This window comes from Anarhichas minor, unplaced genomic scaffold (genome assembly GCF_050575085.1).
Source record: "Anarhichas minor isolate MPS153535 unplaced genomic scaffold, ASM5057508v1 ptg000058l, whole genome shotgun sequence".
NCBI lineage: Eukaryota > Metazoa > Chordata > Actinopteri > Perciformes > Anarhichadidae > Anarhichas > Anarhichas minor.
Window position 1 is genome coordinate 8,218,569 of NW_027466504.1, and position 142,332 is coordinate 8,360,900.

General features: G+C 45.8%; 4 protein-coding genes and 1 long non-coding RNA gene across 12 annotated transcripts; 3 read left to right on the forward strand and 2 right to left on the reverse strand.

Moving 5' to 3' along the window:
• Positions 1–9,132: 9,132 nt before the first annotated feature.
• Positions 9,133–13,828, forward strand: LOC142932729 (uncharacterized). Its single transcript, XR_012947520.1, has 3 exons — positions 9,133–9,236; positions 12,957–13,309; positions 13,711–13,828. It is a non-coding gene; the product is annotated as an uncharacterized LOC142932729 (long non-coding RNA).
• A 2,689-nt stretch (positions 13,829–16,517) lies between these two features.
• On the forward strand, positions 16,518–26,611 carry mymx (myomixer). Its single transcript, XM_076077305.1, has 15 exons — positions 16,518–16,704; positions 17,193–17,345; positions 18,234–18,451; positions 18,778–18,961; positions 19,544–19,921; positions 22,027–23,922; positions 24,294–24,428; positions 24,560–24,634; positions 24,732–24,818; positions 24,928–25,019; positions 25,138–25,223; positions 25,311–25,368; positions 25,469–25,686; positions 26,106–26,261; positions 26,358–26,611. Exons 1-15 carry the CDS (start codon positions 16,591–16,593, stop codon positions 26,609–26,611), a joined length of 4,104 nt encoding a protein of 1,367 aa, XP_075933420.1. The 5' UTR covers positions 16,518–16,590.
• A 5,091-nt stretch (positions 26,612–31,702) lies between these two features.
• Positions 31,703–34,683, reverse strand: ntpcr (nucleoside-triphosphatase, cancer-related). Its single transcript, XM_076077037.1, has 5 exons — positions 34,598–34,683; positions 33,976–34,138; positions 33,770–33,872; positions 33,004–33,213; positions 31,703–32,447 (listed from the first exon to the last, which is right to left on the reverse strand). The coding sequence occupies exons 1-5, from the start codon at positions 34,629–34,631 to the stop codon at positions 32,370–32,372; spliced, it is 588 nt and encodes a 195-aa protein (XP_075933152.1). The 5' UTR covers positions 34,632–34,683; the 3' UTR covers positions 31,703–32,369.
• Positions 34,684–35,696: 1,013 nt separating this feature from the next.
• map10 (microtubule associated protein 10) lies at positions 35,697–38,320 on the reverse strand. Its single transcript, XM_076077355.1, has one exon. It carries the CDS (start codon positions 38,318–38,320, stop codon positions 35,834–35,836), a length of 2,487 nt encoding a protein of 828 aa, XP_075933470.1. The 3' UTR covers positions 35,697–35,833.
• A 939-nt stretch (positions 38,321–39,259) lies between these two features.
• LOC142932794 (signal-induced proliferation-associated 1-like protein 2) lies at positions 39,260–112,228 on the forward strand. 8 transcript variants are annotated; one of them, XM_076076851.1, is made up of 22 exons: positions 39,260–39,388; positions 65,257–67,036; positions 70,265–70,398; positions 71,674–71,862; positions 76,783–76,957; positions 77,167–77,270; positions 78,957–79,114; positions 79,649–80,225; positions 85,739–86,013; positions 91,503–91,757; positions 94,420–94,566; positions 95,981–96,084; positions 96,175–96,263; positions 97,347–97,723; positions 99,832–100,086; positions 101,377–101,430; positions 103,063–103,192; positions 106,472–106,691; positions 108,141–108,272; positions 110,503–110,620; positions 111,246–111,324; positions 111,740–112,228. In XM_076076851.1, the coding sequence occupies exons 2-22, from the start codon at positions 65,521–65,523 to the stop codon at positions 111,884–111,886; spliced, it is 5,235 nt and encodes a 1,744-aa protein (XP_075932966.1). In that variant the 5' UTR covers positions 39,260–39,388; positions 65,257–65,520; the 3' UTR covers positions 111,887–112,228. The 8 variants fall into 8 exon arrangements, with proteins under 8 accessions (XP_075932966.1, XP_075932968.1, XP_075932967.1 ...); XM_076076853.1 differs by lacking the exon at positions 108,141–108,272; XM_076076852.1 differs by lacking the exon at positions 101,377–101,430.
• Positions 112,229–142,332: the final 30,104 nt, after the last annotated feature.

The following is a 142,332-nucleotide window of genomic DNA, read 5'->3' on the forward strand; positions in this document are numbered from 1 at the left end:
GTAGCACCCGTGAGGCACAAGCGGGAGGACATGGCGGCTGAGGACGACCTGAACCAGAACGTGGCCTCTCCCTCCGCCGTCTCCAGGTCCATCAAGAAGATCACGATCTCTGGGAGTAAAGACACATCTGAGAACAAGGTGTCACAGCTTTCCATCACAGGGACCACATCTGAAAACAACAATAACAACAACAATGTCAGCAGCACATCAGATCCACATCTGCCCAGGATTGTGGGAGTGAGTTGTGAGAATAAGCCCAGTTCTCACTTCAAGGTACAAGACACACTTTACTAATGCAAATATGCAAATATATTAACCAAGGAAATAATACATTATCAGGTGGGATTTCTTTCAATATCTCAGTATAATGAAAAGGCAATTTTACTAAATAAAGAAGAAAATATAGGTAGATTATACATATATTCAAAGATATGTGTAACATTAATTATATAATCTTTGTGATAAAGCCTCTACTTTCAACAGTTTTCACTTCAAACAAAGACATTAACCAAAGACATTTTGTATATATTTTTTTCAACATACAGTACAATTTAGCAGTGTATGTGCTTAAAAACTACCAAAAACACACTGTGTTTGGTAGTTTAATTATCTTTTTTTTTTAGAGATATTGGTTTATGACATTGTTTTACAAATGCAACTTACCCCAACGGAACGTGATCGATATATATTTGCTATAGGAATCCTAAATATTATTTTTGCCTTCCACTATCTCTGTCGTCCTGTCCAGCTTGTTCAATTAATTTACGACTTATTTTCCGCACTACCACCTGCTGATTTTTTTGTATTTTTTCCGCTTAATATTTTAGGTTTTACTCAGAAAAGACAGCAGCGATGACCTTCAGCCCACGCAGGGACAAACCAGGTGGAAATTGAACGGAGAGAAACCCGTCCCACAGGTAGCGTTAAGATGCTAACGTTAGCTAACTGCTAAATTAAAACAGCTAGCTTCAGTAAAAATGACTTTGCGTGTTTTTATCTCGGTAAATAGAAGTTTAATGAAAAAAGCCTATAAGACTGTTATATAAAGCCTAAAATATATACTTTTTTTAATAATGATTTTTTTTTAGACGTGCTATTTTTCCCAACTTCATTCAGACTGCGTTTGTTTTGCTGTGAGACAGTGCGGTCTTTATAACGTTAGCTCGCTGTGGAATTGATCTCTTGGAGTTTAGGAAGTGAAGTCATATGCTCTGTTCGCCAAACTTAACCAGTTTATTATGTTATACATTTGGAGCGAAGTCACACAGAGGTGGAAAACCAGTTAAGTTGTGAGAGCTGCGTGTCTTTGAACGCCACACAAACAGCCTGTTGTGTCCTCTTGTTTAACTGCAATGTATTAAAGAAACAGTCCACAGGAGGAAAAAATAGCACGTATATTGTAGGATATTGTTTAAAGTCAATGGGCTGTTGGATTTGGCCTGTTTCTCGTTGAAGTCATCGGTGTGTGTTGTGGATGAAGTGCTCTGTTACAGCAGACCGTGCAGAGGCAGGGCTCACTGGAAAACATGAGGTCAGGGAAGATGTTAACAAAAGAAAAGGCTTGCTGAAGTCCTCATGGAGGCTGCTTATAATAACACACTGACACAGCAATGGCCTCATTTCCCCTTTTAGGACAAAAAAAAACTGCAGCACTCATCTACATCGCCTCTTATTCTGTAACCACAACAATACTTCGCTGTTCCTCCTTCTCATGTGTTATTCATGCAAAATACCTGAAAAATTGTCATAATTACACAAGAGAAGGTGGTGGTGCTTTTACCTGTTCAGGAATGACATGATCTACCAAAAGTCCTTTTCAAGGTGATATGTTTACATGTAAGGCTGACAGCAAAAAAAAACATCAGACATCCAAGGATCTGCCCATTCCTGCTTCCTTCATGTGCCCAGATGTTTCCTGATTGGAGAGCAGCGGGAATGCTCGACTGGTGCCAGTCGTGTTTCATTTCATCTCACGTAGTGCTGACAGTAGGCCTTTGTTAAGAGGGACCTTGGGTGTCAGACAAGTTTATAATGTCTCTGGATGGTAAACAGGAAGTTTTATCAGAGGCAAGCATCATCTGGTGTTGAGGTTTTATTGGATTATTGTTACAGTCAAAATGCCATCGTGTTTTCAACACTTTCTTGTCGTTTTGTTGTGCGCTCACACAGATCTCAGTGCCTGAATCGCAGCAGAAAGAGCCTCAAAGAAGAGAGAGTCATCCGCACACACAGAATGGAGCGTCGGCAGCGGTTACGTCCCAGAGTGATTGCTTCACTCAGCGCAACTCGCTCTTCAACAAGGAAGCACTGCAGGTAAAATGTCGCATGCATACACAATGTCATCATCAACAGTTTGTCACGGTCAGCCTGCGGGTTTATCGCATGCAGCGTTGGTTTGAACTGCACAGCTCCCTTTGAGGAGGGTGCGCTTTTCCACTCCACTTTTCCAAAATATGCGGAGATGTATTAAACCCTTTTAAATTAAACCAGAGTAACTTATCTCTCATCTCCTCTGATGTAAAAGAAAAAGAATGCTAATCAAAAGTAGCTGGTATCTGAAAAGCAACAAGTTGCACTGCTGAGATGAAATCAGAATGGAAGGGCCCTGCGAGGAGCACAAAATATGTACTGGGTCTTATTTTGTCCCGAGAACTGTGTGTGAGCTGTGTTCGGCTGAGGGAAGAGAGGGAGGGGAAACCGCCACAAGTGAAGCAATTATTTCGCGATGAGATCATTGTTTGGCTCCATCTCTTCACGCCTATGGCCCGCAGAGACTCAGCCAAGCAGCACAACTGGCTGTGTTATCTCATCGCTGCGTCCACCCCAGTGTACAAGGACATTTTTCTGCGAGTTCGGCCGAGGGACATTTTGTCCAGCAGTTGGCTTCGTCACCAACCAGTGATAGGCTGTTGACTTCCAGTAATCAGAAATGAATTTAGGATGTGTCAGCTCCAGGAAACATATGATGTATGTATGTGTTGAAAACAGGCCCTGTAGCACGTCATTAATGTTAACAAGCTTAGCATCCCCTTTGCTCTTAAGTGGAGTTTGCATTTATTTTGCTTTTGGAGGAAACAGCCTTTTGTATTTGAACTGTATTTGAGAGAGTACTTTAAACAACCAGAGGTTTTGGTACCTGGGGAGCTGCTTGTTTTACAGGGATTTGGTTTACCGCTATTGCTGATGAAAATGTGTTATTTCAGTATTACATCGCTGTCGAAGTGGAAGTGAGTTTTCCAGAGAGGGACTTTTAAAGGCCCCTAGTGTTTCAAGCTAGGAGAGCAAAGCAGGTCACCACATGGAGAAGCACAGCGCCCGCTGAGGGCCATCTGTCTCCGAGGCTGCTCTGCAAAACATCTCGCCTTTCACCGTCTCCTTCTCATGACAGAGAAAGTCGAGAATCCTCCGCTCACGCAGCCTTTTCGGGGGCCGAGTTGCATTACCAGAGGGGCTAGAAATGTGGCTTGTTGGTAAACAGTTTATAAAGTGTAAAGATGTGCGCACTTGTTTTCCAGTTAAGATGCTAAAATTGGGTTCCTTTGAAGCCTGTAGTAACGAAAAGCAGCACTGAAAAAGGCTGGTTTCTGATTACAGATTATCATCAACAAACATGGAGTTTATTTCTAAATCTGGTCCATGTTGACTGCAGCCATGTTTCCCTGTGTCGCCATAGATTTCTCACAAAAGAATCAGAAGCGGTGATACAATCTGAACTGCCTGCATTAGTAGTCCATTCTTTGTGGCCAGACTGAGGCCTTACTGTACATTTTGATAAACAGACAATTATTGTGGAGAGCGGACAGGAAAAAAACAAGCGAATCATGGACTTCCTGTATGAGGTCATTATACAGCCATGGGAGCCAGTGTGAGGAGATAGGGGCAGGCCTCTTTTGTCAAGCTCTTTTCCTTCTGTTCAACAAAGAAATGCCTCCACTGCACCGGGGGGGTTCTTGTAAAGTTAATGACCGGCCTCTCTGAGGAGAAGTGACATCACATTTTAATCTGGAGCAAAGAGTTGTTTAGAGGCCGTGTCATGTGTGGTCTTGATGTTTTATTGATCCAAAAAGGCTTACTCTCTAGAGAGTGCATTATTCATCGTCAGTCGCGCTAAATTCCTTGGGAAATAACAACTCACTTGTGTGCTTAACTGTTAGTTGACATTCTACACAATAGCAACACTGTGGAAAATAAAGCATCAATTGTGTGACTCGCTTGGGATCCGTCTGAGAAGCGGAAGAACCGGAGTTGATTTATTAATCCGTTCAATTATTGTGACTTCACTTGGGCGGGTCACTCACTTCCACACTGAGTTATTTGCAGAAAACAAACATGTTGTACTTTCCAACACTTTCTGACTTTGGCCACCTGGCTCGCAGTTTCTCACTCCCGACAGATGTTGCCAGAAAAGGCAGCTCTGCAAGACAAAGCCTTATGCGACGGAGCCCATGGCCCTCGCCAAGAGAAACTTCTGCTCTGCATAACATGACATCGGAGAACAAAGGGCTGCTCTTGATGTGTCTGAAGCTGCGTGTTACTCTGAGTCAGGGAAGAAAATGTGGCCTGTTTGCTCCCCTCATGAGCAGAAATATGACTGTGTTTACCACTGTGACGACCGCTTTGTCGAGCATCCTGGTACACAGTCCACGTCTCACAACCAGCGGGCTGCAGATGAGCCTCAGTTGTGAAAGCTCTAGATATGAATTTCATCGAAAATGCTGCAAAAGGAATCATTTTGTACATGTTTCCATGAGTAATATTGATCCATACAAATATATCCACAAATATAACATGTATACATACAAGAATGAAGCCATCCTCTGCCATGTTACTTAACTATAGTATCTATATAATCTCTAAAGGTGATAAATTATCCCATTTACCTTTAAAATAAAAGGCCAATATCATCTAACAGATGAATCAGGTCTATTAACAGATGTAACTGGTTGACTATGACGTGCACAGCGTGGAGCAGATCCTAAACATTTGTGTCTGTTTGTGATGAAGGCAGAGGCGTGGATCAAAGGCAAGCTGCAGGATTTGAAGGATGGATGTAACATTCAGCGCTGCCCCCTGCAGGACTGGGAGGAAGCCTCGCAGACGCTTCAAAGAGACCTCAAAGACTTTGAGAACACCCTAATTCAACTCAACCAGGTGAGGAAAAGAATCGACACGGGGACGGACTCGAACTGAAATATTACCAAGTTGCCAGAGCGAGCACTTCACAGCAACGAACACTCAAACTGAAATGTTTATTTAAACTTTTTTGACAGGTAATGGAGATCTGAATGCAAACCTAACATAATGGCCTCGTAGGAATTTCCAGTAGACCAGAGAGAAAAGCAGACTTTCAGTGTTCCAGACGTCTCTGTCAAGCCAGTTTATACTTTCTCGCTCAGGAGGAAATGTTTGGAAATGGTACATTGCTGATAATTAACCTCCACCCAGAACCGGGAGACTTTTTCAAGGGTATATCCAAGAAATAAATGGCAGTTTTCCAACATCTGTGAAGCCTGCTGGCACATAAGCAATGACGAACTTGAGGTTTCAAATGCACTCGGCCACTTCGCTCTGTTAGTCTAGCGGCTCCGTCTGAGCGACACCTAAAATGAGCATCGACTTTCTGTTTCCCAAGATGGGTGAGCAGTTGATCTGCAAGCTGAACCCCACCTCTGATCTGGTGAAGAAGCAGCTCAGCCAGCTCAGGGACCAGTGGCAGACCCTGAAACTGACGGCTGCAAACCAGACGAGGGCCCTGGGTGGAGCCAAGAACCTGCAGGAGTTCAACAAAAAGGTGGACAAGCTGGAGGCGTGGATTAAAGAGAAGGTAAAGAAAAACGTTCCTGTCTTTTTCTGTTGTGTAGAAGTGGATTTAAATGCAATGAATCATTTCTTCAGAGTCATAGTTCAACTTTGTGAAGTATTGACTAGAAGCATTTCTCAATGATATTGGTTGTTTTTCATCAATTTGAGCAGTTCGGGATTTTGATTTATTGCAAACTGCATGTTGCTTGCATTTTCTACTGATTCACTATTGTGAAATGAATACTTATTATTTGTATTTGTATGCCCCTTCAATTGACATTTCACCCTTTTTCATAATTCTGATTCTGATTCTAATTTTGACCACCTCCTCAAATCTCTTCCCCTCCTTTCCCCATTTATCTAAACACAAACGCAATGAAGCTCTCCGACTGTAACAGCTAAAACCCAAAACAGTTGGCCCAGAGGCAGATACGACTGGACACGCAGCTCTGATCAACAGTCGTCTAAGATAATTGGCGCAAAAGAACTGCATGTGCTAATACAGGAAATTAGCTCAGTATCCTGAAGACGCGTCTTGTTTGTGTATATTCACCGGTGTAAAACATCTGCCCGTCATTATCAAAAAGCAATCTGCGTTTTAGGTCTGTGTTTATCTTTCTGTTCATGTCTGGCTCAAGGGAACTAATGATTGATAATGGAGCGGTGGGAATGCAATGGAGGATGTTGCTTATGAAGTCTATAAAACATCCATCCCCAGAGGAGACTGCATTCTCCATTTAGTTCCACTCATCCTTTTCTCTGTGCATTAGTATCAAGTCCTCACCTAATGCTGAAGGCTGTTTCTGCTCTGCATCTTGGTAGCAGGGCTGATGTGGTTTAATCCTGGTGCCTCTGAAAAGAACTAATGGGGGCTATAAACACTGACTTTTATGTGTGCCAGCAGGAAGAGGAGCAGTCTCTGGTGAACGTCCTGGGGGGAAATGTTGACAAAATGCAGCTGACCAGGAGAATTTTAGATCTGAAGCAGGTGAGTGTCGTAATGGAACAAGCTAAAGAGAGCCATTAATAATTAACAGAACATTGATTTTTTTAAAAAGAAGAAAAACCTTTATACAACATTCTTGAAGTAAAAAATATCCACATTCCCATATGTTAATAGTTTATAATCCAATTCTGCAGAGGTTTCCCAGTTATTTATCCATGGCTGACTATATTATTTGTCTCCCACGGTGTATGGCAAAGACAGCTGAGGTCATAGTTGGATTGTGTTCCCCTGTTTCCCTGCAGGACGAGCAGCTATACAGAAACCTCCACGAGGAGATCAACCACTTGGCTTTAAAGCTGGAGAAACAAGGGAAGACAGATGTCAAAAACATCTCCAGCAAGAGGAAACACATCAACAAAATGTACACCTCAAATGTCCCTCAAGTTGAACTGGTGTGCTGAATGAAACATCTCGCGTCTAGAGAGAAGACTGATTTGTGTGTCGTCTTCTCCGCGTAGGTGGCTGAAGGTCCAGTCTCATCTGAAAAACCACCATGAAAATCTTCAGCTGGCACTGGAGGTGTCCTCTTTCTACCAACAGGCCGATAATACCGTGTTTGCTATTAATGACATGGTACAATTCCCCGGCAGCTTAATGTGTTTTTTTTTCTTCTTCTAATTAGATCTGAGGTTCACGTTTCGCTCACATTTACTGACACATACCATCTCTTTCAGTGGAAAAGCATATCTGCGTCCAAAGAGCTGGACAGCTTTGGAGATAGAGAAATACGCGACATCGCCAGTCAAATCATGGTGGGAATCTTTTTATTTATTTTACATTTAAAGCAGCACTGCATTATCAGATGCTGACGGTGTGTTGCAGAAGCCTTCTCTACCTAACCTACAGGCCTGTGTGTGGTAGATGCTAGATGTGAACGTGTCCCAGGTGTCTAATCTCCATCCTGCCCTGGCTGCCGGCGTCGCACAGAAACAGAGCGAGGTGAAGGACTGCTGGGCGCTTCTTCAGAAGGTTTTCAGGTGAGACAGCAGGCCAAGCACACCACCGACAACCATTTCACCCGGTAATTGGTCCTCCACAGGTTTCCACTGAGCTGGAACTGTAATTTTCTGTTATTACTCTTCTGGTACCCTACATAAAAAGCCTTTTCCATTTGACGTTTGTATAAAGGTTTTCTCCCTCGCTCTTGATTAGCCTTGTTGAATTTGGGTTTGAATCAGTGAAAAATTATAAGCACAGTCAAGGACCGGTCTGTCTGGACGTCTGGAGACCAACCACCACGCAGAGCATCACTCACCACCCACTGCTTTAGTTTGTAATGTTCAGTTTTCTGCACTGCTTTGGAATTTGACCATGTGTTTGATTACTGTGCTAGGTGAATAATGTCTTGATACTGATTCAAGTTGGCAAAGCCGTCTGTTCTCTTTCTCACTATTAAAATCGTGCCGTCAATGCTGTGAATAGTCTGCTGGATCTGAGATATAACACGTTTACAAGAATATTTTGTTATTTTTATTGCATTTGTAAAATACGTTTATCGTTGCTTTAATAGCCTTCAGTAAGAGTCCAGAGTTTTACATCATTAGACTCTTTAGACCATCAGAACCGATATCTACTTAATGAGTACACATATAAATGCTGTGGTAAAATGGGAACCGAGCTACAAGTATTTATACACGTATTTATATACTGATTTATGCACTGCGGTCCATACTGACTTATTCACATTTGTTGCGGCCTTGCTGCATGCATAGTGAAACGTGGCATTCTTTGGAATAATGTCCAAAATTTAAAAGGTCATCAAATTTCAACACTTTGTTCTGAAAAGTGCTGTATAAATTAAGTTTATTATTAAAATGATTGGGATATATCCTCCGGGGACCATGAGTATTCATGCCAAATTTCATTTCAGTCCGTCCAGTAGTTTTCATCTTTTCCTGTTCTACTGGATTAAGGTGTTGGACTGGCCAATGGATAACAATGCAATCCTTATACAATACCTGGACAGAGAAGATGAAACACTTTCCATTTGTATGACGATGAATACGGTCAGGAGTAACTCAAGACCACAGTTCTGACATCCATCTCCCACATCTCCTGCTTTCCAAAACATTTCTCTGGCTGAGAGCCTCTCATGTCAGCGGGCTATCTTTAGATCCAAACATTACATCATCTCGTCTGTCTTATCAGCTGCGTTTCATAGCTATTCAAACCAAATAACACAAACACTGGTGGAAAACTTCAGAGCCATAATTGGAGCTCTGCTGTCAGTAACCACAGTAACCTCCCGCTCTGCTCCTCCTGCAGGACTGACAGGACCGCACTCCCTCCCACTGGCTCCGCTTTCACCAGGGAAGATGGCGACCCCCTGACACCAGCCCGAGAACCCCAGTGCAGCGTGGGAACGGAGATGCAAAGGATCATGGGAAAGGAGGTGAAGGAGGAGCAGAATCGTCTGAAAGGCTGCGTGGTAAGTAGCTTTCGGTATTTCGTTCTATTACAGGAGAAACCACACTGTGGCTCTGGACAGAACAGCGCCATCAGCCCCTTCGAGTCCCATGACATCTGTGGCTGCAGAAAGTGACGCACTTTGTCCTTTGGGTTGGAAAATAGCTGATTTACTATTTAATCAGGATTCTTTTCCTGAATAAAGTGTTTTTATGGTCTGTCAGATGTGCTGTAGAGCAGTGGCTTCCAGTCTTGGCACCCAACAACCAGCTGGTTTTCCATCCTACCAGCTAGTTAGTTGCACTTAATAACATCATCTGAGGTACGAGTTGTGAGGAAGCCCGTTGGGATGAACATCAGCGTGAGTCTAAAACCCAAACACCAGTGCTGTGGAGAATAGAGCAATATGTAACATTTCCTGCCACTCTCTCTATCTCATGACTGTAACCCCAGTCGGTAAATGTTCTGAATCTTGGCCTTTAGGAGTCACAGGAAGAGCTTTTGGAGGAGTTATTTACCCTGGCACAAGAATTCCACAAATTTCGATGAAAAATGTCAGGCCGTGACTGTACAACATAGCTGAACGCTGGGCCAGATCAAATAAGCCTTCCCCTCCGACCCAAGACTTCACGGTAGAATAGTATCTTGCATGGCTTTCAACCGCTAACAAAAGTACGCAGTCATTGGATTAATACTATATTAATAGATGGCCTGTGGGTCAGTCTGGGGTGAGCGGATAATCTGCAGAGCATGTGGATTCCTCAGACACGACATTCCTCATCTTGGAGGCCTACCAGCACTTTATTGAACACGTGGGCGCTCCTATAGCAACCCCACTGCTCATAAACCTACGAGGAAATACTGTTGGCGTCCTTTAGAAGTCTATCCAGAAACCTAAGTGTGCGGTATGTTAAAAACCAGTAATTATGTGTATATTTAGGCTTTTAAGTTAGCACATTAAATCCCTTTACAATCCGCAAGTGAATACACAGTGGCTATTTGTGTTCAGCCCAGAGGTATCCCATGATGCAACGCTCCCCTCCCGTTATTGACCCTGAGCTCATGTGAAGTCCCTGCTGAGCCTCCGGCCTCGTTTTGCCCAGTGAAAAAGCGCCCAGATGCTCGGATGAGAGAAGACTTCACTCTTTCCATTCTCCTTGTGGTTCTGGTTCCGTTTATTTCCCTGCTCGTGTTTTTAGGCTCTAACTAACTGGCCCTGCAGCCTCGCCACCTGTGACAAGGAAACCATCACGCCAGCAGGCAGGCGCTGAGCTCGTTGCCTTTATTGCACTGGGAGCTGGGAGTCACCTGGGTGCTCCGTCTGTCAGAGCCCCTCTTGTTACTCTTTATGGAAGGACTAATAAGACACCCCGAACAAAACCCCAGAGCCCAAAAGGCCACAAGTTGAACAGTAAAAGTAATTTGTCAGATACTTTACTTTAACTCCGGCCCGCGGGCGTGCTGCATTGGCTACAGAATTTTTTAAAGGTAAGAGATGCAGCTGCGCCGGTTTGTGGGCCGATGTGTGACTCTGAGGCATTTGCATAATGTGCTGGTAGACAGCACTTTCAGTGTTTCTGCAGACATGCTAACGTACACACTTCTCTTTCTGGCAGACTCTCCTTCTCTGGTGCAATTTGACTCAGTAGATTAAAAGAAGTAACGGCAAAGGTTTTTATTGTCTGCATGCGTATGGGTACATGCATTACAAACTATACGTCCGTGTCTGTGTCAGCAGTAGTGTGGCCTCTAGTCGCTGGAGGTAAACATGGCTATCGTCTGTTTCTCTGACTAATTATAGCCAGATGCCGGGGCTGCAGACCAGATGGGATTGGTGCTAAGTGATAGTTCCTGGCTGACATCACTTCATAGCACATTGCAGAAAGACACACGGGGGGGGGGAGATCGGTAGAGAACAGATAAGAATCAACAGCACCAAGACAGGGAGAAGAATGCTGAAATAGGAGATGATTGCATGAGGTCTAACAACACAGAATACCACTGAGAATGACAGCGAGTCATTGAACGACAATGTTTTTTGGCTGTGGCTGACATCATTATTTTTCATACGGATGTTGCGTGCGTGAGTTGTTTAGAGTGGAAGCCACTGTGAAGGATGAAGGACAGAAGCAGATATCTGGGGAAGAGACGTCATTGATGGTTATCAGCCCTGTCAAATGAATCCGCTCGTTAGTACTGCAGCTTCAGCACAGAAATGTGCCGATAATGTGCCTCCGTGAAACTCAGAACGGCCTATAAAATGACTGGCATGTTAGTAAATGATGCTAGACCTCTTTAAATTACGGCATCTCTCGCATAACTTTGGAGGCGACACTTTTCTCCAGCACTCTGACTCACTTCTTCTGTAAGCCCAGTCAGAAAATAACATCGGTCAAATCAAAGCTACTCCATAAAACACCGTTATTACGACTGTTTTGTGCTTTTTGGCCGCCGTGTAAATTCAATGCTTTAAGTGAAAGCATTGACAGATGCATATTTGCCTTGCTGATTGTTGCAGAGGCCTTACTTGTGTCAGCACTGTTTTTACTGGCATATGAAAAATACATTATGTTATATAGAATAATCAACACAGCTCGGTCTGCATTATTCATATAGTTAGACATAGAAATGTCAGCATAAGAGAATGTTTTACTGAATCCACAGTTCATTTCATTGTTTCATATTTAGGCCAGCCAGTGTTGGTAAGCAACAAACCTTACTTATAAAGTTCTTTTTAAAACCTTGGTTGGTGCTTTACAGTTTTAAATGATACACAGTTAGAAACCACATACTTTAAATGTAATGAAAAGAGACAAAAAACAATACACTTTTGAATAACGTCTGTTGGATCCTGTTGCAGCACAACGTTTGAGATGTTTGCAGTGGACTGCTGTCGGTAACTAGACCAACCGTCGTCCCACTGTGTTCTCTGTAACGGTCCAGATCCATGCAGCTCTCATTGGAAACCCTGCTGCAGAGTCCTTTGGCCAACCTTTAAAGCACTCAGATTGTCGTAAAAAAGGGGCTTAGTGGCCGTTGACGTCTTTAATTTATTTCTGCACATAGACAAGGTCTACAGCGCATGCATTGACCTCGCTACAAACTCCACTGCATAGTTCTAAACAGAGTAAGAGCGAACAGCCCATGGAAATCTGTATCTAAGGCTGAAAAAACACTGCTGCTATTTAATGACAGTTGGGGATAGGGGATTTTAAAAATGGCTCATATTTCCATCTGCATCGGCTCGTTTTAGTCACCAGAGTGGTACAGCACATGTTGGCAACCATGTTAGACCTAATGTGTTCATTCATGAAGCAATTATAACATATTTAAACTTTCACTGCCATCTTTAGTGTTTTTTTATTGCCCACTGTGATGCTGTTAAACAGACAAAGCTTGTATCTTTAGGTTATTTCACGGAGAGGAGACAACCTTTTGTAAGAGAGTATGCTTTGTGTCATTTACAGGAGAGGCTTTTCTTTGCTCTGGGCAGCTGTCCACGCTGTCCGGCCTCCAGCCGCATTGTAACATTCACATTAGCAGATGAGCTACAGCAACGCTTCATTGTCTTGTGACGGCTCCCAGTATACATCTCTCCGTTTGAGATGTTTATGCATCCAGTCAACATTTATTGGATGGGCGACTGACTAAAGCAAAACACAGAACGTCACTCACATGTCGTGTTGTTGCTCTTTTTTTTTTTTTTTTTTTCCTACAGAGACTTTGACTCTTTTGTCCACAGACTACTGTTGAATGGGGGATCGGGAGAACACAAAGCCAGGAGCAGCCGTCAGCGAACCACACCTCTTCACCCACGGGAGACGGCCCTGCCTGTGTCAATGATGTCATCGTCAGACATCAATTGAAGGGGGAAAGGTGACATTTCGGCCCGGCTTCTACTCCCCCCCCCCCCCCTCTCTCTCTCTCTCTGCCACTTACATAATGAGAGGTCTTTAAGTCATAATTGGAGTCACATGTCTGTGTTTTCTTTGCAGCACCAGGAAGCCCAGAGCAGAGCCCAAGCTTGCCGCCGCCCCGCGAGGCCACCCAGAGCTTCACACACAGCTCCAGAAGTTCACTGTGTCTGCCAACAAGGTGAGCCGACCTCTTTCACGCCAGAAGTCACCTTTCAACACCGTCTCCATGCTTTGTTCAAACAAAAATGGTTCATCTTAAATATAATCGTGTGACCTCACCCTCAGTATTTATTGCTATGGACTGTCAGCGCTGCGGTTGTGCTCGTCACCTATAACACCCTTGTCTTGTAACCGGCCACAGACATTATGTCACATGTTTTAAATGAGACAAAGCTGTCATGCATTTCAGCTGTGACTGTGCACTGACCGGTGTGCCACTGTGTGAGGAACATTCCTTGGATCGTGGTCACTGTGCTTCCTGTGGTATCTAAATGCCCTCTCTCTCCTGTTCTTCCGTTATTCAAATTCCTCTTTTAATCTGTTTGTCTCTTCCCCCGTTCGCTCCCCTTTCCATCTCAGACGTTGTCCTGGCTGAAAGACAATGTGTCCATGGCCACACAGGTGTGTTCAATAGCCAGCTTCGAGGGGCTGGAGGCGGCCAGGAGGTGTCAACACGCTCTGGAGCAAGAAATTCTCACCAACAGGGCCAGGATAGAGGTGGTCAAGCGGGTAAGCCAAGGCACACTGTCGTATTCACAGTTTGTCTTCAAACATAAGCACTGGATGAATGCCTTGAATGAAAATATCCCCCACATTTTGCCAACTGGGCACCTCGACAGGCCTGGTTTGTGTATTAATCAAATAACGAGCTGACATTTCATCTTTGGTTGCCCCAAGCTTCAGTTTAGGTTGATATTTCGCAATGTGAATCCCAGTCCTTAGTCGTCACATGCTCTCATCGGCCTAACGCTCCATCAACAGGAGGGCCACGGGCTGGTCCGCGCTCAGCACGCGGGCAGCGCCAAGATAGAGGAGTTCCTCGGCCAGCTGGAAGTCCTGTGGGAGGAGCTGCGGAGGAGGCACCAGAGGAACGCAGTGTTTGTGCAGGCCTCAGAGGAGCTGGGTTTTCAGGTAAGGTTCATAAAATACCTCACAACAGGCACTCCTCTTGAGTCATACCCCGCCTTCTACTTACCTCTGAATTTATAGGGGAAATTTATGGTTATGACAGATGATTCTGGATCAGTTCTCCCATTGGGAGAAGCTTTCTGCTGGCCCTCAGCCTGGGCTGTTCACGCACACTCGTGGTTAGGAGCTCATTTACTTTCATCTTCACCATCTTAATTGGAAGAGTCTGCAAGGTATATTTTCCAAAATTTATGAGGGGTAATCCAAGTAATCCAAGGGCTATAAATCGCGCTGCCATATAATTTGATTATGGGATGGAAAGAGGCTGCAAATCCCCCCAGATTGATGACTTAGTTGGAAAGCGTGAGTCTTTTATTACAAAAGATGTAGTTCAGAGCATGGTCTGCTTCCATTAGGAAAACCTAGTATTATTGTTTTCTTTGTGCAGTACATCACCTCTGGTTGTTTTGGCAGTGCACCAAAATCTCTTGGAAATGACTGCAGCAAGACTTCTTCCTCATTAGCCTCTCTGCTTCTGTACTGTGCAGGTTGTAAAAGTGCTCCAGGGCCTGGGCAGTCTGGAGGCCTGGCTGGAGTCCGTGGAGCTTTCCATGAAGGAATCTGCGCTCGCCGGTGACCCCGAGACAATGAGCATGGCCGAGAGGGAGAGCTGTCTGCTGGAGAAAGAGGTGGCAGCCCGCGGCCCGGAGCTCAGCGCTCTGAGGCGGGAGGTGGAGCGTCTCCACAGCCACAGTCACCCACACACGGGAGGCCTGCCAGCGCGCATGGAGGAGGTGGAAAGAAAGTGAGTTTGTCAGAGGAGGAGGGTGCTCCCTGATGTCTGTCATCGCGGAAGACTCGCGTTATAGATCCGAACAATCACACTCTGGTGGTTTCGCTCGACACTGTGGTCAGGAAATGAAGAGGGAATTTTGTCAGCGTTTCCAAGAGGTCGCAGGTTTGGGCTTGCCATGTCTGCAATCCAACATGGAAGAGGTTATTCATAAAATCCCCATTTCTTATTTAAGATAAACAATCATAAACCACAAAAATAACTTCTATGCTGCCTTTTTTGTCCAAATTGGCAGAAACGAAATACTCTCCATGCGCTCATTCTTTGCCAGGTTCGAGTTTATTCATTCGTGATCCATGCAGCACTTTGCGAGGTCTACCCCACCACAGTCCTGACGTGCACTTCACCCACAGCTTGTCAGTGTGTGTCAGAGTCACCTGCTCCATGTTTGCAAGAGGACGCCTCTCACTCCCTAGTTGGCCCTCAAAAGACAGGTGGTTGCCCATGAAGTCGGCTGGTTCACTGGACGTACCTACCTGTGTCCATAAACACAAGTTCAGACTCTGTAAAGAACACCAAGTTGACCAAAGAAAATAAAGAAAGGCAATGGGCCCAGTTTAAATGTTTCCGTGGGGGTGTTATATGGGGAAGGGATGGACACTGGTGCAGTCTGAGGAACCACTGATGCAGGTGGAGGCTCCCACTGAGCAGCTGTGAGACACTTGGGATGATGTCATTATTTAACACAGCATACAAGCAACTTACGGCTCATTTATCCTCGAAAAAATACCCTTTGAAATTGCTCCTTTTACCATCTCAAACATAAACTCTGCACGGACAGGGCACCTTCATGCTCTGAAGTACAGGAAATGTTTATGTGACACATGATATATGATTATATAAACAGCACGCTTGCTTGCGGCCTCTGTAATGTGGTTCTGCTGAAGGATGCAGGTTTGTTCTGTACATATGCGGATTAAAGTTGAGGTGTGGCCGGTCACTAATACATTCCTGCTGGATGTGTGTGTGTGTGTGTGTGTCTCCCAGGTACCATCGTGTCCAAAGTGCCCTGACCCAGCAGAACTCAGAGCTGCAGGACACACGAATGCTGACAGAGTTCCTGCAGCGCGTGGAGCTGGAGGAGAGCCAGGAGCTCAGCGGCAGTCAGTACAGTCTGGGCCAGGTGAGCCAGCAAGAGTGGCATTTAAAGGGTCATTTCACCTCAATTAAAACTCTCTTGACCTAATGGTTTGGTTTTGAGATATTTCGTATGTGAGCTGCCACCAACCCAATACAATCATGGGGAATGGAAAATTAGGAGTGATGAATATCTAAAAACACAAACACAAACTCCCTGTGTGGCTAGATACCACATGTGAAAAAATGTTGCAGATCGTTTTTAATGATTTTGGACCCGACTGAAAACAACGCTCTCTCTCTCGCTCTGCAACTAACAGCCTCTTCACAGTGAGATTTCCTCAGCTCCTACATTGCTGGGACTCCAAAGCAGTGGCGGTGGGGAGCCCCTGATAGAAAGCATGGGGGACCCTGTGGAGGAACTACGAGAGGCCGTGGAGATGCTGAATGACACCGTTAGGGAAAGAGGCCGGTCGCAGAGCCACGACCAGGCCATCCATGAGCTGCTGAGCAAGGTATGGAGACGGGAGACGGGTTACGTCAAACTATTGACAGCTCTAGTTCTAGTTCATTAGATCCGATGGTTGCCGCAATGTTTGTTAAGTTGTTATGATCTTAGACGGTGCTGAAGGTTTCGTTTTTTTAAGTCCCTCCACTTCTGTCACAAACAGCTGCACAAACCAATAGAGCCACATCTGGTTTCCTTTTGTCTGTGGCTACGTACTTTAATAGGCCCCAAACGAGCCACCACTCCCCCTCGCATGAGTGTTTTCGCGTTAATTCGATTTATTCTTGGTAAGAAAGCAGAACAATTGTCAAAATAGCACACACACACACACACACACACACACACACACACACACACCCGGAAGGGACTCCATGACTCCATTTGAAAACACTAACTTGCAATGTGGCTCTCGTTGGAAAACAAATAAACACACAGCAAGGCATAATGACTTAATGACATCCTACGAGTGCTCATGATGACTTTGCGCCTCGCCAGCACGCCAGCCTGGTGGTGCACGTGGAGGAGTGCCTCTGCCGCAGCAAGGAGCTGGGCCTGGACATCCTGGAGAAGGAAACAGACATGGCCGTCCAGTGTGAGCCAGACCGCTGCGGCCTCGAGGCTCTGCAGGAGAAGCAGGACCACCTGGAGGTGAGAGGAGGACGGCGTAAACACTCAAAATGATTCACTGGTGCTAATACGATCCAGTACTCCAATCCATTGACTTTGAATTATTGATCTTTGCTCTCTGTAGTGAAAAAGGGGAAGCCCCCCCCCCCCTCTCTCTTTCTCGCACTAGCCTTTAAAACATTGTTCCACAGCCTGTTTCCTGTTGTGCCAGATTTTCTCACATGTAAAAAAAAAAAAAAAAAAGCCAGTCCACCCCGCTTTGTGCCGTGTTTGATTTTAATATGTAAACTGCACCATGCAATCACACACACACAGAGCGTACAAAAGTTTATTATTCAAACGGGATATTTATTTACGGCTTGTGTGAATCATTGTTCTGCTCGCTCTCTGCGTGTGCGTTTGTGAGCAATTCTGGCGCGGCGTGTTCTCTGCGCCTGGGGGGTCACAGGGGTTGGAGACGTGATGTTGGTAAAGTCCTGCGTGAGTCATTTTTTGGGCAGTCTTATGTTTATCACACGCACGCACAGCTGTCTGGACTCGATACCATTGAGGAGCAGAGATGACCTCATCCCCCCGAACTGAAATAACTGTGCCGTCAGCAGGCAGGCATCCACAACTCGGTGTTCTCGAGGCCCGCTGTAGCCGAGAAACGTTATGAAGCGTTACTCCCAGAGAACCCTCAGCGCTATTAATTACCTCCTCGTCAAGAGGAGGAAAAAAAGTGGTCAAGATCGCTAGCTCGCTACAGCGTGGCAGCCCATATGCAGACCATATGGCGCCGTAGCCGAATGATATGCATAATGCTATGGGGGTGAGGTCATAGTCATACAGAGATGCAATTGGTACAGGCTGTTTGAGTGATACAGAGGATGATGGGAGATGATAGATCTTTGTTGTGATTCTCCACAGATTGACTATGAGGTCATCAGGGAGGAGGTAAAGGAGATGGAGAACCAGACGTCTCGCTTGGAGGAGCTGTGCCCAGAGAGAGTGCACATGCTCGGGGCAAAGATCCAGGCCATGCTGGAGGGCTGGACAGAGCTGGGGAAGAGCGCGACGGAGAACAGGTCACGTCTGCGAGAGTTTGTGCAGCTCCAGGACTTCTTCAGGAGCTACCTCGCCATGATGTAAGCAGGGCGCGGGGACGTCATGACCCCTTTCTGCCAGACGTTCTTTCGCAATGATCTTTGCGAGAACATCTGCATATTACGATGTATTTTCAATGGGAAGAACAGGATGTTCTCGTTGTCATTCCCTGGTGTATAATTTAAGACGTGCGGAGGAGGTCAGCACGCGTTTCCTGGGCCGAGTGTGACAAGGCGATGAATGTCTGTTCTATCAGGGAGAGTCTGGTCATTCTCATGTTTTTTTGTCTTTTTTCCGAATGTATGGCTTTTCTCACAGCCCTGTTCCTTGTCTTCTCCGCCACCCCTCCCCCCTCTCCTCTGAACAGCTCATGGACAGAAGACACCCGGTCGTGCATTTTCTCAGACACCGCCTTGCATCTTGGGAGGGAGGGCCAGAGGCCGCTCGCTGCCGAGCTGGACGTGCAGATCGAGCTAAAGTTTGAGGAGTTTGATGAGCTGGCAGAGACGGGGAGGAATTTGTTAGACAAAGAACACCACCTCACACAGATGGTGAGCGCGACTGATGACTCACTGCGAAACCCTTGAATATATTGTTGGTTTTTTCTTTATTTTTGTTTTTTACAAACCCTGAGTAATGTGTTTGCAGGTAAGAGAGCGCATGGAGGAACTGAGGAGTATGCTTGGGTGGATCTCGGTGCACTGGAGGGCTCAGAAACAACAGTGGCTTCACAAGAAGAGTAGACAGGAGCCTTCACAAGATAACATTTATTCTGAGGCCACAGCGTGCACTCCATTGACAGAGGTAAAAAAGCAGAGAGGCATTTATTGTAGGAACAGGCTTAGGTGTAAAAAATAAAAATAAAGCCCTTGAAAATCAAATCTTTTTTGAACAACGTCAAGTAGTACTGAAGTTTTTGGCATCCGCAGGATAATAAAAAACGTAATGAAACGATAAATCATGATAATCTAAATAATCATCATAATAAGTCACAACATCCTAACAATCAGGGACTGAAATATTAACAGGGCATTAACATGTGTTTCCTGCTATTGAAAATATTAGTATATATTCAGTACTTATTCATTAGTGTGAATACTTGTCAACTTATCTTTCCATGGCTTCCTACATAGAGTTTAGCCCCTGAGCTAGAGGCCCACCAGTCCCATCTGTCCCCATTCGTCACCGCCAATGACGACGAATTAAAGGCAGCAGCAGACGGCCGATCCTCATCGCTGCCGTGCAGACAAGCCGAGCAGCAGGAGGACAAGCAGTTCGAGGATGGGTATGAGGTGATGAACAGTATCGGACCGCAGGATGGCGAGGCCCCCTCCTCAAAGTCTCCCAAATCCTCCATTGTGGTCCTCAAAGAGCCAGGCAGCCCTTCTTTAGGGGGCACGGTCAACCTCATCCTGAGTTTTGGGGGACAGGGGGACAGCCAGGTTCAGGTGCTTGACCCGCCTGCCAGGACGGACGAGGTAATGGGGGAGAGCTCTGAACCCGTCCACAGGGTGAGAAACACACTCATTACTCCACACTGAACGTCACCAAACACCACTGTCGTTGACTACATACATTTCTCCCTCGAAAGTACTGAAGGAAATGATATTTGTCGCTGTTTCCAAAAGGCCAATGCAGTGACACCAATTCTCTGTAATGACACTGCATGGGATCTCCCTCCTTTGGCTATCTGCTGCTGTTCACTCCTCCCTCTCCTTTGGCCTTCATGTGTTACTTTTCCCTCCATTTTCTCCCTCAGCCCACTGTGCCTCAATCTTCTGCCACTAAAAGCTTTTGGAGGCGCTGCCAGGGGCTTTTGGAAAATACTTTTGGTAGTTTAAAGAGAAAGAGAAAGATTTATCGGCAGAGTGCAAATGAGGTAAATTGCGTGGTGTGAACTGGCGCTGCATGCTGCCTCTCAAGGTGTGCTGGGACTGCATGCTGTGTGCAGTTGTTTTCTGGGGTGCAGCATGTTCCACTAACCCTCGTTACAATGTACAGCCGGTCCTCGGCTTCACTGGGCTGTTTGCTCGCCTGCAAGCCAGGCGTGAGCATGAAGGGAAACGAGTCATGCCAGAGTGCTATCATATTTGCACTCACACCGTCTCCGAGAGTCACCGCGGCTGGAAAATGTACAGTAAATGTGAGAGAAGTGAGAAAAGATAACAAACCATTTCACTGTCAAAAGTCATAATTTCCTACTTAACTGCAGTCATAAATGCAAATCCAAAACCAAATAAATTCTGTTTTTAATGAAGCACATTCCAATGGGATGGGAAAAGTGATTTTACAATCCATTTGTGAAAATACAGACGTAATGACAGAAGTGTAGTAATACTATAATATGATCTCCAATTAATGAACAAAAGTCTGTTCTGTTTTTAGAAGAAATGTATTGCCTCTATGTAACTGTGTGTTTTCACAAGTTACTATAATACGTACAATTAACCAAAACCAAATACATAGTTTCATGCCAGCCCAAATAGTTATGTAAGTTCTTGTTAAAGTGTATTAAAAAAAAGCTATTCATCACTTTTCTGTAAATAAAAGTGGCATAAGAACCTGGATTTAAAAGAGTCATACATGCCAGCCTTAAAAACAAGGATTTATCTAAGTAAGCTTTGAAAACAAATGTGTATCTTTTAGAATGTGGATGTGAATCCACCTCATCTGTCAGCAGTCACTTTGCCCTGTCAGCTTGTCTTGTGTAAACTCGGATAAATGGTTCAATTCCCAACTGAAAATCAGACAACGAATCAGAACTTTCCTCCGTCATCAAAACTTTTCTTTGGAGCTCAGCTCGTTGAATGAGCCAGGCTTTAAAGCTGGAGAGCAGTGATGGCAGATACAGAATGAGGGTGATGAGTAAGAAAAGCACAGTCTCCTCTCCACTGTGAGTGTTGACAGAAGCCCTTCTCTTCTCCTTCTGTCATTTCACTGCGAGCTTGATGCAGATCTGGTCTTGTTCGGCTTCCCGCCGCTGTGCCTCCGGTTGTGTAAAATAAGTGACCTCACCTTCACTTCCTATCAAAGTTGTGCTCCAAAATGGGCCGGATTGCGTCCCAGACGTCAATACAGGCAGTATTCGACAAAGAACTGGTGCTGAACTTTTCAAGAAAGGCCCCCAGACTGCACACCGTGATTTATAGTCTGGAGCTTCCACAGAAACAAGAGATTAGTCACAGAGTTGAAAGGTCAAGCCATTACAGCTGCATATGACGGCATGTGCAGCCACATATGACTTTGATTAAGTCAGGCAAGTGTGCGATTGCAATTGTTTCCGTGTTCTTTTGTCCTTCCATCTAATTTTCATGTCTTTCGTGTTTTTTAAATATATATAAATTATACATTTGCATTGCTGTGTGAGGCTTGTACATTCCTGAATCCATGGTCTTCTTGGATGTGTGGGACGTGGAGGAATGTCTCCGAAAAGTAGCTAATGGTCTCAGTCAGGTTCGCTGTTGTCATTCATCTGTAACACATAAAACAGCTCTTGTTCTAGCGGAGGGCCGCAGGGCTCCACGCATGAGTCTCTCTGGGGTTAACTATTTGCGATGAAGCATTTACAGTCTCAACGACACGAGAGCTCCCCTAATATCCTTTTCTTTTCTTCTAGGTAAGTACCTACTTGCATGTCAAGGACAGCAACCTGGCTGTGGTCCCCGTGTACGAGAGTATCACCTTGCCCCGCCAAAAGAGCCGCTCTGCAGCCTCAGCCTCTCCTACTTTCTCGCTGGCCTCCTCCTCGCCACCTTCCACGGCGCCTGCGCCTCAGATGGCCAGCGTAACCTTCCGCCCTTCGGCAGGGAGCGGCAGCAGCTCCATCTTCAGCAGCCTCAAGAGAATGGGCAAGAAGAGGAAGAGGAAGAGAGACGCTCGCAGACACACCATTCAGAAAATCATGGGAGTGGAGGAGCATACGGAAGGGACGCCCCATTATGACTGCGAGACGATCGCGTATGACACGCACACGTGGCCGCTGAAGGAGGGCAGAAGAAAGAAGAGTTCACAGAAGAGTGGGGATGGGGTCGAGGCTATGGCCTATATGAAGAATCCCCTGCTGAAGGACATCGACACAGAATGTGCCGGAGTGTACAGCATCATTCCGTATGCTGTCTCAGAGGAGACGACCACAAATCACGCAAGAGGCCACTGCAGATTCCTCTCTTTGGGCTCTGTGCTGAGCTTCGACCTACCAAAGGACATGACCCTCATCCCCAGCATTCAGGACATCATCACCATCGCCCCGCCGGAGTCCAAAAAAGGAGCGGGGACTGATCCGGACCCCCACTCCCAGAGACACACGGCCCTGAGCTCCTTCAAACAGACTCGACCCACTCCTGCCGCCACACACAGCTCAGCAGAGCTCAGTTTTCCCGAATCGCAGACCGCGACGGCTGCGGTGAAAGATCTGCCTGATGTGGAAAAGATTTCCCAACCACAACCTCCTCTCTCCCCGGGAGGAGATGAGGATCAGACTGTGCCGTGTAACGGCCTGTGTAAAACCCAGCCCGGCCTGCACAGGTACACAGAACAGGAGTGGGACAAAATGTCGTCAGAGGTTAGAACCAGTACAGCTGAAAAAGATGCCACCAGCCAGCATTCCCATTTCCCCATTTATGTGAACCAAGCCCAAAATGCAGCTGCACATAAACACGAATGCCCAAGTGTCCACACGCTCATCCGAGACCTAAATGGACACCAGTATCATAAACATGCAAGACCCCAGGTCGTGCGTGAAGAGAGTCCTAGACTGCAGTGTCTGAGCCGAGCTTCTCATATGGTTGTGAATCTGAAGTCGACGGTGAGTGTTCGCCAGGACTCGGTGGACTCTGGAATCTCCACCTCCAGCAGCATCAAGCTTTGCACCGAGGCCCCGTGTCCAGATATCGCGCAGCCCAAGGGCGTGGTGGGGAGGCTCGTGTCCTTTGAGGTGGGGGGTCTAGACTGCGCTAAAACGAAGGGGAACCCTTTAACATCAGCGGCTCCATCAGCAGAGCTAGAAACAGAGCCCGTCCACCTCGACCGCCAGCAGTTCGAGGAGGAAGAGGAAGAACTGGAGGACATCTGGAACCGGACTACAAACTACAGACAGAGCATCTGCTCAGACATCATGTACCAGCCCAACCACGGACCCTCGGACCAATCCAGGGAGCCCCTCTCCCGCTCACCTTCGCCCGAGACCCCGGCTGTGCTCTACAGGAACCTGGTCACAGCCTCAGCACCCAACCTCCTCGTGGCAGAGTTTAAACTGCCCCCCTACCTTCAGAGCTTGCTGGGTTACGACAAGGAGCAGAGCCCCAAAGGGGCCACCGGAGACAGGAGGTCCTGGGCGGCCTTTCCTAACAGGGAACCAGCCGGCAAGGCCTCAGTGGCTGTCAACGAGACGGCATCTGATCCAGTGAAGCTGCCAGATGTGGGGGACAATCAGAGATATATCTATCAATACAGAGAGGAGGAGGAGGAGGCAAAGGTGGGGGAGGAGGTGGAGGAGCATGCAGGTTCTTTGAAGGTGAGGTCAGCGTTTGAGATACTGTGATGTTGAAACCTTTGAGACTGGATCAGTTTACACAAATTATAAAATTAAAACATATTCCTGCTGGCATGAAGGCATGGGGGTCATGTTTGGTTTCATTTGCTCAGGTTTTGAGATATGTCTTTACAAGTACAATGGAAGGGATCAGAATGTTGTTTGTTGTGCTCACAGCAGTGAAAAACCTATAAAATCAGTAGTAGACACTGTGGTATCACATACAGTGATCTATTGCGCTGAATCTGTAGTTGGACCGTAGCGTTTATCCCTGTTCTGGTGTTGATATTGAAGCATGAGCAACTCCTATTTCATCCTCAGGGATGACCGTGTGATCTTCTCTTTCTGAACAGGACCAATCAATGAGTCTACTGTCAGTTCACATGGGTGTGGATGGCGTCTGTCGGCAAAGAAAAGCCTCGCAAAGCCTGGACAACGCGGAGAAGCAGGAAGACTCGATGGCCACAGGAGGTCGCTGTATCAACCTGGTAAGAGTGACTGCAATGTGCTAAGCTCTTTTTGTTTTGTTCTTTTAGAAATGTGGCTCTTAAGACTAACCACAAAAGAGAGAAGTTTTTCTTTTTTGTCTTAACGTTGGTGTTAACTTAAACCCTCTCAGAGTGGAAAGCCAGAGCTGCAGTCTATAGAGGGGACGCTGGAGAGGAAGCACAAGCTGCAGCTGGGAGGAAAGAAAGTAAGAAAGGCTCCGCTCTCTGTGTAAGCCAGCGCGCGGTCAGCAAATGTAAAGCCCGCAGTCAGCAGCAGCATACACTCTTATCTTATTTTCACAGGCCGCCTCCAGAGGCTGGAGCTCCTACCATGCCGTCCTATATGGACACACCTTGTGCTTCTACCAGGACAGAAAGGATACACTGAGGGTAAGCAGAAAAAAAACCTACAACAATAAGAGCCCTAGAGAACGGAGATGATAAATAATTGAATTGGAGAGTATGAAGTCAACAGTGATTAATCTGTGTTACGCTGCAGAGCTCCGCATGCGGCCTGCCGCTGAACCTCATGGGAGCCGAGTGTTCACCTGCACCAGAGTACACCAAAAAACCCAACTGCTGTAGACTACGGTACGACTTCAATCACCACTAAATCATAATGATGATGTTGTGCAGATGATGCAGACAGCTGTCTGTGTTCGACCGCTCTGGCTGAGGATGTAACTGGTGGTCTTTTCTTGGCCCTCAGGCTCCGCGACGGGTCCGAATACCTGCTCAATGCCTCCTCACGCTTCATGCTGAAGAAATGGATGATGAAAATACAAGCAAACACAGGTAAACATTGTATGTCAGAGCTAGTGTTTACTAATTCTGAACTGATCACAATGATGCGATTGATTTGTTTTTTTAATGTCTTAAAAGGCCTGAGTGAGTCTGCGTCTTCGAGTGTCCCCGCTGAGCAAGACCTCCCCGTTTCCCTGTAAGATGTGACGGTTCCTCTCGATTTGAAAGGTTGCTTCCAATCTTTACAGCGATGTTTTGTCATTAAAACGAAACGTTTCTCCTCCCCCACCTCCCAGAAAGCCCTTCCTCTGCTCCGGATGTCACGGCCTCGCCAAATGCCACTGCACCCCCCGCCGCGAGGTCACCTCCACGTTCCCTAGGCCCAAACCGCCGGGCGTCGCCCAAACCAAAGAGACATTTGTCCTCACCAGAGAGTTCAGTCACATGCCGCGGAGTCATTTGCGGAGTGTGGATGAGCGGTCGACCGTCTCCTCCTCTGATGCAGGCCGCTGTGGTAAGGCCCGTCTGCTGTGTTGCATCTGCTCCACATTCACATGTGGCAATACAAGCCCCACCCTATATTGTTGGCCAGTGACTAGCCCCCACCGAGCCACTGGTGGTCAGAGGATGCACTCTGTTTGCTCTTTCACTCTGGAGGTAACTGTTGAAAAAAAGGGAATTCAGGATTTCATTTAGCTCTGTAGTGTTTCAGTCTATGATAAGTGCCCCCCAGCCATGGGAGCAAATGGTGAATGGCTGTTGCAGGCATAGCATGTTCCACTAGGGGGAGCTATGGTATTGTCTTACCACATATTAAACAACTGGAGTATCACAGGAGCTCACATCTGTTACATCAGTAAATGTTTCACTTTTTGCCCCTTGGTCTCTTCTGTTCTTAATGTCTGCTTTTGATAATCTTTTGTCTCTCGCTAGATGATGATGATGATGATGAAGACAGTCTGAAGCAGACAGTGACTCACGGGCTGTCTGGAGCGTCCAGAGACAACACCTCCTCCTCCCCTTACTCCCCTATCTCCAGCAGCGAGGACTGGCTCGGCCACAAGCGTCGCTCCCACTCCTTCACGTCAGGTGAGTTTTGCGGTTATTAAACTAAATGATACATAATGTGTCTGAGGAATCATAAACAGATGTTTTTTAGTTGGCCTCTCCACTGTTTTCCCTCAGCGACGTTTCAGAGGATCAAACCCATGTTGCGCACACCGGGAGGCGGAGGCCTGGAAAGAGGCTCCAACTACTGCGTGACTCTTGTGGTTGGAGACAAGTCATCAGGCGGGAGGAGCTCTGGGCCTCCGCTGCTGGCCGCTGCTGGATGGCAGCAGGACACCTGTCAGGATTCTGCTCTGAGGAGCTACACCAGCCTGCCAAGGCCACGCACCAAGTCCGTCTTCAAAAAGTTCTTCGGGAAAAGGGACATCTGAGTTTAAAAAAAATGATTTTACTAATAAAAGGGTTTTACAAATAGTTTCTAATGTGCAGTGCACATATTTGTTGAAAAGCAAAAAAAAAAAAACGCTACTACTGACTGTATTTATGATCTGAAGAGCTACCACGGTTTTATTTTTTGATGTGTTTTATATCAATCACTTTCAGTCCTTCTGAGTGTTTCTATTGTTCTTTGTCATTTTTCTTGTGAAAGGAACGATACTGTGTGAGTGTGCACCGTGTAGTTTCCAGTGTGATTCTTTGAAAAACACGTTTTGTTGCCGGTCGTATTTCATATTTCCTTTTATAGTTTTTGGATTGTTGAGTTATTGAGTGAACGGTTTCTGTATAAAGAAGCCGGCCTGCTCAGTAGAGAATCAGTTTAGAAGCTGACTCAGTTATGGCCAAGCATTGACAATATGTACAGCGTGTGGTGCACCAACACATTTTCTTCCTTATAATAAAATAAGCAGTTTGATACTGCTTGAGCTTGTTTGATATTAACACTTTTTTTAAAAATACAAAATGTAGTAAAGGCTATTCATAATAAAACATTAAAAACCAAATGATTTGCTTCGGCTGTGATTATTCAACGAATATATCTATTTTTAACAGAGTTGGTGGTGAAAATGTCTGTTATTCAGGCTTTGTTCTCGTCTCTGGAGGCTTTAAAGAAAGGAGATTAGATGAAGAGCGAGATTAAAGGCCAGGCCAGGCTAAGAACATCTTCACATCATTGGCCTTCTTTTTGCATATTATAAAGACATGATTCAAACAAATCCATGATCAACAGCATTTATGCTGATGAACCAGACATCCTCTGCAGACATTATGGCTGCATAATGAGTCATATGCATAACGGGGTTTGCAAAATAATACTGTTCAGCATTACAAAATATTCAGCGATTTCCTTCGAGATGTCTGAGGGACGGATTAGTTACAGCAGAGAGGGAAATGGCTCACTTGTTCACTAATTTTAAAAAACATTCTTGGAGGATTTGGAGTGCATGAAGAACTAGAAAAGGCTCTGAAGAAAATGAAAATTGAAGGTGCAAACGCTGAGTAAGTTGAAATGTCATAAGTTGTTGTTTGGGAGTCGCTGTTGAAGTTAAAGCACTTGAAGCAGTTGAACTGTATTTTGAAGAGTAAGAGCCACAAGCAGTCAAAATCAGTTGAGGTGTAATCGCAGAAAGAACTTGGAAATTTGAATGCCAAGTTTCCGTTTGTACGTAAGCCTAAGCACTGAAAGTAGTCGAACTGTCAGTTGAGGTGAAAGATGAAAGCAGTTGAAGTGTTATTTCAAGAGTAACGCTTTTGAAATGTTGGTTGAACTTTAAAAAGTGATAGCAGATCAATGCTAGTTGGAGCATGTGCACCGTTGGTAGTTGAAGCTTTCGTATGTATGTGCACGCAGCACACCTTCAGATCTCCATGCATGATCTGCTACATGACGTCGTAAAAAAGTGCACCTTTCTCCCATCAACAAGCAGCCAACTTATAAACACACTTTTGGAGAGCAGCACTTTCACAAATGTTCTTCAAAAAAAAAAAAACACAACAACAACGGAAGAAGAACCAAGTTTTGGCACAATCTCTGCTCCACCTCTCGGTTCGTAGAGCACTGCCAAGAGTCCCAGCGCAGTCTTGGCACGCGTACGCGCATAAAACACATGCGTGCAGCAGCTACAGTAGCGTATGGAATGGAAACAGCTCCACAAAGCTCTGCGTTTGTGGTGCACATTTGTCAAAAGCATCCTGCGGAGGCATTAATCATGGCAGGTCAGCAATCTGTGAATCATTATCATGACTCAGCCTCTCACAGAACTGTGAAATATACCCAAAGTTTGTTCACTTTATATACAAAACTCCCCACATAAGTCATGCCCATGTGCCACTGCATTGATCTGTATGTTATTAGTGTAGGCAAATTCGCATAGTTGCTGCATGCACATATGGCACCTATTTCCTTGATATGCATGGACTACAAGCATTTGGATTTGTCCCTCCACAATAAAAGACAGTTTTGTGTGTGTTTTTTCCTCTCTGTCAAGTTTGGAATGACAGCCACATCCTTTGCGGCCCCGAGGGGACGCTGCACCGGCCGATCGATTGATCACCATTCCCCCGTTTTTTTTTGCGTCCGCTCCGTGCCCTCTGACCTCCATATCAACCGCTGACAGCTCCTGACTGCTTGCCTCACAGCTGCGGGGTTTTTTCGACCCTCCCCTGCCGAGGCCAGCGACGCACTCCCTCTGCTTGCGTGTCACCACACTATGGAGGCTCCCTCTCTGAAGTGTGGGATTATGTGGAACACCAGCACCACTAAATACAACACCCACGCACTTCTTCCACACTTGGGTTGTTGCATTTCCACTGTCTAACCACTAATGACCGCCCACGCGATATCTCCTCCCAGAGGTGAGGTAAAGTCCAGGTTTTATTATGTAGCCAAGTGAGGTGTGACTCACAGGGGGTTACCACAGTCATCCAAAGAGATCCGGAGATCACAAGGAACCATCAAGGCAGTGTAACAGGAGAGGGATGTCCTCGGGCCTCGACCCCTCCCTCCCCTGCTGTTGATGGAAAATGGTCCTCTGGAAGGATGCATGACTCTTTACACACGACAGATTTCTACAGGGAATATGTTAATGATTGCTCTTTAGTATCAAAGCAGACCTATTTCATCAAAATAGATTGGTGTCAGTGTTTTGGGGAAATCACAAATGCTACTCTTTATTTCTTGAAAGGCAAAGGAAGAAATTTGTTGAAATCATGAAAAGACTTTTCCTTTTTTTCCTACTTTCATTCTTGTGCGTCTTTGAGCTTTGATCTCAGAAGGTGGACTTGCTCGTGGCCCAGATGCAGGCTCTCGAAACCCAACACTGTCTGCCTGCAGCAGCACCCGGTGAGCACATGAAAGTGATGTCATGGGAAGAGTGGTTTAGGATTCATCGGTGGTGGGCAGCAGTATGGAATAGCGGTTATAGGAAGTCAGATCAAATGGCTTCATTTTTACAGCCTTCGGATCACATTTGACATTAACTGCCCATTTGTCAAGACCAGCGGACCTTAGTTATTTCCATTAGCACAATGAGGTGAATTAAAGCTCAATTATAGCTTTCTGGGAATAAATTTCAAAAGCCTGTGGGCCATGCACAGACTTGTGGCACAAACTGTGAGAACTCGCACACGCTGACAAATTACCTCGATCTAAGGGAGTATTGCTAAGTGCAAGAAGCTAACGCTAAGAAGCTTTTCGCTCCGCACATCTTTCAATAAATCACACGCTCACCTTGGGAAATAATCTGTGAATTTGAAGTCCGGCTTTGGGAAGGCCTTGGCAGATATATATTTTTTTGTGTATCTCCCACATGGTCTTTGAACAATATGTCAGATTTTCATCGGCTGTGTTTGGCATTTTGGCCGAAGGCTCCTCGGACAATACATCATAATGTGCTCAGCTGTCATTGTGCCTCCTGGGCTGGTACCTCATAGTGCAATAACTGGAGCGAAATGTCCTCATCTAAGCCCCCGCTTAGCTCCCTCCCCCCCCCTCCCACCAGCAAACTCCCTTTTGTCCTGGTTTGTTGGTAAGCTCCTTGCATTTCTGTGTTTCTGTGGATAAAGGGTGTCATCTGTCCCACAGATATGGTGCGAATGCATCTCCGCGATACGGATATTAATTCACTTTCTTATTCACTCAAGCTATTCCATATGGCTAACGCAGCGTCAATACGTCCAAAGTCCCCTGACAGTGTGGCCTATGTGATTGTTACAGTTGCACAATAGCTTCATAGGAACAAGCCTATGCTGGTGTTTAATGTGAAATATTATACATGATACCCTTATGTCTGGACTACGCTACACTAAAATGTAGTAATGAAATACAGATGTTTTTTGGAGCACTGAAGGGGTTTCTCTTCTGAAGTTGTCTTCAAATCCTCTTGATAGATTTTAATTATTTGATATGGATTACATTTCATACACATGAAAACAATGTAAACTAGTGGTTCTCAACATTATATTCTCAGCCCTGTCGGATGAACTTAAGCACCCATTCAACTATATTTCAACTATTTATCCATTGCTTTTAGCTATTTCAACTGCTGACTCAAGATTAAAATGAAAGAAACTAAATGTTTTTGTTTTTCAAACTACTACTCCTAAATCTTTCCATGGCATCTGCAGAAATATCCCAGGCTGGGAATCACTGCTCTCAATGATATGCCTATAATATCATAACACATCACACACACACACACACACACACACACACACAGCCTTTACTTGGTCAAATTGGCAAAGTGTGTGTCACTGTTACATAACCGTGCTACCCTGCTGCAGGGCGCCGATGGAGACAGCCAGCTCCTGTAACAATGAGACGCCGCATTTCCCCGCCGGTCAAAAAAAAAAAAAAAACAACAACACACGAGCATTTGCGATGTCGACTTTGAAGGTCAATTCTGCGACTGTCAGTGCCAGTCGATCCAGAGGTACGTCAGCGGTGGCCACAGAACAGATGCTGGCACAGCAGCATGTCTGACGCAGATCACAGCTGGCAGCCCTCTCTTCAGCCAGCCTGACAGGTTACATCAGTTACACAAGCAGTATTTAGAAAGAGCCAAAAAAAAAGCTTTCCATGTATTTTCACGTTGAAATGACCTGGACATGCTGTAGTGTCGAAACAAATATCTTTTATCAGAGAGGACATTCTGAAAACCTTTATTCAACGGCCAGACTTTGGAGCTGAACTATCCACAAACCTTGAATGCCCTTAAGCTGCTTAAGTCTCTAAAACTCCACCTATTCCTAAAGAACCTACATTTATTAACAATATTTTTTTTCCCGGATAATTTCCGCAGCCGACAGTCACAGAGAGCTGCACTTCTCTTCAAATTTGACAGTGTGTCTGGTTCTATAGCTGTAAAACCCTTCAGAGGCCTCTGTAGAGCTTTACTACTGGAATACATCCTTAATAAATGCTGACATCTCAGAAATCCTGTATTCACTGATATTAAGTATCCCTTACTGTAATCTGACTGGATAGGGACAGAAATGCCATTAACTCCCAGGGTGGAGCATAGAAGTCCTGAAAAAAGCATATTTATTTGTATGAAAACATTTGTAGCTGCTGAACAAATAAGCCGTTTCCATATTTCGATAACAAAAATGAATCCCAGAGAAAGACAATATCTGTTTATTTTCCTATTTTCTTGTTCATGCTGGTGGATGAATAAACCAGGACAGGATTGGACATAATTGCACCGTTAAATATTGATTGATTTTCAATGCGCACAACCTCAGGATGACTAGACACACACAAGTCGGGCTCACATAGCGAAGAACTAAATGAATAAACAGGGCACCACTTGTTCTCATGAACTAATTACTATTACACACAAATATAGGAGAAATGCCAGGTGGAGTCTCTATAACACCAACGGCACAAAATAAAACAGAGCTGTTATTAGCCGTCTTTGACTCGGAGAGCACGAGATATTTGCACACTAACTGAACAATTCCCTCCATGTGTTCCATCTCAACAATCAATTATTCAGCATGCAATCCATTTTGAGGCCGTATGAGAATGGAAAAAAAAAAATGAATTGTGTACATAAATACATGCATGTGACACACTAACTCCTCATGCAGAGCTGTGTGCACTGCGTAATGCACTGGCACACATACAACTTGTCGTCAGCATGAAACAAATGCAGAAGTGTCTTTCACCTTTAGCTGCTCTCAATCTCATTATTAGGGGCCATGCTTGAGACACGTTTGTAGTGTTGCTAGAATGTCTTGTAAAATGGCATTTCTGTTTTCCTTCGACACCTAGGTGGGAAAGGAAATATAATGGTTAGAAATATAATGGTTAGTAGGTAGCCGGCAGAGCATATAAAATGATAGAAACTATGCTAAAGATAAAAAAGAAAAAGCTGTGACACGTGTCTAGTCCTGGAGGAGCTAAGCCTCAGACAATTACAGTGTCCACTTTGAGATGATCAACCACATGTTATAAACACTTAATCTCTGGCCTACGGTTTTAAAAGGGAAATTACAAATCATATGTTTGCCAAGAACGTTTACACTGCCACATACAGCTACTCCTCCGGCACAGTGAGTACTTTGCATGACAATATCCATAACTGAGTCTTCCGTGATAAATTATTTTGACATCCGAGACCACCCTTTGTTGTCGAATCAGGCACGCATGATTTAGAGCTAATCCTGCTATAGGAGAGGGATAATGCGGGGCATGCCCCTTCTGCATTAGTGGGCAGGCCGACTGCCCTCCTAAAACCAAGTGGATACAGTGTAAACGGTGTCCTGTAGCTATTGTTGAACTCAAAAGCTCCCAGAAGTGACCTAAATATGTGTTTATACTCACAGTGAAGACCTTGACATCTCTCCTGCTCCGCACCTCTTCCACGAGACCCAGTGGTTTCCCCTTGGGGATGGGGATGGTGCCCAGGACGGTGCAGGAGGAGCTATCTAAAGTCTGCCTCACCGCCCTGACGAACGGCTGGCTGAAGAGCTCCATTTTGCCAATCTCGTCAACGACGAACACCTTCCCGCCGCCCCCACCTGCTGACCCGACCTGGGGACGAAGTACGAGCGTGCGTAAGTGTGCGCTTGATGTCAGGCGCAAGTTATGAATAAAAGGAAACCGGGTTTGCGTTGAGACGTTTATTGGTCAGTTTCATTGGTGTTGTTGAATCGAACACGCGGAAAAAAAAACGCTCACCATGTTAACGTCTCATGCTTGCGACTGATAGCATGCCTGAGACAGCGTTCGGATGCTGCACGCAACAGCAGTGATGATTACAGAGACGCTTCAAGTGAGATGAAAGTGGAATTTGTGCCGCCAAGGCACAGACACCTTCCTTTACAGCACATGTGTAGGCGTCACTCCGGGCCTCACTTTACATGCCGGATTAATCGCGGCCAGTGACAGCCAGACGGCACCACCAACACTAAAAATGTCACTCTGGAATTTATGCGTTCGCAAGCTTCCAATTATTCCATCAATTCTGGGGAAATCAAAGGTTTGATGAGTTGTTAAGTGTGTGTGTGTGTGTGGGGGGGGGGGGGGGGGTTGTTAAGCTTACTGTGATCTATTGATGAGCTTTAAAAAGCATGTGCCGCTGTCTTACGTTTCTGAAGAGGGGGAGAGCCAAGTTTTCAAATGAAGGCAAGTCGACCACATACTGGCCAACTGTGTATTCCCGTCCGCCGTGAGGTGAACCGGCTGCGTCTCTGTGCGAAGTAAAAGAAAACAAGGGGAAGGTAACTCAAAAAACTGCACAGTAATGAAAAAAAAAGAGCAAGTGTAGTTTTGATAGGATGACCACCCTGCTACCTGACTCTGGACAGGTGGCCCCTCTCTCCGGTCACTGTGACGACATCAAAGCCGACTCTCCGGCCTCCCTCCCTCACCTCCTCGGTGTAAAACCCTTCTACTGCCGCCCCCGATGACACTAAAGCATCACAGGCTTTCTGGACCAGAGTGGTTTTCCCCACACCTGTATGCCAAAACAAGAGACATTGTGTTACAACTGCAATATATCTCAAGTTAGAATTAGGGTTACTGTGAAATGGTAGAATATGTTTAATCCATGCATTAGTGATGCTGGCATCCTTATTCCTTAAATAATGCTCTCAGTCTACTACATTTATATGTTTGAATAGGAGGTATTGAGTCATACTGATTAAAAAAGCCTGTCAAAATAGTATTTAAAAATGTAACTGTATATACGCACGTCTCTTTAAATGAAAGAAAGTACTTAGAGGAATAGCCTAAATACCTGGTTAGCATAAAGGGTTAGCAGTATAATGCGAGTTTATGTGGACAAAAATAGCTAAAACAAGCTAACTTTTATCACAAGCAACGTAAACGTTGACTGACTGGGACACTGGGTGAAGACAGCTGACTGACTGCTTTGTATTCACAGCGACTTCGACACACCGGTGTTAAGTGTTACCTGGAGGTCCTGTCAGAAAAACGTGTTTGAACATTTCACTTCACACCGTTTCGACGTGCCGCTACAGCTCTTCCGTACACATCGAGTTGACGCATGCGCGGCAGACACTCCGCCTCAGGACTTGATTTAGTTTTTTGTTTTTTTTCAACGAGCCAAATTCAGCATCAATTTAAAGTGACACACGAGTTGAACGAGGTGTAACCTTCAAATAAGTCGGTAGAAAGAGTGGACTTTGAAAACCGGAGACAATTAGTTATTTAGTAGGAAAACCCGGAAACACGAGCCCTACTTCAGATGAGCAATGCCGCGGTGTACAAATACTCCAAAAGTAGAAGTAGCCTACTCATTATCCAGAATTGACCTCGTCAATGTTTTTCATCATTTTGGACTACTATGACTAATGCATATTGCAGTTTAAAATCGTCTAACTAGTCTAATTTGAACTATGTTACATATGTTTGTGTACATGCTTATTATAGATTATTAAAATCTTAGTTTGAAAGTATTAGAGCTGTCAAATAAATGTAGTACAGTAAAAAGCACAGTTGTCCCTGCTCAAATGTAGTGGAGTGTAATTAAAAAGTTGCATAAAATGTAGATACACAAAGTACAAAAGCCTTTGAGTTCTACTTAATTACAGTACTTGAGTAAATACACTTACAACTAATAATGAATCACCACCAGTGCAAATGAAGGTTCAGTTGTCCCAGTGAAACCCAAAACTGATACAGAAATCCTGAACACAACTGTGTCATGCAAAACGTGCAACCTCGGTTTTGCTTATCAAATAGTACCAAGGGAGAAATGAAAAGAGGCAAACTGTGGTATTTACAGGAACCTTGACATCACCGGGAGCTGCTCTGTGAGCTCTGGGAGAGTTTCAGCATGTGACACCTTGACTGGAAATAAGAGCTTATTCTGTGAAACGCTTTGCATAAACGTTGTGCACAGAGACATTTTCCATCCTCATATATGTCACTAAAAGACTTTAAAATAATTTATGCAAATGTCCAGTAGCCTAAAGTGATTAAGTGACTGAGTGACTGAGGGATTAAGATGTAAAATGATCACATTATTTCCACGAAAAGCTCGTCTTTATTCAAAAGTTGACAGTTATCATACCTGAAAGGAAAACTTACACACATACACATTTCCTGGATTTGTACACTACAACACTACTCATCCGTTTAACTTGATTAGGGGAGATAGTGTAGCCTTGATGTTACCATAATGTCTTTACATCGTGTAACCAGGGAGTTTGTTGGCCACTAGCTCAGATATATGCCGATACTCCTTTTTGAAATCCAGAGATCCGAGCTCATCCTCCAGTTCCTCCACCGGTTCAAAGGAGGACACCGATTCTGCAGAAAACCCTCCAACGGGGCCGCCGCTGTTCTTGGCTGACCTTTGACCTCTTGACGACATGAAAGCGTCGGTGCTGGAGCTCCTTTCCACCCTACTACTGTCCGTCGCGACCGTTTTTCTGGAGCATATGGTTTGCAAGGAGGCCGACCCGTCCCCGTCGCCGTCCTCGGAGGAGAAGCTGAGGGCCGAGGCGTGGGTTCGAGGTCGGATGATGCGCGTACCCCTCAGAGCGCGCTGTGGAGAGCTGGGGGCTTTGACGGGCACGGGGAGGACCGCTCTCCTCTGGAAACGATCAGAGTTGCAAGAGTCCAGGGGGACAGGGGAGCAGGTGGTCTTGGCTCTAGAGGACTCTGGGCTGCTCATGGGGTCAGGGGAGTAGGCATCACTGGCCTCGAGGCTGTTAAAGTCATCGGCGTAGTCCGCCTCCTCGTCTCCTTCCCCGCTGGAGTCTGAAAATGAAGATTTGGGGCTGCTGTGTCCGCTGCTTCCTGGAGACACAATTTTCTCCCTACGCCCGTCAGCTTCCGCCTGAGACTTGACTTGATTTGACTCACTGTGATGCTCCGTCTCGTCTTTGTTTTGGGCCACATTATCACCATCCACACTGGGGATATGAATGCATTGCAAGTCTCTTTCAGAAAGGGAAGGTGTTTGTGAAATTCTCGGGGGGTCTCTGTCTTGTTTACCATGAACTCTCCCACGCAGGGCTTTTAGTGTGATAGTTTCTTGCAGAACAGAGTCCACTGTGATGCTTTGCATCATTGTCTCTACATTTTCATTTAGACTGGAGCTCTGATTTTGAGGTCTGCTCTCTGATTTTCCTTTGATGGACTTCCCAGTCTTATTACTTGACTTTGTCTTCCCTTTGGCCATACGTGACACTGTTTCATTCTGTATTAAGTCTGTGCATTCACGACGTGTTACTTTAAGAGGAGAGATTTGCTTCAGCCTCAGATTGAACGTTTTAGTTGTACCATAAACAAGCTTCTTTCCGGGAGATTTACTGGAGCTTTTACTCTCGACCAAAGCCTCCTGTTGTTTGTCTTTGGCTTTTACAGATGCAGGCCTAACTACTGGTGTAGAGCGGTATCTGGGGGAATGCACATGTTTAAAGTGGGGACTAGTTCCCTGCCCAGTTTTCTGCAACAACTCCCTTCGCGATGTGTTTCCATACCCAGCAGAGGGCTCTGTGGAAGCAGGCCTGTAAAGCCAAGAGAGGTTGGGATGAACAGACAAGGGCTGCTGTGGGTTCTGTCCATTCAACTGGGACAGCTCAACAACAAGAGCATTTAGCAGAGGCAACTGTCGCAAGGCCTCCCCGAGGACATTTGGGGTCTCCTCACTTGTTTCTGGGTTTCTTGGAGTTTTTTCTTGTCTTACTCTCCGGTCCATCATTGGAGATCTTGTATTTTCTATTTTATTTTCACTCGACTCTTCTTCTGAATACGTGTCTTCAAATGTAAAAGCATCCGAGTCTAGATTCGCTAACTTGCAATCCCCTCCCTCCTTTGTGTTTTTTTCCTCTGCAGAACTATTGTAGAAGAGGTGAGGCGGACAAAATATAGTTAAATCTTCGTCATAGTTGTTTTCCGTTTCTTTGAGATTCTGAGGCATTGGGCTGCTTGTTTTGTGTTCAGCCTGCACGGCAACACACACACCGCTGTCCCGTTTATCCTCATTTATTAAGGTATTCTCATTCAAGGGTTTGTTATTTTGGATGTTTCTGCTAACATCAGACTTGGCCGGTGTGGTTGAGCAGACATTCCCACAGTCAGGAGGATGTACATGTTCTCCTCTATGTACACTGGTGCTTTTCAGACCCGTCTCTGTGATACGTGGTAGTAAACCAGCTCCCAGACTCAGCAGTTTGTAACTCAGGGAGATTGATCCAATTTTCTCCCCCGCGAGGTTGCATATACCAACAACCCCCCTTTCACCATGAGACGAGGGACTAGAGACTCCATGTTCCCTCACATCCTGACTGATTCTGTCCATCGCTTTTGCCAGTGAGATGAGTGAGGTACCGACTAATTTGGGGATCTCCTCTTTCACATCCAACACCATAACATAGAGAGGGGTGCTGGATAAATTGGTATGCAATGAGTTCAGCTTCATTGTGAAGAAACAAGACTTCCCTCTATTAAAGGAGTATTCTCCCTGCTGGTCCTTCCCATCATGACCGTGTTGGTTAAAGCCACCACCGCTCTGCTGATAGATGAGCAGCGTTGGAAAATCCAGCAGTCGTACTCCAAGAGCCAGCTCGTCGGACACTTGACTTTCTTTCTCGACTCGAATACATTCCACCAAAAGCTCAAATGAAAACAAAGCCTCGAGATTATCGCTGTTTGGTCCTGACATGCTGAAAGCCGCGTGACAACAAAAACAACGACGGGCTAACTAAATAGCTGTTAGCTAGCTAATCCGTAAAGTGAGCTTTTAGCTTCTATCGGCTCCATGGAAACAAACAGCTGTCGCGAGCATTGTGCGTCACGCAATGGCCGGGATACCTGGGGGATGTAGTTTTAGGGGTCCATTACGTACAGCACTGATTATTAGATAGATAGATAGATAGATAGATAGATAGATAGATAGATAGATAGATAGAAAGATACTTTATTCATCCCCAGGGGGGAATTTGTTTGTAGCAGCAGCAAACGAAGTTACAGAGTAAACATACAAATATTAAGTTTGAAAGATGCTCAATATATACAATAGAATAAAACAGAATAAAATAACATTAATATTTATTATTTTTTTTCATTTAAATTGTGCTTGGTATTGTTTTGGTATATTTTGGGGGGCTTTGCTGGTTTAAATACTGGTAATTGAGGATAATTGAGGAAGTATGTTTCCAAAATAAAAAGAGAAAAACAACAGGACTGGAGGATAATATCTTACAGGTAACTAGAGGAAATATTATAGACATTATAAGCATAGGTTGAAGGAATAAAAAAGATGAAACTGTAGTCATATACAGTTTGAGTGAGCGTTTGTTCTGCATGTCACCAGACGGTGCCACTGTAGGGCTTAGGCTACTTGGGACTGAAATAGTCTAATGGTGAATAGCACTGAGTTTACATGACAGGCTCATTGCTCGTCTTTAGCCTGTAGTGGACACACTAGTATTTTAGTGTCTCTTAAATATCGACCAACAAACCCACGACAACAGGTCTGCGTGTGGACAACAGTGAGCCGCAGAGAGTTCCAACAGGCGTCGGGTGGGCGGAGTCTTTCTCCTCGCTGAGTGTCGTCATCACGGAGATAGGTGCCGTGCGCTCTGAGCCGCTTCAGTCTGGAGGCTGATGCCGAAAGAGAGAGATGTGTGAGGGCCGACTACCGCAGCTTCAACTGGGTTCAGCCTTTAAAGGATAACTAGCCACGTTAACAAACCTCGCAGCCTGGACGGGACACCGCTCTCACGTGAAGGTAGGAGAACGTAACGTTACGCCCAATGTCCTCCCGCAGACCCGACCAACAAAGTAACAAAAAGTAGGACTGTAGCTAAAAGTGAGGCGCGCTGCACACACAGTCGGAGTAGCGAAAGGCGGAGAAACTCACGGGCATGTCGACGGTAACGGTGAATACACAAAGGGTAAAGTTACTCTCAGGCACCGATGCATGTAATGTGAGCTACAGATATAAATACAACTGGAGGAAAGGATGTTTCAGCAGTAGCCTATCTACACCCCATGTGTCTGTTCATTAATGGAGCTGTTGACTCAATTCTACCTGACTCATTGTTTGTTTATTTACCAAGGAGCATGGTGGCCTCACTATAAACCAAACTCAATGCGAAATACATGCAATGTTGCGTTCATATCCCAGAAGGCAGACTATATCATATCATATCCGGCATTTTAAAAATCATTTTTTACTGTTAATTATGTTACATGTTGTCGTCACAATTTTGTTAATGCTGGTGGTGGTGGTATGTGTGTGTGTGTGTGTGTGTGTGTGTGTGTGGGACTTATTGGACTGACTTTGCACAGAAATATGTTTTTAAATGAATTTGTTCAGTGGAGTGCTTCCATGTAAACGGTGGGGGGCGATAAAGGCATCATTGTCCAACTGGTTATGGATAATAAAGGTGAGGCCCTCAGTCCCGCGCGGGATGTTTAATTGTTGTGGGGAACCCAGAGTGGATTTTTTTTCTTTATGAATAATCTAAGAAGTGGTAAACAAAACTCTCACACTGGCACTGCTGATCTTAACTGTTTGTATAACGTCTCCTATTTGGGGTATCTTTTTTGCAGCAGTGGGAGCTTGTCAGTTACAGACAAAGAACAATTTCCCTTGAACATCCGAGTTGTTTTGATTCTCCATTCACAATCTCTGGCAGCCTGCTTGTACACAGCATGTTCATTGTTGCTTAATTACTGGCTGCTCCTGTGGCCTATTCCACATGCAAATGTGCTTTATACTCCGCTGGGAGAGTAAACAAGTGAAATGTTGGTTTGTTTCCCAGCGCCATCTCCTTTTGCTGTCTTCCTGCAGGAAGTTTAGCCTCCACAATAACTAACTTCCCAATAAAGGGAAACAAATGGGCCCTCATGCTGTTGGCTGGCTGCAGACACAACAACGAGGTGCTCTTGAGTGTAAATCTAAGTTTCCATTGTTTCATTCTCGGTGCTCATGCATTTCTGTCCCCCCCCCCCCCCCTGGCTTCATAGCTCCCATCTGAACAGATCAAGCAAAAGAAAGTTATTTTCTCCTGGAGCGTTAAAAATCAATAAGACGGCATTAGTTTTCACAGGGTTTCATGTCTGGGAAAGATTAGTTTTCCATGAGGCCGTGCTGAACTAAGTAGGCGCAGGAGTGCTTTAAGATGACTCCAGCATGTTCTTTGCCTGGTATAACATTTAACATATTTTCCCCCTTTTAACAATATAAATGTTTGGCTTGACTCGAGCCGTCAGGTTGGCAAATCAGGGCGGAACATTTTTTTCAACCGACTTCTCTGGTCATTAAGACATCTGTAGTGATGTGTGAATGATTTGCAGTTATTGTGCACGGAAGCAGAAATAAACCCCATTAATCTGCTCGTTTTCTCCCGTCATCGAACAAACATTTCTATGAGTAGTCGTCTGTTTCCCAGTTGAGTTTGGATTCATGCCTGGCCTCATTATGTGGTTGCAACCAATATTGATTGTGAGCGATTCCTTGTTGGAATTTTGTTGTTTTTGTTACATTACAGAAAGGAAGACAGACTTTTTTTCTTGTTTTTTTAACAGATAAATGAAAGACATGATCTTCCCTGTTAAAAATGCAGCTCCCTATGCAGGTACCCCATCTCACCCACCTGCCAGCAGCGCACTCCTAGAGGGAGACCTATACAGCAGCCACGCTAATGACGGTGCCAGGTTCTCAGAGATGGGTTGCATTCTGCCATCAGCAGACATGGCCCCTGAACAAGAAACATGTTCTCATCTATTTCTAACAGTGCCTTCTGCATGGCTAACCAGACAAAGTGTAATTGAGCCGGATAAATACGTCTTTCAAAAAATAAAGTCGTGAGCACAATGTGTGCTCGGCTGAACAATAACACACCTGTCATGATTGGCAGAGGAGCGGCTTCCTGTGACATGCCCGCGGGCCGTATCCAGTCATCGCGGAGCTGGTTAGGATGTCTCCTGGCCTCGTGGGCTTGGAGACGCCCCTCTAGAGTTACAGCCATTAGGTCGGGTTGTGCCTGTAAAGACATTACCATAACACAGCACTGTTTGGGGGCTTTCCTAAGGATTGGGAAGTTACTTAACAGTAGCGGCTGCTTTCAGTCTGTTTGTGACCGCTCTCCCCCGGTGCGCCCGGCACCGTCGCCTTGCCGTTCCCTTTTTGTTTTTTTCTCTCTGTTCCCACGGTGCTTTGCTACCGATTTGCTGACTGGTCATGATTTGGAGAACAGTAGAGGGGAGAAAAAAAGGCCTTCAGTTTGAGAGTGTTAGGAGGGATGCATTTCTCCAAACCACGCGGTGCACCCGTTTCCAGCAGATCCCACACCACATGCATGTGACGAGGATCAGGAAGCTGGTCTGGTCTGTGCGGGCCGCACTATAGCCAGGACTCACAATGGGCCCCCCCGACCAAATCCTGTTGCTTCAAAAACCAACCAACCAGCAGACAGGGGATCACATGCTGCCTGCTCCCGTTGTGAGAGCCAGACTCTCTCTCTCTTGCCGTTTTTTTTTTTTTGTCAGCCTTTGTTTTAATTGCAGTCTGGATTTATGGAAGGATTTAAGCCCACTCATCACTGTCGGGGAAAGCACAGATGCCGTCATTAGGTTGATGTTTTTTTTATGAATTGATCTCTTCCACTAGGGGTCTGTTTGTGATGGATGTGTGGGTGCTTTACTGAGCAATGGCCATCAAGTGCACAGTACCCACAAAGACTTTCTCTCACTCTTGCTTTTGAATATCGGTCATATTTGTTACATTGGTGATCACTTTAAGAGCTCCGGAACTTCGAAGCCTCATCAGTGCCAGCAATACTTCCCATTCGTTTGGGATGAAAAGTAACAATAAGGCTCAAACACTACCAAAGGATCCCGTGACTAACTGATCCAAGGTCAGCGCGTTAGGTTCTCTTGGGGCCATTCATCATTTTTTTTGTCTTCACTGCACATTACAGGAATTTTCAATGCGTAATGGCCCGAAGAAGGCACGTTTAACAGCTTGCTCGGGCGCTGGCGTATGTCGGCCTGCATTCCAGGGAACCGCAGGAAGACGCCAGCACAGCGCCATATTTCTGCTCTTTGTGTGTTACGCACAAATGAGACGTTAAAGCCTTAAGGAGTGTTTCTTGAAGACAAATGTGGATTGTCGCCCTGGTGCGCTGTTTTGCTTGTTTATTTGTTTGTGTCTAGATGCGTCGTCGGTTAATCTGATTGTTACTGAAGTGGTTAAGCTGTATCAAAGAGGCATAGATTAGATGCGGCTGGATGCTGTTTAGTCAGATGTAAAGCCTGCTGTTAAAAGGCATTTCATTAAGTGATGCTTTTCTTTTTTCGTCTCTTTTTATCGTGTAGAAAAGACGGTACAAAACAAGTACATGAACACGTATACGACCCAAGAAAAGTGATGCGTTTCTAAAGGAAAAGTAGTGTTCAGAAGTAGATGTTAATGGTATTAGTAAATGCTGTTACCTCCAGTACAAATGGCTAAAATAGCTGCCACACCAGCTCCGCCACTTGTGTCTTGTACATCTTGTTTCTGCTTCTGCTCTTTAACTTTCCCACCCTCTTGCCACTCGCTGGCTCACCGTCATGCTCGGCGCATTCGTGTGGGGGAAAAAAACCGGTGCCATGGCTGGAGGGCAGGCTGCTCCTGGATGGAGCAGAGGGCAATAGTGGCAGAAGTCAAATGCTGATCGCGTCGTTGCTGGTGAGGTCCCCCTGTCGACCTCTGGTGACACACAGCCGAGCATCGGAGAGTAGGTGTTACGTGGGGGGCCGAAGGAACCGTAGAGGTTTGAGCCCTCGGATGACCGCCTCGTGTGTAGCCGGACCATTAATGGACATGATTAGGCATAACTTCAGCCGGAGCAATGGACGACATACAGTATGCTTCCCCACGGCCTTATTCTGTTGCTGTGCAGATGGTGAATAAGCAATGATGCTCTGCATTATATATTATTATGGCTGGTCATGAAAAGAAAACCATATGAGCTGCAGATTGGACCTTGCTAGTTTAGCGATGACCTTAATGGGATGATGGTGCATTTACACTTTTGGCTTGATCATTAAGTTAAAATAGCAAAATGGAGGTTTTTTTGCACTAAATCCATTCGTCTTGTTCCTGGTGTGAACATGGAGGCATTTCTCCCAGCAGTGCAAACACCACTCGTCAGATCGGAGAGGAAGGAGGGATCACCCTTTGTTTCACCAAGCCAATCCGTTTAACAATGTCACTCCAAAAAGAAGAAAAAAACACTGTGTTCATGCATTATGGATTCGCAATAGACAAGCATATAGAAAAATGTGTCTTGCCAGGATGAATTATGTCTGCAACTCCTGTTCCCTTAGGGACTCATTAGTGTCCGTATCAGGAATGTTTTGGGGGGGCGGGGGGGGGAAGGCCAGCGAAAGTTGCTGACCCTCCTCGCGTGTTTTTGTCTGCGTGTCTGTCACTGGGCCACAATGGAGAGAATGAGCGCTGGCCAGTCATTAACCCGATTGCCACTGGCTTCGAGGACCACAGTCGTGACCCGCGGGGTTAACTCGGCTCTGTGTTCCCCTCAGCGGGCCCAGACAATCGGGACAGCTGACCTCTGTGGTCACGGCCAGCCTCCAATGGGAGATGAGAAGGGATTTGGTTTAGTGCTGATGTGCATACCTCCCTCCTACTGTAGCACAAAAGAATGGGCCTGTCTGAATAGGCAGACAGGACTGGGTGTGGGTGACACGCCCAATTGTCCCTACTGCATGCCATTGCACTGTCTGTGTCTCTGTCTATCCACTCGTTGAGCAACGCCTTATTCAGGTATGGAATTTAGAGGTGTCAAATAAATAAACATGTGCACAAACACAGCATGATATGTAAATGAACCAATATGTTCCCACCCTCAGCCTGTTTAATTTGAGGGTTGGACGAGATGAATGGAATTACTTCACATTCAATTGGTTTATTTATGCGTTTCCTGTATTATTCCTGAGATTATTTATTTCACAATGTCTATTTATCAAATTAAATAAAGATTAGAGTACAGTAAATTAAATGTAGGACAATACTACACGAAACCCCCCCCCGAGGAAACATCTGCGTCCTTTGACTTTTAAGTCGATCCTGGGTGAGCCAAGGAGCAAGCGGCCATCGCATGAGTTCTTTTAAAGCGTAATAAAAAGCCCGCTGACTTGTTTCTGATAGAGGTTGATTGTAATTAACAAGTCAAATGAAGCAGAGCCGTGACAGATGTGCCATAAAGTGCTCAGCTTTAGTGTGTGTGTGTGTGTGTGTGTGTGTGTGTGTGTGTGTGTGTGTGTGTGTGTGTGTGTGTGTGTGTGTGTGTGTGTGTGTGTGTGTGTGTGTGTGTGTGTGTGTGTGTGTGTGTGTGTGTGTGTGTGTGTGTGTGTGTGTGTGTGTGTGTGTGTGTGTGTGAGAGAGAGCTATTGAGGCATTTGCTGCTGGAGTCTGTATCCTTCACTTAACCTCTCCAGGGCACCGCGGTGCCTCGACACTGTTGTTGAGCATAAGTTCTTTATTTTTCCACTGCACGGTTCGGACCGACTCGACTCACTTTTGGTACCAGTGACGATTCTCTCTGACCAATCAGGGTTCTGTAGTGTTGTACCAAAAAAGTACCAGGTACTGTCCACAACTTGTGCTAATGGAAAACCCCAAAAAGAGTGAGTTGAGTAGAGCCGTGCTGTACCATGCAGTTGAAATGCGGTGCAAGGCAAACCTACATGAACAGCAGGATTGCTTCAATAGATAGATAGCACACTGCAGTTCCCTTGAGCATTATAACGAATAAATAGAGCGAAAAATTAAATGTAAAAGTGTCCTTTGCTGCTTGACAGAGGCTGCTTTGTGTTGTTGTGCGACGGCCTATTCTGCTTTGTGAACCGTCCTGACTGGAATGTACAAGTGTTCTGGCTATCAGCCTTTTATTCCAGGAAGAAACTTTTTGCTAAACAACCCTTTTATCAATTGTGAGAAAGTGTCTGTTTGTTTTTTTTGTTTGGTCCTTTCATGTTGCCAGCTCACTGACGTGAGACAAATTAGAAAGTCTGGTCATGGTCTGCAGTCTGTCATTGTGTTTTTAAAAAGCGCCGACGAAACACGTCTGGAGGAGGATGTTGTTCTTGTTTGTGCTTCCACTGATCCATAAATCAGATGATAATGAGTTTGGTTTGCTGAAAATAATGTGGTTCACACCGGGAGTCCCAGAACTATTAATAAAACTTTTTGCCATTTTTGCAGTTTTATTTCCAGTGTGTATTTAAAAGCGGTGAGATGCGATGTATTATTCTGACTGTTATTCTTAAACCGTCAAAATCTTTTAAGCGTTGGCGAGAACAAATCAGAGGCGTTAAAGCATTCAAGTTTTTTTTTTTTTTTTTTTCTTCTTCATTGTTTGGTTCAAATAAACATCATACTTCCTTTTAATATCCTGGACACAGAACTATTTTGTCTCCTAGTTCATTTCAGATTGTACTTTTGAATTATGCACACCATTAAACCAGGACACTACTGTGCAGCCCCCTTGTCTCCACTTACTGAAGCACAAAAATGCTTGTGCGCGATGTTGCCTTTGGCCTATTCTTGTAACTCGCTGTTAGCAAAGACAAGAGTTATCTGTGACTATTTTCGACAAGCCTGGGATACTGGAGTTACGTGTGTGTGTGTGTGTGTGTGTGTGGGAAAGCCTTTTACACAGAGTGGAAGGGAAGGCTGGAGCAGAGAGGACCTGAACACTCAGTGTGTGTGTGTGTGTGGGACGGCGGCGGCGTTTTAAGGAGCACCGGCCAAGCAGAGCTAATTCAAAGTTAGGGTAATCTATTCCATCTCACTTTTCTTTCCTCTTTCTTTGTGACATCATCTTAACTAGCCTTACTTTTATGCGATTTGTAAAGTCTGTCGACGGAGGACAATGATCTGGAGTGACAGTAGCCTGATTTTTTTTCTTTCTTTCTCTTGCTTCTGTAATCGCACTCTCCTGTCAACGTGGAGGAGATCATCCGTCCGCTGAAGTGTACCGAAAGAGTCTGTTGACGTTTTTGGAGGTTAGCTACAGGAGGTGGAATCCAGAGCTGGAGGGGCAGAGCACACTTGACACTGAATGCTAACCTTTATATGGGTTTGCTGCCTTTTTTAAAAGAAGACGCAGAGAAGGAGATTGCATAACACAGTCAAGCAAATAGTGCCCCAGACGCCGTGTTAGGATCCAAACAATAGGTCTGTGATTCTTCCAATGCCTAGCTGCTTACCTTCCCCGGGCTATGTTTACTGGAAGCCCTCGGAAGCCTCTCTGAAATGTAAACAGCACCGTAGGGCCACATGCGGTTCAGCACCGAGCTGCACGGCCTCGAGCCAAAACAAAGAGGAACACACGACTGCTGGATACACAGCCAGGTGCTGCATATCTGACCACAGGAGCAGCTGTGTCATTACACCGGCCTCATCGATCTCCAGATGATCTGTGTTTAGGCGGCGCCCGCAAACACCAAAGGTCAGAGGTCAACGAAAGCCGCCAACGTGTTGATGGATTTATCTTGTAACATAGTTAGTTACTTTCTGTCCTCTACACTGCGTTCACACACACACACACACACACACACACACATATGTAAGACATACGTACGCCTAGAATTCAGCTTTCTCCTGCACAAATCTTGCTGAGTTAACCAGATTTGTCCCCAAATGGAAACGGCTTCCTTCACATGACTCCGAAGAAATCAGGGTTGCTGCAGAAAGCCAACAATAATGGGGTTAGTTAAGTGCGTGTAAACACAAGAGATTCTCATCAGGTCGCACACGAAGAGCCGCTCTCTGAGGCGCTGACATTTGACATTTTCTGGGGGGAGTGTAAAGAGAGAAATGAGTGTAGGTTAATTGTTTCCTGTCATTTTGTTTAATTTTCTCTGAAAGGGGGGGTCCTTGCATTTCCCCCAGACTCTGCTCAAACAGAGCCTGGTTAGTCCCACTTCTCTGTTTGTTAACTTCATGGATCGCTGTTGGACCCCGGCTTTGCCACCTCGGGGGGGGGGGGGGGGGGGGGGGGTTCTGTTGTTGCACTGCAGAATCAACAACATGCCCGCGGCTCGGCTTACAATCTCGAATGTGATGGGATTGCAAACATTTTGCCGTAGATGCTGAAAAACACACACTTAGGCACGAAAGTGAGTCTCGTTGATGGGATTTCCCCCGGGGAGTCCAATACTGGAAGACTGTTGTTGTTGTTGATTTAAATAATGGAATAGTGTTCCCGTCTGGGCTTTCTTAGAGACGGTAGTAATGGTGGGAATTCAAATATTTCATATTTCTGAGCTGATATTTTCAAGGTCACTCCAACAAAATGCCGAAAGACTCCCTCCCTCTCTTATTAACCGGGCAGACCGACTGATCTTATTTATAGCAACAGCCTGTGGGAGTCCGTCTCACCAAACCCTGCTGGATACAGCGCCGCGTTTGCAATCTAGGCTACTCGAATGAAAGCAAGGTTTTCTTCTGCATTCTGCCGGCCTGGTGACCCTGAGTGCATGTTGAACAGCTGCCAGTGCCTGGTGCTTCCTCCAAATGCTTCCATCTTTAATGACATTCTTCAGAGCCTGCTGCAGTTTAGAGATAAGGAAGTGAGGAATAAGGAAATCTGTGCTTATTTGGGGATTCTGCTGTAAAGGCTGGCCCAGCTCTGTGATCGAGGACAGACACTTTCCTGTGCGCATTTTTTTTTCATGTTGTGTCCGATCTCTGTGCTTGAGAGAGGTAGGAGCATGTTCAAAGATGCTCTTTTTTTTTTTTTACGCCTTTCTGAATCGCATAAATATTAATGACAATGTACTTCCATGCGGATTCACCTTCGTGGTCTCTGAGGAAACGCTGCAGGATGCAATACGCCACGCTCTTTATGACCGGGGACATTTGTTTTTCATCTACCCCCCCCATCATAAGAGCGACTCATCAGATCGTTGGCCTTGATCAGTTCTAGAGGTCAGAGGTAACTCGATGACTGGGGGGCCCTCGTGTCAGGTCGGATCAGTGCACTTGGCTTCTGGTGGAAGGAATGAATTCATCAGCACTGATGAATCTCCCTGGACACTTCCCCCCCCCCCCCCCATTTAGCATTCAAGAAGGGGGGGATGGTAAGATGGTGGAGTAACGAGGTGGGAATGTGAAGATGTGGAGGCAACAAAATGATCCTACTCTCCACACACCTTTTTAAAGGTTCATGTACAGTTTATGTTCGTGTGTACGCAGATATTTCCTAGCAGATGTTAGTGTTCAGTTGACTGGAGGAATATGATATGTGTATGTAGTGTATGCTTTGGATTATTATTATTATTTATCTTTAAATCAGTGAGATCAAGGATGTGCTGCTGAGCGGCATTAGAGAGGAAACCAAATTTTAGAGCGCGGTGTTTCCCCCTGACGCTTTGGTATGTCATTAACGTTATTGATCGTGAGCATGTGGGCGTGCAACTCCGCGCGCATTTGTGTGTGTGTGTGTTTTTTATGCTTAGGTGCGCGCGTGTGGGTGGCTCTCGGTGGGGGGTTAGTCTCTGACACCCTTTCGGCCGCCACGCCTCTCTTAAACACACCCACCGCATGCCATGCCAGCTGCAGCTGTCGTGCCTCAATGCTAGAGATGTCGAAAATTCCCCCTCGCTCTGCAATTAGAGCTGCGGATCGCTGAATAGGGCACATTGCGATGTCCTAGAATTGCACTCGGTCCCCCTTTTCTACTCCCAAGAACACTGAGTAAATAGAAACTGATGAGGGCGAATCATGAATAAAACCGCCCCCCCCCCCCCGGCTGCCTCCAAGTTGACAGATTGCGTTTTTGTGCAAGCTGCTCCTCGTGATGTGCCGTTACCCCGGCTAAAGAACCCAAAGGGTGGAAAAAAAGGCCCTCATTGATGGGGTGGGTTTCTCATGGCTGACTGAGAATGTTCGCTTTCCACCGAGTCAAGTGGCGCATTGTGAGTCGACCAAAGAAATGCAAATATAGAGAACAGATGTACTATTTCTTTTTTTGTCGGCGGCAGTAATCCCTCACTCCGGCTGGAGACTGTGTGTGTGGTGCTGAGACTAAAGTGTTAACAAGGGGAAAGCCATGTCACCCTGGCACATGTGATGGCCGCCCGCCTTTTCAGAGGCTTTCCTCAATAAGGCGAGATGCTCGGGACAGATAAATGGAGGCTTTTGTGGCCTTTGCCAGAGGGAGAACCACACAATGAAGCACACACAGGGAGCACGGTCTCTTCCAGAGAAAACAGCTAAAAACAGCATTTCTGCAGTCCCTCCTCCTTTTTCTCTCCTGCTCTGCCTCCTTCACTTTCTACTGTCGCTCACGCACCCTCGCTTCCTGAATGTTTTCCTTCTCCGTGAGAACAGAACCTTGCTCCAATAATGTTTCCATAAACGGGCTGAGGGAATGGAAATAACTCGGACCATTTCCCATTGACTCCCACTCTCTCGCTCTCGCTCTCTCTCGCTGCTCTCCCCTCGCCAGCAGTCGCTTTACAGGGCCGCGGACAGCACTTAAGCACACCTCCCTTAATGATGCACAGTGTTTTGCGCTGCTCTGAGTGCCAGCAAGAGTGCACATTTAAGGCATCTTGCACGCCCTGGACACTGCAACCTAAATACAGCTGTGCTACCGATACTTCATCAGGCATCTCCACTAATGGTCAAATCGGTCTTCTGCCTGGGATTTAAAGCACCACTGTGCGTCCTTCAACATGGCCACACCGGCTCAGAATTACTAGTCATTGTACTCCTCTTCCTCCACTGTAATCATCTCTTGTTCAGGTTTTCTCCCTCCCTGCATTCTTCCTTTGTGTCATGTTTCAGTCCATATCTCTTCCTGCCTCTATTTGTCTTTTCCCCTCCTCTCTCTCCTTTGTGACTTTTGGCATGTTGTCTTAACTGTCCCAATGTGGGCTGTCTGAGGTTTTGCATGTACATTTGCATGTTTGGTTGTAGCCTACATCTGCGGGCCATCCTGCCAGGACCGGAGCCGATCTCTCATGTGGGTGGCTTGCTCTGGGAACAGATGTTTTTGATGCCACTTGTAGGGGGAGAAACGCTTTTGAAAAGTGACTCCATAAAAGAGATGCCAGCTGCATGACAAACCAGGGCCGCCTAGTTCTCGGGAATTCTGTCGGAGTCGTTTCTCTCTGTCTCTCTCTCTCTCTCTCTCTCTCTCTCTCTCTCTGAGCGCCGGTATACAAGGCCTGTGGAGAATAAGAAGAGTTTTCACTTAATCAGACTGTTCCCTTTGGAGGACTTCATTAATTACCGGAGGAAGTTGCTGCACTGGAACACGTGCTCCAGATGGCCACGGACTTCACTTTGGGGGAAAGAAAATAGCTCGATCTTGTTGTTGTTGTTATTTTGGTGTCTGAATACGGTCCGTCTTTGTTGCCTCTCACAAGCCGCACCTACAGCTTGTAAACAGTTTGATTCCTCTACGAATGTAACCGTCGTGTTGCTTTCCACTGCTGATAACAATATGGTACCTGGTGTCAACTTTCCTTTTGCTTCTTGACGTCCGTACAGCAGCACCCCTGATCTGGCATCCAGCGCACTCTCCTCTGCCAAACGTCCAGTAAAAGAAAAAAAGCAGCCAGTGATTATTATTCACTTGCTAATTTTAGCCCCTGCAATCGTCAAAAAAAACAAACCTCCTTATGTGCCCTATGGATGAAGCTGGATGTCATCTGTGTTGCCGAGCCGGTTCTGTTGGTGTCTGCCAACCTTTTGCCCAAAGTATAGTTTGCAGGTTGTGGTGGTAAAGCTGGTGCTCTGCCTCCGGAGTTTGTGACAGATCCTAATCGTACGCTCGTAGGTAATGAAAGAGAGCTGCCGAATAATAAACAAGACTCGGATAAGCACTCGACTTGCTGAAGATATCCTCAATGGGCCGGTGGCACTGTTGTGGTGTTGAAGGAATTAATCCGTTAGTCCGCCCCGCAGTGGGATCACAGCAACAGAAATTAAGTTTTCTTTATCGGGTACGAAGCGAGATAAAGTTGTTTGGACGGAATGTTTTCGAAAGCGTTGTGTTTTTGAAACTCCGGCCCCAACTTTTTAGGCTTGCATTCCCTTGAATCAATGCGATGTCCTCCATCACTACTTTCATCTGGCGATACGTAGTGACCACGTTTGATTTGAATAATATAAATAGATTTTTATGTCGTGATGCCTTAGGTCTTTATCCCCGGTGGGTCTCGAACCCGAGATTGTCAACGTCCATTTTCATGGACTTTATAATTTGTCCAAATTTTTCATAATGTTGCTTCATATTGCTTTAAACACTCATCTCTCTGCCCCTCTCCTTTCCCTGCCTCAACTTTCCGTCTTTGTTGCGAAGGGAAGGTCTGCTGTCACTCAAGGCTGTCATGTGCCGGAAAAGTTGCCTAGCAACAACACGGAGGGATGCGAAGCCGCTGTTTACTCTCCACCCCCTCACCTCGTGTGCCCACTACCCCCTTCCCGCTCGCGCTCTTCCTCTGTGGTGGAGATGGAGTGGCATGGTGGGGGGGGTTGCAATGGGGGGCAGCTCAGCCTCCTGCTCTCTGATGAATTCAGACAACAGATACACTGAGGAGAGAAGGTGGAGAGAGAGAGAGAGAGAGGAGGGGGGGAGAGAGAAATGACATTCAGTGATGGGGTGGTGTCTGCCTGTTGCCTGCCAGCTGGCTTTCCTCCCTTCCTCTCTGCAGGAGGAACAGGCCATTTCCCTAAACAGCTCCTCTCCCACTCTGCATTACTAAGAAGAAACCCGCCGTTATCAGCAGGACTAAAAATACCGGACAGCAACTGCATCACATGCCTGGTCTATCGTCGCACTCTCATGAAAGGCGGGGCTTAATCTAAGCCAATACAGGTACCTTTTGTTCTTGGCGGAGGATTAAATGTCCCCCGGAAGCCCTAGTTCCCTAATCACACAATGCTGTTTAGGACTGTAATTAAGACGCAGGCCTCAATGGTTCCCATCCCACCATGCAGAGTTTTGGCTTGTCTTTTCAGGTTGACCGTAGAATGACAAGAGTCACCCTCAGGGGTTGTTTTTCCAGAAAGAATAGGCTCCACTACAGAGATGATATAAGAGCGTGTGATTTAACACCGGGCCAGACCAACTCTGGATGTGATGCGGATCCCAACGCCTCCTCAAAGTGTCTCGGGTGCATTCACAACCCGAGCTGTCCGCTTGTGTTTGGATCTCCCAAAACACATGCTCAATCTTCTTGGCAAGAAAGCAAATTATCATATTTTCCAAAATGTCAAACTATTCCTTTAAACATTAAGTACACGGCTAAATGCTCCATACCCATCTCAATCAAAAAGCTGAGATTTGTCTCAAAGTTCTTGAGAAAAGTTTGTAAAATCTTTGCGTCTGGCTAAATATCCCCATTTCTTAATTGTATTGAGTTAGATGACAATCATATTGTTTTAAATCGGTCAAAACTCTGCACGGCATTTGAAAGATGAGCTGTGAAAGATGTTTATTCGGTGTTTGTGAACGTAGGCCGTTCAGCATGTGTATCCGTTTGCGTAATGACTACCCCTTGGTATGTAAATTGCCCATCAGACCCGGACGTCCACGTGCAAACGACCAGCGTTTTGTGGGATTGTGTGCTTCTCCACAGGTCCCGCCGCACATGTGTGTAGGCTGTTGAATAGTTCTCTCTGTTTGCTGGGATGCAGTGACAAGAACTCTTAAGTGTTACCTCCTGGGGCTTCCCACTCTTCAAATAAAACCCTTTCCTGCCCCACCACTGGAATCAAAGCTGAGAACCTGCCTGCAGAGGCTAGATCAAAGCCCAATGCGGCACAAAGACCTGTACTTGCTGCCATTCACTCAGCTCGATTAAAGTCTGTCATTTCCTGCCATTAACACGCTCTTACCTCCAACCAGAAACAGGCCGAGCAAAGCAGTCGTCACTGTTTGTGTTTTTCCCAATTACGCTCCCATGTTGCACCATACAAGAGGAGAAATCTATCATCAAAAGTCATTTACCTCTCCAGAGTAGTTCTTTATTTAGCACTCGCACACATTCATACCTAGTTATTGCAACGCACAAGTGTAGCCTTTAACGTTGGCCATGCAGTAGTTAGGAGTGCCTTGCTCAGAGGTGCCTCAGTGGTTGTTTGTTTTATTAGCCTCCAACACCCAAGTTTCCCCTCTTCCGGCTCACATAATAATGATGCGTTGCCTCACATCTTCTGATAAAAGCTGCCGTCGCTCTTTGTTGCTGCTAGTTCTTCAGCAGTGAAGCACCAGAGAGTAGCGCTCCTCTTTTTAAAATACATTTTTTCTTCCTTGCTCTTATGACCGTTGCAGCCTCTCCCCTCCCTCCCTCCTGTCTGTTGCTCTGTCCTCTGCTGAAGGTATCGCAGGCTCAGCATATGGCATGGGGCTGGAGGGATTATCAGTTCTGAAAGAAGTGCAATTTCCCTCTCTGGTTGTGTCCGTCTCCTCTTATCTCAGTGTGGTTAAGGTGGTCGTGGTTGCCGTCTTTGTTTGTCCGACGGACAGACCTTCGTGCCGAGCTGTAGTTCATAGGACAGAGGGCGGATAAGTGGATTCCTCCGTCTCCCGTCGCTCCAAATGTCAGCCTTTTGCGAGAAACTTGGAAGGTCACAGGCTTGACCTGGGCATCTTTTCCCGGGAACAATAGCCCCCCCCCCCCCCCCTCTTTCTTTTCTTGTCCTTCCTGTCAGCCAGAGAAACTCTGAATGTCACGGCCCACCCCTTCCCCCCCACAACACCCAAGAGTCTACCCCCCCACCTGGCACAGCCACCTACTTTCCTTTACATATGCTAATGTTGCAGTCCCATTCATTCAGTTGGTGGCTTTGTCACAGGGGGAGGGAGAGGGTCGTGTGCATTAAGGGGGCAGCTGTATGCATTTCACTAGAGTGACTGCCCGATGGCCGCCAGACCTGTGCTTATTTTACTCTTTCTTTCATTTTCTTCTTCTACTTCTCTCTGTTTTCTCCCCAATCTAGTTGTTGGGTAAAGGAGCAGAAGGCCGGGTCGCTGTTGTTTTCTTTCAGAGGGCTTTCTGCTGTGAATTGTGGTGGATTTCTCTCAACAAGTGGCTGATGGATTTAATGCACTTGGATAGCATCTCCACAGTGGGCTCATTACACAGTGGCTCACTGGGCTTTGAGTCCTCTGCCATTAGGATTTATGGCTCTGATGAAAAAGGACTCTCTTAATCAGGTAAGCATGGCAGCGGTTGATGCCTGATGTTGGTTTTCGTGTCATAGCCTCTTAGGAAGACACGTAAAGGCTAAATAATGCATCCGTTTTACATTTATGTGCAGAATAGGCGTTGTATAAAGCAAGGAGAGTCATGTTTTTAGACATTGGTGTGTTTGAGAGGTCTAGCCTGTGGGCCATATCACAGGAGGAATTTGTGAGTGCATGTCTGTGGCGGACAAAGTTCTTGCGAGGTGAATGAACCGGTGATTCATCTGTGTATCTGTGCTAACTCCTGTCCTCCCAACCCCTCACATCTTCCGGTTGACTAAACCTACAGCTGCTGCCCTAGGAGTCCAAAATTGTCCCGTCTCGCCCCAGATTTCTGTGTGAAAGACAAACTTTTGAAAAGAAAATGAGCACCACTGAGGGGACTGGAAAAAGGAAGGGTTGCTCCACGGCATCGACCCGCTCTGAGGGTTGCCTCCGCCGGTCAGCGCTTAAAAATTCCGCTTCCCCGAATGACGTGTGCGAATGTGTTTGTGCGTTAGTGTGTCGGCTCTCGATCTCGACAGTGTTGCACATCTTACCTACTCGCCTCCTCTGCTGCACCGTTTCCCGGCGATAATGTGACGACGTGGACTCTCACTGACCTCGGCAGAGGAGCGGCAGCACGGACGTTTCCCAGAGCTTTCGATCCGAACTCCCTCTCAACTTGTTTTAACAGCTTCCCCTTTTGCAAGAGGAGAGCGCTCTTCTCAACATTTCTCTCCTCCTCCCCTTGTTTTCTTTCTCCCCTCACCCTGAGAGAGTGCACTCTGCTGACAGGCTGTCATTGGTATGGAGGTTGCCGGGTAAAAGCAGCAGGCTGCTGGGAAGCGGCAGAGGGGGGGATGTGTGCTGATGGAAATAGGTGGTGGTTTATTCTGGAGGCCTGCTGGGCCACATCAACCCTGCGCCTCCCCGCTCTGTCCCACCGTAGCAGTGAGGGCGGTGCGGCTGGGGCAAGTTGGGAGTGGGACAGATGGTTCCTTTTGGAGAAGGGCCACAGCGCCGTGCTCTCTGTTTGTGGGGCTCCACTGGAGCGGCCAAGAACAAACACGGCCTCCTTCTGTTGGGAACGTACAGGAGCTTCGGTCTGCGAGACCCGAAGAGGCCGTGGGACTGCCATCTAAAGCTATGCACGTGTGATGCTAATGCTGGTCGATGCATCATGGTACCTGACAAACAACTAAGTGCTCCGTGATTTCCAACCACATGCTATGCCATTAGTCATATTAGCCAGCATTCATTAATTTTGAATCTGAGCAGGGACTCTCTGCGCGGCTCTCTTTCGCTTGTTCTTCCTTCTAATGCGAATAAACAGGAAAAGTCTGTTGTCCTCTCTATTTTAATTCTCAGATCACCCTGAAACGACTAAAGGACAATGGCAGTGTGCTGCCTGGCAGGCGCCGGGCAGATGGCCAGCTGGCAGGGCGACATGGTAGGAGACTCCTATTTTCAGTGGAGCCGGGAGGAGGCCTGCCTCGCTCCTGCACTACCTACACACAGCCAGCACTACCACTATTGTGCTGTTTTTTTTTTATTTTTTACAAGTGCTTCACACCAACTCAAGAACAAAAGGGCTCTCTTCTTTTCAAAACGTAACTTTGCCGCATAGCTCGGATCTACACCATGTCAACGTGATTATTTGAAGCTACCATCACTGTGGTTAAGCTCCCACTTGATGGACTGCTGGTCGTAATTGTGTTAATCTTGGCACGAAGGGGTCGTCATTCCAGAGCTGCCGCAGTGGTCATTTTTACTTTTATCAACGGCTGTCATCTCCATGCGTTATCTGACATTGGAATTTAGAAACGGTTGAGCTGATGCATAAAGTGTATCTTGTGTTTTCACTAGAAATACTGCCACAAATGACTCGTTGAATGAAGTACCCGCTTAGTTAGCTAAGAGTCAGGTCTCCCAAAGCACTCTAAGAACACCTGTATTGTATATTTACCGACCATATAGCCTGCCAAAACACTGCTGACACGCTGATTGTTTTAGAAGCAAAAATGTTGCGTTTGAACCCTTTACTCGCTGCGGTGCTTCACAATACAATCGGTTCCTTTTTTAAAACTTATGTTTCCAGATAAACAGGTGAATGTGTCTTCCAGTTGCGTGGAGAAGTATAAACATAATTGGATTTACAATTACTTTACCGCCTTCTAGTTCACATGGTGTCTCAAACCACTCTCCACTGTCAGACCCCCTTTTTCTTTGTCAGTAAAGCATATGGTAGACATTATGCGATCTGAATGCGTCCAGGAAATGAAATCTATCATTTGCAGTTTCTGTTGGGTAAATACTTACTGTTCCCTGAACCAAGTCAAATGGGAGTCGGATCACGGGTGACCCCCGGCGATTTTCGACATTCCAGATGGAGCTACTGCTGAGCACGAAGCGGAGCACACTCAAGGGTGCACTCAAAACAGACTAATGCTCACGTAAGCCGCCTCCGCGATAAGGCAACGGTTGGAAATAACCGCAAATGCAAAGTCTGCGGGGGAAGAGGACTGCTATCTTTTGTTTGATTTCACACGTGAGCGCACAGCTGTTGACAGGTGAGGTGTGGCGAGATGGCTGTTGGAGGGCGGTGACCTCGGGTTAGCTGTGTAACCACAGCAGCGGATATCAGAGGATGGCTGCATCTCTATAGTCCAGCTGTCTCATATCTGAGGAAAGCTGCTCAATGTTTCTACGCTCTTATGGAAGTCTTGTTTCTGGTATATGAGGCAACTTCCTTTTTCGCAGAAATTCCTGTCTAGTCTCCTCAAACCAGAAGTGAAACTCTTATTTATTTATTTTTTTGCTTGAGTTTTCATAAAGATGGAAATGCAGACAGAGTATAAAGAGTCTTTCTTTTGAAGTAGCGCTCATGCCAGAGGGATAGAGTCCTGGATACACTGCAGTGCTTGTTTGATAACGGCTGTGTTTTCCAGAAGTCTGAGCACCTGGGGCATTAGGGAATTTGGGCATTTCCCACAGTGCATTGTGAGGCCCCGATGATGAGGTTGCATGTTTACTCTGTGCTGTCTGACCTACTTTTCTTCTTTTTTTTTTTTATCCCTTCTGCTGATTGTTCTTCTGCTGTTGGGTCAACTGAGGTCTGTGTGCGCTGTGATGTAAACAGAAAGCCTCTAATCGTCTCCTGCCGAATCTCTCTTGTTGCAAGCGCACACTCGTACTCACACACTCGTATGTGCTCACACACTCTTCTCCTTTGCAGTATTTTCTGTGTTCTCTTGGTCCAACGTCGTGTTGGTATGAGCTCAGCTGTGTGTGTGTTTTTGTGGATAATGTCTGAATGGTCAGTGGTTATGAAGCTTTTTTCTTTTTGTTGAGACATGTGTGTGTGTGTGTGTGTGTGTGTGTGTGTGTGTGTGCGCACAGACACTCTGTTTCAAAGCATCTCCAAGTGCTTTAATAAAGCCATGGGATCAGTTCCACATTTTAGGTGTCAGCTTTAGGGCGCATGTTCCTTGTTAAGCTGTTATTTGTATTATTTCTAAACTAGGTAAATAGACCAACTATTCAAGATGAAAACTTTCGAGGCAAGTTCAAGTTTCATATTGCTTATATTCGACAAGAAGTACTGGTAATGTCCATGTCTGTTCAACATGAACAGAAACTTGCAATTATCTGATCAGCTCTTTCTTGGCTTTCTTGCCTTTTGAACAACACGGTTAGGAGAAGACTTTTGATCAAAGGGGAAACTCATTTTGGCTCATCATCAAAACGGCTGGCACACATTCCCCTCCTCTTTTGTTCATTAAAAAAGAAAGAAGAGTAATCTCTCCACTCTGTCCCCTTGTTTGGTTTAGGGAACAAACAAACTAGCTCCTCGTCTGCTTTTTGTCACTGTAAAACAGTACCGGGACCAGTCCTGAATCCTCTCCTCCGGCCTCCGGTAACATAAGCTTCAAGTTTTAGCTGCAGGTGCATCTTGTGCATCTACTCATTCAAATGTTCACCATCAGCATTTCTGGCTTCATGTCTCAACAAAATGCCAAACATACCCTCTCGCTGGCAGGGACAGACCTCCAGTCACACCCAGAGCTTTTGAGAACATGCCAAATGTGATTTTTAAATTGCAAAAGTATTATTTTTAATTCTATAGCTTATTACTTATCCAAGTCCGCTTAACCTAAATAAATGTTGGCATCTGTGGTTGTTAAGTTCTCACCCATGTGAGTATTTGTAAAGGATAGCTCGGCTGGATTGGGTTTGCTGTTATTTTCCACATATCGGGGCTCGATAAGGCAGCTGGCTGGAACTCATTTCATTGGTTTCCTTCCCTCCCACTGAGGGTGTGACCCTCCATTCACACTGGCCATTAAAATCTCAGCATTACTCCCTGCAGGCAATATGGGCACATCGGGGTGTTTTCGGTTGGTGGTCTGGGCCACAATAAGAGATGATTGGGTTCTTACCGGCTCAGATATAGGAAGGTAGCGCCGCGTACGGGAAGGGGAGGGTTCGGCCATTAATGGCAGGGCTTCAGCATCGGTGCTAATTTGAGGGTCAGCTGGTGGGAGATTCCTCCCCGCTGTGAGGTTGAATGGTACGAGCAGGAGATGAAAGAGGGAGATGTTGAATGGTGCATTTGGTTTTCTTTGGTCCATAGTGACACACACACACACATTCTTAACAAGTGTCCTTTCTGGTTCTGGAGGCACTTGGGGAAGATGGCATGACCGGTTTCCCAGGCCCCAGTAATGAACTCTCAAGGATAACATCGCCCAATTAATTGGTTCTGTGGTTTAATGGCACAAATCTCTTTTGAGCAAGGTTTGGCAAAACTCCCATTCTTCTTCTTTTTGTTTTTTTTCTCCTCCTTCCCACTTCACCATTTTCACTTCTCTCCTCAGCCTCACATCCTCCCTCGCCTTAACCCCGTTACGGTAGAGAATCGCTCCAGTGAAGCAGAAACGCGAGTGTTTTTCCATCAGATTGGAGATGCCCGTGTCTGGTTGCAGTCCACCCCTCCTTCCCCCGACTGAAAGTGTGATGAATTTAATATCGTTCCTTCCCCAAAAACCATCGCGCACTCCCCTCCAACTCCCACCGCAAGGTTGCAACAGCTGCTCTAAATAGAGGATTGAACACAGAGCTCCCACGTTGTTAAAAAAAGAGCAGCTCCTTGGAGGACGGAGCCCTAAAACCCGCATTCGTCGTGAATTTGATCGTATTTGAGTGTGACGCGACATTGAATGTGATTCATTGTTTTTACTGTGAGTTCATTGAGCTATCAATCGGCGGGGCAGCGAAGCATAAGCAACGTGCCTTCGGGTGTGTCTGCTTTCCGCTTGGATTTCTTCCCATCCTCTGTGTTAACGATGAACGCGGTGTGACACATCCAAATATTTGACTGGCTGCAGCCTGTCAACACTGAACAGTAGAAGGCAGGTAACAAGGAACCAAAATAAACGGGGCGGGGGGGGGGGGTCGTGAATGCACCGAGAGGGATTTTGCTTCACATAGCAATGCCGCCTGACTCACTATATGATGAAGTCCATGAGGTGGAAAATTGGTGTAATCATCTTGGCCTCTAACCTACATTTGCACCCCCAATTTGGCTGCGGGAGGAGAGGATGACTGCATCGCAGCTTGGCTTCAGCTCTGGAGGTCGAGGCCGAGGCCAGCTACTACTTCCTGCTCGCAGGAACAGAGGAGCATTAATATGGCTCAATTACCCCCGGGCTTTATTAAGGATAATTGGCTATAATCACAGGTCTGTGTTCAGCCCCAGGGCTCAGAGTGGCCCAGCATCTTAGGTAGGGGCTAAATAAACATGTGTGACCCGAGGTGTAATAGGCTGGACACTGGGGAGGATATTTTTGAGTGTGAAAATTCAAGAAAGTATAAAAGCAGGGCTCAAATGTTGTTATAATATTCTGTAATCATGCACAATGGGTATATGGGCAGAAACATACCGCTAAATTGTGCCTTTTGATGTCCAAACGTATGCAAATCTTGATATTTTGCTTGTGTAATTGTGACATCCGGGTGACTTTTTGTGCAATTTTGACACACAATTTGCCAAACCTCTGCTACATCGTTGAGCGCAAGACGTTTTGACTCGTAACCTTAGGTAAGGTGACAGGTTTGGTTTTTTCAGAGCGTCACTGCTACCTGAAATGGGCCGCGTTGTCAACAAATCAGGCGCGCGGAGGATTAGGCGTTCCTCTTCAGAATATCTTTTAAAGGGCTTATGACATGGCGCTGCTTTTTCGAGCATACAGTGTGTGCCTAATTTCCTTAAGTGCTGTCAGCTCTGAGTGGATTAAGGTGAATAATGTGCAAGAAATGTGTTTTCGCAACCGGCATAAAATTGAACTTCAGCTTTAAAATATGCGCTGCTGTTTTGCTGGAACATCTTTGCATTGTGACTCAATTTACATAAATTCACTCTTCGCTCATGTCGCTGTATTTCCCGATGGGCCTTAAGACCCAGTTTGATCAATCCGATCGGACAAAAAGACATTGCAAGGTTTTGTTCAGAGGGACTTCCTCTCCACAAGCGACAGTTGTGTAGGAGTTGTAGAAGTGACTAATGAGAAGTCAGTCAGTCCAGAGAGTCCGTCAGAGTTGGCTGACACCATGCCGTGTGTGTCCTGTTCGGGTGAATGAAATATCGGTGATACATTGGACCATTAAACTCAGGACGTGTGCACTTTTTCTGACAGCGTATTAATATCTGCCGGGCCTTTTAATCAGGCCGCAATGTCAGAGGATTATTTTAAGACCTGGCAGAACCGCTGGGCCGCTCCTCTCTGGATGGACCGAGATGAAAGACGGACTCTTCCAAAATCAGAGACGGAGAATGAGTTCATTACTGTAATTAGGCCTCTTTTCTCTCCCCGTCTCTCCTTCGCTGTCCCCTTCCCCCCCCTGTTCACCGGGCCATGTGTCTTAAACAGCCATAATGGCGATGCATTACTCCAGTAATAAAGGGCTGTTAGCAAAGCAGACCGCCCACCCTCCATCTGCTGCCTCCCTCGCAAACACACACACACACACACACACACAGCCACACACAGCCACAAAGGCAAGGACAGAAAACAGCCTCCTTCAGGTCACAAAGAACATGGATTCTGCTGACCAAGTAGCCTGTGGCTCTCTCTATTAGTTTGGGCGAGGTGGGGATAGATGTGAAATGAGACATGGTACCACTGTGTTCATTAATCACTGTCGCAGTGAAAGTAGCTAATAGGAGGCAGGAAAGGGAAACGCAGACCACCATGTTCACTAGTTTATCCTGTCCTGTTCCCAACGTCAAATACAGGCCCGCTAACCCTTAGCTGACCCCGTGTAGCAGCACAAACAAGGAGAGGCGAGACAGTATGAACATAAACAGACTAGTCGCCTCTTTCTGTTTTTTGTTTTTTTACTATGAATTCACAACTAGTTGGAAAGAGTTTGGAGGTGAAACTAGGACGCTATATAACACTGGTGATGTATTTTATTTTATTTTTATTCCTTAATGTTTGTCCTTTTGTTCTGATTTTCCTCTAACGTGATCCTGTTTTCTCCTAAGTGATTGTAAACGTTGAGCTTTGATTGTTTGTTTTAATGTTGTTTTGCTGCTCGATACAGACTCCTGTGAAAACTCATTCATGCTGTTTTGTTGTCATGCATGGAGATTACAGTATGTCGGCTTCTTTGTTCGTCTTGTTCTCAGTCATCCGTCAAAGCCTCTGTCGGAGTGTCCCCATTGATGAAGCTGTTTGCACAGGTGGCACATTTTGCTGTCACCAGCTCTAATTGTGAGTGTGAAAGGACGCGTGACATTTGGTGCTGGTGGTCAGCAGACCTCCGTATAGTCACCTCTCCGCTCTGTGGTGACAGGGAAAGAGACCTGAGATGGATTTTAGTTGACATAAGCTTCTTTCAGGCATAGTTCTTGGTAAACTACCGGGATACTCGGGCACGGCTGGTGTAGGCGTTCCTACATTCAGGAACATATCCGTCTTGCGTCTTTTCACACACGCCCTGGCAATACCGGAATAGGGCGAGGGTTCACAAATAAGGATTCACAAATAATTCTGAAACGAGTCTCCTTATTAACAAATACACCAGATCTACACGTTTACACTTCATATAGTGGTAATTCTTCAGACATCATTGGTCCCTGCTTACACCAACACATTGGTATACATTCAATATTCAGAAATTAGACCATATCAGTAATGGTTTTTACCAAATATTGACTGGGACAATTCACATTTGTAACTTTCACATATGATTATTGCTTTATGTTGAAATAATAAAACCAAAACCAACGTCGTACCCAAATCTGCCACTTGAGCCTTTTTTTCCGACTCGGCTGTTGTCTGCATAGAAAATGAGGCTTTGCTTTGGCGTTAACGCCGCTACAACCCGGCAGATAATCCATTATTTATCATTCGCCAGTTCTAAGGGACGAACATATTTCCAAGAACATGCCGCTACATTATGCATTCACATGACACAACACAACATCTTGCTGTCCTCTCTAAGCCTTGTCTTTAAACACAGTGGCACTACAGATTCTGGCTTGTGACTGAAGCCGTGTTCATAACCAGACCAGTCCGCGATGGGAGAGAGAGAGAGGATTGTGGGTAGTTTGGCAGTACATGTAATGGAGGAGGTATCATTATCAATCTATTCATACACATTTGGGTCATGCACGCATTAACCTGTATCTGGCCCGGGCTGAAGCGCACGCTTTATTATTACAATGTTTCAGAGTCATCCCCAGTGTATTTGGTCGAGTCTGGCCTGTAGCTAATCTTGATGTGACCCACATTTTCATCCCAAAATAGTTTACCCTCCTCCTTATCAATAACTGAGAAATGTAAACAACATTTGTTGGCAACAGAATATATCGTATACGGAGCTGAAGCAAAGCTCGGGACGCCGGTGCCCGACTTTGCCCATCACGTTTTAGAGTGAAACCTCACAACGACAATAGCTTTAACAGGGATTCTCATCTCCACTGAAGCAAAAAGAAATAACTGGCAATCCAGTGCCTCTGTGAAGTGGAGGGTTCGTTCGCTAACTCATGGGGTTTTCACGTGATTGCAGTAGAAGGAGGAAGGAGGCACACCACCAGCCCCAAAGAACACGAGAAAAGCATTTAGGTCAATGTAGGAAGACTTGTAGTCTCTATTGTGACATGGTGTGGTGTGATCTTTCATGTGGAAGTCAGCTTTTGAGGAGATGAATCCGTTCCAGTGTAACACCTCAGTCACTTCCCCCCCACTGGACCCTATAACATACCTAATAGCTTTGGATGGGATTGATGGAAGAGGAGTTGCTCACTTCCTCTTTGCTTTCAGCGACAGCACAGTCATTGTTTGTTAGCGTCTGTATTGCATTGCCCATGTCAAATCGTTTGCCGCAGTTAGAACGAGGATATGTGACCAACCCGGCGTTTACTAAAAGTCTACACACGGCTGATATACAGAGACATTACGGATAAAAATGGAAACCACGTGAGTTTGCAGCACAATGTGTATCCGACATCTGAAATACCCAAGAGGGAACGAATCGGCTTTTCAAGGACAAGCCAACCGATGTTTTCGCTCTCCTTCGCTCTGTCCTCAGATGTTCAGGTTAATGAATAAAGACTGCTGGTGTCAGCCTTTTGTCTGTTTTATTATTTCCCCAGTTGAACAAAACTGAAGAAGGGGAAAAGAACTTGCAATCTTTCTTTTCTGTAGTTGCGGTAGTGGAGTGGACTCCCACGTCATATTTCAGTGAGTTTGTGGCTATTGTGTGTATTATATTACATGAAACACATTTTTATTTGTCACAGTCAGTTTACCTCATTGGGTTCTTGTTCATTTCCCTCCTAACCGACTACATCAGATTTAAAAGGCGTTGTGGCATTGCCGTTGAATATTCAAAACTATCCCCCCTGTATAATTTGCAGCTTGATGGTGCTGCGAGCGGTTGGATCAGATATTAGTACATGTGAACATTTAGCTGAACATCTGCCTCTTGTTGCTGTAATTTGCTTCACCGCCATCTGTTAGGTATTGGCTGGAAGCACCAGCAAAGATGTACATCTATCTTGTTATAAACCCATCATGGCACCAGCTTCTCTCGACTACACTAATTAGCCATATTCGATGATATGCTCTGCATTTGTTCTAAAACTAATGCAGCCCTATATAACCCTCAGTTGGAGTTTATTACAAATTAACAGGGTACAGGCAATTTAGGTAAGCAGCAGTGTGATCATCTTTATAGCTGAACTGAATGTGCCGCGTTTAGGGTCATTTTGAGGAACACAAATTGCTTTTCCCTATGTTTTCAATATAAATGCCTCCGTTACAATGTTCTGACCCTCTCGCCGCGTGCTAACATTCTCTTCTGTGTTTTCCTTTCTGTGCCACAGATCAAACTCTTCCAGCTGTCGCTCTGCGTTGGCGGCACGCTGTGAGAAAAGACTCCACGCCGCTGTGCCTCAGCGCCCCTCAGACACTTGTCCTTGACATCCAAATGCTGTGTGTTGATTGTCGTGCCAGCCGCCTTCTGTGAGTTATGACGACGGCTGCTTCTTTGACTCAGGAAAGAGGCTCTGCCTCTGCTCGGCAGTGAGCGAATCACATGATGTAATGAAGAAGGGAAGTCTGCTCTTCAAGGAGTCCGCCAGCAGGATATGAGTATTTTGAGCCCTGTGACGGATAACAAATCAAACCTCGTGGGAATTGTGGGAGGCCCAGAAGAATACTCCAGAGCAATGCAGTCAGAGGAGCTATTGAACAGGAAACTCAAAGCCCTGAATGGTAGCATGGGACCGCCAGCCCCCAACATGCAGGGGAAAGCCGAAGGCGCAGGGAAGACAAATGGTAATCCAGCCATGCCTAAAATGGGCGTCAGGGCCAGGGTGACAGACTGGCCACCAAGGAATGACGGATGGGACGGACGGCCTCCGCCGAACTATCAGAGTGTCATACCTGTATTTCAAAATGGCCAGCAGGAACATACTGTGGACATACTGGAGCAAGACGAGTCAGTGTGTCTGGAGGTAGACTACTCTGACAAATACACACTGAGTGACCTCCTCAGCCACTCCCCGCTGAAGGGTCTACATCCGATCCGCCAGCGCAGCAACAGCGATGTTACCATCAGTGACATTGACTCTGAGGACATCATGGACCAGAATGCCGTCAATCCAAACACCGGGGCCTCGCTGCACCGCGAATACGGCAGCACGTCCTCCATTGACCGCCAGGGCCTGACTGGAGACGGCTTCTTCACCATGCTCAGAGGCTACCGAGTGGACACTCTGGACCACCGGAGCATACCGCCCATGGGTTTCCCCGAGTTGTTGCGCTGCGATGCCTCCCTCTCCCCCAGCCTGCAGACAGCGGCCCAGATCGCCAGGGGCGAGATAGTCCACATTCCGGGCTACGACTACGTAGACAACTCTCTCATTTACAGCCGGGAGCCGGAGCGGTCCTTCATGAGGCGCCTTAAATCGGAATCATCCGAAACGTCTCTGTTCCGGAAACTCCGGACCGTAAAGAGTGAGAGTGACGCCTTGCGGCTCTCAATAGAGGACGACCGGCGGCCGCTCAGCTTCCAAAAATGCTTTGCGCACTATGACGTCCAAAGTGTTCTTTTCAACATCAGCGAGGCAGTGGCAAGCAGAGCTACCCTGAACCAGAGGAAGAACACCACCACCGGGGCTTCAGCCGCCTCAGCCAGAGGGCCCGGATCACCACAGGTGCCCGGAGGCGGAGCACTGGCTGGACCCGGAGCAGGGTGCCCCGACGGCGGAGCAGCAGGATGTAGCAGTGGAAACACCCCCATGTTCGAGTCTCCACTCGGCAGCAGGGAGGACTTGAACCCCAAGGAGAACCTGGACACCGACGAAGGGGACGGGAAGAGCAACAGCTTAGTGCTCGGCTGTCCACACTTCCGCAACGAGATTGGCGGCGAAGGCGAGAGGAGGATCTCCCTCTCCAGAGCCAACAGTGCCAACTACAGTGGTTTGTCAGAGAGCTGCTCTTTTGAATCCTCTTTAAGTTCCCACTGCACCAATGCCGGAGTCTCTGTACTGGAGGTGCCTCGAGAAAACCAGCCTATCCACAGGGAGAAGGTCAAACGCTACATCATTGAGCACATCGACCTCGGAGCATACTACTACCACAAGTACTTCTATGGGAGAGGTAAGGAACGCTTACGGTGATGATGTGTTATGTTTGAGTTTACCGAGATTTAACAGGATGTGAGGATTTAAAAGACTCAATGTTGAGGATTATTAAACGTTCCAGGCCAATTCTATTTCCTTGAAACAAGAAAGTTCCCAAATGGAACAGCCTCGGCTCACTGGGTCAGATATCTTGACGGCCAACTTATTTTTGTAAGACCAGATGAAATGAGGGCCAGAACAATAGCAGGCTTGTGTTGAGGGTGTGTGTGTGTGTCTCACTTCCTCGGGAGAGGAGCAGTCATGTCCTCCCTGTGATATTGCCCTGAACCCCGCGGAGTGGCTGTGATTAGTCATGTGGGAAGCGAGAGGTGAGCGAGAGGGTGTGCGCTGCAGCTGTTCACTGTGGAAGCCACAGGGGTGTGAGGACCCCTCCCCTAAAACTTTTAGGGTCAGTAAAACTATGCCCCGGGTCCCCTCATTAAAACACCTATGTGACTGATGCTGAGAATGCCACGCGAACCCCCGACCCATCATCGCATTATACACACACGTCTGTTTCTCCCCACTGTCTGTGCGACTCTGTCCGCCGCTCTCAGCAGATTGAGTTACCCATTCTTGAGCCTCCCCAGAAAAACAGCTGCTTCACCTTTAACACCGAGAGATGCCTGACCTTCTCCAAAAAAAGATACTCTTTGTTAGAGGCTCGGTGTCTCTGGTTAACGAGACCATTACAGAGCTGCTCTGCTTAAAGTATCTTTTATTGTACCGTGGAGTTCACTCTGATAATCATTTACCGTGAAACGTTGCCTCCCCCGGTGTGGTTGTGGTATGCTTTTAACCTCTCGGTGGCAGGCCAATGTATATGTGAAATGCTCCGCGTTGCTGTCAGTTTCGTTATGACGTTATGGCTTTTACAGAAGATTTTCACAGGATGTGGACGTAGCTTTTGCCCCTTTTTTCATGAGGTGTTGTATCAGAGAGACGGGTCTGTCGTCACCTCTGCTTCACTGTAAACGCACACAAACTGGCGCGCACACACAGAAAAAAAGAAAAAGGCACACACTCACAAAAACATGTCACCACTTTAGGGCAGGCTTTTATCAACCTGGGCTGAACATTGATCCCATTGATTGCCTAAAGCCCTCCTTCCCTTAGCAACAGGAGTGTTTCTCCCCAGGCTGCACTAATGGACACAATGTTTCATCCACACCCTCGGGCCATAACTTGTTACACACACACACAATATATATATATATAAAGGCACAGTTATGTGACCCGTGCCTTATAGGGAGATATCTGACCTGAAATATAGTTTTAGAGCCGTGAATGTAAAAAGGTGAGAACATACAGATTGAAGAATTTGAAGGCATTTCTTCAGTGTGGAGTGACAGGAAGATGGGAAAGAGGCATTATTTGACATGACAATCAAAGTCATCCATTTGGCAACCTTTGGCAAATTGTCAACGCCATGTGATGAGTAAGGGTGACATGTTATAGAAGTGTGTTGACAAAAAGCTTTCCTCTACAAGTCTCCCTCTCTGTGCCGTCGGCATTCTGATGCCCGGTGTCTCTCGTACAGAGGCCACAGGGCCTCATACCATCATCTGACCTTATGCCTCACAGAGCATTTCCCCTCACTCGCCTGTCCCTGACGAGCCTCGCATTCCTCAGGCGGTTAGCCCCGCACTGCCTTCGTACACTTCCTTTATTACTCACGCCGATATGCGCTTTGCCCCAACATTAATGCCACAGCGACGAGAATCGGCGTATTTACATCGTATGCTCTACGCAGCGTGGAGGCAGTGCGAAAACTTCTGCAGGAATGTGAGTGCTGTGAGTCCCTGCGGAGGTTTTTTCCTTTTGTCGTCTGCTGAATCCAGGTCTTTCTCCGTGGCTTTAGCCCGGATTAGGGGCTGTTTGCGCAAGGCATCGTTTTTTGTGTGCAAAGCTCAGCTCTTGTCCATGTCCTAAACACACACATGCATAACGCACACGCAGACCCTTTTCGGACTAACACTAAAGATAATGTTTCGCAATGACACCATATCTTTGCGATGTTCTCATTAAGTAACTGTATTCTGACTGCCTTATTTAGGCAGTTATAATGAATTTCCAATTGAATACTTTACTTTATGTCAACACATCAATTAGTACTGGTGTTTCAAATGCTTAGAACTAAAAAGACTAAAAGTCCCCTCTAGTGTTCATTACGTTCTTCTTTAAACCTCACAACCTGCTGGAAAGAATGTTGGCAACATTGCTATTCTTGAAGCCTTGCCAGAAAAGAACCTAAAATGTTCAATTTTTAAATGATTTGTCTGGCCTGTAAACGTCAAAAAAGGGTTCTGCTTACATTCCCCTGAAGGACACAAATACTCTGAGCCTGAACTGAGGGGACATCCTGGTGGCCTGGTGGTTTAGGGCACATACCATGTAACCGCTGGGTTTAAACGAAGCCAGGAAACTTTGCCCTGTCTGTCTCTCCCCACATAACCCTCCTCTCCGCGCAGTCAGTTATCGAATGAAAGCATGAAAACAAAAAGCAGAAATTACGTTGAGTGATGCAACCTTTATTTTTAGCATGGTTTGTTAAGCCTGCTCCTCCGTACAGTAGCAGGTGTGGCTCCATAAATGTTGTTCTCTGCTGTTCAGAGTGTCGGCATTATACAGGTTTGTGTGGGTGGGGAGGGGGAATGAATAATCTAAAACGTTCTTATTTTTCCCAAATTCATATTTGATACTGAATCATCATAAACAAAAAGCATGCCTAAAATGATACTTTACTGTCATGCTGTAAGAATAGTTTTTATATGGTGAGAGGCGCGACATTGTGAGGAGTATCTGGGTCAGTGACGGGTCGGCGCGGGTCAAACTGCCCAGAGCTCTATTTTTATTTGTTTGTTTTGCTTTTTTATATCCCACTACACGCCAGCCTCTAATCCAAAGTGAATCTATTTCCACTGGACCCCCTGCTGCTCTCTGTAATCAGTGTCTCAGCTCGTCCATGGCCAATCCACACACAGAGTTTTTTTTTTTATACGCAAATAAATAAAAGAATATATTGGCTCAGTAACATAAAAGGATGTTCTGTCAAAGCAAAAGCAGTGATTTTAACAGATTTGAAAAAGATTATAATTCCTCATTCTCAAAGATCTCTTGGAACCAGAGGTTGTTCATTTTTGTGAAGGTGATGTGTGTGTTTTTCATTCACATCTTTCTTGCTCGACCCCTCCCCCCCCCACAGAGCATCAAAACTACTTCGGGGTCGATGACAATCTGGGCCCTGTGGCGGTCAGCGTCCGCAGGGAGCGGCTGGACGACGGGAAGGAGAAAGATGGAATGCAGCACAACTATCGGGTCACCTTCAGAACCAGTCAGGTAACTATGATGCACCGAAGCGCACTTGTGCTGCACCGCTTGTTGTCTCCAGTCAGCGTCGAACTATTAGCGGTGCTCGGTAGGAGTTAACCGATTTTAGTATCGCCCAATTAAAGAATTGACAACGAGCTAGACCGTGATTTAGGATGTTTTTTGCATATTGCGTTTAATGTGGAGTTCTCTCAGATCAGGGCTTGTTCAAGCAGCGCAGGAATGCTTCAGTACTCCTGAAAACAAGAGGAGGCTTCTCCTCGCTCCTAAATCTGCTCCTTGCACCCTAATGTGATTCTGTGGCAGTTGTGACTCAGTTGGCCGTTCATGCAAACGCTGATTGCCGTCTATCGGAGTCAGCGGGATCACCCTGGCTCTCCATCTCGACACAACGGGATTCAACCACAGCCCTGATCTGTACAGTCCCTGGCGGTACAGAAACCTCTCCTAGATTGGATGCAGGGTGGTCGCATCCACTGAATAATTCAGGTGTGACAGATGTGTCAGCCAGGGAAATGTCACTGATATCCAGCACTGTTGTTGGTGTAAAGCACCACTCCCACGGTAAAAACAATGTATTTGGGTCACGGTGGCCCTGCAAGTAGCACGCAGACCATGCTTATTAAACTCCCCAACCGCTGGAGCCTCTATTTGCCGTGTACTCTTATCATTTAGCCCCGGTTGCTCGCCGCCTCTCTGCACCACTCTCACTCGCCCTTCCCTCTCCGAGTCGCTTAAGTGATCTGCTTTTCGGAAGAAAAGCCTCTCTATCGGACAGCCACTGACTGCTGACATTCGCGTGGAAATGTGATTTATGGGCGAAAATGTGTCTGTGATGCTCCAAACAACAACACAGGGTCACAGAGTGGGTGTTCTGAAGCTGTTCGGGTCAACGTTTACTGGCACATTAATGATCTTACTCGTGAAATACCACTTAACATCTAGTGCGCTGTTAGCTTGTCTTAATTATTTAGAATGTGAGTTCCTAATGCCTTCCGATGGAGTCGTAATGGAGCCATTGCCCTGAATAATATGGCACAACATAAAAGGATATTATTGCTGGCTCACACAGCAGCTAGCATATGAGCCTGGTTTTGGCTTCCAACATATTGAAATAAAATACAACGGCTTAATGAGATCCAAATACAGTCACACGTTGACCAGCATGGAAACAGCGCACACACTGACCTCAACTCAACACATTTTACGAGGGGACATCAAGACCTCGTAAGACACTTGGCTTAACTGGATGAAACCTCACCGTCTGTCTTTTTTTTCTTCCAGCTGACCACACTCCGTGGAGCCATCCTGGAGGATGCCATTCCATCCACTGCGAGACACGGGACGGCCCGCGGCCTGCCGCTGAAAGAGGTGCTCGAGTACGTCATCCCTGAGATTAATATCCAGTGTCTGCGGCTGTCCCTCAACTCCCCCAAGGTCCCGGAGCAGCTACTCAAGCTGGACGAGCAGGGGGTGAGTACATCGACGTGTCCTCGGGGCTTTGAGTGCCACCACAGACGTGTGCTGATGATGATTGAGTAGCACTGGAGCGGTCTGTGGCGAGGAGTCTTGATCAGGGACATTTGTTGCGAGGGGGAAATTTATGTGTTTTGCTTTCAAAAGCAGTGGAGTAAAAATTACAATGTGTGGATTTATGGGGTGTTGAACACTATTACTTGTCTGGAAGCATTCACTTACTGGAGTCACTGTGAGGTTGCCAAGGTAGATCCTAGGAAGTCACTGCATCCGGACAAGAAATAGTGCGTCGCATAAACCCCATAAAACCACCATTTTTCTTTATTACCATTTGTTTTTTGTACGGATAAAACAACCTAGATATAGCGTGTTTATTAGTTAACTTAAGTGGTGCCTGTAGGTGGATGTTCTTAGGTTCTGATAGAGCCAGGCTACCTGTTTACCCCCATTTCCAGTCTTTGTGCTAAGCTAAGCTAACCAGCTGCTGGCTGTATAGCTTCCCAAGCTGTTTAATTAATCCTTCTTAAAGAAGGAAAAGCTGTAGCCCAGTCACTCTCCTCCTCACAGATTTTCCAGTTGTTTAATTTTAAGCCATCACTAAAATCTTATTATGAATAATGTCTTGGAATTAGATTATGTCGGGCTGTATTGATATTATGATATCGATCTTATATTCAAGGTATGTCTGTCTCCGTCTCTGACCTTTTGCGTCAGCTATAGAAGGCAACGGGAGGGATTAACTTCAAATAGCAGGAGCCTCTGTCCCATATGTGGGCTGCTTATTATAGATGAAAACAGGCTCCCGCGTGGAGCCACAAGACAGCCAATATCACACTTAATTAGAATCAATATGAATCCCACTCTCTCCGCAGCCATCATCGACTACTTTGACACACATTTTCTGCCGATAGACGCTAAGCTGAAGTAACTCACTTCCTGACAACTTACTTCATCTGAGAGCAGGTGATTAGGTATTCTGCCTGCACGGCGGAGGATGTCATCTTGCATTATCTCTGTTTGAATAAAATGGCTATTAGTGATATGGGCTCTCTGCAGTCACAGGTGTCAGCGATGGATTCATTGTGTGATCTTAAGGCCTTTAATATCTCATCAAATGAAACTGCAAGATGGAAAGGAGTGTGTGGGGGGGATTAGCTAGTGCCGTATTGCTTGTCTTGCTATCAGAGAATTGGCTGCTTATTAGTGTAATTACATTCATTAGCATGAGCCCATCCTTCCATTTGACAGGGGAAAGGCTCTTATAATAGAAAGTGTCAGCCGCGTCCCTCTTGTACATTAAGATTTTGTTACACGCATAAACAAGAGCGGTGTAGTGTCCTCTCCCCAAAGCACGTTAAATGCACTTAAGACGATGACAGACTCTGTGTACCCAATTATCGCAAAGTAACTTTGTAAGTAAGTGCGCTAGGAAAGTGCTTCCTGCCAGATCTCAAGGAGCTGATACGGGAGTTTGTTCACCTGCCACACGACTCCCCCCCCCCCCCCTGCCTTTTTGGTATGAGCGACTGTCTGCAGATAAAAGACTTTTGATAGAAGACCGAAACTGACACATGGCAAGAAAGTAATCACAGAAACTACTTTCAGAGGAGGAGAGCCCCGGCTAAGTGGGGCCCAAAGCTCCTCCAACTGGCACTCCTCCTCACAGACCTCAAACCGAACGCCCAGTGGAGGCCACTTTATATATTTGGTCATCAGTATTTTTGTACACTCCTGTTTAAATCATTAATGTTGTGCTTGCCTTGCAAAATGTTTAATACGCCAACCGCCCCGTAATCTTCTTTTTTTTTTAACCGAGTCGGACTCTCACCCCCCCCCCCCCCTCCTTCTAATGTGTTTACGTGAGGAAGCTGATATTGGACAGGAAGAGCTGCAACTCACAAGTGCTCGGCCGGGCCTGTTTCTGTTAGTGCATGACGTTCTTCCACCGCAAAGCTTTATCAGAGGATTTTCTTTTTAGAGTGTGTGTGTGTGTGTGTGTGTGTGTGCACACTGCTGAGGAGACGTTGGTCCTCGTGTCGGAGTGTGTGTTAAAAGGCCTCTTTTTCTTTTTTTTCTTTTTTTCTTTTTTTTTTTTTTTTGCTGTGAACAGAAAGAACGTCTGGTAAATGAGAGTATCCTGCAGCCACACAATCTTCACAATAACCTCATGATCAGTTCTGCAGAGAGAGAATCCCTGAAAGCAGTGTTGTAATGGCCCTGGATGTAAGAAGAGAACAGAGCGTATGTGAATGTATTTTAGATCGCACTGTAGATCACAGTGGGCTGCCTGTGTGCAGATTGGGACTGGGGAAAGCATTAGGCAGTTAATCAGATTTCTGAGATGTGATTTTAAGTGGCAGAAATCACAAATGATACATTTTTCCTTAAAAAAAAAAAAAAGAAGCCATCGATGTAAAAATGTGCATCTGCTGTTTTCATCTCGAGGCTAAAGTCTCGGGAGATGACAGAATTCTTGTTTAATAGAAACTGTTGCATCAAATCTTCTGCATCGGTTTCAGAATTAGAAATGTAATTTTCAGCTTTAATTTATAATTCCCGATAAATAAATAAAAAAGCGAGGATATGAGCAAGATAAGGGCTAGCCTGCGGGTGTCTGCATGTAACTACACATGGTAGTGTTTGGCGATAGCAGAGACAACATCGAAGAGGTCAGGCAGAGGTTGCTAATCTTTCCCTCTCAATTATGCTGAACAAATGACCGTCTACCTAACGGAGAAAACCGCTCTCACTGCAGCTCCGTCTCATAACGTGAACAAAGAATAAATGCACGACGCTGCCAATGCTGCCCGTCAGGTTTACTTACGTTAGTCAACAGGTAAAGCCTTCGTGGGCCCATAAATCACTCCCGATGCCCACAGTGACGGCTCAACTCAGAAGTACAAGTCGGGCTTTAGTGAGATTTGTTCCACAAGTTCAACAGAGTAATCTACCCCCTACCGAGGATGTTATTGCAGTCACCTCTCCCTTGTGTAAATCAATCCCCCGTCATGACTTTGACTAAGGATTAAGTTGGTGAAGTTATGCCCTCACCAGAATTTATTCCCCTACGTTCCATATTTTTAGATATCGTCGCTGCAGAACACTTCCGCCCCCAAAAACAGCACAAAATCCGACAGCGATGTTTTGTGTAATGACCCACGATGAGTGTAGCCAGCTTTTTGGGAGCCATGTTTTGGATTTTGTCTGCCGCATCGTGGACACTGCAGTGCAGACGGATGTCACGGGGATGTTATGTGTTGTGTTAGGGCACTGCTGTATCCCTCAGGTGTAGTCTCAGAGCTCTCCGAGGGGAACGTTGTCCTCGTTTCTCCCTCCACTCATTAAGCGTCTTTCTATCTTTGCATTTTTATAGGCTTTTTCTTTTTCTATTTTTGCTTAAGAGAAGAAAAGGGGCAAACTGCACCCTCCAGCTCTGGATAGATGGAGGGAGAGGAACATTGGAAAGAGAACGATATCTAAGGAGAGAAAATGAGTGCTTTTTAGCAGCTTATGCTCAGATTTGTAGCTAATCACAGATAAATCATCCGTTAAATAGGATAAAGCTTCTTTTTTTTCTGTTATGGCTGCATTTACCTCATCAGAAGCTGATGCCACCAACAAAAAAACCAAAAACACATCAAAGGCGGTTACACAATGAGCTTTACCTCGGGAGCATTACTCATCTTTATATGTGTCCCGATGCGTTTGCACTTTTCAGGTGGAGACAAATTCGCAGCACCACAGGGCAATGCGATTGTCCTTTGCTGTAGGCCAGCCTGTTAAGAGGAGCGGGAGGTTAAGTGAGCCCGTATAATGCAGGATGAAAAATAGAAGACCTCATCATTGCGCATCAGGCCATTTCAACTGGGCTTGGTGCTATAATAGCTTTCCGTCCACCGCAGGAGCTCCTATAGTGCAGGGCGGTGCTGCCCGATGGAGGAAGTCATCACGACAACAGTGTGAGGAGCAGGGAACAGATAACCTGTAAAGGAGGAAAAAGGCAATCTCAATTTGTTTCAGTGTATGGATCAATTTGCTGGCTGTCGCATTCAGAGAAACCTTTTCGTTTTCGCCGAATTGACACATTTTCCCCGGGTCACGATCCCGCTGCCCTCAGCTGTGAATTTAGGTAACGGGTGCCGAACGCAAGGGCCCATTTGTCATCTTCTCCTCCCTTCCCCCCCACACTTTTACTCTCTTTCTTGGCCGGCATCAGGGAGATGTAAGCCATGAAAGATTCATGTCGGCGGAGAGGGCTCTCACTGTCACCGCGCAAGAAGAATCACTCCGGATGTTTTCCTTCTTCCTGCCTCTTCGTGAGACAAGTTCATATCAGACCTGTCATTTTCTGGATAATATTAATGCTTGCAGTGAAAACCTGTGAGATTTGGCAGGCTTCTGTAGGTCTATAAATACTCCTCTTTGTGCATAAGACATTTATCTTTATTGTGGCGCTCGTTGCTGAACAATGGCTGAATCAAGAGTGTTATTAGTGGGTTGTTTGGAAGTTCAATGTCTCGTGTTTTGTTAGTTTACCAAAGATTTAAATGTTTCTTTTCTGGCAGCTTTACAGAGTTGTCTGCCATAAACCAAAGCTATGCTGCTATCTGTCTGTAATTCACTCCCTCATTGCTCCACAGCTGCTCTTAAGTAGCAGCTATTAGCTGGGCTTGATTTATGTTCCGCTCAGAGCTCCTGAGAGTTCATAGCCTGGCTTCACAAAAGGGGGATTTCAGCTCTCTCCTAGAAGGGCTGTGAAGGCCTACACATTAGCTGTGACGCGATGGAAAGTGGGCACTCGCATGCTCTTGAGTGCATAATGTACAGTGTGTACACGAGTGTGGTGTGCGTGATGCATATCAGCGGCAGGAAACGATACTTACCCGCTGAGTGTCTTGTGTATGTTCCTCATTCCAGCTCAGCTTCCAGCACAAGGTGGGAGTGCTCTACTGCAAGGCGGGCCAGAGCACCGAGGAGGAGATGTACAACAACGAGAGTGCCGGGCCGGCGCTGGAGGAGTTCTTGGATCTGCTCGGTCAGAGGGTGCGCCTCAAAGCCTTCACCAAGTACAGAGCGCAGCTGGATAACAAGAGTAAGATCCGCGACGCAATCGAAACGAAAACATTCACAAAGTCCAAGCCCACTCACTTCTACTCCTGCTGAGTGCAGATGCTCTGCTCTGTTTCCTATTGTGTTTTAAGGGGTGTAATTATTATTTTTTAAGTCTCTATATCTTTAGTCTTGATTTTCTATTTAATTACATCATCAGCGTATCTAACACAATGGCCTTTTGTGTTGCAGCGGACTCCACAGGCACACACTCTCTCTACACCACCTACAAGGACTATGAGCTGATGTTTCACGTGTCCACCATGCTCCCCTACACGCCCAACAACAGACAGCAGGTCAGTACGCTCTATACTCGGTGCTTCCCACCCCACCCCCCTCCTCCCCTCTTCAAGAGGACCACCGTGTTTACTTTTCTGCGTGGTAAGCCGATGACTAATGGTGGTAATATGTCCTTGAGCGGCTTCCTTTTAGGATATCTTCAATCGTGGCTCTTGCCAATCTTCCCCAGAGACTCATTTTGCCACGGTAATGGCCAATCAGCTGAAAGCATGAGCATTGCCATGGTAACCGGGTACCCCCACAGTAGGATTTTAATCAATGCATCCCCGGGGGCCAGACCCGACGTGGTATTAGATGGGCCTCTGATTCTGTCTGCGCTAACAAGTGGAATTAAGTGGATGTAGCGGCGGACTGGCGAGCGATGGCCCGATAAAGCCGCGATTACTGAGGTTCACCATCTCAGTCTGTGCTCTGCTTCTACATGATAAAACATGTGGGTACAACCCTGCAGAGATATTAACAGTGAACACACTGAAGGAGGTAGTGAGTGAGTCGGGGGAAGGATCTACAGTGAAGCACTGCAGAGACTTAATCCATCAAGTGGAAGCTAAATGTCTGATTGGCTGGATTCTCTTTTATTCCCTCCTCCTCCGATTGTATGTCATGAAGTGAGATAGTTTCATTTAATCCCCGGTGGTAATCTAAAGGCAGAGCTCACCTCACTCATCTTTTCATCCTTTTAATTTCACCTCTGAACCTTGTAATCCTGCTTGTTTCAGCATCCTGCTGATCCTCAATGACAACTTTCTACCAGCCACAGAATGAGGTTAACTATCTGCACAATGCAACAATGCAAGCAGTCTGAATTGGTGAGAGAATATGTCTCTCACCAAAAAAAGCCTAAATTGTGTTAGCAGGATGCATTGCTCTCATCCAAAAAGCCCTTTATCTTGGTCCCAACAGACATTACATTCAATTTGTCATTCCTCATTGCAACGTTGACTTGTCTACTCAAATGCTTTCAGACGGTCTGGAGATGTTCTCCTGTGGATTCTCCTCAAAACCTACTCTGTAACTCGACGGTTTAGTCCAAAGTGGCTTAGCTACAACTTAAAACAACACAGTGTAACTTTTGAAAGAAGAAATAACGCATTCTTCCCCTTACAAACAAAACAATGAACTCATAAGCAATGAAAACGTTGCTCCCTTGCTCAAGCCAGGATACTCTGAGGCTCGATGTGGTATGACCAGTCGCTTGTGATGGCTGATGTAAGCTAATGTTAGCAATCTAAATAGATGCCTTTGTGACTCTTCTTTATTTATACTTTGGGTTAGGGTTAGGGTTAGGGCCCTTTGCTAAGTCCCGCCCTCGAATGCTGACTGGCCAATCATAGCGTAGCTCAGCCAGCTCAGATGACAATCTCTAAAACGTTACATTTCTACGTAAAAACCTGTGGTGCTAACATTAGCAGAGTACGTCAGCACATCAATAACTAGCGTTAGCACTTCTATGCTATGCTAGCTACTGAATGAATACACACGCTGCTTTTGCTTTTTTAGGATTGTAAAGACCGACCCGGCTTTACAGGAACAGTGGTGTCCCTTAATTTCATTGTCTTCTGTCTTGATCACCAGGTGCTGTTGTGGTTCACATTGGGATCTGTAGGCTTTAGCTTCTATCTTTATCTTATTTAATGTTATTTCTCCTTGTATTTGACTCCATTTTTCCCTCCTTCTTCTAGTTATTAAGGAAGAGGCATATTGGCAATGATATCGTCACCATCGTATTCCAGGAGCCCGGGGCCCTTCCTTTCACTCCAAAACACATCCGCTCTCATTTCCAACATGTGTTCGTCATCGTCAAAGTCCACAACCCTTGCACTGATAACGTCTGCTACAGGTAAATCGCAAGGGAAGAAGAACTGCCAAACATTAGAGCGCCTCACCATGGGATAACTAGCAAACTAATATCCTCAAGACAATTTAGGGGAATGTGTTTATCCTTTGATGGGCTTTCCATAAATGTCTTCCTGCCAAATGGCTCTACATGAACTTTTAAGAGCACTTCATTTGAAAGAATAATAATAATAGCCTGCTGAGTGCTTTCTGTGGTTTCTGTCATGACTTTATAGTAATGTGCGGGAATCACAGGGCTCTTTTGATCTGTTAAGTGATGATACAGTTATTATCTTCAAGAGACACCTTGAAATTATGACTTACTCGAGTGTTTCTGAAGTCGGGCACAACTCTCGTTAATAACATAGCATTGAACAGAGCAAGAGCAGTCTGAGCTCCTCTGTCTGTCCCCCGAGAAATAATGTCCCTGAAAGCCATGTTCTTTCAACACTCCTCATTATACGTACAGTTCAATACCCATTCGCTTCTTTTACTTTCACCTCTGCTTGTGATTTACGGTTTCCGTTCTGTTTTCCAGCGTGGCCGTGTCCAGATCCAAAGACGTGCCTCCGTTCGGCCCCCCCATTCCCAAGTCTGTAACTTTCCCAAAGTCCGCCGTTTTCAGGGACTTCCTGCTCGCCAAGGTCATCAACGGAGAAAACGCCGCGCACAAGTCGGAGAAGTTCCGAGCCATGGCGACTCGCACGCGGCAGGAGTACCTGAAGGACCTGGCTGAGAACTTTGTTAGCACAGCCACTATCGAGTCTGCTGTCAAATTCAGCTTCATCACTCTCGGAGCCAAGAAGAAGGAGAAGGTGAAACCCAGGAAGGACGCACATCTGTGGAGCGTGGGGGCCATCACCTGGGGCGTCCGCGCCCGGGACTTTGGCCAGTCGATGGACGTGGACTGCCTGCTCGGCATATCCAACGAGTTTATTGTACTCATCGAGGAGGGATCGAAGAACGTGGTCTTCAACTGCTCTTGCCGCGACGTCATCGGATGGACCTCAGGGATTATGAGCATTAAGATCTTTTATGAGCGCGGGGAGTGTGTCATGCTGTCTGCACACGACAACTGCGGAGAGGACATCAGGGAGATGGTGCAAAGGCTAGAGGTAAGATCCTTAAAGACTCAACTGTCATAATCTGTCATTTTCGAGGTATTCATGGATTACCTCGAAAAGTGGAGCTGATCTGTTGTGGCATGCTGTACGTCCGCGTCTTCTGTGTCGGTCTCTAATCACGCCACACAGAGACATTTGAAAGCACAGAGGGAGTAAATCATTCTCTGTGGCTAATTGAGGGTTTCGTCTTAGTTTGGCATCCAGTTTATTTTTGATATATTGAGCCTATTACAGTAAAATCAATTACGTTGTCATAACAGTGGTGCGTCAAATACGGTTTTAATGGATCAGACAAGGTGCAGCCCATGCTGGCAATAACACATGACACCTGTTCAGCCACAGGGCAGCTTTTGTGCACCAGGACAGCCCAAAAAATAAATGCATGCATACATGCTGCGCTCGGTCGCTCTTTTCGAAACAACAAGAGATCATTTGCGTTGGTCTTCTCTTTGCTCTACATTGCTGGGGCAGAACAATTGTTGTTGCCTTATCTCTATTATGCCTCTGGGCCAACATTTTGGTTGGTGCTATTGCCCTTTAAATAATCATTTAAATGAAATTGCTTTTTAGAAGTTTTGGTTTCAATATAAAAGAAAAAAAAGAGTTCACCAGTGTGTTGCTGCTCAAAAAGAGACCTATAAGTAACCTCCATGAAACACAGAGTAGCAATCTGTCATCAGAATTGTCCAGTAAATCTAGCTTGACTGTGTTTAACACATAAACCGCATGGCATGTGAAGGAAAATGGCCGCCTTTTACTTTAAATGGTGCAGTGATGCATTTGGCTTTGGGATAGTTGTGGTAGCTCTGTGGTGAAACAATGCATTCTGCAAATATTGCTCTTACCATTGTAGCTTTACTACTTACCACAAACCTTGTTATTCTATTCTCATCTTTATGTCAGCATGGCTGTCGCTTGCTTAACTTATATCTTTCCTGTCAAGTCTCATGCGTTGCAACTCTACGCTGAGCTTCTGGTATTTTATTTTCTTTCCTCGTGTTTCTTTCCCTTCCAGACTTCCTCCTCATCTGTCTGCCTGGTCCTCTTTGGGTTGTCCAGAGACGGGAGTGTCGCGTTAATGTGAAACTGTAAAATGAACTCAATGGAGTCCAGAGAGGGATTACAGACCTCACGTTGATAGCTTTCTTTGGCTCATCCCACAGGCTCAGCAGAGGTGTACGGTTAAACATCCAGGTCACACAAGGGCAGATGTTGTCCCGCGCTTGATCGGGATAAACTATTATGAAACATCACAGCATTTTCATCAAAAAAAAAACAAAGCTGGAGCCACTCCCTGCGGCAGACCGTTCATTCATTGGGAGTGGAAGATTGGCGATGATGTGATTTTGGCCCATTGTTGATTGTGCTGACGTCTGGGCGCAGGTACAAGAGAAGGTAGCTTAAACAGGACACCAGCCCAGTTTTGAAGGGGAGGAGAGGAAACAGACTAAGAATAGATAACACTTGGCCTCACTACTTCACTCCTTCTGAGAGCTATCCACTTAGTCTAATTTCTCTCAACCCTACTGTGTAGTTCTGCCGTGGCCATCTGCACTATGTGGCCCTGGTTACATTGTGAGATTCTAGTTCAAGTCTAGAGGGGGGAAAAAAAGGAACAAACACCTGGTTCGTCAGTCTGGACGCTGGCATGCGATGCCTTGTTTCCGCTCCTTGTGTTGCTGCATAGGCTTGCTTTTCCTATTCTAGTTTCCATGGTTTGTTTACTAAACCTCTAATCAGGCAAACCTTTGTTTCCTTTCAAAAAAACATTGAGGTTGAATCCCAAAATCCAAACCTGAGCTGCGCATGACCTTATTTCTGCCTGCATACTCTCCTCCACTTATCCCTTTGGCAAACCTCATCAACAGACATTTCCAACAGACCCCGGCCAGCATATCTTCGGTTCAGCCAACAACACGGGAGTAACAATCCATTTCCTGTGGAAAGCACAAGAAAGAAGCTCACTCTTCTGAGGATTCCTATAGAAGGAGATAAATGCACCGTTCCTATTATCACCTTTCGCAGTGAAACTAGAACGAGCTCAAAGATTTTGCAAGCGCCCTAAAAAGCCCAAGATCCAGTAGAAGTATTTACCATAATTAATCTTAAAGGACACGGGTGTCATTCAGTGTCTGCGCAACTCATCGCAAGAAAGGACAGAGCCGGATATATTAGCATTTGTGATTAGCCAAAGGACGCCGCTTCCTCATCCACTATGCTAATATCCTCTCACATGTACGGTCCACTGACCCACGGGATTTGTGAGGGGTATTTCACAGGCAAAGCTCCGAATAAGTATTAATAAGTGGGTGGCTATGCGAGTTACTCACAGAGACAGTGGAGCAGCAGCGGTAGGCACATTTGGGCGTGAGCTGACCGTGCACACTTTGTCCCAAAGGTGTCTGCAACGTCCCAGAGGTTGACTTGAGTTGTGTTTCATCGGGAGGAGGGGGGGGGGGTTTAACAGGCTGCCGGACCTGTGATGTAATGCGAACCAGAGTGAACAGATTGCCCACTGTAACCGAGCAGCCCAGTGTGAGAGCACAACTGAAAGCTTTGTGATAACGTCCTGCTGTCCAGGGTGGGGCCGGGCCGGGTGTTTCGGCTTTTATGAGACAAGTCGCCTTTGCTCGGGTGCCATGTTTATTTTGTTTCCTGATCAAAGTACAGGCAGTCCCCCACATTGAGCGGGTCTTTGTGTACTGTATTTATCAGCGGGGCTACATATGAAAGGGAATCACCGTGTCTGCTATGGAGTTGAGTGAACGAAGTAGAAGTAGGCAAAATATAATAATTCCATGCTTTTCATCACATATCAAAGTAAATGGAAAAGGTTTGGGTTTAAGACTGTCGATCGGATAAAACAAGGTGTGTTTGGATGTGGTAATTTATTACCATTTTCACAATTTTTTGACACCCTACTTACAAAAAGAACTAATTGATTAATTGAGAAAATGATCTGCAGATTACTGGATAAAGACCATAATCGTTTCTTACATCGTAATCTATCAATTCAGGGGCTGCAACAAATTCTTATTTGTATGATCAGTTAATCGTTGAATTGTTCATTCTATAAAATGTCCAGAAATACTGGTGACATCTTTACGTTGCTTGGCTCGTCCAACTTTCAGTCCAAACTCCAAAGTCATTCAATGCACTGTTGTACATAACAGAGAAAAGCAGCGACATTTCAATCAATGTTTTCCATTTTTGCCGAATCAACAGCGAATAGATTGCCATGTGTGTTGTTTTAATTTATTTCCTGTCAATCGATCAACCGATCGATTCATCACCACCGCTTTGAAGCATGATTGGTACCCGCTGACGCGAATGTCTTGCTTCGGCTACTCTTGCCCCATTAAGCAAAAACATTGTGCCGTGTCCCGCTGGAAGCCACTGTCCTAGATTCACAATTGATTAACAGATATCCAGCCCAGAGGAAACGGGTGACCCTAGTTTCACCAGGATGTCCTTTTTGAAGTTCAGTTGGATGACGAGGTTTTGTCCCGTCTGTGAAACATGCCAGAGCTACTTCTGACTGTCAGACCTCTCACTGAGGATCCACGACAGCACAACAGATTCCAGGCTGGAACTGTTTCTTTGTTTCACGCAGCGTTTTATGTTTTATGTCACCACTCACACAGATGTGTCATCCACGCTTCATGCCACCATCAAATCCCTCCATTGAGATAACGAGTGTCCTGTTAGATTCACCCGTTATAGATTTTGGCCATTCGGAGGAGAACCTGGCCACATTCATTTTGTGGACGGACTGAATAAAGGGCCTGGATGAAAGCATTTAGAAAGCTTTTATTTAGGCCTAATGAATTTCTGACAAAGGGCGGTTTGATTCATGGTCCCTAATACTGTTCTCTTCATGCACAGGCCATTTACTGTACTTCCAGACTTTGCCACCAGAGAGCTTTTGGATTTCACTTTTCCCATTTCTTTTGCCCTTGATGTTTAGCGCAGAGGGATTGTGTCGTCACTAAAGAGCCCCTATACTTTCATGTCTACAAGCATTTTTATTTATTGCAAGACCTCACTGATTTCACCCGAAGTAAATACATTTTTTTTAGGGTGAGGTCCATCATGGTTGTTGCGTTTCCCCTCTCACACAGCGGGGTAGGATTTCTGCCAGTGTGAGAACCTGGTGGAGTGTTGACAGGCCACAGTCTGAGTCAATGTGTCCCCGACGCCAGCTGCCGCTCTGCACAAAATGGAGGCAACCACCCACAAGTGAACCAAGACTAATCTGATGGGTGATTTAAAGCTCATTCGATGCAGTGTGAGTTTTGTTTTTTTCCAGCGGTTGTTACAGGAAAACTTGTCCAGTCCCACTGAGTACCCACGCTGCAGTGTAGTCTATAGTCTATAAGCTCAGTGACTCCATGTCATCGAGGTGAACATAGACACAGACGAATGTTTTCATCTCTTTTTACGGAAATATTGCTGCTTAAGCAAGAGGGTTGCCTGAACTTCAGTTGAACCTGAATTCCATTAAAGCAGAGGCTTAGGCCAAGCCACCGCTGAGCAGAGTGAGCGACTTCATTTGCATTCAAGTGCACGAGTGGAAGACGACCGACTTTTAAGTTCCGCCCAAGCACGCAGCGGGGACGAGCAGCGACTGTCTGCCAAGTGTCCACGGGGGAAGTCTGAAGTCTCCAGAACTGTGAGGAAAGAAGGGCGAAGAGATCAGTTTGTTGTTCATCAGCTGCCAGTAGATGCAGATCATGTGTTGCTGGATAAATGTTGTGCTCCAAAGTCCTGTTTGAAGTTAGCTCTGGTTAATAGACTTAGTTCTATGGACACGTCCGTGTGTCAGGAGCCACGTTGATCCTAATCCCCCTGATCGCACCCACAAAGCCACTGTAGTCCACAGGTGTGTGTGTGTGTGTGTGTGTGTGTGTGTGTGTGTGTGTGTGTGTGTGTGTGTGTGTGTGTGTGTGTGTGTGTGTGTGTGTGTGTGTGTGTGTGTGTGTGTGTGTGTGTGTGTGTGTGTGTGTGTGTGTGTGTGTGTGTGTGTGTGTGTGTGTGTGTGTGTGTGTGTGTGTCAGCTGCCTCTATGCAGCTCTAAGGCTAAACCAGTGAGCTCTGTCATGTACCCTCTTATTAGCTTCCATTTTGAGAGGTTCTTTGAATTAGCCAAACAAACATGCTCTTGTCTCTTCTGCCGAAGGACGCGATGTTACTCTGCTCTAATAGTATTTTTCACAAAACATCTAAGAGGAAATATGCAAATTGTACACCGTTTGAAGGCTGCTGTTGAAATAAATGATTAGCTTAGAAAGCTCTTATTAAAGGATATTAAGATCATTCAACTCCCCGTCTCTCTCTCTCTGTCCGTCTCGTGCTTGTTTTTGGTTTTCTCGGTGTGATTGCATTCATTTCACGTGTTTCTTAAGTCCTGCTGTCCATATGTCTCATGATCAGTGTGATCGAGACAACATTTCTGTACATTTATTGTAGATAATGAACAAAAGCATTCTGATTTCCGGTTCCAGATCGCCACCAGAGGTTGCGAGACGTCCGAGATGACGCTGCGTCGGAACGGCCTCGGCCAGCTCGGCTTCCACGTCAACTTCGAGGGCATCGTGGCCGACGTGGAGCCCTTCGGCTTCGCCTGGAAGGCGGGCCTGAGGCAGGGCAGCCGGCTGGTGGAGATCTGCAAGGTGGCCGTCGCCACTCTCACCCACGAGCAGATGATCGACCTGCTGCGCACCTCCGTCAGCGTCAAAGTGGTCATAATCCAGCCTCACGAGGACGGCGCGCCCCGACGGTAACTCCCAAACCTCTTCTTTTCTTATTTTTACTTGACAGCTAACACTTTCTGACAACATAACAGACGAAAGTTGCTCGCAAAACAGACGCAGACCTCCTGTTGTCTTTGCTTGTTGTTAGTGAAGCAGAGAAGCAGGTGCTCTTCAAAAATGTATGAAGTTATAGCAGAAGAGTCTCTTTCTCATTGTTCCATGCAGCTGGGGCTAAATTAGCTTGACATTTGGCTCTCATGTTTGTGTTGATTAGCATAAAGAAATGCTTACACACCGTTTTAGTTGCAAAGGGGGCCGATGTTCTCGGCTGATTTCTCTGGAGAAGGCGACTCTCTTTGTGTTGATGCGGCTTTGTTGAGAGAAAGCTCCAGCCGGGCTGTAGAGTCACGCAGACACGGACGGTCAGCGTTTCTCCCTAATGATGATGAGAGGAGCGTTTTGATTTATGGCTCAACTCTCGCCACCGTTGTCTGACAGCTCACATTTGCAGATTGCCTTTTTTTTTTTTCTCTCTCTAAACTCGTCCAATCTTCCCTTTCGGCAATTAGGATGGTAATGTTTGGCTTTTTAGGGACACACACACACACACACACACACACACACATACCCACAGGGAGACTCCATTGCTCCCGTTATAAAGGAGAGAAGCATTTTTCAGATGAATAATAATAATAATAATCTTTTGTGATGGGAAGAGATGGAGGTCTGTGTAAAACGCTCGTTCTGAAAGCACATCTGCTCGTTTTGTCTGGCGAGAGACGGGACAGTGAAATTACATCCGTCACTATTTCACATTTCTTTGACATCTTTGTTTTGGTTGTGCTTCGGGCTGACAGATTTGAGTACCACGGAATGCTTTTTCCTACTTTGTGGCAGATGACCACAGTAGAAATGACTTGACAGTGTCTAGAGAGACACTCCATCCCATTTTCTGTATGTGATGTGACGGGTAACCCTAACGCTGTTTGCTAATAAGTCAAATTCACAACCTGTGGACGACGACAGTTGAACAATCACAATGCACATATGTGTTAATCCCGTGCATGTGATAAATCGCTGGTGGGTGAAGGGCTTTAGATTACATCTGTTTATAGAAGATTAAGTGTAAATGCATATTTGTGGAAAATGATATTAATGGCAGCCTTGCTGACGATCCTGTATGACTACGATCTTAAAAGAGCGGTGTGTGTGTGTGTGTGTGTGTGTGTGTGTGTGTGTGTGTGTATATATATCACTGTGTCAAAGGCTGCATACTAGGCATACGTTTAACTGCGCTTCAACTTTTTGTTATGGTCTGGCAACAGAGGAGTAACATATTTGCTCCCCCCAGATGGTGGGTGGAAATGCCCCGTCTGTGAAATCCAAAACAGCAGCCTCTCTGGCACAACCGACGTCTAATCCTCTTACCACGAGATGTGATGATACAATCATAATCGCAGTTCAGGGAAGCAGAAAGCAAACAAAACAAACCCCCTTCTTGTGCGTCGACCAAAGGCGGGGTCCGGCTCTGTGGAGATGTGGTTACACGATGGAGGAAGGAACTTTTTTTTGGCGCGGTGTTTGTGCCAGTGGAAGACATCTTGGTTTCAATGGAAACAGCTGGAAACTGTGAAGACAGCCAATAACAAGATTGTTTAAAAAAAAAAATAAAAAACACATGCTATACAGCACTGTATGTGTTATATCATGTTGCAGGTCCATGATGGGTGGTACGATGCATAATTCAGTGAGCTTGACCCATATAAGGCGTTGCTAACAGATGCATCTGGGTGATTAGTACACTAGAAGACTGTACTGGTCAGAGCTGTTGAGCTGTACTGGGAGATTCCCCCGTCTTACTGAAACAAAGCTTCTCATCGTCGTCCCGTGAGAGCCAAAAGACTCCGTCCCGGGTCCTGTGAATTCCCCCCCACCACCCAAGTCTCCAACAAATCTAGAGGCGAGAGGTCAGGTGAAGAATCTCGAGGGCCCTCGACTCTTTTTGCTGCTGCGTCTTTGAGTTGCCAAAAGTGTTGCAGTCAACAATGAGTACTCCAGTAGCTCCGGTATTGTCTCAGAGGAAAGGAATTCAGCGGGGGCCCGAAGGCCCCAGCCAGTCCGTCCCCTGTGGCCAGAGAGATGAGGGTTAGTCTTAACAACAATGGACGAGAGTCTCATGACCTCCAGACAATGTACGCTGGCTCCACACCGCTACCAATGCCAGGAGAAATGTTTTCATAAGCACATGTTGGGGCTCGGAGACGTGCACGTTCCTCGTTATTAACTTCTTTATTTTGTGATTCCTCCAGATTAAATCAGGATTGATGGGATAATCTGGTGTTGAATGACCAACATTTAACAAAAACGGTACATTTGTGTAGCGCTGTGTATGCCCTAAACGCGTTTACCCCGCTCAGCCTGAAGCCAGTGGAGATGTGGCTCTAATATTAGCCGTACCTATAGGACTGTATTTATTTACACTGGAGGAAGGATGTGGTTTTAGCCCAGTGCAATACTAGAGGCTTTTCCATCATCACTCTGAAAGGCTCCCAAACAAGTTCAACATGTTAGCCTCGGATCAAACTAATGAGAAAAAGATGAAAAAGATTAGCTCTTTGAAACAGGAATGCGATGTAGAGAACATGGCCGTGATTGTATGTTTTGGTATATGGTCATCAGAGATCGAAGCGTAAACAAGAGGATCAGTACAACATGGACTTAAAATGGATGATTACTACAAGATAAACAAATGGTAACAGAGACACAAAAAAGCAGCTGCATCTGCCATTTACATCTACTTTGAGAACATATTGTACACTGAAGGTTTAAAATGGCGGGTAACCCGCATTTAAGTGGGTTCAACTGGCACCAGCCGCCTGCTCATAATGAGTATCGCCTGTGACATTCAGAGAGCCACTTGTGACCTTTCTTTTTGAAGTGTCATCAGATTTGTCATCATGGATTTTCATCTGGACTGAAGTTAAGCCGGATTTCTCACTTCCCATGCCGACACCCTGCAAAAAAAAAAAGCACCACTAAACCAAAACTCAAAGAACCTGCATCACAAATTGCTCGTCTTAATCCCTGCGCACTCTTCACAGGAGGCGTGCTGTCCTTTAGATCACGTTGCAGAGAAATCAGTTAAAAGGGCTTTTTCTTTTTTTTTCTCCATTTTTTTTTTTTTTTTTTTCAATCCTATGCACTTTTCCGCACAACTTATTTATTAAACCTCTTGACAATGTTCTGGAAAAAGGTGGAGGTCACAACCTCTGTGCCTCTTTGCTGTGACATGGACTCTGACTGTGGGAAAGGATTAGCACTTCCCTCAGTCGCCGGCCACGTCATCAGAGTGACAGCACTCTGACTAAGGTCTAAGGTCCTGTTGTCACACTGATCTATTGTAATTCCTCAAGAGCCAATGGCTGAAGGAGCTGATTGTTTGCCACAGACTCTTTTATTTTGTTATTTCTAATGAGCATTGATGTTGTTGTGGCAATTGTGTTCAGCCAGACATGCAGTAGCCGTAGTTTGAGTGGACTGGATGTTGGTTTTAATTTGTAGATGTTTTCCCTCTCTACGAGCTCATGTAGGTCATTGTGGTATAATTTATAGCCCTGCACATTGAGTTGGAAGAGTGCAGCGGCAGTACTTGCTGGAATCAAGAGGAAGCAGGCAATATTATTCCCCCTCTCCTTATAGCTGGCTGGATGGGTCTCCTCCAGCTGTGGTTGAAATGTTGACCAAACACCCCGTTTCCTGCTCTTTCTCCACGATTTATACACCCCCCCCTGTACATTATAAACAAGAAGCACATTCTACATACATCGAGCCGTTGTTTCACCTCCAGCTAAGCTCGTAGAGTTGCTGAGAGAGAATATTGGGTTCATAAGTGAAACTTACCTCGTCGGGTCTTCCTCATCCTGGTGCAGAGAGCAGAGCAGGAGACAGCGGCTGAGACCGTTCCTGTTGACAAGCTGTTGGCTAGGTTTATCCTGTTCGGAGAGTCATGATTCGTGGCAGTTCTGGCATATGCACACACACACACACACACACACACACACACACACACACACACACACACACACACACACACACACACACACACAGTTAATAAAGGTAATGAGTGCAGTCCTGTTTAGAAAAGACAATTGACCAACAGTCAAGATTTAAGATTATTTTTTTCCCCTACATTAACAAAAAGAGATCTCCGGTTTCACGATCAAAGTAGGAGGGTAATGATTGAATCACCGTTCTGTACAGTAGCTTCGCCCAAGATAAATTGCTTATTTCTTGACGGACGTGTCTGATCTTCTGATGCTCTAATGCCACTCATTACTCTCACTGTCCCATATATCAAACCAGTGATGCATGCTACACAAACGCAATAAATAATGTAAGCCGTGGAGGATGTAGAGCGGTCCACGCCATTGAAAGTCTTTCATCATGAATGAGGCCAGCGCACCGGTGACACTGACCAAATGTGGGAAACGTGTTGGCACGAGGAGGAGAGCGGAGGACGATCTTCTAGTTAGGTCTTCTAACACCCACGGCTCTGGTGGGAGGCCAGCTGTAAACAGCCCCAGCCACCCATGGACCAGTTTGATGAAAAGGGTCTCTCCACCGCAGCGTCTGCAATCAGCCAGCGCACCCTCCTCGAGCTCCGCTCTGTGTACACGTACGACCGCAGCAAAGCATGCGCAGCTTTCCATCCCCCAGTGGGTGCTGGGAAATGGACTTTGGAAGGGGCAGGCCAGTGTAATCATTAGGTTCATGCTTGATATGCGTTTGGAGAGCTAGCAGAGCACCCGGGCTGTTTAACCCTGACCCACCACCCTGTAGACCCCCCCCCCCCCCTCGGTCCTTCCAAACAAACACACCAAGCCTCTGCCCAGCACACGAAGATTAATGTTGCATGAAATGGCATCACGGGCCGTGTCCATCGCGGAGATCCTCAGTGTTGGAACCAGTTCTGGGAGGGAGATGGAGGGAGGAAAAATCCTCCGGTGTAGAGCTACTCAGGTGAAACCTATATCTGATTAAGTGGCAAGCGGAGATTTTCGTCTTTATTTAAAAAACGACAAAAAAAAGGCAAAGTGTTTTCCACCCTTTTCTGTGCATCTCCTCTCCGATTTGCCCGTAAGCCCCTGGTGTGCATCTGTGTGTGTGTGTGTGTGTGTGTGTGTGTGTGTGTGTGTGTGTGTGTGTGTTATCGTTGGCTCACACACATGCATGCACATGGACCTACTATATTTAGAGGTCTGCCTCTGGCTAAATACTTCTGACAGCATTAGTGTGTTTTAGTGTAGTCATGGTAATGGCTGAATGATTCCCCTCCCCCTCCCTCACTGAGGACGTCGGGGTCAGTTGTGTTGTACTGTAGCAGCTGAAATCGTTCAAGACGTCTGCTAATGCAACCGCAAAATGTATTGAAAAAATGTATATTTTCAGATTTTGTGCCGAACTGTCCCTTTTACCATCTTCTTTCCTTTCCTTCCACATCCTCCTTCCCGCTCAGGGGCTGCTCCGAGCTCTACCGCATACCTATGGTGGAGTACAAGGTCGACAGCGAGGGCACACCCTGCGAGTACAAGACTCCCTTCAGGAGAAACACCACTTGGCATCGGGTGCCCGCGGCTGCCGGAGCGCCGCTGTCCCGGGGCTCGCCCACGCAGGGCCCCGACCGCCTGCAGTGCCAGCAGATCCTCCAGCAGCACCAGGCAGCCCTCCCACGGAGCACCTCCTTTGATAGGAAGCTACCAGATGGGTCTAGGTAAAGCTGGACTATGAAAAGACTGTTGATTTACGTAGCGAAAGGGGTTTTGTTCACTGCTTCGTATTGATCCGCACACACAACAGAGGAACACGGCAAGAGCTTCAATATTTCCATCATCTTCCTGTAAAAGAACACACATCACTTGGGTCAATACGTGATCTTTTTGTTTACATGTCTTTTCCATAAAAAGGATTGTGACCGCTAGCTAACAATCTCAACTGTCATCAGTCACATCTTATTCAGCAGGACGTTTTTGAAGCGTATAATTATGCACAAGACTAAAAATGAAAGTTGTAAGTAACTATTACACCGATACCAACTCATTCATTTCACCTTTTGTCTTTACTGAGAGTGAAAGAAGAGAAATATCACATCAAGATCAAGTCGCAGCAACACCGTTCACAGTGCTGCAAAAAATATATATATATATAACAAAACATAATGTCCCTTTTGGGCAATTTTGGAAGTCAAGCTTTCTACTCAAGGTTTTTCAGAGATCTAGAAAGAGCAAAGCTTTCCGATCAAACATCGTGACGCTCAAAAGCACCGATCCTTTGAGATGAAATCGTTTGAACTCTGAGCCTTTCTCATTCAGAGAAGAGCCGGTTATTGTGTTCCGCTCTTTGCATACACATAAATGGAGCATTTTAGTCCAATGCATTCATGGCTTCGCTTTCATCTCCCCTCAGATGATAAGGCCACACTCCGACTTTGTTCCTGTCCTGGACGGTGTCTCTTTTGGACATCTCCATTGAGCCATGTAAAGCAGTGATTTGTTCATTCTAATGAAACCCCTACAGTCATGATAACCTTTCCAGTGTGTCACACCGACCCCCCCCCCCCCCCTGGTGTCGCCTGTTCTGACTATACTGGGATAATGGCCGCCTTCGCTGCCTAATCGGAGTCCCTGGCAGTGGGAGCACTCCTTTCTCTCTCTCTCCCCTCTCCCTCCCTTCCTCTCTCCGTACCCCTCCTGCTCCCCGCTCGTCTTCCTGCACCCTGCTGAGGAGGAGGTGGTGGTGGGGACACTGACACAACTCGGCTCATCTCATCCAATTACTGCTGAAACAAAGAGAGCGCTCTTCTCTGGACCACGATATGTAGCACCCCAGGGGGAGTGGGGGAGGGCAGGGGGATCATAGAAAGGAGGGAGGAAGACAGGTTACAAAAATAAATCGACATATAAAATAATTTATATATATTTTTTTAGGATTTATATCAGTATTCTAAAGCAGGCTAAAAGTAACGGACATTTGGTTTGTTACGGTTGCATAGCTAACGGTTGAAACGTCCATCTCTGTCACTCCAAGTGGCAGCAGAACGAATGCAAACGGGACCGAACTGACCGAAACATTGACAGTTCATTATCGTAACAATATCCACTTTTACATGATTATTGGTATTAAATAGCATCCAGTTTAAATTCAACAGGTGGTGTCAATGAAAGGGTACTTGGGTCACATCTTAGCTTAGATACAAAGCATCATCCCATCCACACTCAACACATTGAGCTCAATCCACACTTCCACACTATAAAATATGACACCCAGCATAGAAAAAATAAGGACCGACCGCTAATCCTTGAATGTTATTGCAGCGAAGAAAGAAAAAAATACCCCTTCCCCCAAAAAAGAAAGAACTTTACATTATGTGTAGCGAGGAAGAGGAGGAGGAGAAAAAGCAGCTGCTGCTGTTTCACATTAAAGTGCCTGGAGGAGACGAACACTTTGGCCGAGGAGGAACTGTAGAGATCTGGCCAAAGCATTTGATGATGTGTGCCGCGACTGAGTTACTGACAGTTTAGTGAGTTTCCCATGGAGGTCTAGACAAAGGAAACCTGACGACGAAGCAGAAAGGGGAAGAAATTGTTCGCCTTCTAAATGGACGTGTGTATCGTTTTAAACTATGAGATTCTGTTTGTCAGCTTCATTCAGACCCAGTCCTCAACTCAATATACAAACAAATGCATGAGGAAAGAAATAGAGGAAAGTGTATGCAGCTAGACCTGGCTGGAGACTTAATGTGAAAGCCATCCTGCCAATGTTATTGCAGTCTTATTTCCGCTCGGTCATTTAAGCTACTTTGGTGTGTCGGTTAGAAGGAAGGCCTCTAGGCAGCAGACATAACTCCAATCCAGTGTTTATTTTTCACTCTAGACTCTCATCCGCAAATTTCTCCTGACCAGGCGAAAGTAAGCAAAGAAACCTCTTGTCAGGGCCCGTTGCAAGGCAGTGACATTTTGGATAGGTTGAGCAGAAATCGAAGCAGACATCTTGCTTCTGCCTTCTTTACTCTATACACACACACACGCCGGGCTGCACCATCTGGATCACTCACTGAGGCGTGTTACCATAACTAATCCCTGTTGCTGTTCGTCTTCGGAGAACAAAACACCTTCTACCTCACTGACTGCTCCCACGTTTTCTTGGGGATTATCCACGGTGCTCACATGCAAGGGAGCGTTCACTGGAGTGACACCTAATGATAAAGTCATTAACGCGGGACAGGGGGGGAAAGAAGTTTGTCCAGTTGTGAGATGTCAGTCTAATTTGGTCATTGAATATAAAAATGTTATATAAAATCGTATTTATATTCATACAGCCCGGTTTTGACCCTCTATGGCAACGTGTTTTACACTTTTGTCCCTCTGTTTCTGCAGGACGATGCAGGATATGGAGAACCCCCAGGTCACCTCATGTAACAAGGGAGACCAGCACTACCGCAGCTCCCCGAGTAACCAGTCCTCCTCCAGCGATCCAGGACCCTGCGGCAGCAGCACCTGGTCCCAGCAGCCTGGATACGATGGGTACGGGACCAGAGCAGTGTGCCTTCTTTTCAAATAGCCTCAACGTCCCTCCAGGAATATGCACTTTTGCAGTGATGAATGCAGCCACAATCAGTCACAGGCAGCACTATTTCTGAGAACTTGCAATTTTGCAAAATGGGAGCAATTTTTCCACACGAAATGACAGAATCATCAGCTCACTTTTGGCCAGTCGTCGCTCTCTCTCTTTTTTTTTTTTTTTTCTTTTTTTTGCAGGAAGTGATGTAACAATACCACATCCATAACCTTAAATAAGGGAAGATGATTGAGGATGATGAGCTTCATGTATGAGATTACTTTTTATTTAACATGTATTATTATAGCTTCCATTCAATCAACCCAAAGCCTTACTTTCAACCTGAAGAATATAAACGCTGCCTCGAACATAAATGGCCACTTTTAGATTAAGCCATTCCATTTTGTAGCCATTAAAAATCCAAGCCACGTTTTCAGCACATGGTCCTTCTGTTCAGAAAGATGATCACTTAACTGTGATAGGAAGTGATTATAAAGGAATCTTTTTCGTCTTCAGTATAACCTACTGCGACTGAAGTGCCACTTTCAGAAACGACACTGTAATTCTGAAGAAAGCTATTGAAAAGAAATCATTTGGTGGGAAAAAAAGGAAATCATAAAAAAGGGAACAGGAGGAAGAAGCTTTACTAAAAGAGACCTTTTAGCTGCTGTCAACATGAAAACATGAACAAAAGCCACCACAATTACCAGTCCATGTGTTTCTCCCCTTAACAGCACAGTAAACTGTAGTTCTCCTTTTCAATATTAAGTTGTTTTTTCTGCTTTCGATCATATAATGGTATGCGGGGCTTCTGACTGCAGAGGCGTAACATCTGTCAGGCTGTGCAGAATCCATCAGAGACCGATGTCTGTCTGTAAATGGTTACAGACCATGACAAGAGGCTTAGCTGCACACTGCTGCCTTTCTGTCAGAGGCCTCAAAAGTGCACTGAACTCTCAGGGACCAGGGCCTGTCAGAGCTGCCACGGCGCAGAGAAGCCGACGTGTTGACGAGCCGATTGATCTCCGGTTAGAGCCTCGGCTAAAGATCACGAGACGCCGTGGCCTCTGTTCATCTGTTGTAACCGTTAGTAGCGCCTTTAAGGTTTAATTAAGACCCGCGTTGAAACATTTGCTGCTCTCTCTCCCTTTTGTCAGGAGCAAGAGAGTGCCCGGCATGCCAAGTCGAATGAAAGGAGGTCTCTCGGCGGCATTGTCTGGCAGCGTCTTTATACTATTACAAGCTCAAGTGAATCGACCTTAAATGATCTTGAGCTAATTGCTGTAAATCTATTGAAGCCTCTCTCTGACTAGAATACAGAATTCACGCTATAGACGGAAGAAGATTCACAGCCCACTTCCCTCCTCCGTCTTTCTCCAGGTGTCCCTCCCCTGTCCTCCACGAGCGGGCAGGTGACATCCAGGGGGGTGACGGAGAGATCCACAGGGAGCGGGAGCCCACCCTGGAGAGGACCAGGTCTGCAGGTGAGTCTGATGGGTGAATTTTTTTTTTTTTATGCCGTCTGTTCACGTCTGGTGCTCGCTCACACTCGGCTTGTTCTTCTCTGTCGACAGAGGCCAAATGGCACATCCCCTCCACCAAGATCCTGAACCCTCTGAAGCAAAGAGAAGGAGGGAAAGACTCCCCCAACAAGCTGTCCAGGGTAAATGTCTGACCTCCTTTGACAGAAGCTGCCTACGTGATATCCAATGGAAGTGTTTAGAAATACACCGTCAACTTGTTTGGATAGGCCACAATGTGTAAAAGCAGTACAGTACGTCCGGACCTGCTTCACCCCACATCAGTGTTTGAATCGGGGTGAGGTCAGATTGCCCTTGTTCATGCGCTTTGCAGCGAATCCTCGATTGGGGTATTCAACCCCGTCGTCCCCCTCTAGCCGCTCTTTGCACTCATCACTTCCCCTTCATCAGCATGCTAACGGGCCTCTCGTCTCATCACCGTTTCTGGTTGTCTCACACTTTTCTAGGACACATTTTCCTCGAAGGTTGAATATATTAAGTGCTCGAGCCTCTCATTTTCTCCTTTCTCTACATTCTCCTCTCGTTCATCGTCCCTCCTTCCGTCTTTTCTCTCTCCCTTTGTTGCTGGAGGCTGCAGCGTACCGCTAACCACATCGTTCAGTGCTTTCAGCCAGTGTTGCATTAACCCAGGCCAGTGGATGAAGATTTAAACCGTTCCCTTGGCATTCTCCTTTCTTAAAGCACAAAGCCTGTTTGTTTGTTTTTTTCAAATCGGAGTAGCTGTGCTGGGATTTAGGCTGCTTTCATGATTTAGCAGTGTTTAGCATAGAAAATTAAGAAAACATTACAGATTTATATTAATCTTATTTCATTTTTCAGCTTTACGATGAACAATTCTGGCTTTCTAATCAGAGCTGGGTAAAACTAGTTGATGAGACGATTAAACTAAACAGATTTAAGGGCCAGATCTCTCACAGAAGTACCAGAATCTAAGAGGTCACAGACAAACAAAGTGACATTCAGCATATTCTGAATACTGAATTTGTTTTCCTCCCTGTAACTGTCAACGAGGCCGACAGTATCATGGGCCTCAGTCAGGGACACATGAACATGTGATGTCGCCTGATGGGTGAGCCCATCCCCCTCAGGTGCTCCGAGCATGTTGGAGCAACCGTAAGAATGATCTGCAGCTGCTGTTTGACCTTGTCTGATTTACTGTAGCTCTATCTCCTTTAACCCTCTTGCTCTCTCTCTTGCTCCACCAGACGGGCGATAAAACCTCCAGCCACTCAAGTAGCAACACCCTCTCAAGCAACGCCTCCAGCAACAGCGACGATAAGCACTTTGGCTCCGGAGACTTGATGGACCCGGAGATGCTGGGCCTCACGTACATCAAAGGGGCGTCGACCGACAGCGGCATCGACACTAATCCCTGCGCGGCCCCCGGGGCCCGGGTGCTGCTGCAGGGCAGGGTGGGGGGGGAGCAGGGACACTCCTGGGTGTCGGAGCTCCACGAAGACGGGGAGTCGGAGGAGGATCACGGGAAACTGTACCTGCCGCAGGGCTATGCCTCCGCCGTTATGTCGAGTCATGTGACGGAAGGGAGCATCGGGGACCTGAGCGAGATCTCATCCCACTCAAGGTACAGTGCAGAGTCAGGATGTGTGTTTTATTTCACTAAAAGACGGTTATGTTTCCAATTGTTTTAGCTGCCTGTATCTGCTGTTTTGGGGTCGGTCAAGACAGAGATCTGTGACTTGTTGAATCTGACCCACGGAGCATTGAAGCTGATCTGAAGGCTCAGCTCTTTACTGGGACACTTCATGTTGTTTTTTCCTTGCTCATGTCACCACACTGTATACTCCAGCTGATGTCATGGATGACTGTCTGTGATGTTCCTTCTTCTCTATGGGCTTTATTTCGTTCTGTTGTTCTTAAGTCAAGCGTGCTGTTGGGTCATTGATTCGCCCGAAAAACCACACCCTTGTTTTCATGGTTTACGTCTCGGGGCACGATCCACTGTGTTCAAACATGTGGCTCTACATTCACACACAAACCTCCCATTATCTGTTCTAGTAAACACACACAGATACAAACACGTGCACAAAAAGCATGGTTGCTGGCTGTTAGCTGACCTTTTCACCCAACCGTGCTCCCTCACGGCTGACCCCGCTGCCTGACTCATCCAGCTGTGCTGAACCTGGCGGGTGGGGCTGCTGTCAGGCCAGAGCGACATGGGGGGGGCTTCGTCACACCGTCGTCCATGTCGCCCTCGCCAGACTGGGGCCCATCTGGGAAAGAGGAAGGGGGGGTGTCAGAGAGGGTTGGCCCTGCAGCCACTCACAGTCTGCCTCCATGAAATAGAATGGGTATCTATTTGTTTGTGTCTTTCTGGATTATGTTCGCGCAATCTGTTGAGATCATTGACCTGTTTGGGAGGCGTCAGAGCTGTCCGCTCCAGGACATCAGTCGGAGATGAGCAAAGAGCCCACGCCATCACCTTGACTACTCCGATGCTTCCCACCTTTGATGGAATGGTCTTTGACACCCGCGTGTGTCGTTTGAGCAAACAGTGAACCAGCAGGAGCACAGTTTGCAGGGCGGGGCCCCAGATGGCCATGAATATGGAAACAAGAGTGTGTAGTGCCTCCAGCTTAAGCCGACTCTGATGTCTCAGGGTGTTTTCGAGGAATATTTTGTGTTTATTCAAAGTTTCCAACAGACCAAAACCTGACTGGGTGCAGTTGAGCAGCTAACGGTTTAATTCTAATCATGCGGTTGACGTAAAACACAAAGTGTTTAGGAAACCACAGAAGATGTGCTGTTCTGGGGGACGTCTTAAAAGGATGCAGTGTGAGCAATGCGATATTAAAAGGAGCAAAGACAGGCAGAGCGCTGTGTTGTCTGATGCATGGCTCGTTTTCTCATCACTGTCAAATATGATTCATTCATCCTGCATAAATCTACCGTTACATGAAGGAGAACGTAGTATAAGGACAATAATCATAAACAAAGACACGGTGCATCGTAGCCTTGTTCCAATCAAATGGATTTTGTGATGTACTGTACATAAAATCAACCAGAAACAAAGTTTAAATATCTAGAATATTAGAAATACACAGCCTTCATTCTCTATAAATAATGCATTCCTTTGATCATAGATTTAAAGAGTCAGTCCACCCAAATCACAAAATAAGTAACATTTTCCACTAACCTAGTGATCTCTAGCCATGCAGTTACTTTGCAGTCATTTTTTATCACACTGTGAGAATCATAAATCAGCAGAAGTCATAGTGAGGAATATCTCAAATCCTCTTCACATAAAACTGTCTGGAAACCACCGGGAGTTTGAGGGAAAATACTCTTCTTTCTGACTCGAACGCAGTGACCTCTTAATCCGGTTTGTCAGTTGATATTTGACTAAACATTTAAAGGACAAAGTTCAGCACAAATATGCACATCATAGACTGGATGTGAGTCATTTTCCAATGTAGGTCAGAGGTGAACCAGCGTGACTCCGCTCTATGCGGAGGAGATGACGACGTCTGAGCCGACAGCAGAGCATTCGATTATCATCTTAATTTGAAAATCATTCTGTTGTTTCACAACATCTGTGCTATGGTGCCTTGCTTCGTAGCCTTTCTCATTATTTCATTGTTTCAATGCTTCTTTATGCTTTCATGTTTTCATTTTGGTCACTTTTGAGTTACATTATGCTTTATTTTTTATTTTTTTTTGCTGTTTGGTCAGTGGCTCACACCACTCTGGCAGTCCCCTGGCCCGCGGTGCCAGATACTGTATGTCCGCTGACTCCTCCAAGGTGTACACCATCCCCCAGACCAGCAGCTCAGAGCCGGAGCCGGGGCCGGAGCCCAGCTCAGAGGCCTGTGGACAGGCACGCCCACAGTCCGGTTGCAAACTCCCAGGGGGAATGAAGACAACTGATGATGAGGAGGAGGATGATGCCCACAGCACTGAGGGACCTCCCAACATTTCAGAGTGTGGGTGAGTGTGCGTGAGAGAGCGAGCGAAAGTCAAAGAGAGCGCATGCAGAAGATCATGAACACACCAAATATGCTCTTTTACCACAGAAACAAAACAAAAGTTCGTCGTTCGGTGCCGCTTCACATAAAGCGCAACGGCATCTCTCATACCGAGCTAGACAACACACATTTGAATCACGCTAACTGGCCTCGTCAGCACTGTCTCTCTCTCTCTCGCGCTCTCGCTCTCTCTCTCTCTCTCGCTCTCTCTCTCTCTCTCTCTCTCTCTCTGCGGAGCTGTTTACTTCCAGACTTGCTGTTGCACGAGAGCCAGACCCACTCCAACACAAGTGCCCCTCCCAGTCGGCCCACACAGTGTGCACAAAGTGGCCTTGATTGAAGCCGACAGCCACAAAATAAATAAGCTCAATGAAGCCGCGGACATAATACACTTGGCACATGTCACTTGCAGTTATTGATTGCTCCCGTGAAGCCGCGTCCCCGTGGACTGCCGAGCCGAGCCTCCGCCAGATCAGCATCTCTGCTGGGAGCCGAGCAACGATCCACAGCACACAGCAGCACGCTGCTGTCGCACATGCAGCCCCAAGGACACGCCCGCCACAGAGTAGCCTCAGAAATGGCGGCAAAGGGGAGAGGAATCTATGCAGCCGCTCCGCCAGGTTGAGAACGTACGCTCCCCTCAGACTGTATGTGAGCAGTGACGACTGACTGTATCTGTCTGGCGATGAAATGGTTTCCAGTAGAGAACAGAGAGCCATTGATGGTGAAATTGAAACACAGCTGTGATGGCATGTGTGTGTGTGTGCGTGCTTGTTTGAAGGTGTTTACCTGTGGGCTGTGGGCATTTCTTTAGAGGAGAGAATGTGAGATTTGCCCTGGAAGAAACCCCCCCCTGCTCTAGCTCCCAAGTAATTTAATTTAGGCTGTGAAATTTGCCACTTAAGGACTACGTGATTGATCGCATGCAGCGAAGTCATCTCCTGCCGACTTATGAAAAAGCTCCGTAATTCAGTTACCTTCCCCGTTGTTTGTTTATATATTCCTACAGTTTTATTTCCTCTTACGTAACGGCACCTCGTGATAAATGGCCTAATATTACTCACAGATATTGTTCTAACATAATGAAGTTTCTCTTCCTCCTCCCGAAAAAAGGTTTTCTCATTTGCTCTAACACTGTATGTAATGCAGGATGCTGCTAACCCTGGGCTGTTTCTCTCTCTCTCTCTCTCTCTCTCTCTCTTTCTCTCTTTCTCTTTCTCTTTGTCTCTCTTTCTCTTGCTTCTTGTTCCAGAGGAGCGGAGAGCTTGTTAGCGTTCCTTCTCAAAATGCTGTCTGAGCGTTCAAGGTACACAGTTAGTCACACACTCACCTCCCCAGCCCCCCCACCCTTTTGTCCCAGACCACCGCCCCACTCCAGTACTATCCCTGCCATGTGGCACACGCTGCCAGCGGAGAACAACCAACTGTGCATCAGTAGCTGTGACATTTCTGCTGTGTCTCCACAGAATCCTACTGCTGTGTGACAGCCCACAATACTCTGTAGTGATAGAGAGAGTGGGGGGGGTGACATGCAGAAGCAACCCTCAGCATGGCATGAATGCCTTGTCTACAGTAGAGGAATCTGTTTCCATCAGCCTTTATTGCGTTTTTCTCTTTTCGAAATGCCAGCTTTATCACCTCAGTCGAGCCGGAAAACATTTCATCATTATTGTCTTTTTTTTTTTCACCAAATTTCTAGCAAGAAAAAGTGTATTTATAACAGGTGGATGAAAACGTACCTTCTTTGTTTTACACCCATACTCGGGACCTGCTGTGCAAGAAGAAGAAAAATGTATTACACATTGTAGGCATTACGCAACTGCTGTGGCACAGTGGAATGACCTTTAATTGCAAAGGTCAGGGCTTGAGCGTTGTCCAATTTGTTCTTACGTGATCGATCCATGATTACGGGATGATTGGAACAAGAGTAAGATACAGGGGGGGGGGTTTGCTCCCTACAGATTTAGCAGCAAACCGCTAGTATACAGAGCTCAATTAGTTGCTCTTCTTTTTCCTGGATGCAGCCTTCAGAATAGAGCGTTTTGTTTGTGAACCAGAGCTCTCGTGGTCTGAATGAGTCTGGCAATCACACGTAGACATTTGCAATGCCTGTCTATGTATTTAGGGCTTGGTTGCCATGGTGCCAAAAGCTTAAAAACAGGGCCACGCTCAGCAATAGTGTCTCTAGGTAACCGTCGCAGCCCATCGTGTCGCCGTGCAGCGTGTCTCTCTCTCCCCCCCCACGGCCATCTAGTGCCCTGCCAACAGCACTCAGTGTGCTGCTCACAGGCTGCTCACTTAAAGCAGAGGTCTCACAGCCACACAAGTCCACCAGCCAGGTCTGTCACATCCTCCCCTCACTGTACCCCCCCACCCCTCCCCTAAACACTCAGCACCCCCCAAAAATCATGTAAATGACAACCACCCCACTGACTAACACCGCCCACCAAAACAAAACATGTCACCTCTTGTGGGTCCTTGTCCAATCCTGTCGAACAGCTCTCGTGTCCTCTGTTGTCTGAACGCTCCTCTAGGGTCTGTGGTTTGCACTCGTCTCTGGATGTACTTTCTGTCCAAAACCCTTTTTTTTTTTTTTTTTTTTTTTTTTTTTTTTTTTCTACTTGTCACAGTGCTTGGCTGAGTTCTTCACACTGTCTTTAATCATTGCTTTGGCAGAGTGAGATGGGAGCGGGTGGGATTTGGTAATAAGCTCCCCTCTCCAACCTTCCGTTGCCCCACGTTCACCTGGCCAGCATGGAAGCACCTGTTGTTGGCATGCTAAGACAGTCCCACCTTAACCCCCTTTGTGTGATACTGACTTTACTTTCTAAATAGCTGGACCCGAACTCGATGGCCCAAGGCCTCCCTTTGCAGGATGTGGCTTTCCTCACCCTTCTGATTAGCTCTGCTCCTCTGTGCCCTCTGTTTGGGTCTACAGGCAGCTGTATGCACAGGAGGCCGCCTGCCAGGCCGCTGAGCGGGATGGGAATTCGCTGCAGAGACTTTCGAAAGAGGAATACCTTAAAATGATGCACAACAGCCCCCCAGGAGAAGACGGGAGTCGGAAGGTGAGGTCACTGTGGCTGATTGACTAATTAACCTCCAGATGACGCGATAATTGTGATGTTGACGACTAAAACCTGTGGGAACTGTGATGTGGTGATTGATGAATATGATGACGTGACATTGTTAGGAAAGCTATTTCATCATGCTGACTAACAGGCGTAGTGCCTACAGGAGCCAGAGCAGATAACCTTTTGCTGGGAACCGAGTAAAAGCGGGACGAACATCTGCTCCCTATCAGCCGGTCCTGATACCACAGCTGACGGGGAAAATTACATTTATAACGGGTTTATAAACGGGTCCTGGGTTTTTTTCAGTCTGGCTGTCATGGATTAAAGGCAGGGAGTTGCAGAGAGTTGCAGAGAGTGCATCGATGTTTGATGTTCCCGGGTCCCGCAGACTCTATTAATTGCATCTTCACTTCCCCATCCATTATCTACCAGGAAGGGGCCCTGGAGACATACAAACGAGTTATTTTTGGATGCTGCTCAATTGTATTATGAATGCACGTCATCCCTACAGAAGGCAAGCATGTCCTCTGGCACAGGCCGGCCTTGTCCCTCACACGAAGCAGCTCGGCTCAACAGGGTTACCGTTTCTTGGCCCGTTTTAACTTCTATAAATAATAGTGACATCAAAACAAAATTAATACATTATTGGTATTTGTGGCATTACTGATATTTAAATATTGCTGCTACAGTCAGAACCAGAACCACACAGTGCTGCTCATGCGTCCGTGCGTTGATGCGCGTGAACCTGAGCGATAACAGATCATTTGTGAGACATTTGAGCCGAGTGGAAACTTGGCATGTGCACTGGGCTTACAGACAAGTATATAAAGTGTGATGCTTACAACAGAACCAGGCAGCATCAGTGCCAAAGATGGTGCTGGTGTATCGGGCCTGCCCTGCGATTTACCCTTCATTTGATTCTATGTGAAAACACAGCAACCAGAACAAAGGTACACGGTGCTGTTTGGTGGATTCAAAGAGCAGCATAGTGATAATACAATGTGTGGAATAGCAGTCTGGGAGAGAGATGCACGAAGGAGGGCTCAGAGCCAGACGTTCCAACCATACACACATCTGATCCCAATGAACGCATACTTTTATTCTCTAGAGACGGTATGTTTCCAATCATCAGCTGGAACGTCGGAGAATCAGAATACGGTTATGGCGATGTTGGCTTCATTGTTGACTTATTTCAAATTACGGTCTGACTTGTTCAATCACCTAAAGGTTCATTCGTGTGTCACTTCCGGTAGTCTGTCTTTGTGTTGGCGAGCAGGTGCAGGGAGATTTTCCTTGCCCGCCGCGGTGTCCGCTGAGACGGCCCTTCCACAGACAGGCACACTATTGTGTGGCTGATGCAAAGGAAAGGCCGCTCGCAGCTTATTCTCCCACAGCGTTCCTCTTTTGAACCTCCTGTGGGAAAGCAAAAAGCATCTGAAATAGGTGGTTGTCCAACACATCCTCCCAAGTGGCCCGTCGGAGGCTTTCAATGCTGGTTGTTGTCTTTTGTTCGGGACAAAATCAGGAAAAGTCTCAGTGGCTGTGTCCTCCGCTGCCTCGACTGATAAAGAGCGTTGCTGTTGTGCAAAATAATTCAAACACGGCTCAGATCAGGGTGTGGACTGTTGCCAGCCGAGGTGGATTTAGACACGCCGAAATAGTCAATAATCTTGTAGGTTTGATTAATACAATATTTTCTGTGTAATGTGCACAGCGGGTTCCGTTAACCAGCGCCAGGATGTGTTCAGAGAGCCTGGTTTGATGCTGCGGTTGTAATAAATAGATGGCTTCTGAAAAAGAAAACATTAAGCCCTGGTACGAATGGTTTCATTTGCCGTGACTCCATTTATGGGAGCTCAAAATCGGTGCTATTTTTGCTTTATGTGAGAGAGCAGCAAATCCTGTTTAAAGTTGTTTTGATTAGGAACAAACCTTATGGGGTCTAATCATGTAAAGTTGGGCGGGAAAACTTGGTAGTAAGAGACAGCCTTGTTAAGTTAAAGCCTGCGAGATGTTCAGCGGAGGCAGCGGTGTGCATGTGTGCTGCTTTGAATTCCAGTGCATGTCTTCTGCTTAAAGGACGCACTTGATGTTTGTTAAATTGTCACGGTGGGATTTGTGGGGGATCCGTCTTTGAAATGGAGATGGCTGGGTGTTGGCTTGCGGGTATACTAGTGTAGCGCTGGTTACAGCTGCAGCCCAAGGCAGACATTTACCCATCTGGCCCGGCTGCCTCACATATCATTTGTGGCTACTTTTGATGTCACTCCTGCAATATTTATGGAGGCTGAAAGGGACAATGATGGATTGGATTGGCCATTGTGGTTTGGTGTGTTTATACAGGAGGATCCTCTGTCAAAAGTCTGGCCGCAGTCGTGAAACCCGATTTTATCCCTGCAGTGGTATTCCTCTCTGTGTACAGATGACTTCCCCCCTCAGGACGATGCAGCTTTTGTGATTTTCAACCTCTGCATTGGCCTACGTCTTTGCGATATGAGTTCTATTCTGGAGAGTGCACACAAAGCAGCCAACGCACTTAATAGAAGTTCATTATTGCCACTGCTTGCTTCACTGAACAACGGGTTTGTATCGGAAACAAGCAAACAAAAGTGAATGTGTGGTGAGTTTATTCAGAAATATGAGGAGCTGTTAATACAGCCCTGCATTAAACCGACTTATACAGGAGTTCCACTGTGCTTTATATATCTGTGTCAACAATCCCCGGATAATAGATCGTGTTGGAGTATCGCTTCAGGAAAACTGCGGTATTTTAGCTGCCGTATGCACCCACCACCCCATAGGACTCTAAACTATGTATCTCGGGGAAAGTATCAAGTACTGACTCTGGTATTGTTTGTGTTTTCTCTATCAAATACAAATACATCTCTGGCTGGCCTATCAGCTTTTTCTGTTCCCTCTCGTATTGTGGCACTTTGTCTCGTCTGCCTTCTGTAGTTTCTCGCATTAAGCTCGGTGACTATCGGCTGCCTGAGCGCAGTGACCTCTGTCACCACCTCCACGAGCCCTGTCCCCCCGCTCTGCCAGACACCCTCCAGCTGTGCTCAATCCATCTGCATTTTTCCTGAGAGCAAAGACTGTAATTGATTCCTGACACTGCTCCCCGATGCTCCGTCCTTTACCCACCCAGCTGCCCGCTGGTGTAAAAACCCGCTGTGCCGAGGAAAGGCGACGCACGGGAGGAGGGGCGGGGTAGTAGTTGTGGCGGGGTAGTAGTTGTGGCTCTCTCTTGACAATTTGTTCTCCTTCCCTCAGGTGTCGGCAGTGGGCAGCTCGTCACCGAGGCGCTCCCTGTACCGGACGCTGTCGGACGAGAGTGTGTGCAGTAACCGCAAGGGTTCGTCCTACGCCAGCTCGCACAGCTCCATGCTGGACCAAGCCATGCCCAACGACATCCTCTTCAGCACCACCCCACCTTACCACAGCACGCTGCCTCCTCGCATGGTCCACAACCAGGGAGCGTCCAACCTAAGGAGTGAGTACAGGAACGTGTGCAATAGGGATTCACCGAGGACACTTTAAAGAACACAAGCGGCTCTGAACTACCTCTTTAGACAGGGAGGCTAAAGTCGACTTTCTCTGCATGTTGCTCTTGGATTCTCATTCCTCCTCGCTGGCACCAGATAAAAGCCAGGATATAGATACTTGTTTGAAGAGCCACTTGTGTCCTACCAATATCATGAGCGCAACCAGCAGCGCTCCTCGATATAGCCACTGATTGGAACTGGGCGAGGCGGCGTGCAACTTGCATTGGGGCCCCCGCCGCTCCGTCTGCATTAAGCAGACGCCTGTCACTGCCTCTCCCATTTCTCCCAGCACCCACCGACTGTGTTCCGGTGATGAGAGGTGTGATGTGTCCTGCCTGCGCCGCTGCAGGTCTTGGAAGATCTGTGACGTGAACGTGCCTATTTTTCCATCAGGAATGTCGCGATGTCTGTCATACGTTATGTTTCATTCACTCACGAGTCCCTGCCTGCGCCCCCCCCCCCTCTCCGTCCCTCCTGTCTCATTTCCATACCGCTCCTCACCCGTCTCCGGCTGCCATCGTCTGATAGAAAATGGCTTTTTGGAAAGACGTTTCTCTCTTTGGCCTCTTCTGGCTGTCAACCTGATGGGTTCCTGATTGTTTTGAAGGGTAGTTGAGAACACAGGCTCTGTCGTTCCCTCACTGAAACAGACCAATTTGGTAAACAGTGAATCACTCAAGCTCCAAGACGCTGTGTAAATTGAAAGGAGAGTGTCGGCATCACCTCAAGCTCTCTCTCTCTCGCGCTCGCTCTCGCTCTCGCTCTCGCTCTCGCTCTCGCTCTCGCTCTCTGTCTCTCTCTTGCTCTCTGTGTCTCTCTCTCTCTCTCTCTGTCTCTGCATGTCTCTTTCTCCTCTCAGCTTCTCCACTCATGCTTTTCTAAATGCCTCTCTGCAGAATGGGAGCTTGTTTATTGCATTCCCCGTCTTTCAGGGCTGACGGGGAGAAAGAGCGGGAGAGACGGAGGGGAGGGACAGGAGATATTGATTGAAACATGAAGACATTCACTTAGACAAGTCATTTACCGCCCCTCAGACAGCGCCTTGCGAGTGCTATGCAGAGAAGGTGGTGTATTGTGAGCCCATCGCGCTGTCACATAAACGCTGAACTTTTCTTTGCAGAGCTAAATTGTTTGCAATGTTTGGGAGGATTTGTTATTTCGGTGCCACTAGATTAGAGTTGGACTCAACACGGTGTTGTGATAAGCAGGGCTGGATAAATATCAATCCCTTTGAGCGAGCGACACCCCGTTTGAATAACCCCCCCCCATTGAGCCCCTCTTATTCCTCTCCCAACCCCTCTTGTCTGCTCTGATGCAAACTGATGAGCGACTTAGAGATTAGCCCTGAACTCAGGCCAGGCCTAGACACTGATCGGCGTGCCTGCCTGTCTCTGCAGATGACTTTTGGTTCTCTGACGGCTCCTTGGCGGACAGGTCCAAGTTCAGCGACCCGGGCCTCATGCCCCTCCCAGACGCTGCCTCGGGCCTGGACTGGTCTCACCTGGTTGACGCAGCACGAGCCTTTGAAGGTAACCAGCGTGGCTGAAGCTGCTGGCACCTTGTGTAACCCCCGCCCCCCCCTCCTCCTGGCTGCTTTGTGTGTGTGTGTGTGTGTGTGTGTGTGTGTGTGTGTGTGTGTGTGTGCTAGATGGCTTGCATGTGCAGGTTTGTGTGCGCGCTTTGTGTTTGTGTTTCTTCTAGCGTCTCTTAAGGTGCTGTGGGAGGTGACTTGTGGGGATCCTTTTTCGCCTTTTGCACCGCAGACCCTGAGCCCCATTGTGATTCCCAGCGAGCGCTGTAGCCTGAAAGGAATGAGCCGTCATTTGTCGGCGCAGACATGGAGCCAATTTTCACACCATAAAGACAGCAAGTGGCCACTCAGGGAGAGTTCTTACAGCGACGCCTCCTTCTACTGTTGATAGGTTGGGGTAAACTCAGCTCCTCTCGTGGCCTTTTGTCCATTAAATCTGAATATGCGCCGTAAGATGAGGGATTTTTTCTTCTTCTACAAAACGATGACAGACATCTCGTTTGGCCCAAAGCGGCCGATTCTCTCCTTAGGAACAGAAACCTTAATTTTGAAGGCGCTCTCTGAATGAGGCTGCTTCAGAGGATTTGTGGCTTTTGTGGGCTCTGGAACAGGTGATTTAGGAATCGAGTGCTCAGATGGATTAATGAGGGCTTACAGTATGTTGTCTTGAGCGATATGTTCCTGTCGAAACTAAGATCTGTCTTTTCACACCATTTTCAGCTAATTGGCGTTGGCACGTCTCAGCCACCTCATGATCAGCATCATCACTTCTCTTCATTTTTTTTCTGCTTTTAAGTACTTTTGCGACCACTCTCATGCCCGTGTGTTTCCCATCTATCACAGAAACGCTTACACGCCAGGAATATGGTTTTCTTTTTTTCCACATGAACTCCTGCCGACCCCGAGACCAGCGAGCGGCCAAACGTAGCATGTGACCATTCATTTGTCATAATTAATGAACGCTCCGAGGAGTTTCTCCTTTTGATACGCTGCCTGCTGCATCGCCCGCAGCACACCATTTAACCAGACTGGAATCAGTGGAGATGATGCAGAGTCTGACTGGCAGCTTGAAGGCAGTTGTCACGGCAGCCTGGCTGGCCCATGAAAAGCGTCGCGTAAAACCGGAGCCTTGTTGCCACGCAGAAAGTGACTCCGGGCTGCCGTTGTGCCGTGTATGTTTACCCGGCTGTGTTTAGAGCCAGGGCAGAGAGAGAGGTTGCCTGCTATGTATAGCATTCATGGCACTCGTAACAGCGGTCGTGTGGATCCTGAGAGACTGCTCACATTCAGTGTTTTAATATTCCCTCAAACATAAGTACAGCACAGTGCGCTCACTCACATAGATTGTCGTGTTTCCTAGTCGGCGTAATCTGTTTTTGTTTGATTTGCAGCCGTTTGTCCGGTAAATCTGGACACCGGGTCACGCAGAAATGACGAGCCGCTTTGCCGCTGCTGTACGAGAAGTCTTTAATCTTTCTAATGCAGCCATCGCGTACCAGGAAAATGTTCATTCATATGTAAATTGCAGCTTGGTCTCCCTTTCCTACCTCGTCTGAACAACCAACTCCAGGCTCGATCAGCTTTTGTCTTGGAGTGGATTAGCTTTCATTTGGGGGGCTAAATTAATAGAAGGGTATCCTTAATCTTTTCTATGAATATGCTGATCCTCCTATCTTTAGTCTCAGACCAAGGGCTTGAGAGAGAGAGAGTGGTTTCTAAAGAAAAGAGCATTACGCCTCAAGACTGAGCAGTCCCCAAGCAGAACATGCCAAGTTTGGGTTTTCCATGGGGCTTTGAGCGAGCTTAAGGACCTGATATGGTAAAACAAGCATGACTGGTGCCTCGCAGCTCTCTGGGATCCAGCCCGTTATGAGCCAAACAGCTGTCAGAGGAAGCTCAGAGGGGCGAGGGCACCGGAGCAACACCCAAGGGACTTGCTTTGACTGAGACAGTCTAGAAATGCTCCGTTTCCCACCTTGTTCCTTATTGCCGTCATACAGATCGGGAGGACTTCCTCCGGTGGCTTTGTTGAAGCCAGAAGCGCTCATTCATACAAAAGAGTGAATGAACTGCCCCATCCTGTCAGGAATGTGTGCATGCGAGTGTGTTTTGCTCTGCTCTGTTTTAGTTGCATGTTTACGCCATGAAACGCATTGCCCAACACGTTTCCTGTTTTTCGATGTGAAGGGCAGACTATGACCCCATTACGTCACCTGTTCTGTCTCCAGACCAGCGCGTGGCGTCTTTCTGCACCATGACGGACATGCAGCGGGCGGAGGCTCTGCAGATCTCAAGGGAGCTGACCAGACGGGTGGTGGAGGCGGAGGGAGCAGCACTGGAAGCAGAGTAGGCTTCACCGACGAACACAAACACACACAAGCAGCAACGCTCCCACAGCGAGCGAATGATCGACTCTTCGCTAATCTGAACCATTCAATCATTATGTTGGAACAAAGTACCATTTTGATTACATTTTATGCATTCAATCATACTGTGCTAAAATTCTGAGGCTACATTGCAGTACATAAACAATGCTGCTCTTGTACTTCCATGTCCACTTAGACTTTAGCCTCAGTCTGTTATTATCATATCTAGTATGTTGCCATCGTGTGCATATTTAAGACTGTTTTACAGGCTTATCATTTAAAGACAAATCAACAAACATTAAAACGTCTGCTGGCTACAGAGGTTTCGATGGACTCTGTGTTTTGGCGTTAGCTTCAGTTTACACTAGCTAGCTAAAGCTGCTAAAGTCAGCTAGTGACAGTCAGCCGACAAAAGGGTTTACCCCAAAACGTACGATGACTGAAAGCTTGACAGGCTGAGCAACGATAACTTAAGGGGGCGGGGCTTAGCTAGCTGTCCATTATCAGCCTCTGTGTCGTGGTAGAAGCGGCCGTTGTTTACTGTTTGTGATAAATTAGTCTTTCTTGTTTCCTAACAGCGTCTTTTCTTGTGCCCCCCCCAACAGCGGCGCCCCCTCCACACTAACTGGCAAAGTCAACCAGTTGGAGGTGATCCTCAGGCAGCTGCAGCACGACCTCAGAAAGGTGGGTTCACGTTCATCAAACACGTCAGCGTCCGCTTCCACGTTAGCAAACAATGCGTGTCTGTCACACAGATCAGGAGAATAGACAGTGAGTAATGGGTGCCCCGCGGCCTGTGTAATACACACTCGTCCACTTAATTCAATATCCTGCTTCCTTCCCTCATTGTGTCCCAGCCCAACATATCCCCACCCGAACTAATGTGCTTAAAATGGAGAGAGGAAGTGCGCGTTTATCGGAACAGAGAAACGGCTGCTTTGCCATGTTAATGCCTCCCATTTACACGGCGCTGACGACAGGCGGATGCTTTTGTAATAGCGGGGCTTTTAGCAACCTCTTTTGGATCCATTTATTTTTTTCCTCACATCCCGGTGTTGATTGTGTGTGTGTGTGTGTGTGTGTGTGTTTGTGTGTTCAGGAGAAGGAGGATAAGGCGATGTTGCAGGAGGAGGTGCAGCACCTGAGACAGGACAACATGCGACTGCAGGAGGAGAGCCAGACGGCGTCGGCTCAGCTCAGGAAGTTCACCGAGTGGTTCTTTCACTCCATCGACAAGAAACCCTGAGAACGAGAGAAGGCCTTCACTCCTCTGCTGGGCACCCAGTCAGCTCCTCTGTAAGACTCCCACATGATCCCCAGGCAAACCGACTATAAAACAAACCGTTACCGGCCCCCAGAGTAATCAAGACTCTTTAGAAATAGGCCCTGCTTAGGAGACTCTAGTGCAGCCCTGTGAGGAGAGACGTGAAACCCTGATCTGGACCTTTAGTTTTGGGACCTTCCTCTGTCTGAAGTGCAGGGCTGTTTCTGACGTTAACAGTTTCTTTATCCTGGCTGAAGAGACTCTTGGGGAAACCTCATCTCCTGCGCTGGAGAGGAATTAGGAATGGTAACCCCCCCCCCCCCCCCCCCCCCCCCCCCCCCCCGGGGGCCCCGCCCGAGTCCCTGGGATCTTCTTACAGTAGTGGAATGTAAAGCTCATTTACTGTAGTCAACATATAATCTACCTACGTATGTCACGTCAGTCCACTGTACTGTATACTCAGCTGTACTGTATCGTACTGCGCACACTGTCACACAGCTGTTCCTGTGCCGGCCGTCATGGACACAGGAAAGTGGAGGGGGTGAGGCCGGGAGGGGAGGAATGTACTGGGCATAATGAAGTGGTACTTACTGTCTGCTTGCACCAAGAGGAATCCACATGTGGCAGTCTTTGAAACATACAGTGGGTGTGGGGTGGTGGGGGGGAAATGAATGTAGCTCAACTGAGACCCTTTTTTTTCTGGATTTCCGGTTCCCAAAGTCCCAAAAATTTCAAGGTTTGATGTTTTGGGCCATTTTTTCTTTTTTTTTCTTTTAATGAATTCCACTTTTTCTTTACCTCAGTGTCGTAATGTAGGGTCACATGGCAGTACTATTTTGATGTTTTAAAGGTGCTTTCCCTACACACATGTCCGTCAGTAGTTTCCAATCACTGTCACAATGTCCTAGCAATAATGAAGTGGTAGTTACAAAACTGTGTTTAAAAAAAGAAAAGACAAAAAAAATAAAAAAAATAAAGAAGTTGGCACAAACTTGAAGAGTTCCTGTCGAGCAGCAGTTGTACTGGACATGTATTTATAAAACAGGAAGAGACTGTGCCTGAAACTCTTGGTTGTAAATGGATTGTTTTTTTGCTTTTAATTCTCTTTTAAAAACACATGCCTTGTCTGTGGCTCACTGATATAAAATCGTGTGTGTGTGTGTGTGTGTGTGTGTGTGTGTGTGTGTGTGTGTGTGTGTGTGTGTGTGTGTGTGTGTGTGTGTGTGTGTGTGTGTGTGTGTGTGTGTGTGTGTGTGTGTGTGTGTGTGTGTGTGTGTGTGTGTGTGTGTGTGTGTGTGTGTGTGTGTGAGCAGCATAATGTGTTCTTATGCAGTGGTTTCTAGAGCATTAGAGCAAGCGCCAGTGAACCACACTTACAATGCCAAATGTGTTTATTTCTGTACATATCTGCCACAGAAGTGTCTTGTGTTTAACACTATTATTTAAGCTTATTTACCCTAAAGTTGTTTATTTAATTCAGTTTTATTTTTCTGCACAAAGGAGAGATAAAGCTCTGTGTATGTTGTAAAGTGTGTAGCTTGCCAGGGCAAAACAAACAAACTATATATTTAAATATATTAATGATGATTTTGGAGATTCCAACATTTGGATGCTGCTAGAATACAGTTTGCTGGTTTGTATGCTTTTAAAAATGTCTCTCTCCGTAAACTGTCTCATCCCTGGTGGGACACTGGTTGCTTTTTTTTAATTTTTTTTAATTTTGTTCAACTTTGGGTTTTTGCTTTTTTTTAAATAAATGTAGTTGTAAAAATAAGTGATTTCTGTGTTTTCAATGTTTATATTTCTAGCATTCTTAACCAAAAGCAGTGATTTTAAATTTGACTGAATGATAATCTGCTCATGTTTAGTCAATTAAAACCCAGCAGTGTTAAAGGATAGATTCATGTTTTTTTTGTTTCTTTTTCAATTCTGTCTTAAAGAAATACTTCAACATATTTGGAAATGTGAAAGAAAGATGATAGATACCTCTCGCATTTGTTATACATTAGCTGGAGAGATGATTAGCTTAGCTTAGCATAAAGACTGGAAGCAGGGGGAAACGGCTAGCCTGGCTCTGTTCAAAGAAATGGTTCCAGCAAATTAATCACGTAAAACCACATCTCACTTTTTACAAACGAGATATAACATGTCAATTAGTGAGCTTTAAAGATGTCCCCTTTGCACAGAGCAAGACTCTCCAGTTAGTAAGACCATTTCCTATTTAAAACTATTCATTTAACACAACACATGCGTGTCAAGATTTACAGTGAAATTGTTTGCATAAGAGCTTTATCCTGTCTCCTCACTGGCTATGAAGTGATCCTTTCCTAACGCGTTTGTTATGTGAGAGATCCGCAGTCCTCGCACAAAAATGCAGTCTTTTAGTTGGCCAAATGAAAGTTGATATCCCTACACCCCGGCTCGGTAATACACACGGTCCACGGAGACTCAGAGGAATACTTGCACTAAAAAGACTTCTGAAGTTCGAAAGATATGTGAATCTATCCTCACATGGTCTGGTCTGCATGTTTCAACTCATCCCTTTCAAGTGAGCTTTGAAAACTATCAGAATTCTAAAAGTCGCAGATCTTTTGACACAGTCCTTAAGGTTTGTACTCTCATCTAAAGCCTTCCAAATGTAATACGGCCACATGTAAGATGTATTGGAAAGACAGACCCTGGGAATATAAGTAAAAAGATGACAGAGGAGAGCGCCTCGTGCTAGGAATGATACGGAAGTGAAGATGGACCGGGAGCTGAGTATATGATCCTCATCAGACATCTTGTCCTCCAGACAAAAGACAACGAGCTAGTTTTGAACAGTACGTTTGTTGAGCTCCCGCAGGAGAACACAAAGATAACAACCTTTTCTGTGACACCTTTTTCATCTTCTATTTTGCAAACAGCGGGTGTGCTAAGACTTTCGAACGGAAACATGAAACCATAATGTGTTTGTGAGTTGGTGTGCTTTAAATAAATGACAGATGTTGCTTTCACCGCAGGGACGTCAGAGGACTCGCTGAATAATTAATCATAAGCCTTTTTGGGGGTGCGGAGAGAAAAACAATTAAATTAGTTTGTTACTTCCTGCATAAACCTCCAGCCCAGCTGCTTGAGTGTGGTCCAATCTATCACGTCCTCTGGAGGCTGGTGGGTATGCAGGTGCATTGAATTGTGGGTAGGGGTGGTTTGGGATACATATTTTCCCCGCCATTTGGATCACTTTCGAGCCAGTTGCAGTTAGCTCGCTTGAACCGTTTTTATTTTTGTGTCAGCAAAGCGTGCGTCTGAGGATTCAATCAAAGCCTCGTCCAAGTCTGACCACCTCATGAATGAACCTGGAGGTCATTTTACCAGGCAGCCTGCTCCGAACTCTCCATCAGGCCCACTACACGCCAGAGCTGCTGATGAAAAGGCCTGGACACTTGGTTTTGTGCGTGGACGAGCTCTGGGTTTGGCCAGCAGCAGCGTGCAGTGAGATGAGGTAGTTATTCTACGTGTGTGTGTGTGTGTGCGGTGCCAGGACAGCAGATGGGAGCTCGCACTGGCGCAAGGTGAAAGTGTTGCCTGTTTCAGGTGCAGGAGGACTCCAGGGTTTGTTGTGGAGGGTGCGACCAGTGACTAAAGAGAGGAACCAAATGACTTTGGCATGAGGGGAAATCTGGAGAGAGATCTGTGAACAGAGGCCAGTTCAGCAGCGTGGGACCAATTAAATACTACAATGACATGTTGGGATTTTATCAGCTTTGCAAAATATGCTGACAAGCAGTAAGGTTAGAGCCAAATCGGTGGAAAATCTACTCTCACCGAACGGGGAGGGCTTCCAGTCACGCAACCCATATTGATTTCTAATATTTGACTGTGTCAGCAGTTTGAGGAAGGATCGTTGGCGCTCATCCTCTACTCGGGGAGTGACGGTCATCCATCTACCAATCCTGCACAGATTTGGCGCTCGTCACACATAATAGCATGTGACCGGGACACAGTTGTCCTGCTTCCACAGTCCCACAGCAGATGCTCCCCTGCTGTGAGTGCCACCCAAGTCAGGATCACATTACCCAGAATAGGGTTCAGTGTGCCCAAAGCGCAGCTGGCAAGGCGCGGAGGGAGGGGGAACTCTTATCGACCGTGTGTGTGTGTGGGTCAGCCTGTACTTGCAAAATATCAAATATCAGCTCTCCTTGACACAATGGATTAGACTTTGTGTTTGGATTAATCTCCTCTGCTGGGATTGCAGGGAATTATTCATAAATATCTGAAACTCTTATCTATGCATTATTCGGAATGGCAGTTGTGTGTAATCCTTGGCTCAATAACTTGATGCCATATCTTTCTCTTTCAACCAGATGTGTGAATTACTGACCACGACTCGTGTCTTAAGCACGGTGAAAAGAGGACAATTCAACAGCCTCGCCTTTGGTCGTATCAGATAGTTACGAAATCTCAATTGTGTTGTGTGCCTGCGAGGCGTGACAGCAGGATTAGCTCTCTCACCTGGTCTTCTTATCTGTGCAGCTCATCTCTCCTCCTGCAGGCTCTTTTGAAATTCCCTCTCGCTCACTGGGGAGCTGCATAACATACAACACCAAAAGACAGGAAAAGGAGAAAAGGGGAGATCCTCCGAAGCCATCTCTCTTCCCCCCCCCCCCCCCTCCCATCTGCCTCCCAGGTCCCCACGGGACGTCACTATCTGTCAGTCAAGTCGCAGGTGACCACGCTCTTAGCCTAAACCTGGTGAAGGGCAACATTTCATAAGTCACTTGCCTGGCTGCCTGCCTGGCCTCAATAGAAATCAGAAAGGTTATAGCAAAAAAAAAAACATTTTCAAGAAAGGTCATTGCTGGCAGGAAAGCCCGAAATCTCGCACATCCAGCGGAGACAAAAACCTCAGCCAACCTCAGAGGCGTGTGGCAATAACAGGAAGGCTCATGTCTTGCATTCTGTGTGTTGTTTTATTGCCAAATTAGATAAAGAAGACGGGAACAAATAGATAAGACGGGGCCACCGAATTATCTTCGTTTGCCGAGATGTCCTTGTCAGCGCTGCTGTCGATTGTCAATCAGCTGCTGCCTCCAGTGCAAACAGCCACGGTGTTCAAGACAGTTGGAGGCGAGTGGGTGGTGGTTAGGAGGTCTCTACGCCGACTCCTCCCTTCTTTTTTTTTATTTATTGAAAGTATTGATTATGCAAAGCTGCATTGGTTTGGCCTGGCAGAGTAGAGGGTGTTGTTTCAGAGGGTCATGGGAATATCGATGTCTGGAGGGTGAATGGTATAGGTGTGAAAGTGTGGGGGGGGGGGGGCGTATACCGGATACGACACAACCCCCACTGACCCATCAGCAGCAGTAAAAGCCTATCTGGAGAGGCAATCGAATCCTCTGTGTGAGAGAGGAGACACGGAGGCGCTTGGAAGGTCAAACGCAGAATGTGTTTGAGCCCGTCTCGTTTGCGCAGTTGAGCTCAGGAATTACCTTCAGCCATCAAACTGTGAAATCGAGTGCATGCTGTGTCCGCGTGCAAGTAGTAATCAGAAAACAGAATCAGAAACGGTTTGTTGCCAAGTCCGTTGCACATACAAGGAATTTGGCTTGGTGATTGGTGCGTGACAATAAACAAAACGTTTTATAAATAGAAAATATGAAGATTTACGATAAAATAGTGCAAACAAACGAAGAAAAAAAGAGTATGTTAAAACAATGTTATTACTGTGTCATGTGCATATTAATAAAAGGCCTATCATTAGGGCCCAAGCACGAGAGTGCCAGCAGTGCCAGGGACCTATTGTTTTTGTAGAGATTATTATACTACAGCCTAATCCCATTTTTGAGGGCCCTGCAATACTCAAGAAATTGGCCCATGCTGCAGTGACTGGGCTCGGGCGTGGCCAGCAGGCTTCATACCGCCTGCTAATGTGTGGAAGGTCTTAGTTGGGACATAGTTGCTCCGATATTCACGAAATCTGGTACCCATAAATTGCTCTCATCATTCCAGACATATTTCCCGTGGCTTTCATTTGCTCTCCCCAACCTGTAGTCAGACATTTAACATTTTGTCAAATTCTCCAGAGGCTTTGTCAGATTTGTTTCAAATTTGGTTTGTGTAATTATCTCTGTATTTGATTGAAGCTCATTCTCGACCAAAAAATATGCTCAAGCTTTTGAAATGTGACTTGAAAAGAAATATTTGGACTACTCTGTTTACGTCGTTGGTCTTCCTGGCCGTCCCATACCTCGATGCACACGCAGTTGTTTCCATCTCATTCTCAGGGCTGTTATATATCCGAAAGAGCAGATGTCTCTGTTTTGAACAGTGGAGCAGATGTGAAAATGTAATAAAATGTCAGGAGGTCACTTCCGTACAGTAAATCTGTAATCTCTTTTTCCATTCATGAAATCATTTTCTATGACCTAACGGGATTTAAGAGTCCATACGGCCATGCAGGGGCGTCGTTAGGCCTATTTTAGGGGGGCTGAAGCCTAAAATGTTCTTCAGCCCCCCCAAATAATTTGGCATTATTGGATAAAAAAAGAAAAGAAAAAAAAAACTTTTATTTTTTTTTGGTGATGTCATTAAATTAAACTATTGTTTCTCACATGGACAAGTTATTTATAACTCTAACATGCTACATATGTGCGTGCGTTCTGGTTTGTATGTTTTCTCCCCCTTCAAATTACAATCCAATAGCCATCATCATACTTAACGATGTAAAGTTGACACTGTCAGGTCCATTCTCCATCCATTGTGTGCGGCCCCTTTAAGAATTAGGACTTGGGAGTGACGCGGATATGAAAGCTAGTTTATCCGTCTTTCCTTTACAAGCAGGAAAATTATTTCTCTCTTTATTTGAGAAAAGTTCATATTTGTGTTGTCAAATTTCACTATGACCCTGAAATTCTGTCTCTTGTGTTATCATATACTGAATGCAAGCAAAACTACAGAGCAAAATCACCCTCTTTCTGATTGAACCAATCTATGAACTGTCTGAAACAATGGATATCCCAAAAAAATTGCCGCGCGCTACGCTCGCAAACATGTCACTCCCCTTGGGGCTAAGCCCCCCCTTTCTTTGAATCCTAGAAACGCCCCTGCGGCCATGCTTGCGTCTCTGTGAGGCTTTAGGGCAACGCTAACGTGATAATTTTTAGCTGGTATGCAGAAATGTTTACCATCTTACTGTAGCATGTTATAGCATGTCAATATTTGCTAATCAGCACAAAAGAACGTACAGTTGAGGCTGAAGGGACGATCATATGGAACGTATGCTTTAAACAAAGAATCGGACAAATTGAAAGTGTGACCTGATGATGGCGCTAAAAAGTCAGAGAATCACCAGAGTTATTACAAGTCATCCTCAGGGGACCATGAATGTCTGTACCACACTTTGAACCAATCCATCTGGGCGTTAAGATACTGGATAACGGAACATTTTGACCTGCCAGTGGCACGAGAGGACAGCTCCGGGGGACACCAAAGACCACAAATGCCTGTACAGAAAGGTAGAAGAAAAGAAAAAGCAGATGATGATGGACAGCTTGGTCAGCCTGTGGCAGTGGCTGAGACCCGGGACTGAAGCGGGCTCTCTGTGATTGGTCGGACCTTGAAAATGTCATGGTACTCCACGCAATAATTGTTAATATGTATTTGATTGACCAACCAAAATTGCCATCGCCAGGGCCACGGTGCTAGCATGGCTAAAAATGACCTTTGTACCAGGTAATTGGTAATTGGCCGTGTTTACAGGATCTGAAATCTTCCTGCATCAGTATTTATATCAGACTTCATCTGGTGGGTCCCACCTGAGGGATTTCTGACTCACATTCTCTCTCACAGAGATGTGAGTCGGGTATTAGTGTCTCCTGCTTCACATGCCAGATGGTGACATTAATGTCTTTATTCAGCATATCAACAAAAGTAATAAACACTAATCTGGGAACCCTAATAAAACGTAAAAAACAGCAGATTTTGATTTGTGATTTTAATTAGTCTGCTTGATAGCAGGATTTAATGTTCACCAGGAGTAATGAAGCAAACCCTGAATATTGGTATTTTGCTGAATAGGTCATTAACCGGTTCAATAAGTACAAATTAATGTTCACTTCTTCCTGTGCCAATGAGAGCTCAGTGTTATAATGTGGGAACGGAGCTCCACCATTACACCCTATTGTGATGACGGATGTTTGGCTTAGCTTACGTTACTGAATTTAGTCTGTGACATGTTGTAATATACTTTTTTATATAACTGTCATTTGCTTAAACAAAGTGTGCAATCACAGTGTTTATAACTACAATATCTTTTCAACATATTTGTACATTTACCGCCATAATATGCCAAAATACCCAAACTCTTTATGACATACTAATTATGAATAGAATAACCAGGCAAAAATGTACTTCATATTTGATTTAATATAAAACCTATAGCCTGCACAACAAGATAAAGACGCGAGTGAAGAAATGTCCAGCTCAACACATCTGTGGACATCATGTTAAGGTTGACCTCTGACTCCAACCTTTATTTTGGATCGATTGCTTACACAATCAATAAGGTTAAACGCATAAAACAGCGATCTCAAGATGAACGACCTTTAATCACATGGAAATAAACTCACACCGCGCCAATCCTCAGACGTGCTGTTGAGTGTTATTTACTTAATCAGTTATTTGTCTTTGTTCCCCGGAGCGACATAACACTTTGACAAGTGCTCTCCGTGCTGCCCGTGTAATTTATGTCTGCAATAACAAAAGTGCAAAGCTCTGGCAATCTTTACGTCAAAGACGAGCAAGTCAGCTTTCAGTCTGCCAGCTTCCACAAGAGTCTCACCTCGCCATCACTTTACTTTACCTCCATTTAACATGCTGCCCACCTCTTTCCATTCTTTTTTTGTGCTTGTCTCTTTTTTTATTCAATATTCTTCCTCGCCGCAGATTCATTTGCTTCATAGAATGTGTCAAACTTCTGAAATTTTTCTGGTACATCTGCTGTATCATTGTTGTGAGGGTTTTTTGCCTTTTTAAAAACTAAAATCAAAATGTTAAACAAAAATGCAAATGATTGCTCGGCTTTTCTTATTGCCAGCTGTGTGTCAATATTAATTCATCAAATATTTTGGTTTTTAACCAAATACCTGCAAAGCTAGTGACATTCCCATCAGCCACAGCTGTGCTTTGTGCTAATTAGCAAGTGTTAGCTTCAACTAAGATGATGAACATGGTGAACAATATACCAGGTAAAGTGCTGCATGTTTGCATTGTTATTGGGATGTTAGCATGTCGGCGTTAGCATTTAGCTCGTGGTTGCAGACTCCTAGTCGTGTTGCAATACAGGTTTATACCTCACTGCAGGTCATGTTATTACATGAAGGATACAAACTTTGGAGAACATTTGGAGAGCATTTCTGTTTGTTTATTGTATAAGCTATTTGTACTTCCTTGGCGTGGTATATTTGGCTTTTTTCCCCCCATAAAATAGAAATATATTTCATGTGCTATCAAGACTTTAAGATAATATAAAAAAAATATATACAGTATAACTTTCCAACTGGATGGCAGCAGTGACCAGTGTGTTGGCCCTTTGATATTTCAAAGCTGCAGAAACAAACTTGTAAAATGTCGAATCACACCGGCTCTTTGATGTGCTGTGGTTGTGGGACAAACCTTTTCTACAACAATGTGAAGCCTCTGCGATAACATGATGCAACGTTCAGAGGAGAACGGCACAGAGAGGGGTTGAGGACGGAGACAGAGGTTTTTTTTGTTCCTCCCGTTCTCCTAATGCTCGGCTTATCAACAAAGCCAGGTACCGATCGGCCTCCATTCCACTGCATTCCTCTGTGAAAAGCCATCCAGCCTAGATATGCTGCAGCTGAATGTTATGCGGTCTCCAGCCAAGAACAGACACACACACACACACACACACACACACACACACATTTTAGTGACACCTGCTTTACCCCCGCTCGCGGTTACTGTAATTGTGCCCTTTCTCATGCAGTCTCTAATCATCAACCTCTATCTGCACACCATGTGACAATGTAAATGGGCCGGGGAGAGGAGACATTAAGTGCCGGAGTGCAAGCCTTGTGGCAGCCTGTGTGTCTGCGAGCAGCTGGAGGAGCTCTGACCACAACATCTGCGAGGAGCGAGGTCAGGTTTCTATCACACCACCCACAATGCATGCTGTTAGAGGCATGGAGGGCCAAAGGCTGCAGTATAACAGGCCAGGTGGGCAACGAGCTAAAACGATATTACTGGTACAACTCTAGCTTATCCTAATCTAGATCAAACTGTTGCTGCATATGTTTTCATTCAAATTTCAGATTACTTCTGAATTTGCATGTTTGATATGTTTTGCTGAATGTTTGAGATGATTCACGTCGGCTGACAGCCAGAAATGTGTGTTTGTGTGTGTGTGTGTGTGTGTGTGTGTGTGTGTGTGTGTGTGTGTGTGTGTGTGTGTGTGTGTGTCATCATACTGTTTGCCATCAACCGTCTTCCTGTCTGTCTCCTCTGGGGTATTTTACAACTTCAGCAAACACAGGCAATGAAGAAACAGCCCAGACATGTTACCTCGTTCGTAGAATAAATGAGAAATGTTTTCTGATGGTGCAGTTACTGCAGTCATGCTTTTCATATACACTCTTTTAATATTGGAAAACAAATTAAAAGGGCTCGGATAGGTGGTTTAAAATTGCGTGCCCAAGATACATAAATGTAAAATCTTAATTCACCTACAAAAAACATTAAAATACATTAACAGATCCTTCCTTGTCCTTTTGAGGATCATGTTCTTTCTCTTCATCTTTGCAGTTTGTGATGTTCATTACTTTGCATTTCTGGGTCCTATAAGTTTTGTGGTGTATTCCCAGGGAGAGCTGGAGAGCTGGAGTTTGATAGAGGAAAGTACTTCAGATGTAAAACATCGGCCTCAATAGTCCAGAGTGCAATGCAGCGAAATACTTGTGTGTTTGTAGTTGAAACCGAGACTCACTCAACCGTTCCCCACCCTAAAGCAAACTACTCCAGTGTTGCTACTGATAACGCTGTCTATTGTTAGTGCTCTTTCCCCCCCCACACACACTAATCCGCTGATGAATGAACAAACAGGCTGCGTTTTGGGGTCTCGTTGAGAGAAAGGCACTCTGGAAGATGTAGGAATCTACTGAGGTCAAGTGGGTTCATGAAGAAAACATAAAGTGAAATGCACCACGATGTGAACATGACAGGTAGGTGACACGGTAAACAACAGGTCTGTGGCTGCCGCTTTGCTCCTGTTTAGCAACATAAAGAGCCGAGCAATAACCAACACAACACAGAAGATATACACTGAAATACTACCGTAGGTTTAACTGCTCAGGCTTTGACTGTCAGAGGGCTGTGTGTTCACAGAGCTGTAGTTTGTGGTGATGTTGCACTGGATACATCATATTGCAAGGTTTTTTGAAGTTTTCCCCACACCTTGCATAAATGGAAATTAAACTGAAGCGCTTCGATAGACATTATTCCTCTTTATGTGAGCAGGAGCACCGCTTAAAGGAGCAGTGTGTAGCATTAAGAGGTAATTTATTGGCAGAAATAGAATATAATATTCAAAACTTTGTTTTCATTTGTCTATAATGACCTGAAACTAAGAATCGTTGTGTTTTCGTGAGCTTAGAATGAGCTTTATAGAGTCTGTTATGTTGCACTGACATGTTTCTACAGTAGCCCAGAACGGACAAACCAACCACTGGCTCCAGAGATGGCCATTCGTGTTTTTGCGTTACCTGAAGGCTACAGTAATTCTCCGCGTTTGGGAAGGTAAGGCTATTCAGTCGATGCCACTAAATCCAACACACTGCTTCTTTAAAGCAAGAACAAAAATAACAAAGGCAATGACTCTTCCCATCACACTCTAGTATCACTTTGCTTGCCAGGCACTCAGGCACTCTGAGGCATGGAAGCATTATAAAGGGATGAAGCCAGTCTTAAAGTCTGGCTGTTGATGGGAACAAACATCCGCCCGGCTCCTCCTACGCTTCACACCAAACACACAACACGAAGGATCTAATGAACCACCATCTGGCGCTCAAGAAGACCTGGGAGTCTGCCCTGCACGGGCAACTCTCACAAACAAGTTCCCATGTGGCTTCCCCACCACAACATCAATTCAAAATGGCAACGTGGGTTGGGCTAAATGTTGGCACCCAGCACAGGTCAAAAAAGACACATAGAATATTGTTATAACGTAAGAATTAGTCATTTGGCTCGGAGCTGAAAAATCAGCCATGTTTGTTAGCTGCAAAACAGGAGTGTGGTGCTAATCAAGAGCTCATGTTTGTCCATGTGTCTGCATCGTGTTTAAGTACATATGGTGCTCCTGAAAGCCAATTTATTCCATTCGGCTGTACAACAAAAAAAAAAGGCAGGTAATGGTACTCTGTGCTTGTGCTGTAATAAAAGAGCTGAAATGAATTTCTCTGTGTGCATAAAAGCAAAGCGATGAGAGATCACGATACGGGCGGCTGAAGGTTTGCACACACAATAGGTCTAATTCAGCACACAAAGGCAGCGCATTGTGTGGAGGAGATGTGAGCGATAGGAGAAATGAATAGCAATTGAAAGGTGTGAATGGCATCTCTCATTGAAAGCAAACACGCAGAGAGAGAGAGAGAGAGAGAGAGGCAAATAATCTTCTGATCCAGACTGTTCTTGCTTGTTTTAGCTGGACTCTCACTCTGCTTCCATGTGTGAGAGAGCTGTCAGCCGCAGAATCACCGCAGTGGGAGTTTTTTGGTCACGGCAGAAAGAAAAGGCTTCTTTTTTGTCTACCAACCCTATGGCTGCCAGGGAGCAAACTAACTCTCTCCTCCGATGTGGGGTTTGTTGTCACCCCTCCAGGCTCAGCCGATGCTGGGTTTCCATGGCGACGGAGGTGTGAATTGTAGCCGGTAGCCGGGCTGTATTTCTGTCTCATTTCTTTGTTTTCTGTCCATTTAGGGAGGCACGTCTGGCCAGCAGCACCATACAAATCGATACAACCTGGCACACACACACGCATAGTGTAAATTCCTACGAGTTGCAGCACATTCTCCAGAGCTCCTCGGGCCTTTTCTGTTTTGTTTTTCCAAAGTGAAGATGGGGAGGTGAAGGGTCGACAGCAGCGAGGATCAAAAACGTACCATTCAGCATTCCAGCTTAAAGGTTCTCTATATGATATTCAGAGCACTGTGCCAAGAAACAGAAATCTCTTGTTGTTGACTTTCTGTTGCCTGGGTGTGTGACTGTTTTCCTTTGTAAACCACAGGCTCAGCAGTGACTCTAATGAACTGCTTATTGTCTTTGCGTAAGAGCCTGCTGCTGATTAAATGTGGTCATGGTTACATGAGTTGTCTTGACTTCTTGGTCTTTGCCAGCTGCTTTTCACTGCGTCTGAGCCCTTCCACACAGACCTATTAGCAAATTCTTCTGCGGGCTTAGCGTCACTTCTGAGCGGTGGGTGTAGACGCAATTGCTCGTTTTTGGGCATTTTTCCAAATACTATGGTAAAATATTACTGTGTAAGCTTTGCCGGGATAATCCTGATTTCATTTTGGTTGGCTGATTTACATTATATCTTGCTATCTTTTTGCTGGAGGTTTCTCATGGGGGCTTTGTTACATTTTAAGCATGGTGAAGGTAAGCGACTTAGCCTGCATTACTGTGTAACTGATCTGATTTCAACTGGGAAACTCTCTCTCTCTCTCTCTCTCTCTCTCTCTCTCTCTCTCTCTGTCCCTCAAACCTCTCATCAAGGCAAAAGGAGGAATCTGAGAGCAATGTGGTCATAGCTTCATTGCACTCATCACTACAGTTCACTGTATTGGATAAAGCAGATTAAAGTGAAATACTTCAGGTTGGTATGATGAAAGACACGAGAGCTTGGAGGTCATTTTATATCAGCAACTGAAGGGGAAATCAGAACTGCTGCTTAATCTCTTGCTCTAGTTAACTGAAGCAGCTAGAAGGAATAGTTCAACATTTTGGAAAATATACTTCTTGCCGGTAGTTTGTTGAGAAGATTGATACCGCTCTCAAGTCAATGATAAAAAATGAAGCTACAGCCTATAGCAGCTAGCTTAGCTTTGCATAAAAAGAGGAAAGAGGGGGAAACAGCCCGACTCTGTGTAATCTGCCAACCAGCACTTCTCACTAATTAACACTTCATATGTCATGTGTTAGAAAAACTAAAGTGTGAAAACGTTGTGGTTTTACGGTTGGAAGTTGGACTCCTTCAAACAGAGCTAGGCTAGCTTTTCCCTCCATTTGAGCTAAGCTAACTGGCTGCTGGCAGTAGCCGTATTCTACAGAGTACTCTTACTGAGTTAAATGAGAGGATCGATACCACCGTACGTATTTCCCAAGAACTATTGCTTTGCATAACAATTTAAAGATCCACTGAGAGATCGTTCTGTAATTGTCTCTCATGAGTTTACATAACAGCCGTACTGTTGTTAACGTGATCAAATGAGTGCAGAAAAAGCAGGCAGGAGGCCAATAAAAGGTTCCACCCATCTCCAACTATCTTTAAATGACTGTAGAGTCTTTCTGCTGAATGAGGCTAGAGAGAGGGCAACTCATGAGGAAATTTGGAAAGAGCTGTCAATGTCCACCATTGTCACGTTGTGATGTGGCATCACAGGCAGCCGAAATCTACAAAGAGCCTGACAGGGACAGCAGGGGGGAGACATCCATTCAAGGACACCGGCTAGAGGGGAGCATTCACACTCTGAACACTTTACAGTTTTAGGTGGATGACTTTGCTCTCTCTCTCTCTCCGTCTTTGTCCTTCTCTCCCCCGGCTTCTCACTCTGCCCGGGGCGAAGCAGAAATCAGCTGATGTCTGCACAAACACAATGACCCCCAGGTCTTGTGTGTTCTTGAACCAGCAAAGACAGACAAAACAGTGAGAAAAGAATAATAAATGGAGAGAACGGAGAGAGGATGAGTTGTTTGGAGATTCGTAAAAAGCACTCAAGCATTCCTGCTCATTGATGGTGCATAGCTAGATGGTGCATAGCTAGATGGTGCATAGCTAGATGGTGCATAGCTAGATGGTGCATAGCTAGATGGTGCATAGCTAGATGGTGCATAGCTAGATGGTACATAGTTAGATGGTACATAGCTAGATGGTGCATAGCTAGATGGTACATAGCTAGACGGCAGATATTTTATCAAGGGTCCCGGATGAGTTAAAGTCTTAATTACTACTCATTAAAGAAATTCCTCCCAGCATGTTTTTCCTGTGTGAAGAGGTCACAAAATACAGGTATCACCTACTTGGGAGGTAACGGACAGATGAGGACGAGATTAAAAAATCATCACATGTCACAATTCTCTCAATGTTTCCACCACAGAAGTTTATTTTGTTGTGTAAACTTTTGTCTCCAGTTTTTCTGTTGTGTCAGTTGCGTTGTGGTTCGTTGACACAAATGGCAGAAGAGGCCCACAGGTATACAGTGCACTCACCTTTATGTCACATCATATTTAGGTCAGGAGGGTGCAGGCGGTGAACAGGTCAGTAACCATGAACAAGTGGACATCTCTGGATTCTGGATATGCAATGTGGCACCGCTCCATCTGACACAATTTCTTTATGAAAATACAAAAAAACAATACATTTACGATTATACAGCACATTTTTGGGAGCTATAGCATTAGCACCTACTAATGCAAGGTTGACTGTTAGTGAGCTGTTAATGAGCCACAACGTCAGCCTCCAGATGATGTTGGAAGTGAGGAAAACCCACTCTCAGTATTGAGGAATGTCTCCGTTGACCACCGTCGGTCCGTGCGCCCCGCCCCGCGCGCGCCTCGCAGGTGCACGCAGGTGCAGCGGCCTTGGAGCGTTAATGACTGACTGGATGAAGGGACGAGGTCTTGAGGAGATTCCGCACCGAGACGTCGCCTGCAGCTCTTTTTTAACGGTGAGTACAGTATTCTTTTGTACTGGCTGGAGGACAGTGTGTTGTGCAATGTATGAGTTGTCAGTGGTGGTTCAGCTCAGGCTCCTGAGCTATGTTGTGGCATTTCGGTGGAATTGATGTGCTTTCGCTTCAGCGCCATTCTTGCTTGAGTTCATTGACTTTGCGTTGGAGAATGTTTTGTGCGACATGCTGTAATGCGCTCTGACGCAGGTTTGTTTTTTTCTTTTGTTTTTTCAAGATTGGAGTGTTTGTGTGATAAGCAGATTTGTAAAGTGCTTTTGCATAAATGCATAGGTTGTTGAGCATATTCTTAATACTTAATAGGCTACTAATGTATTATCAGCTGTCTATTGTCATATAGTGGTAACTTAGTGTCATTTTTACCACGTTTCCAACCATGTTTGGATGTGCTGCATTGTCCTGTTGTCCACTTCCCAACACAAACCAACCCTACTGGAAGACCTTGGCTTCTCAACAGCCAACACGAATGATGTCACTGCAATAGCAGAGGTTGCAGGACATCTCAACCTATGCAGCACTGGGTCACTTTAGAGTGTGATGAACCGTATCAACGTTCCCAACAGTGTTGTCTGACACCAAAACGCACGTGCACCTTCAGGGCTTGTTTGGGACCGGTCAACGGGTCAGCGCTTAACATAAAGGGCATAGAACTGATGTGTGTTTTAGGAAGCCCCTGATTATAGGATTCCTCATGAGATTTGTGTCTTTTCTGTTTTTCTAGCTAGCTTCACATAGCTGCTGCTAGGGACCATATATCTATACAGAGGTGAATGGCTGAGGACAGATGGACAGACATTGGTTCAAGTAAACTGCTTTTCATCTGCAGATGTGGCAGTTTCTTTATTTAATGTGCAACTGACTGAAATTGAATCCGCCTGGGAAAGAAAAGTATTGTGAAGAAGTATCTCAGAGAGAGAGAGAGAGAGAGAGAGAGAGAGAGAGAGAGAGAGAGAGAGAGATATGTTGGGTTTGATTCCCATCCAAAACAATTAGCACCTGACAAATGTGTTGCACTACTGCACACGACCCACAGGACACATAACAAGTGTCATTAATCACATGACATACTTGAACATTTGCTGCTGAGGTGACGGTGTGTTGGGCGACAGTGAAAGGGACTGCATGGGTTTAAACTATGCTCACTGCTGTGATCAGAGCTACAACATTTCACCAGAGGCTGTTGTGGCCATGGAGGTGGAGCAGATTTCATTTTCTCGGCTTCTACCTTCTATTACACTCTCTGAGGCGAACGCCACTTTCATTCCACCAAAGACTTTGTTTCTGAGGCAATTCAGAAAGTTTGAGGTATCGAGGGAGAGGATATTGTACCAGGCTGACTCGCCTCTTCAATAACCGTCTGATATGACCTCATACTGCAGCTGAAAAGAGTTTCACACATTTAGCTCTTGAAGTTACAAATTCTCAAGAAATAACTGATTTCAGAATTATAACCTCTATGCATCTGCCTTTTCTATATCTCAGCAAAAACAGTTTTACGTTTTTGAGTCTTGACTGCACTTTATTTTATTTTTTTTAATGAAGCACCTTTTAGTTGTTCATTTGAAGGAGATGCATTTGTTGACATCTGGCTCTTGTTCCTATCAAAGTGCACTTACTCAAAATTGCTTTTGACAAAAGTACCTGCAAAACAAATATCATGTCATGTAACGTTAATGTTATGACAATATATAATAACATATTTATGGTTCCTCTTTTGCTAAATGACGACCTCGGAAGACATATTTAGCAACTGTCACAGTTGATGTGGTAACATCATCCAGTTGAACGTCCCAGAGATCACTTTATTGTCCTCTTTCCCCCACTGATCACCGGTCACCAAGTGGTTGAAACACCAAATGTAAAATGCTTGTTGTCTGCAATTATTAGGCTTTTTTATTTTTGCATCTTTGTATGATGGTGTTTACAATGCAGTATATGATCAACAGACACAGAATCCACAGGATACATTGTACGTCTTTATTGTTTCAGCACCCAGCAACTCCTTTTTTTAAAGCCATCTGTCATTGATATTTTTATATGCCTTTGTAAAATGCTGTGTATGGGTTTCGTCTGTCAACAGTGATGAGGTTCCTGCCTGTGATGTATCTCCATCTTTTCAAACAAGAGACATGATAAATAGCTTCCTTCATAATGATCCTCTGCTGATCTATCTTTAAAGAGGTTTGGAAATGCACATTTCCCGAGAGCCGAGAGACGTTCTCATGAGGCGCAAGAGAACAGACAGCAGGTAGAAAGGCAGTGATTTCACATGGAAACGACTTCCACCCACACAAAGACTGCAGCTATAATCAGTCCGTCAGTCAGCAGCAGCGAGGGTGAACGCAAGACGCAGTCGGGCTAGAATGAATGCAGGTCGTAGACTCGTGCACGCATGTTGGTCAAAAAAATGCTGGCATTATGGACTGGGACACCTCCACCCGGATCTCCATGTGGACGCTGAGAAGGTGTAACTGAGTCCCGCTGTCAGAAGGCTAATCCCTCACAGGGACCGATTTAGCTGCCGCGTCTCGTCGAGCTTTCATCTCGAGTCCGGAGCCGACGACATCGAGCCCGCCGCCCTCGCTGGCCGAGTTATGTTAAGAGGCAAGGGCCCTCGCACCTGCTCGCCAGCTACAGGAGATAAGACGACTGGTAGATTTAGAAGTCGAGATCTCGCAGGAGGATCCTTCCTCGCCACCAAAGAGCATCGGGAAGATTTGGAGCAGGTCAACATCCAGATTCACACACTGTCAAATGCCAGCGGGGCGGGTCGGTCGATGAAGAGGAGATCTGAAGCAGCTTCAAAGATCAGTCCCCCCCCCCCCCAAACCCCTTAAACCCCCTCTGGTGCCTGCGGGGCCGTCTGTGGACTCCCTGCACACCATGCACAATTACCCTTTAAGCTGTTCCCAAGCACAATTACCTTTTGCTCCTTAGCAGAGCAACACATGGTATTGCAATATTGTAGGGAATGGTCATTGATGGCTCGTGTGTGTGTGTGTTTGTAGGGGTGAGGAGGAGTGTTGAGTTAGTAACACTACCCTTTAGTCGGTCTCCCGGTTGGAAAGACCATACTGTGATCAAAGTCTCTTTGAAGATCTGTATTTATGGAGGTGAAATGGCAACTCCACTTTAGTGATTTTTATTTTTCCTTATCTATCTCCGTGACAACCTGAGCTGTACTTTGTGTTGAGTGATATTTGGAGATTTTATCTAGGGTGCTTTCACACCCTAGATAAAAAGGTTACGTTTTCATTTCGGGTGTACCTGCTTACGTTTTTATCTCTGAATAAAGTGTTTTAGATCATCTGGAAAAACTGTTGATTTGAAGTGATCGTCAGCACCTTTTTTTTTACTCTGTCAAGTTAGTTTGTAGCGATGTCTCTGTGATGAGAGGTCTCTGCATTTAACCTGACGAGTACCATGATACCAAAGAAGAGGAAGGGGGGCCAGTAGGGCTGGGCGATGCGGAGAAAATCCAACATCACAATATTTTTCACTAAATACTTCGATATTGAGATGATATTGTAAGGTTGACCATTCACACGTTCACATAATATTTACACGTCATTTTTGAGAAACATCCGCAGTAATGTGCATATAAATATAAAAAGGCAAATAATAAAACAGTCTGGTAAGTTCAGAAAATTACCTCACTTTTTTATATATATTACAATATCCAGAAACTAAGACAATATCTAGTCTCGTCTCACAATATTGATATATCGATACATTGCCAGCCCTGGGCCAAAGCAACCGGAATATTTTAAGAAACTTGAATTGAAGTAGAATTAAAAAATGTCCACAACTGTGTAGGTGGTGTGGAGTGTGTGGGTGAGGTCGAGGGGTGAAGAGGGCTTTTGCACTCGTGAATGCGCCTCTCTTCATGCGCTTCCTGTGAGAGCTCCATGCACGGCTTGGTGCCATCAATTGTCAGAGATGGTGAAGTGATTAATTTCTGTGTCAGGTCTTGGGACTGATTGGACAAGCCTTTGGGGAGAGAGCTGGACTGATTGGATGGTTCCTGTTTCTGTATAGATGTAGTGGTTGTGATGGTGGAAATAGGGGGGGGGGGGCACACGGTTGCACTCTCTCCCTCTCCTGCTCTCTCCCCAGAGATCGGCCACGAATTAATACAAATCAGAGCCCTCTTCTCTGGCCGAGCCTCGCCGCTCACCTTCCCCCCAGGTAGGAAAAAGGAGAGAGGACGATGGAGCAGGTGCAGCCAAGTGCAGAGCAATCGGAAGAGAAATGATTGGAATATCAGTGAGTGAGTGCTTTTGTGCTTGAGAGACAATGTGTGTGTGTGTGTGTGGTGAGAGAGAAGAGAGAGAAAGAAGAGGAAGAGCAGATATGAAAAACTATTATCACAAAGACGGGGAAAAAACATGTGGTGTTCCAGTTTTGCTGCTGACACCTGTGTGAACAAAGATCTGTGCTGTATGTCTTGGTTAAGCATCTGGACAGATGTTTCTAAATCTCCAGCTGTCATTTTGTTCAAAACGTATTGCCTCAAGGGATTTGTAGAAACCTCGTTAAGGTGGACAGAAAATGTAGAAGTCACGCCAAATCCACTCTGACTTTAGGATTGTTGTTGTTGTTACATCAGCCCACACAAAGAGGACATTACCAGCGCAGTGATGGGGGCAGAGTGACCCCTTCTGGTGTGACGCCCCAGCACTCTCTGCTCTATGGACAGTGAGCCCAGTGCTCCCGGTCTGACTCACTGGTTTGTTCTGAAGACCTTGACAAAGCCATCCGAGCATTGAATAATCATCTTCAGGAGCCTCGCTGCTGTTTAAGAAGCGTCTTTGTACTGCTGTCTTTTTTTTAGTTTTCAGTCTCGGTTCTTTCTAAATGTGTCTGTGGTATTCGTTAGCATTTATCTGCAGTGTATACTCGACGCACGGCTTGTATTTCAAAAGAAAAAGCATAACAAGGCAATTCACATAGAGAATATTTCGCACCAGTTTCTTAAATTCCCTTTGAATGCAGTTCTTTATTATGATTTGTGTTGCGTCACTGAAATCATGTAGTCCATTAATTGTAAGTGACACTTTGATATTTGATACCTCAGCCTCTATATTGAAAGTATATCAATTTGTAAAATGTCTTTATTGATTAAACTCTATGCTGGGTTTTGTCTTTCATTATTAATGGAATCAAATGTTTCTGGGCAGAGCTCTATTGATCTTTCCATCACATTATACTTTTCAAATTCACCATGTGCTCCTCTCCATTTCATTAGGAAGCACTGGCCCGTCTAATTTCACCACGGTTAACTTTGTGAGACACTAATCCTCGGGGGATAATAGTGACAATCCAGTTTGACAAATCCTTCTCATCTCACTTTCATAACACGCTGTGTCATCGCGGAGAGCACCTCGGATAAACCGTAGCCTTCAGCCCACGTCAAGTGCAGCTCTGTGAGAATAACCTCGGACGGTCTCCCTTTAAACGTGCAGCTTAGCTGGCTCGTGTCTGCGTGTCAGAGTCCAGTAGCTTTGTCTCTGATGATGCCTACTGTCAGTGCTGCCATATGAGCCGCCGCTACCAGCGCTCTAATGAGTTATGCTGCTATGCAGACACCATGTTCTGAAACACACAGAAAAGAATATGAGTGAGAAGGGCTTTTTTTAAATTGTTTTTTTTGAGCAATGCTGTCTCAGCCAAATGAATGCTGTGTTTGGCACTGCATTGGTTGGTAATAGGCTGACGGTGGACAACAGCCCCCTGACATTTTGGCAACCCAAATTGGGCCCAATTTATTGCCCAAATGTCAGGAGGCGGGTTTAAGGAAAAGTGTAATGCACTTGCAGGCAATATTTGTTAAAAAAAGGCACCACCTGCATTCTTTTGGCTCAATTATTAGTCCACATGCGGTCCAGTTAAGTACAGGAAGTCAGTTGCACCAATTCCTCCTAATTTAAGGTTTACGCACCACTAAATTAAGATTGGTTGCACCACACAAATGTAGAGTTTACACTAACGATCACTAACGATCAGATGTATCTGTCGAGCAGCTCACTGAATTCAAAGCACAGCTAGTAATATATATATATATATATATATATATATATATATATATATATATATATATATAGAATAATATGGTAAAAACGTTATTGTGGAATAGGAAAAAAATGTAGACGAGTGGTGCGCTATTGTTGTGATATGTTTTTATATTGGGTTAGGTAATAATGAGAAGGACAGAACATGATAAATGTCACTGTCAATCTCACAAAAGCGCTGAAAACAAGTATTATATTATTATTATTTTAATTGTGGTGAAAACTGGGACTTTTTGGTGTTTTATAGATATTTGTTGGGACTCAGTCACTCTGGACACCCAGCTTGAAACCGGGACAAACTGGGACAATCCCGGACAGACAGGAATGTCTGGGCCCCCCCCCAAAAATACTGTGATTTAAAAAAAAAAAAAACCTATGCTTAAAGCTATTGGTTCTACAGCAACTTCCTTTAGTTAATTACTTTTGATTGGACAGTTTTAAATGGAGAAACCCAGTTTATTAAATCACTAGTTTGAAACTATTTAGTTGTAACCAAAGACTTAGTAAGTGCACACAGGAAGGGGCCCCGTGTAAAGGGTTGAGGATGGCTGCTCTCATGTAGCCCACCGTGGACCCATTAAGGACCCAAATGGGCAGACACCGTGTATGGAGCTGATGGACAAATTGTTATGGGCCCCAGGGCTCAGAATCAGTATCACATGTGGGGCTCACATGAACGTGTCGGCCATTTTATTCAAATGTTCCTCCACCGGGTATTCACTGCTGTCATTCGTAGCACTCCGATGCAATCAGTGTACCGGGGACCAGAGCTCATTTGCTCTACAAGACTTGATTAAAGCCCGTCCTCATTCAGAATACCAGTGTTTACTCGGATAATAATGGTTCCTGTATGTAGGTCAGCCTGTGTCTAGTTGTCCTTGTACAGGTTTGGCCAAGTGCTGTCTCATTTGAAAATGCAGCAGCAGGAGGAGGACTGCGGGGCTACAAGTGTGTCGCAGAAGGATGCTTTCAGCTCCCTTGTGCCTCCTCCTCCTTTCCTCTCCTCGTCTGTCATCATCCACATGCAAGTGCTTCTTTGTGCTTTGGCCTTTAGTGAAGTGGTCCATTGTGCTTCAGTCCATGAGCTCATGAACCCTTCGTTGGCCCCGAGGAAATCTACTGTCCAAACTGCAGAGCAACGGCACAGTTAAGACTAATATGTCCGTGATCGGTGGCTTTTTCATTCAATGCAGTAAATCATTTAAAACAGCCTTTGTGTTTAGCTTTTGGTCCTCGGGATGCTTTAGGGCTACAAAATTGTCGGAGTTGCCTTAATCTCAAACTGAATGAAATGTGGCTCCTAATCCTCCCCGAGGCTAATTTCCCCCATGAAACCTGTATGTCCACGGGGTAGAACACCGTGCAATCCCCCTCTCCCTGGGCACCTCTAATCACCTCTCGATCAGATGCCTTCAGCAGTTTTCACAGGACAATGGAGTTGCCACTGATAAACCCTCGAGGCAATTCACCACACGGAACAAGAGCGGGAGGTATCCGTAGCAAAATTGGAGCACCATATGTTTCTCAAAGGGTTGGTTCTTTTTTGATAATAGTTTCCCTGATATGAGCACATACACAAACAGACAGAGAGGGAGAGAGACTGGAGCCCTAGATTTGCTCAGCAGATGAAAGAAGTGTCATTGTCACATGATCGCAAACACACAGAAGACGTACAGTAGCCTTGGACCAGCACAGACAGACTGCTGCTCACAGCACAGACAGACTGGTGTTCATGGTTCAGGTGTGCTGCTCTCTTTTGAAGCTCCTCTAAATGAGGTTTCCTCACCGACTCAACTTCAGCTGTGGTTTTATTTTTTAAATAATTTATCCATTTTTCTAAATAATATTTTAACGATCCCCTCCAGTCATGTTTCAAGACGCATCGATACTCTGCTTGGAATAATAATCTGCGTCTGATATGGTTTTAACACAAAAAGGTTACGTTTAAAAAAAAATCACACCCACTCCTCATTAAGAATCAATGAATATGCAAATATTGTTCTTTTGAAAAGTTGAACTAGACACGAGTTGTTACACGCTACACTCCTGGGGGGGGGGGGTCGTATGGTCACTCCCCACTCTCTTCTGTTCTCAGCTTGATGTTTCCTTGTGAAGACACTTTCAGAACCTAGATGCCAAACATTAAGAGAATTTCTAACATGAGTTATTTAAATTAACAGTTTGACATTTTGGGAAATACACAGGCTACTCGCGCTTCTGAAGTCCTGCCGTCACCATGAAGTGACTCCGCTCAGACAAGAAATAGTCCTTGCACTGTTTTTGTACCGATTTAAACGACGAGATCAACAGTAACGTGTGAACTAGTGAGCTTTAGAGGTGCTGGTAGGTGGATTTTGTAATTTGGGCGAGATGTTTCCCCCTGTTTCCAGTCTTGATGCTAAGCTAAGCTAACTGGCAGTAGCTTTAAATGTAACCTACAGACACGAGAGTGGTATCCATCTTCTCATCTATCGGGAAGGACACGGTTTTTAACCAAGATGCAGTGTAATGGACAACTCTCTGCGGTTAAAGCCATGGACGCTACCAGCAGCAGTGTGTTAATATGTTGATGTGTTGTGACAGTTATAGCGGAGGGGATCTGCTGTCACTCTCAATGTCTCAGCCCAGCAGTGCAGGCAGCCAACAAATACAAGGAGAAGAGGAAGAAGATGTTTCCTCGTCAAAAAAATGCAACACCAAGAAATCCAGCGTCGTAAGTCTACCTTTCAATAACGTGCCTTATTGCACAGAAGCCGAATTGCTATTAAATATTAACGGGTTTAAATTGACTTTGTATGTCTTGCGCTCCATTATGATATCACGATGAATTATTCTGCCACGCCGAGCAGATCTATGGTTCGGAATCAAGAGGCGCTGGCTGGTTGTGTAAGAGGTGGAGGTCAGAGATGGGCACATCGGTCATATCCAGACAACGGCCGCACTGGAGAGTGCTGGCTTCTGCCGAGGAGGAGAGAGCCTCAAGGATCCCCTTTCAGCAGATGGGGGTGTGTTAGCAGGGCAGAGGCAATTAGGCCAGCGATAATCCTCCATCTGCTTTCCTCCGTCACCATCCCCTCAGCCAGAAACACGGCTGCCCCCCCGAACCCAGAAGACCAGGCACCTACCGTGGCGAGAAAAACCCTGACTGAGCACGATGAAACTAAATAAACTCTGTCAGCCTTTTTTCCCTTTTAATTGCACTACCAACACTCTTTGTTGCGTTTTCTTCACTTGCACCCGCTTCCTTTCAGGTTCCGTCCCTCAACGCTTTCTTCTCTATTTCAACACGTTTCTTCACTTTCCTGGAGAACTGAGGCGTGGGCATCTTAATGGCACTCGTATGCACATGCTGGGAATACATCGTGCAGAATAGACACAAACATATGTTAGGCCCACTGCTGGTGTAAACATATTGTCTCCACCAAGATACTGGTATTTTAAATCTCTGCATAAATAACATCCCACCAAAGAGTGGCGCCCCACTGTCTGCGTCCACTTTTGGACCATATCCTCCCCTTTACACATTGATGAAGAATGAAGAAAGTATGAAGAAGAGCTTCTCAATAATATATAACTTAAAGCTATCAGAGTGGTTTTTCATGTCTGTTTGGCCTTTTGGCCACCTGTAACATTCAAGTGCCAATTGCTGTAATTATAAGGAGGTCTCTTAATGGAGTAGAGGTTAAATGGCTTGCCATTTATTCATTCAGTTCAAAATCTAAATTATAACACTTTTTTTTATGGCAAAAAAAAAAGCTTCCAGTTTTTAAATTGCGAAGAAAATGGACTTATTGATTGGAGTAAATTTCCATTGAACTGACCTCCAAACCACCGGTGTCACAGATGAGTCTGAATGCTGCACATTTTGCTTCCCGATGTTAAAATCAGGCAAAAATTCGTTCTGGATGTCGAGCAGTGAGCAAAAAAAAAAGGAAGTCACGGTAACTGTGCACATACGGAACATAAAGAGACCATCTGCTGGAATCTTCTGCCTGTCTGGAAAAGACATGACACTTTGCTGGTTCATTTGAGCTGTCTGTCACTTTAATTTTTCTCTTTCCGTCAAAATGTCTTTTAGATACTGCAATGAGTACGGATTATAATGGATTATAATGTGCTTTAGTCGCTCACATTCAGAATATAGGTGGCTTGTATGGGTGCTTATTCAGCTTTTAAAATTAGACACGTACGACTGAAGAGACTTTATGTTTTTGTACGTGGCAGCTTTAAATCCACACAGTGCAGCTCACCCCAGAGAGTTCCTGTAATAAATGCTAGACACCGAACTGAAATACAGACTTTATTATGGGACAAACATCCAGAGTTGTCAGCAGAAACCAGGATAGCCTATATATCATGCAGGCTGCTTTCTTCTCGCCTACCTGCCCCAGGGAGAGTGTCGAGCAACAATACGTAAGTGTTGCCATTGCCACCAGTGATGCATTGACCTTCTGCAACTGCGAAACGGGTCACATGGAGCACAGTTCCTGCCTCAGGACTAATCCACCAACAACCTGACGCCAGGACACGGAAAGAACGTCCCAAGCATTCACGTCAATCAGATGGATTGCCTTTTCACCAGTTGGAGCAGTTTTTAGCACCCTAACTCCCTATTTATGTTAATCTTGATTCACTGAACTCCAGACTGCACACTCACCACAATGACCAGCTCCCAGAGGAAATGGAAACTGATTCACTCAGCTAGAAAACAAAACAAAAAAAAGTGAGCTCTCTTATGTGTAGTCATGTTCCTCCACTATAAAGAAAAGGCTATTTTTTCCCGAGCTGTATGGAGGTTTGTTCCCAGCGCCGCTCTATCCCGGGGCATCGGCCTTACTCTCTCAATAGTCTGCAGAAGCACATGTCACGGGGTCAGTGCATTAGTGGCGGTTATTCTGAGAGTGCAACACACAGGGAGCCAGCAGTGAAGCTGGAAACGAGGAGCGGTCATGTTGGAGGGAGCTTAGCATCTTATGTACAAAAAGAACACTATTTAGTAACATTTAACAAGATGCACTCAATTTAGAGTAGTAATGGACAAAGAGGTTTTGTAAAAAAAAATATTGTTTATTTAAAATGATCAGAAATAGGCTGTCCATTCATGTTTTTGATATTGCTCAAATAAACTCCAAGCCTGGCAGTGACTTGAGAAATGCTGAGGATTTCATTTCATCTTCTCAGAATATTTAAACGCCTCTGCTAAATGTCAAGTATTTAGATTGTTCAGAAACAGAGCCTTATTTCCGAACATTGATTTTGGCACAGGGAGAGAATCACCATGTAATAAATATCAGTCGTCTGTATATGTGGATTGATTGCTGGCAGAGCTGGTTGGTCTCCATATCGGAAAAAAAACCAACATTTACATCTGGGATGCAGTAGTGGAGTGGCTCGGGCAATCAGCACAGCCGCGGCCGCACTTGATGAAATACCTTGTGAAAAGGCCACCTCTTCACATTTGTAAAAGTCACCTTCCATTATCTTCCAATTGCGGGAGTCGGGTGTTCTTTGAGCTCTGTAATGTTATCTCTTACAAGTGCGACAGGACCAGCCTGACATTTGTAAACAGTCACTTTACTTCCTGTTCCTTCGATTCCATGTCTTTATGACCAATCGGATACGGCTCCTGTTGCGGCTGACGGCTGCGGGATTCGGCCTGCTGGACGTACCGTGAGAATCCGTCCAGGAGCTGCGCTCATCTCTCCGGCTACATGCCACAGTGTCATCGGCTCGTCCGAAGCACATGTGTCACGCCACTCTCTGCATTTAGAAGAAAATACACTGGACTTATAATAACGCAGCCGTGTGACCGGTTTGGCAGTTGATTCCTGATAAAGTGTGTGGGTGAAATGCAATGTGTCATTGGCAGAGAGAATTGGAGTGTGTGAACTGGAAGTGTGAAAGACGAGCAACAGTCCTCCGAGCATATTGGAAAATCTGCAATCTGTTGTGGTTTCAATGGTCCGGCAGGAATCTGAATCTCTCATCGCATTTAAATTGAGACAGTTCCTTTGGACGTGTTCCTGTAATCGTTATCGTGTGATGATTGACGATGCGGTCCTTTCTTACAGGTATTTCTGCAGTTTTTCATACTTAAAAAGCTAATTACAGATATTCAAAGGATCACAGAGTGTTGACAGGTTGGCCTTTCCAAACTGGAGAGAGGTAGATTACGCCAGGCCTCTGGGAAAAGGATGTCAAGTTTACAGCCTCTTTTAAAAGATGTTTTATGCGGTATTAATTCTTACTGCGTTATTAGATCCTAGACTGTAGTTTACGCAATTGATTGGATGATAGTGCAAAAGTCACATCTATTGCCATGATTATGGGGATGCAACGGATCACAAAACTCACAGTTCAAATCGTATCGCGGATCAGCAGGAAGACAAAGGGGGAGCAAATGTACCTTTTTAGAGATGCCCCGTTCACTTTTTCTCAAAATACCATTTCCCGATCATCGATTAGCCATAATTCCCAATACTGATAGTTTTTGTTATTGTTTTGTTCAAGCAGTTTATTCTTTTCACCACCATCCCGAAAAATCATTCAACTGCTCTGAAGTCAGTGTAAACCGTCAACAATTCTAAATGTTATCCTTTTTGTTAGTCATGTATTTATATCTAGTTTTAACGATTTATAATAAGCTGCTTAGAGCTAGTGTTAGGAAGTTAATCTATTTCATATTGCTGTGGAAACATCTCCCTCAAACAACTGTATTTATTCTAGTTTCTTGCCAAAATCTACATTTTACAAGATTACAATGAACACATCATATGAACGCTATAATTTACCTTCACCCAATGCTCATTTTTACTGGACGCATCATGAAGTAGCTGAATGGAAGCTGTTGGCACCGCTAACGTTACTAGCTCTCCTCCAGCTGATTTCAACACCGTTGAATCAGCTGCTCTCAGTCCCACAGTTTCTTCATTACTGAATGTAGTCCAATGCCATGAAAGAATAGAAGGAGTGGGATGACAAGGACTCACACAGAACACAATAAGCACATTGTTTAGACCCCAGCTGGCTGATTCATCACAACACCGGCCACGAAGTGTATCCCTAAAAAGTATGGTCATTTAAAAGGTAGTGTAGCTGCCAAAAAAACGTGCACGGAGAGGAAGTGGAGTTGTGCTTCTGGCCAAAAAACCTCCGCGGCAGTAGCTAATGTAGCATGTAGAGGCTGGGAGACGCTCTGCATGTGCTGTCATTCATTTCCATTATCCCTGAGTGGGAGCACCAATGGAGATATCAATCAGTCCGTGGATACTCGCGCTGAAGCTGTCATGTGCCGCCAATGCCGGAGAGAGCTGTGACGGACAAAGATGGATGACACGTCCCGAAGCAGGGGGTATCCTTAACAGGAGAATAATTAGCCGAATGCAAGTCAAGCAGGACTCTGCGTTGGACGACGTCACCTTCGGGTTTGCGCCGGGATACTGCGGGAAAGAACCCGATAAAGTTCAGGGGAGCGGAAGGTGAATGCCCGTCTCTTGAGGTGTTTCATCTGTATGACTCAGAAATGATTTTCAGAGGGATGCTGCACATAAAAAAACAATGTTGGCTGACTCCATGCACGCTCAGGTCCGCCAGCTACAGACAGAGGCCGTGGTGTGGTGGAGAAACACCTGAGCCAATCACTGGCAGGCAAACAGGATGAAGGTACTCTCGCTGGAGCCCCACAGCTTTGATGGAGCAGCGTCAGGTGTCTTTTCAAAAGATTTATAAATAGAAATAGCACATGGCTGCTTCCCCCGAGCTGCAGATCTGCCTCCCTCGGTGTCATTAAGCCCAATTGGAGCGGTAATTGCTTATAGCGAGGCAGTCAACCACATCGCTGATGGATGGAAGGAGACGACGAGACTATTTTCGGCAGAGCTGCCGCAGTCGTGGACGACGGTAACGGGACACCTTTTTTTAGCAGCAAACCGTTTTCTCATCACATTTTTAACCTTACAGGTGCTGCCAAACCCCAAATGTAATTTCCTCATTACGGCCGTTTTAGTGCATTTATGCATGAATAGAGAGAGAATGAAGACGTGCCGTTTCACTGTATCGTGCGGCATCAATATCACAGAGTCGTGTTGTTGACCCAGACAGGGAGCCGTCACACAATGAGCTATTATAGCTTCCTCGATTGTTTTGTCGAAAACATAACACGCACGCAGGAGCAGCAGGCCGCTGAAAGGAGAGCACCAATCAAAGAGAAGAAGAACGATGCACTTTTTTTTTTTTCTCCCCCCAAATTCATTCTCATTACTCACGGGGCTTCCGTTTTTTTTTTTCTGGCTCCTCAGTGCAACCAGCCACAAGGTTATTTTTCAGCTGGCCACCTCACCTGCCGCAGTCTGCTCCATGACAGATAAACCCAGCGGGTTTGCTCCGAGTCTTGTGC

Excerpts from the sequence above, each read along its gene's own strand:
- mymx (XM_076077305.1), top strand. The coding sequence starts at position 16,591 with ATGGGGGACCCTGTGGAGGAACTACGAGAGGCCGTGGAGATGCTGAAT. Across the intron at positions 25,687-26,105 it reads CTCTGATGCAGGCCGCTGTG|ATGATGATGATGATGATGAA; the intron begins GTAAGGCCCGTC and ends GTCTCTCGCTAG. Across the intron at positions 26,262-26,357 it reads CTCCCACTCCTTCACGTCAG|CGACGTTTCAGAGGATCAAA; the intron begins GTGAGTTTTGCG and ends GTTTTCCCTCAG.
- ntpcr (XM_076077037.1), bottom strand. The coding sequence starts at position 34,631 with ATGTTCAAACACGTTTTTCTGACAGGACCTCCAG. Across the intron at positions 33,873-33,975 it reads GGCCACCTGTCCAGAGTCAG|AGACGCAGCCGGTTCACCTC; the intron begins GTAGCAGGGTGG and ends TACTTCGCACAG. Across the intron at positions 32,448-33,003 it reads GAGATGTCAAGGTCTTCACT|GTGTCGAAGGAAAACAGAAA; the intron begins GTGAGTATAAAC and ends TTTCCCACCTAG.
- map10 (XM_076077355.1), bottom strand. The coding sequence starts at position 38,320 with ATGTCAGGACCAAACAGCGATAATCTCGAGGCTTTGTTTTCATTTGAG.
- LOC142932794 (XM_076076851.1), top strand. The coding sequence starts at position 65,521 with ATGAGTATTTTGAGCCCTGTGACGGATAACAAATCAAACCTCGTGGGA. Across the intron at positions 77,271-78,956 it reads CGCCCAACAACAGACAGCAG|TTATTAAGGAAGAGGCATAT; the intron begins GTCAGTACGCTC and ends TCCTTCTTCTAG. Across the intron at positions 79,115-79,648 it reads ACTGATAACGTCTGCTACAG|CGTGGCCGTGTCCAGATCCA; the intron begins GTAAATCGCAAG and ends TCTGTTTTCCAG.